This window comes from Larus michahellis, chromosome 2 (genome assembly GCF_964199755.1).
Source record: "Larus michahellis chromosome 2, bLarMic1.1, whole genome shotgun sequence".
Classification (NCBI taxonomy): domain Eukaryota; kingdom Metazoa; phylum Chordata; class Aves; order Charadriiformes; family Laridae; genus Larus; species Larus michahellis.
Window position 1 is genome coordinate 143,547,583 of NC_133897.1, and position 101,635 is coordinate 143,649,217.

At 40.7% G+C, this 101,635-nt stretch overlaps 3 protein-coding genes across 3 annotated transcripts; 1 reads left to right on the forward strand and 2 right to left on the reverse strand.

The window, feature by feature from the left end:
- Positions 1-16,355: 16,355 nt before the first annotated feature.
- RAD54B (RAD54 homolog B) lies at positions 16,356-84,324 on the reverse strand. Its single transcript, XM_074577436.1, has 15 exons — positions 84,203-84,324; positions 81,158-81,309; positions 80,335-80,509; positions 43,063-43,263; positions 39,619-39,906; positions 36,521-36,683; positions 35,589-35,814; positions 29,499-29,706; positions 28,823-28,962; positions 27,945-28,235; positions 26,580-26,755; positions 24,082-24,343; positions 21,675-21,741; positions 21,182-21,382; positions 16,356-16,985 (listed from the first exon to the last, which is right to left on the reverse strand). The coding sequence occupies exons 2-15, from the start codon at positions 81,293-81,295 to the stop codon at positions 16,768-16,770; spliced, it is 2,754 nt and encodes a 917-aa protein (XP_074433537.1). The 5' UTR covers positions 81,296-81,309; positions 84,203-84,324; the 3' UTR covers positions 16,356-16,767.
- On the reverse strand, positions 58,162-65,157 carry FSBP (fibrinogen silencer binding protein). Its single transcript, XM_074577437.1, has 2 exons — positions 63,935-65,157; positions 58,162-59,688 (listed from the first exon to the last, which is right to left on the reverse strand). Exons 1-2 carry the CDS (start codon positions 64,303-64,305, stop codon positions 59,163-59,165), a joined length of 897 nt encoding a protein of 298 aa, XP_074433538.1. The 5' UTR covers positions 64,306-65,157; the 3' UTR covers positions 58,162-59,162.
- Positions 84,325-84,438: 114 nt separating the features above from the next.
- On the forward strand, positions 84,439-100,701 carry LOC141739693 (RING finger protein 151-like). Its single transcript, XM_074577439.1, has 8 exons — positions 84,439-84,594; positions 89,027-89,142; positions 90,109-90,334; positions 91,495-91,634; positions 93,410-93,572; positions 94,802-94,922; positions 95,912-96,154; positions 97,036-100,701. The coding sequence occupies exons 3-7, from the start codon at positions 90,129-90,131 to the stop codon at positions 96,146-96,148; spliced, it is 867 nt and encodes a 288-aa protein (XP_074433540.1). The 5' UTR covers positions 84,439-84,594; positions 89,027-89,142; positions 90,109-90,128; the 3' UTR covers positions 96,149-96,154; positions 97,036-100,701.
- The last annotated feature ends 934 nt before the right edge of the window (positions 100,702-101,635 follow it).

Below are 101,635 nucleotides of genomic sequence, written 5' to 3' on the forward strand. Positions count from 1 at the left end.
ACAAGAAAGTAGTATTTACTCCTCTCTTCCCCTGGAAGGGACCCGGAGCCATACGTTCCCTGGGCTGCTGCTGCAATATACCCCCACGGAACCAACACCAAGCCCAGGGCTGAAGCTCGAGCCTACTCCTCCAACCTGAACCTTTTAACCGTGAGACTGCATTCCTGCTTTTATATACCAGACCGTTGCCATGAATGTTATCAGCCCAGCGTGTCAGTTTTGGCAAGAAGTTTCTTCCTATCACCTGCAGTTCTTCTATAAGCTAGGAGCTAAGGCACGCTGCTGAGAAGAGGAAGCCTCAGAGATTAATTCCTTCAGGACGAGGAGCTCCCCTATGGATAAGCAGCTCCCTTATGGATGAGCAGTGTAAGGATCTACTACTGTGCAAAAGGATGCCTTACCTTCTATGCAGGCCCATCTTTTCAGGGCTAAAAGGGAGACAAAGATACCAGAAATAACTCTCAGGTACGCAAGGCGGTTAGGTGTGACTTGTAGATTGCTCTATGAGGTTAGTCCCCCACGTTCCTCCTACGCTGCACCAGAAGAGCTCACGTGCTTGTTTTTGGATCCAGCCTTCTCCCTTCCTGACACCCCCACCCCCGAGTGCTGGACGTGCTGCTGTGGTGGCACCCACCGAACAGTTCCGGCACCAGACCCTGCTGGTGGGGGCTCTGAATCCCAGCTTTACACAGCTCCTAATGCGGACCAATCTCGAGGAACATTAGCCCCATGGGATGTAGAATTAGGGCACCCATCCCTGCTTCAGGCGTATTGAATACGTGACCCCTGAGGCCACTTGTCTTGAAGTTCACTACATGGTGTCACCAAGCTAACGGCTTTTGGGAACACAAACACCGTGCCTGTCTTCCACTTACATGTTTCTCAAAGAGCCGAGGAAACACCTGACTTCCACTGATGGAAAGCTAAATATTTTTGTTTGGCTAGTTACCTCCCAGGGAGCAGATGCTTGGAGCCAACTAGCAGCAAGCTCACTTGTCCAACGAGTTTAATGTCTAAAAGCATTTAAAAGCCATATGGATTCAATCCCATGTGTGTGAGTGTAGTCAGGAACCGCATTGTGTCTAACACAGGCTGGGGCTTTGGGCACACTTCACCATCTAGTTGAAGACGCTGCTCCGAGCTTTATTAGGTTTTGCCGCACTCCTCATGGCTTTTCTGTTTTGCCTGCTGACTTATCCCATCTAATTCCCCATCTATTTTGCTTAATTTAAGCCATATTGATGGACATATAAATGTCTTATAAAAATCTTATAAATAGCTTATTAATATCTAAAGGGCAGGTGTCAAGACGATGGGGCCAGACTCTTTGCAGTGGTGCCCAGCCACAGGACAAGGGCCAATGGGGACAAACTGGAACACAGAAGTTCCACCTGAATATGAGTAAAAACTTCTTTAATTTGAGGGTGATGGAGCACTGAACCAGGCTGCTCAGAGAGGTGGTGGAGTCTCCGTCTCTGGAGATATTCAAAACTCGCCTGGATGCGTTCCTGTCCAGCCTGCTCCAGGTGAACCTGCTTTGGCAGGGGGGTTGGACTAGATGATCTCCGAAGGTCCCTTCCAACCCCTGCCATTCTGTGACATACATCAGAAAGTGATCATCTGGGCAGCTCAATCAGCTACAGTAAAGCAGCTGCAACCTGTGGTAGCATTCTCTGCTCTTGCAAGGGACAAGCCAAATCTCTTGTGCATTAAGGAAGTTTAGCATATTGCTTCAAAACCTGACCAAAAATCTTTGACCTATATATCAGCATCTTTTCCCCATTTAGTTGGAGAAGAATTTCTCTTGTACTAGCAGAGTCTTAGCTGTTTCTGTGTCACTGCTGCCTGTAACAACACAGACAGAGAAACAGCTTTGACGAGCAGATAGAGCCCAAGCACCTCTTGTGGGCCTCACAGTTTAGATTTATTTTTTTTCTGTGTTGTATTTTGTAATGACTAACATTTGCCACAACTGTCTTAGTATGTGTTTCTATACATAAAGCTCTCGGCCCAACAAGGGTCCATCACAACTTTCAGCTTTGGAAACCTCTCTTTTATATCAGTAATGACAGCAAACAGAAGGCGCAACCACCCTGATTAATGAATCCCCATACAGCACCTCCTAGCAACCAAGGGTTGTTTTGCTAACACTTCTAGCCGGGACTTGCAAGAGTATAACTCAACCACATGGGAATGTACGATCTCATTCTCATGAGCTCAGAAGTCTTTAAAGGAAACATTACCTACCTCAGTGCTCTCTCTGAGATGCCATCAGTGGCTGGACAGATGTGGCACGACCAACAGACAGGCTAGTCACAGCTCGCAGGAAGAGAAGGTCCAATGCCAAAATATGTAGTTACAATCAGCAAGTCTTCCGTTCTCCCGAAAGGCTGATGAAGCCACCCGGTCAGACCTTGGCTCCAAATGTGTCCACTACAGCAAATAACAAGGAATTTCAGAGCATGAAATAATGCTTTTCTGGAAGGCACCTAAAATATGGAACTGATGTCACGGAGTTTGTACAGTGCAAAGTGCTGGTAAACGACCCAAGGTGTTCCCATCCGGAATGCAGGGAAATTCACAACTTTCATGAGTTTTTGACACCCTGACAGACGTTATCTGTGCAAGAGCAGCCTCCAGACCCCACATTACAACAGCACTGGAGCCTTCAGCACTGAAGCTTCCCAGATCTACTAGCGAGCACAACGTGGCATCCCACCCTTAAAACCACTATTAGCAATATTGCATTAAATCTTGCCACCTGACTTGGCATTGACAGGTTATTAAGGTGTTACTCCAGTATATCTGTAACCTTGTGTTATTAAGATGCACCATTTACTAGAAAAATCTTAGCTAAGCAAAGCTGGCAAGAGAGAGTCATCTCAGCCGTCCTGAAGCGTGAGGAGAAAAGTAGCTGGCTCCAGCATTTCCACTTGAGACACACCAGGAGACTCTGCAATCAGTGCAGTTGATTTACCTCCAGTAACTGCTATACACTGAAATGCGTATCCACCTGCTCTGCTTCACCAGCTACGGGAGGTCAGCTTACACGTTCTTTGCTGAAATTAATTAACACAAGGAGAAGAAATTTATATCATAATTAATTCATTTTCAACACTCCACGTTACCAGGAAGTCTGAAGAGTGTGTTTTTAACCAGTGGATTTCCAGGAAATAAGGATATATGCAACGTCAGGATTAAGACCCCTGCCTGGCGTCACATACTGGAGTATGAGGGTGCACTCGATGGACTGGGACAACCTTAACAGCTACAGACTAGTTCTGTCAGCCCAGAGTGCACAGAGGGGCATCTCAGGAGTCCACACCAATGTTACCAGTGATTATAAATGCAAGTTTCTGTTCTAATGCTTGCATATATATTTTTTGATTCCAGAAATTATTTTTTTCAGTTCTTCATTTTAACATAATAAAGTGCATTTTGTTGTCACTGAACTTCTCTGGTATTGAGAGGGATGACAAAGTGATCTGGGAAATGCTGGCGCTCCTCCTTCTGGGCAGCAGTACCATACCCACTTAACGTTGGGGATGGTTCCTCACCAGACTTTCCTCCTCCAAGTGGTACATCAAGTCAGTAATCACAGTGCCATCTTCTCTGCACTCCTCCGCTCATGCACATTTCTAGCACCACAAGTGAATGATTCCCCTCCTAAAAAGGACAGAGAGACCTTTTTACTGGCAATGGCCTGCCAAACCATCACTGAAAGTTAATCCTCCTCAAGCCTGACCACTCACAGCAGTGTTAGGTGGGAATCTCTTGGTGGTGGTGGGAAGGCACTCAGGTGGGCTCCTGCAGGTCCCAAGGGGGTGTCAGAAAGCAGGAGTGAATAAGCCACCACACCTGGGCTGGGGTCTTGCTGGCAGCATCCCCACGCAGCCTCCTGGTCCTCAGCCATGGCTGTGGTGACCGGGACAGCACTCAGGAGCTGGGCTGGAGGACAGGAGACAGCTGCCTTCTCTCCAAGGCAGTGCAAAGATCAGAGCTTCTTATCAGCATGGCTCAGGGGCACAACTGTTGTTTGTTGCAAATCACGTACCAAATTCTCTAAATCAGACGCCGTAAGAACAAAGGGTCATATGTTTCCTGGCTTTGCAAATCATGTGGGGAGCTGAAGGAGGGGTGAGAAATGGCTCTGAATATTGCCCTGTTGAAAGCAAGCCACCCTTCCACCCGGCCATGCCCAGGGGCTGGCGTGAGTCCCCACCCCCTGACCCGGCTGCAGCCTCTCGCTGGCCACGGCCACAAGCAGGAGAGATGCTCCCAGGGCCAGGGGAGGAAACAGGGAGTGTCGAAGGAGCTCAGCACTGCATTATTCCCAGCAACCCATTTCCAGTCTAAGAGGAACATCTGCTCGCTGTAACTTCTCACCCTCCTTCCCATCTCCTGGCTTTTTGGTTTCTGACCTATTTCCCTGTACGTGTCCCATGACCACAGTGCAGTAATGCAATGTGCATCTTCTTCCAAGAGGTGCAGACTACTGCTTGGAGAGAAAGGGTTCCCATTGTGGGTGTCCTGCAGGGCTCGGCGGAAGCCTGTAATGTCTCCAGACATGGCTCCTGACAGAACCTGGCAGGCATTTCAGGTGGAGCTGGCATGCCGTGGTACAAAGTATGGCAGCATCTCGTGCCCGGGAAAGGCAGAGCTACCTCTGCAGGGCCTTCCAGCCAGATTGAGCATCTGAGCAGCCAAACCTCCCACTGAGTTCAAAACGCTGTGGGGGCTGTGGTCTGGAAGGCATCACCTTTTGCAGGGACGAGAAGTGGTGAAGCCAGGTTGTGACTGCAGGCAAGCCACCAGCTGGGGTGTTCACAGGGCAGTACCTCTCAGCAGATGACTGCACTGTGGGTCGGAGCATCCCCTCTAACGATTCCTTCTCTACCCTCCACATCTCCCCCAGGACAGAATCTGCCGAGATGCCGTCCAGGGAGTAACCAGCTCCCACTCGCAGACTCCTTGCAGGGAGTCTCCAGGCCAGCTTCAGAGCTCAGGTTCAGAAGGATTTTGTTTCATTCCAGATGACAGCACAACCACCCCAAAACAGGACCTGCTACTGGCAACTGCTGGTAGCAGCCACAGGCTGTACATTGGGTAATTAATTTTAACTTGTCATTAAACCTGTCTGTGCATCAGCCCCTTTGGCAGAGACTGTTTAAAAGCTGTACTCGTTCAAACATGAGCTCTCATCAGTTTCATCACCAGGAGGCTCAGTATGTCCTCCTGGGTCTGGGCAAAGCAAAGCAGCAAATAGCTTTCACTAACAATAAACAACGTCTACAGAGGATTTCTGGTCGGCTGAAGTCACCTGCCTGGTGTGCTGCAGAATGAAATGGAAGTGGCACCCATTTTGATAGACAATTATCAGTGATGCAAGCAAAAGTTCCCCTGCATTTTACCAGATTTTTCCCCATGGCCTTTCTCAGATGGTACTTTCTTGGTTGTTAGGAATGCGCTTCAGATGTCACCACACTGGAATCAGCCCATCCGGGTTTGGCTTGGATGCTGCAATAGATGTATCTTGGGGGATGTATGCTATTCACACAGGGAGCACCCAGATGATAGAGCTGTCATATCTGAAGAGAGAAAATGAACAAGACTTTCAGATACCTTCCTTAGCAGCTCAGCCCTCTGTATCTTACACTCTGGTCTGGCTGCAGCTGAGCACTCCTAAGGTACAATGGCTCACGGGCACGAGGGAAAAGGAGCTGGAGAATGCCAGACTTGCTTGAACTGGCTCTGAGTATATTCATGATTCGGAAAAAAAGCAAAGGGCCAAACTTGAAGCATTGTTCCTCTCCTACTCAATTCTTACTCAAGGATTTCAGGAGAAGCATAGCCTGAAAGAAATTTTGTGTGTGGTCTCAAGATTTTATGGCCTAATTGTAATGCAGTAAGAATTAATTCTGTCCCATGGGACTCTGGCCCTCCCAACAAAACGCCAAGATCCTGGATCCCGATACAATGATGCAAAGTGGCTAAATTTGGTAATGGACAGAGTTGGGACCTTCCATGGTCTTAACCACCACTGAGGGCACGTCTGAAGGTTATAATGCATTGTGATGGAGCAACCTCTTTGAACTATTACCAGGCATTGTAATTTAGAGAAGCCCTCAGGCTGCCTTAAGTTACTTACAAGTTCCTACTGTCTTCTGCTGGCCCTGGAAATGAAAAGAATAGAGCGGTTCTATGCAGTCATTTCTGCTTTACCCTCTTGGATTGTAAGCAAGCCTTGCAGAAGGATGCTAGCATCAGCCAGATTTGCAGAGACACAGGTGCTCTGAAACTCAGCATTATGGCACCAAGCCTTTCGGTGCCTCCCCCCTGTGTTCAGAAACCATAGCCCTGAGGTAGGAGCACAGGTACGCTCCGCAACACCTGGGGAGAGCTGGGTACCTCAACTGGGGCCCACAGACATCTACAGCATCAGGAGAAAGACACGAGGGCACTCCCAGCCTTTTAATCATGGTGGCAAGTCTTTGGCAACAAAACCCTGAGCTGAGATTACCCACGGGGAGTTTAGTTGTTCAGGTAGCTGTTTAGCACGCTTGGGCATTTCGCAGCTCAGCCGGCAGCTGCAGAGTGGTCTTAGGACTGCAGGTTTTTAGGTGCCGATAGCAGCACCAGCGCAGCGTTTCGGTACCCACACCCCTCGGCTGCCGTAACCTGTAGTGCCTGCGCTCTGTTCCTTGGGCTGCCAGACAGCCACAGCGGGGTGCTGGCTGCAGCTTTGATTTACAAACTGTGGTCTTTCACGCCAGTTATAAACCTGCACGGCTTGCCCTTTCTGTGCTGGAAGGCATAATCCCACCATAACTCCCGCACAACAGAGCTGGTCACCAGATCGCTGTGTACCTCGCTGTTTTCAATGCGGAAGCAGAGAGATCGTGCCTGACTTCTGCCTGGAAGCGGCCATCAGGTTGGCATAAGGTCTCCTTTGTAGCAAAGTCTCCTTCCTGGTCACAGGCGATGGTGCATGACAACCATTCCGTGTCACCCTCACCTTCGAGGGCTCCCTTGGACCACCACCCTGTAGCTCGGTGGTCCCTGCTCTCCCGGGAAGGGCTCTGCAGTCTTCCCGGTACTCGGGCACTGCTCAGCCCGGGCCGAGGGACCTGTGAGCAGCTGCTGCCACCCGCAGGTCACCCTCGCAGAAAGCCTCTCTTCCTGCCTTTGCTGAATGCTGCCTCTAAAACAAATAATTAAAAGCAAACTCAGCAAAGACACCGGCCGGCATGATTCTTGCACCTTGCTGACACGCTAGCCGTGGCGAGTCAAGGTTTTTAATCTAAAATGGTCTACAGAAGAGCAGGAGCAGGGGCAGCTCTGACACGGGTGGCAGGGATGCAGGAGGACCATCGGGGCTGTGGTCCCATCACACGATGATGGAATTTCAGGTCCAGACCTGCAGGCAGGGAGCAGCACTCACTCCCTCGCTGCCGCCCGATGATGCCTCAGCTCTCTGCCACCCAAAAACCTCCCAGCCCGGCACACCTGGGCCAGCCGCCAGGCAGCTGCATCAGGCCTGCAGCAACACGATGCTCAAAACAAGCAGCGCCCGCCCTGGAAAGGTGTTACCTGCAAGGACTGGAACTGCAAGAGGGAAACTGGAAACCAGAGCTAAAAGGAGGTGGCCTGAAGTCACCTTAATTCCCCACTTCCAACCCCCCAGGTAAATCCCCGACTGGATTTAGACACTCACCCCTTTACACTCCTTTTTCCCAGCAGTAACAGTCCGTTTGCAAATAGACCCACAGCTGTGGCCAAGGCTGGGAAAGTGCCGCATCAAGCAACTTTAATTGCATTTTAACAAGTGTTTTGCTTGTATTTATACTCCCACGCACCACCTACATCAACTTGTACCAGCTGAGGGGCAGAGGTCTTGACACAGTTGAGATAGCAACGGCGGGGGGAAAACCACCCGTGGGACGAGGCAGGGTGCTGCTCCAAAGGCAGGCGGTGCCCTCCCGGCTTCCAGGGCTGCTGCACCGCTGGAGGAGGGATGAGCTCGGCAGAGCAAACTTCGCTTCTGCCAGCCCTTGGTAGCCAGCGGGTTGGCTTTTACTGCCCAGCCAGTTAAACAAAAACCAGTTGGAAGGTCTGCAATATCTTTGTTCTTATTGCTCTCCTGCTACGCCTGTCATCTTTTCACCTCTGATATTTCTGTAATTCTCCCAGGGAGAGGAAAAGAAATTAATTGCCTGGAGACCACTTTTACTGACACATGTAAGTGCAGGACTAAATAAGTCTTGTTCTGGGAGAAATTTTATGTCCTCTCGACAATGTACGATGAAGCCTACTGCTGGTGATAAGGATTTTTCTTGGAAGCTTCTTTCCAGAGGTTGCTTGCATGCTGAAGCAGGGAGCAAGCAGAAATTATTTTCCAAACAAGTTTTGTTCATAAGAGCGTCAGCGTGAGCAATATTTTCAACTCTCGCGTGTTCTTCCCTCATAATATTTTGTCTGTTGGATTCTGAGACCATCATAGCTGCTAGGGAGCAAAAGCTCTAGCAAGGCAATTTCTGGGCCATTTCAACTCTCAAATCAAAGTTGAGATTTCAGAACTTGCAACACTTCAGCAGTTTCTTAAAGAGCTTTTCAGGCCATTAAAGGCTGCAACATGTCTGGGAGGGGAGATAGGGATTACTATTGCTTCTGACTTATGCTTTTCTTTACTGTACAGCTATGCAAAACAACATATGGAGAGACTCAATGACTAGACAAAGAGTAGAGCCATTGCTAAAGGCAGCTTGAGGAAAGCTGCTGCTACAATTTCAAGTGGCTTTTGAGTTTAGGCAACCTTCCACTCTTCATCTGCGTGCTGCAGGCTCCTTGGTTAATGCCAGCTTCTGGGAGCTGCCAGCACTGTTAGTAAAAGATCTCACAACCCTTTCCAGGCCACCAATTTCATACTGGTGGTAATATGTTTCCCTCCACAAAGCAGGATTCCTGAATTCTTTCACCATATCAGATTTTAACATCTCGTTGTTCCTGAGCAGATTCTGTTGTTCTATGTCCATCACAGATTTCAGAACCCAAGGAGCTTTTGAAGATAGTCGGTGACTGTTAGTAGACCTTGCAGATCTGTGCCTTCTGTGTATTCCTAATGCAGTCCAGGAGATCACTTACATTGGAAGGTGCCTTTGGATGTCATCTAGTCCAACCCTCTCAGAGCAGGGCCAACTTCAACGTTAGATAAGGTTGATCAGGATTTTGTTCAGTCCAATTTTGAAAACTGCTAAAGATAGAGCTTCTGGGAGAGCCTGTTTCAGTGTTAATCTCTCGTGCTGTGTTTGGGGTTTTTTTCCCTTTTCTTTATATCCAGTCAGAATTTTTCCTTTTGCAGTCTAGAACTGTTGCCTCTTATCCTTTTGTTGTGCACCTCTGAAGAGAGTCCAGATCCATCTTCTTTCTAAACCCCAGGTCAGATATCTGACCTCCCCCTATACAGCCAAGTGCTCTACGCAGTTTGGTTAATGCATCTCCCCACCACTGCTGTCAGATGAAGAGCTACTAACAACACTTACGATGTGGAGCACAGGGACTAAAGATAGCAACTAAAAGTCAAAGAAACTGAAAGTCAAAGAAAATAAAAGTCAAAGACATCCATTAGTTTGGAGTGCCCCGTTTGAGATAAATGGTAGCAGATTTCTGTATATGTGAAAAGCACAAATTCTGTTCACATCGGCTGCAACTCCACTTATTCCCAGATCACTGTCTGTCCTCTTAGCTGGATGCAGCAAGGAAAGAGAAGACATGTTCACACAAGACTTCATTGTGATGCATACGTACAAGGCCATTACATGTCCACAAGGTAACGTTAATCCCGAATGCTGGCAAAATAGTATCTGTATTCCTTAAGAGTTTGTGCTGCAATGACAGTTGCAAACATTTTCATCTGGATCATGCCTTCAAATTTCCAGTGATTCACAAATCAATAGCAAATAGAACTCAATGACTCTGTAAAAGCTTATAGACGTCAGCTGAGAGGACATAGCTGCTTTACCAGTGACTTCACAGGTACTTGACAAGGGCAGGAGAATGGTGAAACTCAGGAATCATGGGGTCCATTACAGGATCTGGAGGAGAGCATCCTCCCTCTTTTTGCCAAACTTGATGCTTCTTTCTTTCTATTAGTGGTGTCTGGTTCCAACCTTGATTTCTCGACCATCTCATCCCCACCCACCCTGCTTACTCAGCAGGACCTGGCCGCCTTTGGCTTCTCCACCTGAGTCTATGTGTCATCTTAGCCTTTGCCCAGTCTCAGCCCTCACTACTACCTGTCCATCTCCTTGTTCCCCTAGGTCCCTTCCGCGGCCACTTTGTTTCTCCCTGTGCCTGTCCTGATCTCACCAGTTTCTTTATCCTGTACCACCTTGGGCCTAGTTTTACTGCCCTGACCTTGCTCTTTTTCCTCCTTGAGGCAGACGGGGTGTTGGTAGGCTGACTTAACACACAGATGAGACAGTTCCTTGCTGTCAGCTGCTGCATTTGTGCCCTGCCCAGCAGAGAGCAACTGTAAGCAAGAATTACTGGAAGAATCCCTTGAAACAACTCGGGTCGGGCTGTATTTAGTCAGTCTGTGGGATGTGGTGTATTCAGGGCCTGATATCCCAAGTAAAAGCTCCAAGGGAATGCAGCTGGCTCAAACTGGTTAAAACTTAGCAGTTCTGGGTCTCATACAAGCCTGGTGTGGAAGAAATCAGGAGACATTTTATCTGCTCAAAAGAAAGAGGTCTTTACCATACATATCCCTACTGCCTTTTTCTTGCAAATATTTATAAGCTGGTGCAGATTCTAAGGGGAACAGTGCTAAACATGCTAATACAGAAGTCATGCCTTTTCCTTCCATCTCTTCCCACCTCTATTTTAAGTCCTAATCCAAAATATGAAGGCAAGAAGGCACTTCAGCAGAAGGGTTTCCAGTTCTGGAATAAGGACAAAACAAACTGTTTTCTCCTACTCACAGCCTTAGGAACAGATCAGCCATTTTTGGTGAAGCTTTTGATCCAACACAAACATAAAGCAGCCTGGCAGCAGAAAATTGTGGGGGAAAAATATAGTCCAAACAGGAAAAGTGTCAAAGTAACAAGTGAGTGAGAAAAGTGCTGTATAGGAGGAAGCGCTGGCCAGCTTTAGTGGTAGGAAGTACTGCTAACCCCTTCTACATTTGTAGTACATATATCAAATACAACATTAGCATGAGCAACCCACAAAGGTTCATCTACTTAACTCAATGATTTGGGCAGCTAATCCAGATCCCCGATCTGCAAGGTTTTACATAAGCCTTGACTCCTGCACAGAGCTCTGTTGTCTCAAGGAGGCTGTGGAGACCTACGTGTCCAAGCCAGCTACAGGACAGGACGACGGAAGATGTTGCCATCAAAGGCAACATCTTCCAAGTGGAGGGAGAAAATTCCAGGCTGCACTTCTATTGTTGAGCAAACTCCATCCTTCAGAAAGGAACCTTGGAAAGTCAAGGGTAACAAGGGAGCTTGCTGTTACATGACATAACTCTCACTCTAGAAAACTAAGGCCTGGGTCAAGGCAGTCGTAATGAAGAGAGGGAAAAGATCTTTGGCTCATTGACAGGAAATACCCAAAAAATCTAGCTTACAGGGGCACAGGCTTTTGTCACAGTGGCTGACATTTTGCCTGTTTGGAAGGAATTGAATTAGAGGAGAACGAAGAGCACATGTTGTCAAGCGGGTGTAGATCAAGCTAAGCAAACAAAGGAGTACAGGGAGAATCCAGGCTGACAGCAAGGCTGAGAGAGAAGAGGAGAAGGGGCTGGAAGCAGCAACAGCTGCAGATGCCTTTAGACAGATGTATTTCCTTCAAAACAGCTTAGATTTCCATGTGTTGATGAAAAGCCAGGTAAAAGGTAGCAGCGACCAATGCACCTAACCAGGGAAGTTTCTAGCAGAATACCCACAAGCTGGTTGCAGTGTTTGTATTACTTATCTGGGTCCTGACTCGTGATGCTTGTGCAAACACGTATTGCCCCTCAAGAGTGGAACACTGTCTCATGTGTTATAAGTCCTGTAAGTACCTATGCCTACAGAAGCAGTATTGCTTTCGTATTAAGTAATAGCACACAAGGCCTTGTTAAAAACAGATTTCAATTCAGCTTATTCTTCAGTTACTTTATAAAACCAAAAGTGGTTTTCCTCATTGTTCTTTATAGCCTTCCCAGATCTTCTAGCCACAAACACATCATTTATTTAAGCCACACATAAACAACCATGATTTACGTCAACTTTTCATTCAGTGGAAAGCACATGAAAAAACTACTTTCCTTCTGTGTGTTACTTGCCTGCAAGGGCTGGAGTCTCCCTTTGCAAATTCCTGGTGGTAACCCCAAGCAGTTGTCAAAGCTTGTTATGCATTTGGCATTTTAAGAAATTCCCGTGAGTTTATTCCATTACAGCATCATTCAGTCATCATTTGGCACCTTTTTTGCACCAGATGATGAGTCAAAGAACTTCATGATTTCTGAAAGCCAGACCCTTTAACTGGACTTGATGTCAACCTCTCATCAGAATGCAAGACATATCTCCTGCAGTTGCCATACAAACTTGTATCACACCCAAAGCTTGTTATACGGTTCCTTGTCTCACAATAAGTGAAAAGTTGTAATTCAGATTGCTATTTTGCAAGTAAATAATGATACAGGGTCACCATTTCAATCACCAAAAAACCTGAGCCAAGATGGATAAAAGCTGAATCAACAAAAACAGTCATATGAAACCAGTTAAAAAAAGCCCTTGCCGCAATATACAGAAATAAATAAAACACCACCCCTTCTGCTTTTTAAAATCAGGGCTGGTCTCAGTTGAGAACATGCAGTACGCTTGTCTCTTTGGCACTATGCCCTGTACACCAGAAGTAACAGAATTTCTCCAAAATCCCCTCCTCCCAGACAGGAGCTGGCAAGGAACACAATATTGACTGCTGAATCTGAGGGCTGGCTGACAACCCTCCCTACCCAGCGTGATTCAGAGCCCTGCAGTAGCCATTCTAAGATTAACAGACCCTTCCCTAAGAGCACCCGTCTTTGTGATCTGTTCTCCTGACTCCTCTCTGCCCGCTGGTGCAAAGCAGCTCAAATTGGTGTCATTCGATGGAGTACCTTATGACACATCTGAGCTCAGATGGAGCACACTGTGACTTGATAACCCTCAACATCTCACACCTATAATGGCAGCGGGACATTTAGCTGGCATTGCACTCACCACTTGCTGCCTCAGGCACACCTCTCCGCTCTGTACATTTTTGCTGATTCCGTAGCCCTAATAAGTGTCAAATTCTGGTAATCTTTGCTTGGCATTTTGTTGAAAAAAAAAAAATATGCTGCTTGCCATTCTGCTTACACCTGTGGTTTCTGCCACTCTTGTTTCTCATGCTGCACTGAAGAAGGCACCATTTGGGACCTACTGCTAGGCAGACCTGCCTTATTCTTTGGGGTGGGTCCCTAGGAACCACCACTTGGTGGATGAACACTTGCATCCCTCAAAAACTGGAAAAGGTAGACAAATAGATTGATTGACACTCTATATTGCAAGCATTGCGCAAGAACAGACATGACTTCAACAGCCCTTGCCTCCCCCTTTCTACAGAGCAAATCTTGGATCTAGGAGACTAGGACTGATTGTTGGGACCATGCAACATAAACTACATAGCGCTTTACAGCTGGCGTCACTGGCAATGAAGCCAGAAGCCACATCTGAGACCACCTGCTAGGACCTGATACTTGCCTTTCAGCACCAGCCACCTTCCCCATGCTCTAGGGTTTCACAATTGTTAAGAGAAAGGGCAACATGACCTTGTAGATGCTTGAAATCCTCAATACACCTTATCACTCAACAGTCAGATTAGGCTAAATTCACCACACATCCTTTTCCTAGTAGACATTTCTCACCTATGGGTGAAGAAATTCCCATGTCCACGTGCTGCACTCTGTATGAAAACACTGATTATTATACTATAATTATGTGAGCAGGATGGGCTAGTCTCATTTTGCAGGCTGTTGTAGACTACTGTGGGAGAATCACAGATGGCATAATAAATTAGCCTATATTCAGGATTCCTATATTTTCCACAACCTATTCTTCTGGCGAGAAACGTAATTTTCCAGGAGACATCAAATTTCAGAATCAGATTTTCATTCTGCATCATGTGTAATGCCATGTGCAATCTGTTATTTGGGTAGTATTGTCTCACCCAAACAACCAAGAAGCACATGCATACTTCCATCATGCCCAGAAGTTCAGGAAGGGTTAATGAGGGATCCACATTTCGCTGGCCTGGTGGATGCTGGAGGAGCCTTCCACTGAGCATCACCATGCGGCTGCCACTGCCAGAGATCCGGGGCAGTCTGGCGTAGCAGGGCACAGACAGGGAATGATACGGAAGATATAACGCATTACGTGTGGTTGTATGGGCCACTTTGGGCTTCTTAACCTTGAAGCAACGTTACTTAGTGTGACAGACCATCTGCCAGAAATCCTCCCAGAGCAATGATCTGAGCCTGGATCACCTTCACACATACAGCAGTATGTGTCTGTGGGCTCATCTTTTCTGGCCTCCCAAGAGCTCGTTGGTGGTCCAGCAACAGCTTTTATCTTTTTTATTTAAAAACTGCCAAAATAAAACTACCCTGGAGGCAAAACAACAAAAGGGCTTCTCTGCCAGACCTGTGTTCTCCCAGCATGCAGCTGCAGCTGTATTGTGCAGAGCTATGCGTGATGTGACAGCACATAGAATTGTCTGAGGGCAGGACTCAACAGGTGAGGTGAGATGGCCTGCTGAGATAGCCCTGAGGGACTGCCTTAGGCTGAGGAGATGAAACATGGCCCAGTGTGGGTCCCAGAGCAAACCTCCTTCTCTTATATGCCCAGGTTTCCTCAACAGCACTGCCAGTTGGTTTGCTCCAAACCAGAGTAGGCTCGCGTGTGTTCAGTGGAGATGACCAGGGTCCCACGAACAAACCAGCAATGGAACCAAACTGCCATCTACTCATTTATGAAGATGCAAGAAACCACAAATGAGATCAGCATCAGTAGAGAACAGGGAATGCCGGTGTGCTTCCTACAGACAGGGACAGGAGCACACCCTACAGAAACTTACGGGCAGCAGAGATCTAAGTATGATCAGTCTCAGATAATTATTAATTACAATAATCATTATTATACAGATTGACTAGAATCTCTTTCTTGAGTTACAAAGCTGCAGGCAAACCTTGCCCTTGCTAATTAAAATAAGCTGTGGGAACTGTAAGATATCAGACAGCCTTTGTTTAACAGCGAATGGGCAGAACAGCAGCACAGCCCCTGATAAGCGTGACCATCGCACTCCACCATAAGCAGGGAGAAGAACAGGCTCTTTAACAGCCAGCCTAAAATGTTAAAGAATTAAACTCTACCTATTAGCACAATTCTAATTGTTACCAAGAACACAGTTTGCATGCTAAAAAAGATGACTGTAATTGATGACTTTCTCAATCATTCTCTCACTTTGGTTTTCACTGTTTTCTGGTGTCATTCAGCATTTAGAGTCAAAGGAAACTCAAAAACCGCTCTGAAATAAATGTGGAGGTCAGTGCATGTGGCTTTCCATTCCCAAACTGGATCAAAATGCAAGGAAAATGTTTGATGATAGGTTAGGATAGACTGTGAACTCAATGACAGTCTACAGAAAGAGAGAAATTGTTATAACAGGGAGAACAAACCAATATTAACTGTTTTCTGAATGTTGGTTGGGCTTTTAGCCACTGATACCACAACATGTACCAAATATCCAGAGGCTGTAAATCGTGTGGCACAATGCAGGATTACCACAATGGAGCCCTGTTCTTGTTCGAGCTCTTTCAAATTCTGTAAGTTTCCTGTATTTCTGGAAATTATCCAATCTTCTGTTCTTCTGGGCCTTCCAAAGTGCCAAAGTACTTCACTTAAAAGCTGTAAACTAATTTCAAACTTCTGCACCTTCAAAGAAGAAGGAAAATACACCCATAAAAAATATACCATGAAAATGTGCTTAGCTCCAGTGTTTGGCAGAAACTGTCCTTAAAAGGAGTTAGCTAAATGTAGGTAAGCCTGTACTCCGTATGTCTGAGAAATAAAGTTTGTTTATTTTCCCAAGTAAAAGCAATAGGTAAATTTAAGACTATTTTGACATAGTATCAAGCTGTGATCTCAGAATTTTGGACCTCAGTGGCTATTGTTCTGAGTTTCATTACATTGTAAATTCAAGGGAACCAGCACCTACCTTGCTATAAAGCCACAGCTATACAGATACCTAACTTTTCATTGTCAAAACAAAAATCCAACCAGAGTCTTGTTAACAGCATATACGTTTATATAGCATTGCTTAATCTTACAAAATTTGGCTCAAGAGTTGCCAGCTTTACAAGCAATAAATCATTATGATCAAACAAAAACTATAAAACAAAGTAGATATACATAGGAATGTGCACAAAACCAATCTTACTAATTACGATATCAAAAGAACAGAAGACTGGAAAGCAAAGTTAGCTTTAAAAATCTGTATTATAATTATAGTAAGTATGATTAACTTAGTAATAACTGTAACTTTGTATAAACAACAGGAATCACATTTACCCAGAAATCTTGTCAGAAATACACAGAACAGAACTTGGCAAAAAGAACAAAATGTAACTGCACATCAGTCCAGCTGTTTACCATACCTAGGAGGAGGAGAATGCAAGTGGTAGGGAAAGACACTTCAGTTTTATTAGGTGGGGGAAGTTGGACTGGTGACATTCTGGAAAAAGAAAGAAGCATTCTCTTTTATCCTTTCAAGGAAAGGATCAGCTAGAGTCTGATGTTGCCCAGAGAAATGTTTCCATTGCATCAACTGTGACATGGAGAGTGGTTTCTTTGAATTAGGCTTCCCATGGTTTTGGCCAAGCTGGCAACTTCTAGATACAGAAGGCTTTTCTGAGGAAGGATCTGAAAAAAATGATGCAGTAGACTGATCAGAGAAAACTAGGACAGAAAATTTCAGTCTGAATCAATAAGCCAGTTGGTGATAACAAATGAAAGAAAATAGAACATAAAATCACAGAATCATAGAATTGTTAGGGTTGGAAGGGACCTTAAAGATCATCTAGTTCCAACCCCCCTGCCATGGGCAGGGACACCTCCCACTAGATCAGGTTGCTCAGAGCCCCATCCAGCCTGGTCTTGAACACTTACACGGATGGGGCTTCCACCACCTCTCTGGTCGACCTGTTCCAGTGTCTCACCACCCTCATGGTGAAGAACTTCTTCCTAACGTCCAGTCTGAATCGGCCCATCTCTAGTTTTAATCCATTCCCTCTAGTCCTACCATTACCTGACATCCTAAAAAGTCCCTCACCAGCTTTCTTGTAGGCCCCCTTAAGATACTGGTAGGCCACTATAAGGTCTCCTCGGAGCCTTCTTTTCTCCAGACTGAACAACCCCAACTCTCTCAGACTGTCCTCATAGGAGAGGTGTTCCAGCCCTCTGATCATCCTCGTGGCCCTTTCTCTGGATGCATTCCAGCATGTCCATATCTTTCTTGTAGTAGGGGCTCCAGAATTGGACACAGTACTCCAGGGGGGGTCTCACGAGAGTGGAGTAGAGGGGGAGAATCACCTCCCTCGACCTGCTGGCCACGCTTCTCCTGATGCAGCCCAGGATACGGTTGGCTTTCTGGGCTGCTAATGCACACTGACGGCTCATGTTGAGCCTCTCGTCCACCAGCACCCCCAAGTCCTTTTCTTCAGGGCTGCTCTCAAGCCAGTCACTGCCCAGCCTATATCGGTGCTTGGGATTGCCCCGACCCAGATGGAGGACCTTGCACTTGGTCTTGTTGAACTTCATGAGGTTGGCATGGGCCCACCTCTCCAGCCTGTCAAGGTCCCTCTGGATGGCATCCCTTCCCTCCAGCCTGTCAGACGCCCCACACAGCTTGGTGTCGTCAGCAAACTTGCTGAGGGTGCACTCTATGCCACTGTCCATGACGCTGACAAAGACATTAAACAAGGCCGGTCCCAGTACTGATCCTTGAGGGACTCCACTTGTCACTGGCCTCCACCTGGACATGGACCCATTGACAGCCACTCTTTGGGTGCGGCCGTCAAGCCAGTTCTTTATCCACTGAATTGTCAGTCCATCAAAGCCATATTTTATCAGCTTGGAGACGACCAGATGTCATGCGGGACAGTGTCAAAGGCTTTGCTCAGGTCCAGGTAAATGACGTCAGTTGCTCTTCCCTTGTCTATTGATGTTGTGACCTTCTCATAGAAGGCCACCAGGGACAGCATATATAATCCTTCTTTGTCATTGAAACCCAAACATATGTATCCACAGTAAGAGGCGAAAAGGGTGCTTCTTGCTCATTGATTTAGTTTATCAAAATCACCATATGCTAGCATAAAGACAAATCCTTTCACACATGGATGGGAAAGGAAATATCTTATCTAGTAATCTCCTTTCTTCTGTTTTCCTAATTCTCTGACATTTGGGCTGCTCCCACTCTTTAAGTAAATCCGAATCTAGAAGTATGTTGCAGCAAAATTCATGCTAGCTTCTATTTCCTCCCAGAGAAGTCATTCCAGACAGCTAAGAATAGTTTGAATAGCTACTTCATTGACTCAGCACACTAGAGCTGTGCACTCTGTACATCCCACTTATGCCAAGTTGTTCAACATACACAATATTGTATACTGTATATCACAGTAAAGAAAAAACTACTGCCTGTGAAGCACAAAGAGAGGAATTCACTTTGTGCCAGGTCATTGCAGGGTATGTCACACATTGCTGGCTTCACAATTCATCTGACGCATGTGATAAATGAAGAAATCATTTTGGATGGAAAAAATTGCATCACTGCTGTTACTGGTTTCAAACCTGTTGTCAAATATTTTCATAGCAGTGTTACATGCTCCTTAGGAAAGACCTGTGATATTCAGAGTATTCTTGAGTTTTTTAAAGTTTTGGAGAACCCATAAAGAGTCATATTATGCATGACTTTCCTTTTGACTGTCATATGACTTGAAACATATTCTTTTACTGGCCAGAATAAAATTTAGAATAGATGCGCTTCTGAAGTCATAGAATCATAGAATACCAGGTTGGAGGGGAGCTCAAGGATCTGCTCCAACTTTTCTTGGTAAAAGCACAGTCTAGACAAGATGGCTCAGCACCCTGTCCAGCTGAATCTTAAAAGGTGTCCAATGATGGGGAATTCACCACTTCCCTGCGGAGATTATTCCAATGGCTGATTGTTCTCATTGTGAAAAATTTTCTTCTTGTGTCCCATCAGAATCTCCCCAGAAGTAACTTGTACCCATCGCATCTTGTCTTTTCCATGTGACTCCTTGTAAAAAGGGGAGTCTCCATCTTCTGGAACATGGTGATACAGTCTCCCCTAAACCTTCTTTTCTCAAGGCTGAACAAACCCAGTTCTCTCAGCCTTTCCTCATTCGGCAGGCTTCCCAGTCCTTTGATCACCTTGGTGGCCCATCTCTGAACCCTCTCCAGCCTGTCCACATCTTTTTTGTATAGCGGGGACCAAAACTGAACACAGCATTCCAGGTGTGGCCTGAGTAGAGTGGGATAATGACTTCTTTATCTCTGCTGGTGATGCCCTTGTTGATGCAACCCAGCATCCTGTTGGCCCTCTTTGCCATAGCAGCACACTGTTCACTCATGTTGAGCTTGTTGTCCACCAGGACCCCATCTGTTCACTGGGACCAAGATATGGTTATCCTTGAGGAAGTCCTGGTTACATTCACTGCCCTGAGATCCAAGAGACTGATGTTGTGGTTGAACTGATGGAACCAATATGTGTTCAAATCATAAGACATGCACTCAAGAGTGTTAAGACAATTGCAAAATGCTAAATAAAATTATATGCACCGGTGTTCGCACAGTAATAACATAATATTTCTTTGGATTTCTGACTAACATTTTACACTAAAGGTGCCTTTTCCACACAGATCCTGCAATAGTACCTAAGTGGAGGCTGGTATATTTTAGAAGATCACTTACTCATGCAAAACTGGAAGATCTAATTTTTCAGTCCTTAAAGAAAGACACAAAGGCAACGAAATCAGTATGTGGAGCAAAATTAAAGGAGAAAGTCAAATTCTTATGGCTACAGAAGCACTGTGCTTTCACTAATCAAGGCCTCCCCATTTTGGGGAGAGAGGAATACAGCTCTAGCCTACTACCTGGAGACATGTAAACCATCAAGCCAAATATTCTCATTGGGTGTATTGAGCACATGCACTCTTGTAGCCATTTGTTTGGCTCTTTTTATTGTGGTATCTGTGTGCATTTAGAAGACATCAGTATTGGTACCTCATTATCACATCTGTGAATACTGTATATGGATATTTCATGCCCAAAGGAAAGAAACATACCAGGGCAATAGACACTCTTTCCTTTAAGAAATTAGATGAGCTATCAAGTTAAAATGGATAAGATGTAAACATAACCTAAGATGATTTTTCTTTTTTAATCCTGCTCCTAACTTAAACCTACACACATGTATGCAGCAAGGTATTAAAACAATTCTGGTATGCCAAAAGAACACAAGAGACAGATTCCTGCAGAAAGGATAGATGTGAATACTTGGAACTTGGGTTTACAACTGCCAGAGGATTTTCCAATGTTTCTCAAATAACTATTTTAATCATCCTGCATGAGCTTCAGCTAATAACTATGAAGTGAAGGGCTATATTCTGAAATTTGGTGTATCATTATCTAGATCTTCATCTGGCACTGGCTGGTATAGCTGTTCACAGATAAGCCTTTGAACTAACACTTAGCAGCTACTCATTGTTGTCCTTGAATATTTAGAAACAAAACACCATATAGTGTCATTTGGTTGTAATGAATCACTAGTTGAGTTGGCCATAGCTAATTCAAGGAATTAAAGAGGTATGAGCCATGAATTGGCTGTTACTGCAAGGAATGAATCTTTTCTCCTCTTCATCTTGTGAAGGGCTCCTATGGATTAGAAAAATCAGCCAATATCTGGAAGATCCCATAATGAACATATCTGCTTCAATCCTATTTTACTGGGCATCAGAGTTTTCTCCAGTGACAGACCATATATTCAGAATGGATGTACTACCTCAGCGATGGCCAGAGACAATGAAAAAGAAACTCACTTTGATGGTCTTTTTTCCCCATACAGTCGCACTCAAGCAAGTCATGGGTAACACAGGTAGAATCTTCATGAAGAGTAAAGAGATCTCTAAGCTCCTCTATGGAAAAATGGATGTGTTCAGATGTCTTGGAAAGGTCTACAACTGCCCCAGAAAGGTCTTGTTTGCTGATCTGTCTTTGATAAATCTTTTCTTCTATTGAGCCTGTATTGAAAAAAAAAAAAAAAGATACACTGGGATAATTTTTGACTAGTATTCTCAAGAAGAAAAGTTAAATCCATTTCTTTATAATGCTAAACCACTATTTTCCATTATTAAAGCAAAACCAAAGCAAAGCTAAAAGAATTGATGTGATGTTTCTATTTTAACTGAATTCAGAACAAAACACGTATTTTTAAAGAGCAAATGATTTCCAAACATACTCTCTCCCTTTCTTTTACTGACAAAATTTCAATAGCTGTCTCAGTCTAGGGTATGTTTGAGCACCATCTCTGACCTGTGGTTAGCAGTCTGTAGATACATACAGTGTGTTTCTGACCATCTCTCCACACTCTGGCCATTGCCTGAAGAAAGCAAAAAGATGACGAGCATTAACGGCGTACTATAAAATAGTATTTCAACTAAAATTTGTAGCCTCCACCGATCAAATTACCAGTTCTCCTAGCTCATTCAAAAAGATGTTGTCCAAAGAAAGCATTCCTCAATAACTGTCTTTGACTGTTTTTACAGAAGTCTTATGTTATTAACTGTAAATAATTTTGAAAACATAATTTACTTTCTGCCATTTCTGCTCCCCTTTCTTTCTGTGTAGTATAGTAGGAAGGTAGGGGTTTGACCTCTTTCCCACCAGAAATAACCTCTTCATATTTGTTTTCCAATTGACCTCTTTCCCACCAGAAATAACCTCTTCATATTTGTTTTCCAAGCATTAGCAGTTGTTTTCAGGAATACTCATCATTCTCCACTATCTCCAAATGGTTTTTTTGCCACAATACAGCTTTAAAAGTGACATTCCAATTCCTCTTAAAATTGCAAAATTAGTGTTTCACACACCCTTTAATTCTTAAACAAACAAAATGTAACTGAGTATTGTTATTTGATTTTTGTAAAAAATGTAAGGGTTACACGTACGTATTGGGTACAAGCACCCACAACATGGTTTGCGGTCTTTGGCAACCTGTAGTAATTTTGACTATTTAACAGACTGTGTTTCAAGCAACAAGACAAGTGACCACATGAGGGTACTAATTCACACTTGGTATGGGAGCAAGGCCAAGAATCAGAGTATATTTCAGGTATTAAGCGCACAGCCTTACTCTACAATAAAAAGTTTCTTACTGCATTGATAAAAAGAATTTTTAAAATTGTTATTGTTAAGGACTATTTCAACTGAGCACTCAAATGCCAATTAAAGAATCCCTTGAGGCCAACAGTGCTGTTACAGGAATAGCATGGCACTGGCTTTGTTTTCTTTCTTTTAGCATCATTGCCACATGATTTTCTCATTCTCTGAATTCTGATCAGAACCTCTCCCTTTTTCTCAGGTATTGTAAATCGACAGCAGCACTTCCTATGTAGTCTAACCAAAATTTTCTTTTCTTTGTAGAAACACAGTGTTGGGAGATATTAGTTGCTCAGCTTAAATAAGTATATTTTCATTAGAATAAATTACTTATGGTTATAAGGTGTGATTTCTGCTGTTTGCCTAGCTTTACTTAGCATGAGTAGCTACATTTGCTGAAGCCTTTAGGCCGCAATAGAGTTAATTTTCTTAGTAAATTCCCTAGCAGGTGGTACAGTGCTGTGTTTAGTTTTTCAGTATGAGGAAAACGTCCATAACACGCTGATGTTTTGGTAGTGTTTTTCCCTAAGTCTGGGACTTTTTGGTTCCCCGTGTTCTGCCAGCGAGTGCAGGTGCACAAGAAGCGTAAACCAGAAGATAGGGGTGCTCCAACCGCCATCAGAGACTGCAAATCAACAAGATAAGAGCAGTCAATGGCTTACCTGCCTAGACAAAGAAAAATAATCCAATATTATGTTAGAAGACTCCAGATGAAAAATCATCACTGGACTAAAAGACACGTGAAGAGCGCATGAGGGGAGGGCATATAGATCGCAAGGGTATAATTGCTCAGGGACATCTTTGTTCAATGTCCCTGTCTGGAGACACCCAGCTAGCGAACCCTGCTGCTGTACCTTTCAATTAAATTATTTATTTTTATAAAATCCGACACCTGAGACTCTTCTGCGGGAAATCCACAATTTGGGTTATACTCTGGGCGTATATTAGAAAACAACTGAGAGCATTTTTCAGCATCCTCTCTTGGTCTCGGCATTTTACTTCTCCATGAAGCTAAATCGCCAGAATTCCAAGGCTATTTAGTAAATGCGTGCAACACAGGGGGAGCCCGGCCACCTAAGGTTGAGCCTGAAGAAGGAGGGAGAGTGTGCGAGGAGTCGAAATGGGCACCCGTCGGCCCACTGGGGTCACCCACTATGAAGGGACCTTGGTCCCAGCAGTTAAAGACTTGGGTGTTGTGTATGCGACACCTTGAATGGTGGATGAATGCTCAGGCAGCGGCTTCTCCTTTAACACACAGCAACTTTCCCATTAAAAAGAGGTCAGGAGACAAAGGGGATACAGGACTGACTCCTCTGAGGAAACCAGAATTTACTCTTCATTTTTTACTGCAAGGGGGCTTCTAATGATACCGATATATATCACCTGACAGAGAAACATTTCTTCTGTTCTTGTCAGATACAGTTTTCCTCCACTAATACACTTGTCCAGATGCAAGGTGACAACTGGGTAGCGATAAGACATTTAAAGGCAAGCATTTCGAAACCAATCAAGATTTCATTTGATGCCCATCCCAACCCACCCACACACAGTTATATCAGACCTGAAGATCCGTAGCTGGATTCCAGTCGATATCATACAGGATCAAATGAGATGCTCCGACCAGATTCAGTCCCACACCGCCAGCCTTTGAACTCAGCAAAAAGATAAAAGCTGGACTGAATTTGCTATTAAATGTATCAACAATCTGTTGCCGCTGGGAGACAGGAGTCTGTCCATCAAGTCTAGTATAAGAGTATCCATAACGTTTGCACGTCTCTTGTAATACGTTTAATGTCTGAGTGTAATTGGATACCAGTACGACTCTGTCAAACAGTAAAACAAAGTTATCTTATCATTTTAGACCTTGGTAAAGTCCAATAGCAAATTACTGAAGACATCAAAGAAAATGAAATTACAAGTCAGGCAAAAATTATACATCAACCTGAAGGTTACTCATATTGCCTAAGAAATAAAACATTTCCAATTAATTTGAAGCATATACTAGATTTGGATGCATTATACCTACTGTCAAGCGTTCAAATGTTAATAAATGTTTTCCTTCGCAACAGAATTTGGTTTCATGCCTAGATTGCAGGGATCCAGAACCAATCACAGAGACAGATTTTTTTTAAAAATAAATCTCTATTTATACAAATGGCAGTTGTTAAGGCAGCATTTGCAAAGGGTGTTGTAGCAGCTAATAAATAATATATAAATTACTCTACTTACTGAAAAAGCTACGGTGAACTTCTACAGACAACCTTCAAAAATTCTAACCAACAAAATCATGAAAGTCAAATAGGAAAGCAATGCAATGACCCCTACATTTTATGACTGAAAAGAACCAGGATGAAGGATAGCGAAGGATACCGCAAACAATACATTCTTGATTTTTGTTATTATTTTATTTAAAGCAAAATCAGTGTCCTGATCCCTAACACTAATGACCCATACTATGTTGGTGCTTTTTCTCTGAAATTTTGACTAAGTAAGTTTCAGAGATCTGCAAATCTAGAATTTCTATACTCCCATATATTGAAGACGACTCTACTGAGTGGAAAAAAAAGGATCTTTTGAATTTAAGCTATAAATAAAATAATAAGCACAGTTAGGACATTTTCTGCGAGATCTTGCTTGGAGGTCTTTTATAATCAAAACTAAATATACAGAATTCCATCAAAGGCGCTCCATTTTTTAAAATAATTTTGATTAAAAACAAGTACTGAAGAACTAGACAAATAATTTCAGGGAAAACCTGACAAATTAACATTTTAAAATTGTTTTAAAGTATTTTTATTATTACATTTTACAGTTGAACTACATTCAAGACTTGTTTGTAAAGACTTTGCAAGATGGATATTTTTTGTTCGTCAACCTCAAATTCACATCTTTGTTTTCACTAAAAAATACAATATAAACTTTAAAAGAGGTCTGGAATTAAGTCTGCATATTGCAAAAACTACTTAGTACTAATGAGAGCAGAGAAACAGAGAAATGAGAGCAGAAAATGATAAAGAAACATGAACAGCACTGAATTAAAGCAACAAAACTTTCAAAGTGTAAAATAATGCCTCGACACCAGCTGTACCTCAGCAGCTCCTATAGCACTGATAGGGGGAAAGGTGCTTTTTCCCAATACCCCTGATTTTTTTGACCTATAAGAAATACAGCCAGTGCATGTAGATATTTAGCTGTCATTGGTTTCAATGGATGTTAGGCATATAAACACTAACAACAGCTTTCTGATTTGTAAAGAGAGAGCATCAGGAAGAAACAAATTCCATTACATCAGTGCCAAGAGATCTGCTGTTACTTCCCGCTACTGAATTACAGCGTGTCCTATTTAAGCATCAATTTAAATAAAAGCTAAAAGCTAAATACTTTTGGAATAGCGGGGCCTTAAGGCATGAGTATGTAAAAAAGTTATCATGGGACACAAGGGCACGTGAGACTTCCATGAATCAGCAATTGCATGGTAACTACCCACGTGCATCTCATTACTCCAAGATAAACAGAGGTTCTCCTACGTGTCAGTGGCATTTACCACAGGGAAAATAAGCAGTTGCTGTGCAAGTTTGTCTGTTGAGACTGGTTCCCCTGAACAGAAAAGGCAGCAAGCACTGAGCAGTTAAATGGGATTAAAGAGGAAAGAACTTACAGTCTAGTAATTAAAAATATTTTAGTGCAATTTAAAGTATTTAATACATGAATACATCTCCTCAAGGAGATACAAAGCATTGGAAAGTCTTTGGAAGACAATATGCCATAGTACAGGGGCTGTAGCAAACTCTGTCTTACTTGCTGGAACTCAGTATGAAAAATACAGGTATCTTTATCTTGAAAAAATATCAAGAGCAACTTTGAAAATGTCAGCTGAAATCCTAGTTTAGTAATTGAACAAGGAAGAGCCAGGAGTACAATGCATAAATATGCTTGGCACCTTTGCAAACAGTTGCAATGCCTTTATTTTGAATATTACATCCCCATGCATTTGAAAAGCAAAACAATATCGAGCAGGTCACTCCCATTATCCCTATTTCACCTTTCTTTCACACTTACCTTTCCGAAGAGTTGAGCTCATGGATTGCTGCTAACAACTTCACCAGCACCTGCAATTTTCCTGAATCAGTTTCAGAGAAAGTGTCCGAAGTATAATCTTGTGGAAAGACATCTATTAGACCTTCGTAGAGACTGGACTCATCATGTTCATCAGACATAGGATCGCAGCTTTTTTCCTATTGAAAATAAAAGGATTCAAGTCCCATACCCATCTATCATGTTTGGGGCTTGTTTTAAAACTTTGCTATATTTTTATTACGAAGACAAAAGGAGGCATCAAAAGCTGCCACAAAGTACTGTATCATGTGAGCACTAAAACCTCCCAATACTGCATTGAAAGCATGGTTTAAAAATACTGATAGCATTTATTTTGGTTTACAACCTCTAAAGTAAGATGTTGTTTGCAGCTGAGTAGAAAGTTGAAATACTTAAAACTGAAAAACGTTTTACTTTTACTTGTCTACTTAAACAACCACACAGGTGTACACACACAGCAAAGCCATGTCTAAAAGCTGGTGAAAAAAATTAATACTCTGCTTTTTCTTTCTAAATCACATGATACCTTACCGTGGAACTCCCCAGTCATTGACTTTTTTTAGGAAGATGTTATCATTAACATTCAGTTATGCAACTGGAAATGAAGAAAAACTAACAAGCAAAATGAATAAAATAGAAGAAATACAGGTAATATTTTTCTGTAATTTGAAAATCAATATTTCACAGGGAGGGAAAGTCAAACTAATCAAACCCCAAAACCACAAGGGTACATCTTTTAAGCAAGATTTACATTACCACCCACCTTACTTGGACGTTGACTAGGGGCCATAGAAGTTAGTTCTAACTATCACATTATTTACCTATAGGAATAAGAACATTTTTATAGAAATAACAAGGTGTACAGTGTGACAAGAGCCCAGGAGAAGTGGAAATGGAGACATCTAGTACCACTGACGTCTTGAGTCTGCAGCTCCTAGTGTCGCTGGGATTGAAAGAGTGGAATTATCACGTGGACAGGGAGGTTTCAGAGGAACCAGCAGACAGAATAATCTCTAGCTAATGGTGTTCTTTGTAAAATTCAGGTATGTATTTTTCAAATATTCAGAGACAGGACTAAGAGGGAAAATACATGAAGAACAAGAAAATACCATAAGGCAATAGGAAACTGGTGAGATACATTCCCTGAGTACATTCAGATTTCCTAACATTTATGTTTTTGAAAGCAGATCTCCTAAAGCAAGTTGTATGTGAGAAAAGAGCATGGAAATGACCTTAAGTAATATGCACATTGACCATAGCATAGTTTTAGTGACCTTTGCCTGCTGAAATGACTAATTGTAGGCACCCACCCCCCATGCAAATAGATACCTTTATAGCTTTAAACAGAAGACATGGATGATTGCAAAGCTTTTTCAACGCTCCTATACATATTAGGTGAGGACTGTTTTCTAGCCTGCCTTGTAGACAGGACCTAATAACTCGAGAACTGAGCAGTTTTTGATACAATTCAATTTGCAGTGATGTTGGTCGGCAGAAGATTACGCTCTCCTTTTTGGGTGGCAGAAATTTGTTTATAACCTCCTGTGTTCTCCTAAGAATAAAGAGCCCAGTGAGGCGTGTGAGTTCTGCTGCTCTTTTTTCTCCTAATTCCTTTTCCTCCTAAAAGAACAAAGCACAAAATTAATGATAATCTTGCATTTTATCACAATACTTTTCTGTATTATTTTAATTAAGTAGTTAAAGAACATTTTAAAAGTATGATACCATTTTCTAACACAGGACTGTAATGATGAGTTCTTCTCCAATTAGTACCACTGCGTTAGCTTAGTTCTAGGTCTGGTTTCTAAAGTCTTAAACAAAGGAAGAAAATGTCCCAGAGGACATCCAAGACTCAAATTACATTTTAGAATTTCTTGGTTGATGCAATGAAATCATACAGATTGTGTAGTACTGTGGAGAAACTAAGAATGAATAAAGTATTGTCATATGGTAATGCGCATGGCATTTTTGGGAACGCCAGGTGCTGGAAGAACAATTTTTGCCTGCTAATCTATAGGCAGCTGAAATGACGTGATCTCAACATGCATGTATTCCTCCAGCTCCCTTTGGAGAACAACTGAATTTATTTCAAATTGAAAATCTTTGGCTACTATTAGTAGTCCTGAGCTTCATTTCATTCCACAGAAAGTAAATGTCACAGTGCTGGCTTAGAATTTTCTTCTACAGCTGCATTTTTTTAAATATACCTTTGTTGCTGAAGGTTCTCTAGACCTGACAATGGGTTCTTCATATATCTTTCTATATGTGGATAAAGAACCAAGTATTCCTGGATTCACAAATTCTATTAATGCATAAAATTCTTGCAAGTCATTTTGGATTGGAGTACCTGGAAAGAGAAAAAAAAAAAAAATTCTGCATTTGGTAGCTTTTTCTTGAAACTGATAGAAGTGCAACCGTTGAATGCAAGGATTAATGTTAAGAATGTATCTTGAAACAGATGTTTTGTTTCAATGTGAATTATACAGAGTTCTGAATTAATCTAAAACTTTATCATGATTAATAAGCTACTCTCCTGCTAAACAGACTGCTCATCTAATTGTTTTGACAAAATAATTAAAAAGTCAAGTTCTAAATCAATTTCATTAAATAACTACAGAGGAAAACAATGAGTGTATGTAAACAGAGCCCTGATTTCCCACAGAAGTTCCCAAGTTCATTGCCTGTCCCTGAAGTTAGACAAATTTTGCATTTATTTTAAAAAATTGGAAATAATCTGTTTTTATAAGACCCAAGATTTGTACATTTAATACCGATTGACAAAATTTATACTGTGCTCCTGCCATCCTTACAATAGCTTTTTCCTTTACCCCAACGTAGTACTATTAGCATAGCTAAATATTAAAAGTAGCTACAGATACTAACCAGTAAGAATAATTCTCTTTTCACAAGACAGACTAGTGAGGGCTGTAGTTGTCTTAATAGAGCTATTTTTCAAACGATGTCCTTCATCACAGATTAGGAGGTTAAATTCTATAGCCTGAATTTGATCCAAAGATCGCAGCAGCATCTCGTAACTGATTATCAAAACTGAATAAAGTGGAGAACCGCTGAATTCTTCTACTTTGTGGTCCTGCAGGTGTAAAGGAAAATATATCACACAACTATTCCTTTGGAGATCACTCATCATATTCCTTAAACATGCAGTGTCTACAGAATTTTGTTTCTAGCACGGTACATTTACTGTCTCCTCCGTGAGTCCGGATTATTGATTCTTTCCTAATTTGCAAAGGAAATATGGGATCTGATGCAGCAATTTAGAGTTTTACCACTTCATTAAAAGAAAATTTATTATTCTTTTAGGCCTTCAAATCTTCTGAGATACATTACCGTGAAGGTGAAAAGCACAGGCTCACCGTAACAGCTTCCCAGTCCTGGCATTTAGGTAAGCTTCAACTTAAAGCCAAGATAACAGAGAGGTGTAAGCAGCTGCCTGTACATTCTTTGGGACCTCAAGCTGCAGGGTGCAGCAATGTGCTCCAGTAGGAAGTTACTACGTTCTACCAAAATTCCTCTTGTAGTTTTGAATTGAATATGACAATAACTTAGTTACAAGCCCTTAACATTGATGGGTTGGCCAACAGGTAAGGGCAGCCTGGGACTCAGAAAACAGAGCCCATAACCAGCCCCAGAAAACACGCCCTGTCTACTGGTAAATAAACAGAATTGATTTCTAAACCCTCTGTTGGTGGTCAGAAAATGGCTGTGAGTCCCTCCACTCTCATATACGCTTCAAACCCTTCTCCTCCAATAGACATCAAGGCTTTTGATGTCTGTTAAAAGAAAGAGACACACTACATGAAAAGTCACTGCAATGTGACAGGGAGCTTCTTCCAAAAAAGTTCCTAGAAATAGGTACCTTTTTGTACAGACTTGTGAATGTACAGGATTGCTTACCTATCTTGTAATTCTGTATAAAAATGGAAAAATCTACCACGGCACATCCCTCACCTTTCTGCTTTGCTCCAGACACTAATTCCCTGCACGTTCCTTCCTGTTTCCTAACAGTGCTCACTAACTAAGCAGGTTACGGGCCCAGCTGACAAGCTGAAGAACCTCTTTAATTGTGAAATCAAATCAAGCTAGAGACTCAGAAGGTATTTTTATTTACAAACAAGATCAGTAACGAAACACAGACAACTAAGTCTCGAGCCAGATGGTGTAATACACTGTAAAAGCAGCACCACTTAATTATCACAACATTTAGAGCCTCCTAGCAGGTGATTCAGAGGAATCTATGGGCTGAATCTGGCACATTAATCTCACAAAGTACCTTGTGGTAGATCAGTCTCCACGTGCTGCTCACAAAGAGGTCCGGCGCGCATCGGAGGAAGCAAGGAGTAGTGAGGAGCAGGTGACAAGGGCATGCACCAGTCTCCCCAGGTGTTTGGACTGGACCCGAGCATTCCTGTTGTTTCCTGGACTGTACTTAACCGCCCGTTTTCTGGCCAGTATTTTTACTGACAGTTTCAAAATTGGAGCATAAGATTTCCCAACACAGGAACAGAGACACAAAGGAGCCCTGAAGGCAACACCCAATGTCGTCCTTACCCCGTATTCAGGCTCCAAATTGCAGCCCTGAAGACAGAGACAATGCCCCTCTGACTTCCTCTTGGGATGGCCAAGCATCAGAAGATGCCCAGGGTACAGGAATCATTTTGTTTTCCTACGCTTCCTGGGTGTGAGCTGAGACTACGGGGAAAGTGGTGGGAGCACTGGGGAACTGCCTCCAGCATCCTCCCCTGGTAAATCATCAATTTTTCTGCACTGTTTGAACCCCTTTAAAAAAAGCAGGAGAGTCCTGGCATATTATAAGCCCCCTGCAGCCAAATTTGATATATTCACTGCTGTATATAATAACAGCAGTGGATGATGGACTGAAAATTAAATAAATTTACAAGCTAATTTCAAGTAATTAATTTATCCTCTTAACTGGCTGCAAGATATGTATGTATTATAGCCTCCATTTTCACAATTACCCGAAGTGACTTGACAGGTTTAAGTGAGTTGCCCGGAGCCACATATGGAGCAATTGTCAATCAGTATTAGAGCTCCATAATGTCCCAGACTTACTCTTTGAACAGACACAGACCCTTCTTTGCACTAGTCCAAAATCCACTGTAGCCAGTTAAGCGTAAATTAAAAAATGCTGAATCATGAAGCAATGTAAACGTTGAATTACTTCATTCTCCAGATATTCTGACTTAAAAACCAAACCGAAACAACCCCAGTAGAAGTGATACTCCGCAAACGGATAAAGGAGTTATTCTCTCAAACACATCTCAAATGCTGATAACGTAGATTAACGAGACCTAAATGCAACCTTTGTGGGGACGCCTTCATTTTAAAAGCAATGTCCTCTACATGACATCTGCATTTTAACAGAAGTAAACTGAAATCACATTTCAAAAGCAGATAATGTCCTGGTTTTTTGAAGAGTCTGTTACTGAAGGGTTAGGATCAGTTTTCGCAGTGTTTCAGTGCGAAAGTGACGAAAACATGCCTAACGCATTTTAAAGAGTCTGCCAGTTCTTTGAATGTATTCCTTACAGGCAAGAATAGAAAAAACCTTTGAGACAAGCTCTTCCTTTTAAGTTATACCAGAGAAATAACAGTATGGTAATTGCTGTTTTTCCGGAGAAGACAGACAGTAAATTATTTTGAAATACCTCATTATACCCCAGGCAAGTCATATTGTGTCTTCCTTTTGCATGACAATGTATTCCTTCCTATTTGGGAACACAATCTTAAAAGCTGCTGGGTGTCCTCAATCCAAATGGCTCCAACGAGATCAGTAAGAATATTAAAGTTATTTAAGTTAAAAGAAAATGAAAGCTTCTGTCATTTTGGGTCATAGTAACTGCCAGCAAATACAGCTTTTCTCCTCCCAACATTATTCATAAAACTGCAAGAAAACCTTCAATTATTTCTAACTACCTTTTCAGGTAAAAACGTTGCCATACTATATTTTGCCTTGTATCCACTTCTTTTAGAAACTTCCATATTTCTTATCCTAACCTATATTACATTACAGTTCCTGAAAAGTCAGTTTGCTTCATTTCCACATCTTGAAACAAGTTACTAAGAAAAGCAAATGATGCAAAGAGCACTTATTATATGTGGATTGTCCTCAGTGGAAGATGGGTAGGTTCAGTAACTTCAAGGGTTTGACAATAATGAGTGGAATTCAAAGAAATAATTGTTGTTACAAAATCTTGTACACTCTACAAGAGTTTAAAAACAGTTTGAAATCTTCCATTTCATCTGAAATATTCACTCTTACATAGAGACAATAAGGATCATGCAAGAAACTAAAAGCAAATCTGGTTGATGAAAGAATTGGATCATCTTTAGAATGAAGTACTATTTGTTTCTTCAATCTACTTGTATGGAACCATTAGATTAAAAAAAAACTTTGGAAAATAAATATCTTTATCTTTGTTGCAAGCACGTGCAGATGCAGATGCTACAAGTGCTCCACTTCCTCCCACTGGCACAATTCAAATATATAGGAGCAAGAAAAAGCAAGGGTACAGTAAATTGCTGAATGTACGTATCAAAACCACAGTTTGCTAAACAGCTTCTCTTGGATAGATGGATAGATGAGGGGAGGGCGGTGGATGTGGTCTACCTTGACTTCAGCAAGGCATTCGGCATGGTCTCCCACAACATCCTCATAGGGAAGATTAGGAAGTGTGGGTTAGATGAATGGACAGTGGGGTGGATAGAAAACTGCTTGAAAGACAGAGCTCAGAGGGTTGTGATTAGGGGCACAGAGTCTAGTTGGAGGTCAGTGACGAGTGGTGTTCCCCAGGGGTCAGTACTGGGTCCAGAACTCTTCAATATATTCATCAATGCCCTGGATGAGGGGATGGAGTGCACCCTCATCAAGTTTGCCGATGACACAAAGCTGGGGGGGGTGGCTGACACACCGGAAGGCTGTGCTGCCCTACAGAGAGACCTGGACAGGTTGGAGAATTGGGCAAAGAGGATCCTTATGAAATTCAACAAGGGCAAGTGTAGGGTGCTGCACCAGGTTGGGGGCTGACCTGCTGGAGAGCAGCTTGGTGGAAAGAGACCTGGGAGTCCTGATGGACAACAGGATGACCGTGATCCAGCAATGTGCCCTTGTGGCCAAGAAGGCCAATGGCATCCTGGGGTGCATCAAGAAGAGTGTGGCCAGCAGGTCGAGGGAGGTCATCCTCCCCCTCTACTCTGCCCTGGTGAGGCCGAACCTGGAGTACTGTGTCCAGTTCTGGGCTCCCCGGTTCAAGAGGGACAGGGAACTGCTGGAGAGGGTGCAGCAAAGGGCTACCAAGACGATTAGGGGACTGGAACACCCCTTTCATGAAGAAAGGCTGAGGGATTTGGGTCTCTTTAGCCTGGAAAAAAGACAAATGAGGGGGGATCTTATCAATGCTTATAAATAATTAAAGGGTGGGTGTCAGGAGGATGGGGCTCAGCAACAGGACAAGAGGTAACGGGCACAAACTTGATCATAGGAAGTTCCACCTAAACGTGAGGAGGAACTTCTTTACTTTGAGGGTGGCTGAGCCCTGGAACAGGCTGCCCAGAGAGGTGGTGGAGTCTCCGTCTCTGGAGACATTCAAAACCCACCTGGACGTGTTCCTGTGCAATCTGCTCTAGGTGTCCCTGCTCTGTCAGGGGCGTTGGACTAGATGATATCCAGAGATCCCTTCCAAACCTACCATTCTGTGATTCTGTGATTCCTTTCTGCTATGAATGCCCACTCCATATGGACATGGAGACTTACAAAAGAAGTCTACAGAAGTCTTACAAAAAGAAATATTGGACGGTTAATTATAAAAAGCAGAGCTTGAACCTGAAAGCTTCAGAAGTGTTAATGAAAGCGTGAATAAGTCTCCTGTTCACAGCTTCATGAATGCCAGTCTTGAGCAGACCCAGTCCTCTGACTGAGATATTGAGTCATGCTTAACAGGAAAATTTACATGGCAAGAAAGCCTGACTGGATAAATGGAGCAAGACGTGGCTCTCCTTCAGAGAAAGCCCTCAGTCAGTGATGCTACAGCCTCACTCCTTGAACTCAGTTGTCTTTTACTTGGCCAGGTGCTTTCCTGCCTGATCGCTGAAGCAGAGTCTGTCGAGAACTTTTAGTCTTTGCAATAAAGGATGGAGAGAGTTCTGTGTTTCAAACTAAAGGTATACCAAGGAGATTAAAAGATTAAATACTTCATCGACACACCGGATTCATCCAGGCACTACAGGAACTTGGGAGTGCCATTACCAGCAGGAACAGCTCCACCATAGAAGGGACAGGGAGGGATCAGCATCATCCTGCTTCTTTATTAAGATTTGTACTTGTCTGCATTCTTCTAGGTATGAGAGATATTCACATTATGTAACACTGAGCCTCTAGGCTTGGTAACTCGTGAGACTACCTCACGACTTGGTAACTCGTGAGATCATGCCTACAGAAAACCGATTCTTGACAGTGACAGTAAAGGAAATAAGCTTCTGAAGTAACCTGAAACAGACAGCCGAAACAAAGCGGAAAAAGTTTTCAGTACAGAACAAAAGCAACTACCACAGAAACGGAGTACAAGTCAGTCAAGGCAGATGCTCTGGTACATAAAGCAGGGAAGGCGTGCACTTTGATAGACAACAGAAAGCTTCTTAAATCAAAGAGGCACAAGGAGGAGTGTGTCACTTTTTATATCATCAAGGTGACGCCTGAGGAAAGATAAGACAGACATATGCCACGCAGGCAGGTGAGCTTGAGTTATGACCTGGTTACTGACAGCTAAATGCCCATATGGACAATTACCTGAAGAGAAACAAAGTACTACAAATAAATACTAGCACAGAATTACTAGTTTTGGTCTCTGGTTAAAATAAGAAAAAGAGGAAAAAAAATCACAAGTCCTGTATTCTGAGCCAAATATGACCTAATCCCCTTTTGGAAGTAAATCTTACCTGATCAACTGTAAAGACTTTGATCCTTTCACTTCCCAACCATTTCTGAAATTCTTTTTTCCAGTTTTTTACCAGACTCCCAGGGGTGACAATTAGCACTCGTTTTAGTACAGGTTTGCATCCATAGACCCCTTGACGCAGGAGAGTCCAGACAAGGGCGATGCATTGCAATGTTTTTCCTAAGCCCATTTCATCAGCAAGAATAGCTCCAAATCTGCCGCTAACTCTGTAAAATATAATTAGGCAGTGGTAACATTTTAAAAGACATAACTATAATTATTTACAACTGGTATAGGGAATTGCTCTTTGTGGTTGTTTTCTGAAGTATAAAGAACCTATTTGTACTTATTATGCTCTACTGTAGTTTTCATTCAGTTACACCCGACGACCTTAGAATGAAATTCCTCATTTTCTAGATTAATACATTAGTCCTCCAAAAACAAATAGTTTAAATCTTCTTTTAGAATTAAAATTATTATCTAATATTTTTAAAACTTGTGTATATCTTAAGGAATCAATGACTTGAGAAAACACTTTTGAAAATAGTACTGTATTTTTTTCAACAGGTCAGTACAACAGCTTCTTTATTCTAAATGCCTGAATTATCAATTATATGAATAATTATACAAAACCCAAGAAGCAGTGTGCTTTAGCACAGGTTACATTGTATCCATGTTTACCAGACTTGGTATTTGCAGTAGAACCGACATGCCTTTTGGCGCACTCGCTTCTCATCACATCTGGCAAAGTCACAGCAAACATGATGCTACATACGCGTCAGAAAAAAACTTTGCAACCTTTACTGGGGGAAAATTATTAATTTGAATTAATCAAATGATTGCTCAAATGTTCCCATTTGAATTGTCTAATTTCGATCACAGGCATGAAAATATTACAGGTATTGAAAGCCAAAAGGATAATTACCATCTTACCTCATTCCCATTACACATTCATATAGAAATGTAATTCCTTCTTTCTGATGTGGTCGGAGGTTATTTGCAATGTAAGGATCCACAACTACATCCACCATAGGTAAACCAGCCTTATTGAATGTCCACTGATGACTTGCATTTGGTCTTGGCATAACTAGAGAATCTTGAAGTTCAGAACACATGCAAGTATTGCACATTATTTTTAGTCTGTTAGCAAAGGGTATTATCTCTCTAACTCAACTACGCAATAAAGTCAATGATCTAATGACTGCTAAAAACACTGTTTAATATACTGACCATTCTCAGACAGAAAATGCATTTACCAACAGAGCATCTAGATAGCCTTTTAAATAAAAATCCTTCTACAGAGGTCTCCCAAATAGTTTGCGCTTTTCTCAAAGGTGAAGGTGACAAACTGAGAAATCTGAGATATTTTTTTCATGAGGTGAAACTGCCTAATAAATGTTGCATGATGACTTTGAATGCATAGAGTTAAATCAGAAGAAGTTCTGAAAGGCTTCTGAAAGGGAAGTATAAGAAAAAGAACATGAACAACGACCTACATAAAGTCTAGACACTACATTTCAACGGATATTCTTGTAGCTGCCCCGAAAGACTCCTCTGCCAGAGATACAGAGACAAAAAGACAACGATTTGTTAAAAAAAAAAAGTAGGGAAGGACTGAGAGTGAGCTGACAAAGGCTGCCACGGTGCATGAATAAAAGAAGTTGACAGGCTTGAAGACATACAGAAGCAAAGAGAGCATGAAGTATTGGGCTACATCTGAATAACAGTTTTGCTTGCCATAATTTGTTTACAAACTCTAACATCATAATTTTTCTGGACAATATCCATACCGCCTTGCTTATATTGATGCTACACATCTGAAAAGTTGTATTGTCAGTGGACAGAATGAGGAACTAATTTATAGCTGCTGGTATTTTTATGTCACTAGAGTAGATCTGTGTTGATAATTTATTCATGAGAATAGGTTGGTTGAAGGCTCACATCATTCAGGGAGATTTTGTTTCCTCCTGACAAAGGGCTGAGTTCTGATGGATTACATCAAATTACATGTGTGTGTATATATATATATATATATATATAGAAGAGCCAGCGGTGATAAAAAGACAACTTTTCTGACAAAATTTTGCAGCCTCAGGGATGGGGAAGAAACAAGACTTGCAGTAGGAATGGACTAAAAGCTTAGAAATCACAGGTGGAAGATGCGGCTTTACATCGTGGTCGCTGTGCTCTGTTCTGCTGAGCACAGGGATAAATGGCTTTCCGTTTTGAAGAAGCTGCATTTTAAACGACTATAGTCATAGACCTCAACACAAAAACCTCTGAATACTCCAATACAAAGGTGCTGATCTTGTAAAGTATCTCCGTTACTTCTGAAAGTGGTTATGCAACAAGGCGTTCAATAAACGATGTGATTCTTTTGTGTAAGCAACACTTAATGACTGAGAGTCCAACCTATTCACGTGTTGAAGGCTCTCCATATCACGCAGCTTAGGGAAACATCATAGGAAATACTCAAATTCACCAGACGAGAAGACACAGGAGACAACTAGAATAAAATGTAGCTTTTTAATAAACTAGTGCAGAAATAGCAAAAAAGTTCATTTGAGTGTTGAATATATCAGCTCTTTGCCAGATTTCAGGTTAGAAGGCTAATGCAGTATCATCTTGCAACCACAGGAAGGAACATTCTTAGATACAACATAATCAGGTTGAATTCAGACCAGAAGCTGGTGTTAATAAGGTCGCTCTACAAAAAGGCCAATGACAGCACTAATTACCACTTGATTAAGATTTCATTGTTTATTTACATAGCAGCCAGGTAGTAACTTTGCAAAGTCCCATACTAGCAGGATATGAGGTAATAAGTAGGATGGAGGTATAACTACAGTAAGAGTGTAGAACAAATATGTATTCTTTTTAAATATGCATTGCTCTGCTTAGTAACATTTCTTTAAACTCATTTTTATCTTTCACCTGAAAGATAAAACCATCAGCAGAATATAGTTCCTAAATGGTTTGTTATTCACAGACAAAAGAGTACTTCTTGTTTAGATAAGCAACGCCACTTCCTGCAGCTATCAAATATTTACAGGATCCCTCATAGAATCATAAAATCATTTAGGTTGGAAAACGCCTTTAAGATCATCAAGTCCAACCATTAACCTAACACTGCCAAGTCCACCACTAAACCATGTCCCTCAGCACCACATCTACGCATCTTTTAAATCCCTCCAGGGATGGTGACTCCACCACTTCCCTGGGCAGCCTGTTCCAATGCTTGATAATCTTTTCAGTGAAGACATTTTTCCTAATATCCATCCTAAACCTCCCCTGGTACAACTTGAGGCCATTTTCTCTTGTCCTTTTCCTTTTTACCCGTGAGAAGAGACTAACCCCCACCTCTCTACACAGTTTCTCCAGGAGAATGCTGTGGGAAATGGTGTCAAAGGCTTTACTAAAGTCCAGGTAAACAACATCCACAGCCTTTCCCTCATCCACTAAGCGAGTTATCTTGTCATAGAAGGAGATCAGTTTAGTCAAGCAGAACTTGCCTTTCATGAACCCATGCTGACTGGGCCTGATTGCCTACTTGTCCTGTATGTGCCGCCTGATGGCACTCAACATGATCTGCTTCACAACTTTCGCTAGCACCAAGGTCAGCCTGACAGGCCTGTAGTTCCCTGGATCCTCCTTCCAGCCCTTCTTGTAGATTCTCTATTACTGATCCTCCATGGGAATTACTGTGCTGCCATACAATGTCAGTGCTTTGCTGACCCCAGTGGGAAGCTGGAACTCATCTAGAACTTTCAGCATGTGTCAGACTGCTTCTGTGAACAATATACTAATTTCTCTTGTCAAAACTCTCAGAAACTATTCTAATTTGTTTCTACAGCCATCTGTAACAACTATAAGAAACTTTACGCAGTGCAGAGAATTTCACTCCTTAGAAACACACATGATAAAATCTTAACATGATATTGATAGAAACATTAGTACTGTATGTCAGAAATACTTTAGGTTTTTTTGAGAGCCAGAGGATGCTTAAAGAAACTTAAAAATCTGAATCTTACTTGAAGCATTTGGATCGTGGCGAGGTCTGCAGCTTTGAGAATCTTTGAGCACATTCTCTTTAGTATTGGATTGACAGACACTTTTAAATGGTTTACAGAATGGTTTCATATTAGTTTGAGATAAAGCAGTTGTGACTGTGTCATAAGTCCCTATTCCAGCCTGAAAACACCTGCCACTGTTGAAGTCATCTGCTGAAATTACATCCATCACTTCAATTTCTTTTCCTCCAACCATCAGTGTTTGGCCTTCATCAAGACTGTCTAGCTCTTTAGATTTATATCCAGTACCTAAAAGAACATAAAAAAATCAGCAATTAGGACAACACAGCAAATACTTCTTCCTTAACATCAGTACTCATCTACAGGAAGGAAAAACAAAACTGTCAACAGGTATTTGATTCTTAAGCATCTGAATTGTTACACATATGAACTCATAAAGCTCCTTAACAGAGCTTGACATTTCAATGCTAATAATCAGAATTAGATACCAGAATATGTAAGCAAATATTCTATCATCATCCACAATCAGTTCTACTGAATATCAAATATCCATTAAAGGGAATTTACAAAAAAACCAGTCCCATATCATAAAATCTAGCAGCTTGCCTTAGTTTTAAACTTGCTCAAAACTAATGATCATTCTAGGTCCTTTTTCCGTGCTTTCATGCCCTGACATGAACACCACTAGCCTCTCCTGCTGTTGATCTAGACAGAATATTCTACTTTTAAAATCATTCTAAATTAGCTTTTTACAATTAAGGACTCATATGCATCTGAAATCTTTACTTCTACATATGGTCTGAAACATTGGTGTGTGATTTTTGCCAGGATTTACCAATCAACTTAGTAGTTTGCTCATTCAAAAACCTATTAGGGAGCCAAAGCATTTTTCTATGCGCCCTTAGGGACTCTGTCAGGGTGGGCATTCTCAGAGCAGCTACCACATACTATTAATCTCATTACAAAATACAGCTGCAGCTGCAACTTTCTTTTAAGATAAAGATGTAGGAAAGAGTGGTGCTTCCTTCTTTTAAATAGCATTCTATTGGTTTAAACTCTCACATAAGAAACAGGAGATGTATATTTTCTCTTCTTAACTCAGGGAGGTCAAAGCCACATCTCTACCTCAAAATTAGAAGCAGAACTCTTTAGAATTCTTTACCCCAGTTGTTGAATTTGTGCTACTTTGAATAAGCAGGTTTGGAACCTTAGTTAGGCCAAAAAAATAAAAAGCACGACTGTGTAGACCAGTAGCTAAAGCACTCACCCGTGAAAGAGGCAAAACTCCCCAAGGTTTTAAATATATTTTATCCAACAAACACTACATACAAATACTGCTAGGAGCTGTTTGCAAAGCTCAGGTCTCCCACTTCTAGGAATGTGCCTTCCCAAAGGCTTGGAAGGTGAAGATCTGGATTTGAATTCCTTTAAGAGAATAAATTTACTGAGGTGTTTCACAGTCCAAGCAAGTGCTGAAAAATAGTCTGGCCAAAAGGGAAAGGGAGATATTTTCTTCCCCTCCTCTAAATGCATGCAAAAAGCACACAGTAAACCTTGTTTGGTCCTTGAAGGGACAACACTTGCTTTCAGGAAAGAGCTGAAGATGGACACAAGAGAATTCTCGTGCATCTAAACCAGGTGCCAGGAGAGGGCCTTTATGACCTCTTCTTCGCTCTGCATTTTTGTTTTCTCTTATTACCTCTACAGAGCTTCAAGCTGAACATACTGAATACAGGTGTATCCCTGTGGAGGATCTTTTGGATTCCAGTCTGAAGAGTCTAATTCTAAGACAGGATGGGCTTTAAGGGTAGATGGGAACTTAGGAAAGGCAAAAAGCCAACCTACGAAGCTCAAACGTTTATGCAACTGCCAGAAATAACTGTTTCTATAACATACAGCAAATTACAAGACAGCACTTCCTAAATTCTTTGTACCACATTATTAAGGAATCGGGACATTTGCAGGGGAGAAAAGCAAGATGTCCTGCTGCCTCAAAAACAAGCTACAGCCTGTGCTCCTTTTAGGTTCCCATGCCCCTTCTTAGATCCAGCCCCGGTATGCCTAAGTAAGAAAAATCCTTTTTTGCCCTTTTCTTGCCATTTAAAAATAATAATCCTGGAAGCTTATTCACACTCACTGTAAACTCCCTAGTATTAAATGCAATTTTGGAGATAAGCACCACTACTGGACCTTTCCTTCTCACTCAGTGGGCTTGGAGAATAATTGCAGAACTTACACTGCTTAAATTGGTCAATTTAGGATTTTCTTTGAAACAACAAGCATTGAAAGCAACTCTGTAGGGCAAGTTAGCACCAATGATATTGGTATCATTGTGCTCCCTGACACCATCCAACACAGCAAAAAGACTTTTACCAGCAAAAATCAGAATATTCATTTTTCTATTGTGTTTTCTGCTAATTCAAGAAGACAGGACTTGAAAAAAAAATAAAAACACAAGAACAACAGGGTGGTGCCTGATGCATTCCAGGCATTACTCTCTTTCTCTCTGCCTTTTTCAAAAACAAGGAAGTCTGTACATATATTGCTTTGCTATAAATAAATTCTAATTAACTGCTAAGTCACAGACTGATTTGCAAATCAAAGCTGCCTGGTCCTAAACAAGGCTCACAATGTCACGATTGTAACAAAGGAGCAGAGAAGCCATCTCAGCCCTAAAATTAATCAAATTATGTTTTGTAGAAACACTGTCCAATCCTACTCCCTTACAAAATATCTTTGGCTCAGTTAGCGAAGTTAATTCTTGCATTGCTTTCAGTAAAAAATTACTGCTTTGAATTGACTGCAGCCTATAGTTTGCAAGTCTTATTTTTAACTCTGATATCAACCCAAACTGTGTCTTACAGTAGCAGCTGCTGCTAAAACTACAAGACTAAAAATTGCCACACAGTTGACTTTGGCTGGGCTGGAAAATGTTGCTGTTTGCTTGTCTTTCCAATAAAGATAATATTTTTAGCTGTTTGACTAGCTGAAAAGTACAGATCCAACCTCTGACATTCCCGGTTGCCATACTACTGACTGCAATATCGACAAGAAACTTAACTGTGTATCTTCCCCTAACCCTAACACCTTCTCCAATGCATTATGTGAGCAACCAAAATCAACTACTCATCCCTCATTTGGCATCTCTGCTGAATTTGTACAGCCGTTCATTTCCAGATCCTCTCCTTGGACTAGCATTTGCTGTTTCCGTGAATAATGTTATTCAGCCTGCCCCAGCCTCCCCCATGCATCTGCCTTATATGTAAGAAATATAAAGTTTCCCTTCCGTCTCCTTCTCACCCCCAAAACCTACTGTTTTTTCATCCTGCGGTTGACATTGGTATGGAGAACTACAAATTATCTAAAGAGCTGTGTCTCTGTTATTCAGAGCACAATAATTTTAAGCCAGTTGTTCACTTACACAAGTATGCAAATCTACAGTACCTCTTCCAATGTCTTTGCCTTCCATATCTTTTAATATTACTGACTTTCCTTTTGTAATAAGAACAGCATCGCCTTCCCACTTCTTGTGCTTTTTCTTTGATGCCTTACACCACACAACACTGAAATATTTCGCAAGGCAGTCAGGTTCTTCCTGAGCTGCTGCTTCCTTTGCTGTCCCTGATGTTGGCAAATACACTGCATCTAAAAGGGAAATAAAATAACAAAGAGCATCTCAGTTTCTCTTGATGAATCGTACAGTCATTTGCATTTCAAACAAATCAAGGACAATCTATGCATTCATCTTACATAAACAAAGTGGTGTATTTCCTGTCCTGGGCCGCTTATGGTAAGTTTGACCAAGAGAGAACAGCACATAAGGACTCATCCTGAAATAGGAACCATTAAATTGTTTTTGGAAAGTATGCACTTTCAGGAAAAACACGCTACTTGCTATGTTAGTAAGTGAGCTCCTGATTTGACATACAAGACTATGAGAGTGGAAAAAAAGTAAAAGGAAAAGCTGGAAAAAAACCAAAAGGGAAACAAGCATATGAGAAAATGAAAGCAGAGTCCTGGTGAGACAGTGCTGAGCAATGTTCTGGAAGCAAGGACAGGAACACAAAACTCAGGAAAGGGAGCAAAGGAGACCAGTAACCAGATCTGAGGCTGAAGACATTAGTACTAAATGGCAAAACAACTATAACTGTAATAATGCAAAAGATTTCTTCAACAATATCCTTTAAATATAAGTAATTGTGCAAATCTTGAAACAAACCATCTCTTGAATTTGCAGCAATTCAAATGTTGTTACCAGGCTTAGATCAATTTAGATTTGTCAGCACTTACCTAATTATAAGTGTCACAGATGTAAATATTAATAGGAAATATTTAGGTCAATAAGGTTCAGAAATCATAATAGAACAGACAGCAGTTGATTATAATATCGATTAAGAATAAACGCATGCTTTCAAGAGTTAGCAATCTGACATAAGTAATGGTAGATAAGTCCCCAGCATTACCTCAAGGAATATCTATAGCATTCCTTTTCAGCACATGCACAGCTTCAAAGGGAGAATCAGACTAATTTTCATTAAAATACCCTTGCATGCTGGTTAAAGGCTTAAATCGGTTTGCTCCTTTGATTCCATCTGGGACCTAACACTATACAAATGTGTTAAAAAAAGTGCTTATGCCACAGACTAACCTTTCCAAAATTTCCAAGTGTGCTGGTATTTAAAGGAGAAGCTGCAAGAGTAAACTCCTGCTCACAATAATGGTCCAATAAAGAGGCAACTTTATCATTTCTACATCAAGTCCACATATGCTTAAAACTGTGAAACACTCATAAGTTACATGCCTAAATCGGGAGCAATTTTTCAGACTAGCATTTACTAAAAAGGTATTATCAAAACGAAAAATGCTATATTTATCGAATAGAATTTTCTTCCCAAAGCTCTCTAAACGTTTTATTGTCTGTCTAGAACTCTATGCTAACACAGTGCCTAACGTAGATAGGCTTTTCCATAGGTGGATGTTTCTTCAGGGCACTAGCCAACATCTGCAGTGTTTCATGTGACAGATGCCCCCATCTCCAAGGGGTAACAGAGCAGCTACTGAGCACTGGCACGTCACAGAAGGATGAGAAAACAGAACAGAGCATCTCTTTTTGAGAAGTAGGGGACTCTTTGTAGATGAAACCTGGGAAATGAGCCAGAGAGCCAGAATAAATCCTTGCGGTTTTGCAAAAAGGTACAAGAGCTCTATTGGATCTTCAGTAATCACAAATGATAAGATTTGAAGGAGCTTAGGAGAGAGGGAGGGAAAGAGAGAAAAACCACACATTGCTAAAAATACAATAGAGTCATTTACTTCTATATTGTTTCTGTAAACTAATTCAACAAGATAAATACAAGATTGTTTTCTCTTTGCTTTTCAAACTGATTCTCTTAGTTTAATCTGCAACTTCTTTCCGTATATTAAGTTTTTAAGCAACTGTTACTGCAAGACCTGGAGATTTCATTGCAGAACTTTCTTCTTCTTCTTTCTTGAAGGATGACCATCATAAACAAATGACCACCTCCTTGTCTCCTCCACTGACCTCCCACGTGAATTTGGTGACCCCTGAGATCTGTTTTATGGTCATTGCTCTTTTACTCAGGGAATCCTGCATGGTATTGTCTGATTCGCCAGTAGATTAACTTTCAGGTCAATAACAATTCTTCAAACTCTCATCCCTACTTCATTTAAAATAATAAGAAATGCAATAATTTAGGAACAGGGCTGGAAACTGCTAGCATTTTGTAACAGTGACTTTTGCCCAAAAGGATTTCTAAATCAACCCGTCCCGAATGAGAAGCAAACTGGGCACCAATATTCCATATAATACTACCAAGTTCCTATGGGAAAACTGAAAAATAACAGCCTGTGCAATGCTCAGATTTCTTTCCTCAATATGTCTTCTGAATTATCATAATTTCTGTTTGTCAAAATATCCAATAACAATTTGTTTCTATGCTACATAAAATATTCTCTTTTACCTCTAACTACAGCAGTTTCAGATAAAGTGTTAAAGTATTTTTCTTTTTAAAAAAATTAAACATTTTTACGTAAAAGCCTCTCACAATTATCCTCCATAGAATTTCCTTGAATAGATAACTTAAACCTGTTCACCAGCAGTGCTGATCAGGTACTTGCATTCAACCTTCTTTTTATCTTGTCGTTTTTGTTTCTATTCAGCATCGCACCTATTTAACTTCAAAGATTTCCTCCAGTGCAATAGCAGAATATCCAAATTCAGTAAATACAGTGTCAGGAACTTTTCAGGAATTGAAATGAGACGGGTATGGCTCACATAGGGACTAAGTTCAGTGTTTGATACAGAGGTACAGAGAGCAACAGTTTCAACAGTAAAACCCTTGCTGCTCACTGACCGTAGACAGTATCTTAAATAGAGCTGGGTTTGCTGAGACCCTGGAAGATAAACTGCAATTGTAAATTCTGAGCTCTGCTGTTAATCAGTTTAGACTAAAAATAATAAGTAACAGGAACTATGTGTACACCATAGTTAGAGAAAGATCAGGAAATCATGCACGTTCATTTCTCTCCCAAATAGTAAACTGCCCAGCCTGGTTTCTTTAACCATGAAGAAACTCTAGCAAGTGACATGTCTCTTCTCCCAGAATGAAGGGCTCAGGAACTTTAAAGATGTGGCTAATAAGGCTTTGAAAAGCTTCCGCAAATAAAAAAGCTTTCTCTCTGGTTGAGAAAGCACAAGCTTAAGTTTCAAGATATAAACCATAGCCTAGTTGATATGAGGAAAAGTTTCAGCAGCCTCAGGAAGGTGATGATTTACAGAGAGCGGGACAGGATCCAGGAGGGGGGACGGGGAGCATTTCAATGGCAAACTAGTTTAACCAGTTTCTGATGAGTAGGATTTAGAGAAAATGCATTGATTAAGTGTGTTAGGTTACTCCCAATGCACCAAAAAAGCAGCTGCATTATGAAAGACTACAAAAGATAACTCGAACGCGCATTTCCAGTAGCCTATACACTGTAGCTCGCAGCACTGTAAATAGGTGTTACCTTAAGGAGCGGGGCATGCTCCAGCGAGCAGGGCACTAGACACCTCAGCCTGAGGTGTGGTTTAATGGATGGCTTAACCCCATGCGACGGCAGGCTGCTGCCAAAGCCCACGAACTCACCTTTCCTTCCCTCTCCCCTTCTGCTTCTCATCCACCAGCTCCAGGCAAGCCAGCCCAATGAATCCCATCAACAACTACAGTCAATACAGGAAAGGGATATATGGAGTTCAGAAAAAGGAGACTGGGAGGCCACCCCTTTTTTTGTGGCAGCTACTGTTAGGTTGGGGTGATTTTGAAACCATGGGACCTGTCAGGTTACCCAACACCTCCGTACCTGAACTTCCATGTTGTAAATGTGTATGGAATGATGGGGAGTTTTCCCTCAGCCCCTCTGAACCTGCTAAATAAAAAGCATTGTTGAAATGCAAAAATTACAATTTAAAGAAGACAACTTTGATTCAAGTTGTGCTCTATGGTGCTATGGAATTAAAAAGAGATAGGCAGAGCCAGAAATCTGGACTGAGGTAAAAGGAGATTTGGGCTCGGAATGAATCGCAGCCGAAACTCAATGGCAGCAGCCTCTGCAGCCACTCTGCACATGTGCCATCAATCTGCTCCGCAGAGCCAGCGTCATCTCCATCTTCTGAATAAAGGAAGTAATCAAAAAGTTCCTTAATGAAATTAATTCATAACATTTAGAGAACAGATGTTTACATAGTAGTTAAAAGTCTTATTCCACATGAAAGATCTGTATGTTAAAGATTCCTAAGGTATCCCAGGAATATTTAAAGAAATATGAGACAGAGATAGCATCGTCCTTCATTTGCAAAGCAATTTCAGTCTAATGATAAACCTAATACTAAAGCAACATGTAAATGCATATTAGTGTGCCTCAAAGATGGAAAAATATGTAGTAACTCTTCTCTACAGCACTTCTATGAGACTTTTATGAGGAGCACAACCAGCAAGAGTCAAGCCGACTTGCCCTAAAACCATAGGAATCAATGACAGCTGGGATTATGTTTCAGAGGCACCTGGTTACAATTGAGTGCTTCATACACTTCTTTTAAACACAAAATATGTAATATATAATTTGTCTTGCACATATCAGCATCATTAGCAAATTCACCTAAAGACTGATATTTCAAGCAGGAATATTTTCTTTGGAAAACACATCATTGTTTTACGTCCAAAATTATTTTTAAACAAAAATGCAAATGATCAAATATAATTTAATATTTGTAAACATCTGTGTCAAAGTCACTTTACATGCATAGCTGTCATCGGAAACTCCAATCAAACTAGCCTCTAAATTGCTGAATGTGCATTACTATAGGGATCTTCATTAGTAGATCTTACTTTACATAGCTGATAACTTTGTCAGGCCTTCATCAGTCCATATGACATCCTCCACGTTAGCTGTCCCAGTTTAAGCATACTTATTGACACACATGCACAATGTCCATAAAAAGTTTCAGTGAAAGAAAAATCACTGGTTATGAGAACAAAAATCACAGATTAATACAGTCACAATAAACTATTACTCCTTGTAGAAGCTGTTATAACTCAATACTCTGGAGAAACAGCTAAAAATCTGGGGAGAAGATAGTGCTTCTTTTTTCTTTTGGCTGGGGTAAAACTTTTTCCATTCCTGAAAGCTCTTGGAGATAAATGCAGTTTGCACATTCTCTGCAGCTTAATTTCCTGAGGATTACACACTGGACGTGCTCTAACTGAGGCCGAGAATAGCCTTCTCTGTAGTCACAGCTCTCACTGCTCAGACCAAAGCTGGGTTTCTTCCAAGCGCGCCAGCAGGGAATTTCTCCTGGTCCCTCTCCTTTGGAGACATCATCTCCCCCCTGACACCACAAGGGAAAGATGGCAGAGGGAACAAGGACCAGCTACAAGGAAGAGCAATTAGTGAGAGGCAGTCTGAAAAGAAAGACGACTGCTGGAAGGGAAGGCTGATGTTAAACCAGTAGACAACTGACAACCAGGTAAAAGACCTTAAGTCAGAACTGGAATCAGAGCAAGACAGGGAAAGGCTAGAAAGTAAGCAGTGAGTAAAAGACAACACATTATTTGACAACACATTATTTTAGGAGAAGGGATGGGGAAAATACCTGGGACAGACCGGGACTGAAGTCCAGTATAAAAGTCAAGCAGCAGAGAGAGAGTTGGGATTTTCTGAGCAGGAACTGGCCCAAGAAAAACTTACTGCCCTCATCTCTGACCCTCAAAACTCAAAGTTCACTAAATAACACATGGCTGGAAGCCACCAAAGGAAATCAAGACAAGACCTGAGGGGAAGAAATAAGAACAGGAGCTGATTAGACAGTGACAGGGAAAATAAAGCGAAAAGTTACAGTGGAAAAAACCAGCTAAGGACAACATGGCGTTGCAACATAAAAGATGTCAAGCAGGTGAGCCCAGAAGGGCACTCACAGCAACCCAACCTCCTGGTAAAGCTTGCTGTTCTCCCTGCCCCCACGTCTGGTGGGGTAGTCAACATAAAGGTAGTCAACATAAAACTACTATAATTGTTACACTGTTCCACATAATTTTACAGAATGGGATTCAACAGCTGCTCTCCCTGTGGGTAGGGCTGGGGAAGGAGAGCAGGGGGAGATTTGGGTGCAACATAAAAGATGGAGGCAATTAAGCTTTTCAACTGGGTCCAATTGACTGATCGTACCCTGCAAGACTAACCCAAATCATTTCTGAGTTTGGGACTGGTGGAGGACCCAGAATTGGGCAAATAATTTCTAGTGGACTAGTTGGTGAAGGCAAAGCAGGAGCTAAAGCTTGGGTCATCATATTATTTTCCCCCAAGTCCCTTTGGCACTTTCTGCTCTTCAACCTGAAAAAATTTCATTCTTTCAGTTTTTTGCTGACAGCAAACACACGCAAAACTCACTGGGCAATTCACTGCATGCCACTGTATTAACAGTCTACACTGACTTCAGTGACCTCCTAATGCAGTCATTCACTTATTATCCCAAAGGGTAAAGATAAGACTTTCAACCTTCCCTGTCTTACATAGATGAAAACATCAAATTATATGGAATAATCTGTTTAGAAATGTTAATTTGCTCTAAAAGCCAAAAGATTAACATCTACAACCCCATGATACAAAACTAGGTCACACCCCCACCCCATGCCCCAAACCCCAGCTTCCACTAAGTGAATAGTTTTAAGGTTGTGAAGTCGAGCAAAGTTTGGAGATGTCAAAAATAAGACAGTTCCGGTGACCTGATCTGCCCCATTGTGCGTCTGCATTAATGGTAAAGTCTTTACAGAAAACATGCTGCTCCACACTGCCGTGGGACCTCCTGCTCACTCAAGTGCCAAGAACTGAACTGCTCGGCAGCGGCAGGAAAAAAGAGGCTGCTGCTGCCTACGCCATCCCTCAGCTGCTTTGCTGCAAACTGCAAAAGGTGTGTGATGAGGGAGGCCGAGTCTGCAAGGACAGAACGTCGGCTCTGGTGGTTAGATAAGGTGAACAGTGCCTTAGAGAACGGGATCTTACCTGCATGTCTTCTAGAGTTCCTCTGTAGTGCAAGGAAAGTCATTTAACCCCAACTTTTCAGCTTTAAAGATTTGTCCGAGTGCCTGACTTGTGATTCAGTTTCATTTGTAGAAATAGAGAACACTCATGGGTGAAAATGGAAGTTGTGGTTTGGAAAGATTAGCTGTATGGTATTCTAAAGCACTGAGATAATGCAGTCCTAGCTGATTCACTCTGCATCTTCGGTTATAACGGGGCTTTTTGGGTTTATTCTCTCTGCGCCTCAACTCCTGCATTATCTCCTAGAAAGTGGAGATTATACCAACCTCTTATCTCACAAGGATGTTGTGAAACATAATTACCTCTGTGAAGCACTCAGATACTATCACGATGGGCACCAGAGTAAAAAAACATTAGATAATTAATTCAAAACAGTTTGAACAGTGTGCTGAAAATAAGGCTTAAGTCTGTAACTGAACAAACAGGTGGAAAGAAAATGCTGAACAGTAGTTCACTAAGTGGATACAGTCCATTCTGTGAACTGAAATTGGCAAGGAAGCCTACAGAAATATAATCCATAATCATGTAATTAATGACTATACTCAACAGCATGAGACAGCTGAATTCAGGTTGTGCGTATTTGCAAGTTTTGGGGTACTTGAGTTTGTAACCTTAATTTTCTTTTTAAATAGGAACCTTCTATACACAATAATAGAGATGGTAGATGTACTTAATTTGAACAAGTAGGAACAATCCTCTCAGCACCATTTAATGAAACATTTACCTCTTAAGGGTATCAACTGCAGAGAAGGGAGGATGGAGAGCACATACTTTCAAAATTATAGCTCCATGGTAGAAAACTATTCTTCCTAAACCTCTCAACTGTCTAAAAATCCAACTGACTCCAGCTAGCACTGTAAAAATTTAATGAACTAAGCTGAAAGCTTCTGTCAAGTCCACAGAAATAGATGTGCGAGTCCTATTATCAAAGGAAAAAGCAGCATCGAGGATTCTGAAAGGCTGCAGGCATCATTCGGTGCAGGGAGCCAGATCACCTCAGTAAAATATTGGAGCCAGCCAAATGCCATCCAGGTTGACTGTTCACTACACTTCTAAATGTTGCCTACCACACTGAAAGTTGTTTTGATTAATTTGTGAAGTAAAGGCTCTTTTACTTAAAAAAATAAATGCAAAAGTCATGACATTGAATGCTATTGCTATAAATGATAGTCTAAATGGGATATAAGTGGAAAAATTCCAAATATTTAAATTACCAAAAATTCCAAATTACTAAGAAATAGATATTAGACTATTACACAATCGTGGGCTAATTGTAGCCATCTCAAAGAGCAGTCAATTTTTGAATTAGCTTGCACAGATGTAAGTATGCATCCTTTTGTGTCCAAATTTTAATGGAAGGTACGCGGCTAAATCCATATGTGATACTTTGAAAATATAAAGCTTGGCATCCTCTTAAGCATTTGCTATTGCTTCTACTGTTTTTTATTAAAAATAAAACTGTATTTCTGTGCTGTACAAAATCTCTGTTCCTAAAAGGCAAAGACTTTTAGATCTGTAACAAACAGCAAGCAGGCAGAAAGGGATTTATTAAGATTACGTATCCTTCATATTAACATCTGTTTTAGCACATATTGGAAGGAAAACCATTTTAATGTACTGTTTGTGTCTGTTAATGGCCATCTTTGATTTTCCTGGATTATAATAAAGAGTCCTTAAAATAAAAATAATCAATAAAACTTATGCCCACTGTCATAAGCATGAAACACAATATATTCCCATCCTAAATTATTTAAACAGGACTGTTTAAAATTTATGACCTTACCCTGGAAAGAGGCACACAAAGGATGAGTCATATTTTTGAGAATTTTCATGTGTTATGCAGCAATGATTACTTGCAGAGTGGCTGACGAAATATTTGGAAAGGGGAAGAGTAATCTCTCCAATCAAGTCACATAACTTTGATGTACATAAATGTAATCCATTCAGTAGTCCAAGCAGAAAAGTAATATTTATGGCCCAAGCACAAAAACCTAGAGCTCTAGTTGTAATTCTTACTAGGAAGGCAAAACTGGACCAGGGAAGATGAGGGAGGAGGGAAGAGGAGAAATTCATCCTTGTGGAGGTAAGCAATGCTTACTGTGCTGCCTTTACTGATTCTTGCGTCTAAGAAAATCAACTACAACTTAAATTGCATAGACATTCTAATGCAAATTAATAAGATGATTCCCTGCAGAGAGCCGTAAATTCAGGATGCTTTTAATGGAGTCTTACTTTGTGTCAAACTTGCCTATTTTTCGTCCTGAGCCGACCACTTATATAAGGAAATACTAGAACACGTGGCGATGTGGCAGCTTTCCGTCAGCAGACTGGGTCCACTTGCGGTTCCCAAAGGGCTCCTTTGACCCTTCACGTCGCTTGAAAGCCTCTGCAGTGCGCGCAGCTCTTCTTAGCAACTTACCGTACACATATATCATTGGGGATGTGTGTGTGTGTATGTATATATGTACATGTACATACTCCTCAGAGAAGGATGAGATTTTTAAAAATATCATATTTATTTCTACTATATTTCATCTGAAAAGCAAACTTCATAGATGCCCACTATAGCTTCAGAGCTAAAGTATCTGAAACTCTCAAAATATATTTAACTTCTGGATCTAAACAAAGCAGCTTCCTCACCGAGGCTGCCTGGCCTGTTAGCGGCAAAACTAGGAACACATTTTCTTGCTTTCATTCAAGGTGTTCACAGCTGAGAAATCGCTGTTCTCCTCTCAACACTGCAATGTGCCCAGGTTGGTCAGGCTCTCCTAAGAATTCAATTAGGGACTATATCTGAAGTATAACAAACTTGTACTGAAAATTACCAAATTCTGTGTTTGTCAATGACTTATGAATTAGACAAACCTGAGTGAGGTTTTAGAGGAATGGCCAAAGACCAGCGTGGTGCCAAATTTCAAGTATTTTTTCAAAAGCACAGAAACTAGAACGCTACCAAGGGAACATCATAAAAATTCAATACATCCAAACCAGCGTATTCTCCCCTCAATCTGCTTCACAGAAAAAAAGCTGAGCTACTTCAAAAAGACATAAACAAGCACAAATACATATCTAGAACAAACAAATCATAGCCTGAGAAGCTATAAAGTGGTCCAGCCAAACTGACAGTTGATGCTACCAATGTCACCTGGAAGTCCATGATGATGTACAACCTACTGCCACAGCTTCCTTACAATGCAAAACAACGCAAACATCACCTGGGTGAAATTTGCAGAGTTTACAAGTCAAAAATAATGTGGTTTGGCTTACAGTTGAATGCCATATTATGACAGAGAATGTTATCAACAGTAATAGTAATGTTATACATACCCAATTTTACTTCTGTATTTCTGGTACACGCCACACAAACATTTCTAGACTTGACAGAATGGTATTCTTAACAGTATCAACAAGTGAGCTAAGTAAAATTTACCTGCAAAGTGCTGTAGAGTTATGATAAATTACTTTCTTTCACATGACATCTTCAATGATTAATAATAGATACAACCTGAGACTATTCCATCAGGTTTTATCAGATACGATAGAGGAAACAAATAACGTTGTAGTAACTAGCCACAGGCAGTCCAAAATCCCTCCTCCCCATCCCCAAACAAGATAAACATTTTGTCTTATTGTTTCACTGCTAAATTAAAGGGGAAAGAAATGAGGAATTTATAAATTGATTTACTTATTTCAAGCATGCAGAAAGTTCTGAGCTTTAAAAACTGACATTTTTGAGAAAGCATTCGCAATATAGACAAGGACCATACAAAGACATACTAAGTAAGCAAATGGCACCACACAGAATACTGTAAAAAAAAATGACGGCGCCTTAACCAAACTGGGTTCCTGACATCAACTTAGTATTGAGGAGCAGCATAATCCAGAGGAAATATTTTTTAGCTGACATTTATGTTAAATTATGCTAATTATTGTGATTATGTTAACTATAGATGAAAATCAAGAGCCAAGAGGAAACAGCCAGGAAACAAGGACTTAATTTTTTAAAAATTCTATTTGCATACGTAAAATACAAAAAATAAAGTAGGATTTTTCAAGTCTGCAGTTTTGCTAAACAGCAAATAAAAGTCATAAATCATGTGGAGTAACTGCTGATTAAGTATTCAATGAAAATTAAATGATATTCTTCTTGTGTGAATAATACAGAGTCAAACAAGGTGTTACATTCACTCAGAGATGTTTGGATACATCAACAAATCGTTCTGTGTAATCACCAGGATAAAATAGTGTGAAATCCCCCTGCACAGAAAAAAGGCAGAGGCAGTGGGGAATGCCAGTGCCTGCAGATGGCTGAGCTTTCCCCGGGTTCTCTGACCCTTATCCACCCCCTCCTACCCACGAATCACAAGTGAGGTTTTTGACTACTTTAGCGCTGAACAACTGTAGGTTTTACAAGAAAGAATTCACAGAGACTAATTTTTTTAGCTAGTCTTCAATAAAACTTCAGGAAATTGTATCTTTTATTATGGAGGAAACTTTGCCCAGACTCACTGAATGCCATTTAAGAGCAACCATCACCACACAGGCAACTTGGCTGACCTCAAGGTGAACGCTTTCATTTTTAGCGGAGGTAAAACACAGAAACATAAGTCACAGAATGACTGACATTTTCTCATGTGTTACACACCCAGCTAACAGACTATTATGTTAACGACCGTAAGCAGCACACTCTTTTTTTTAAATCCAAGACTTAGACAATGAGATTTTTCAAATTATTTAAGACCTGGATATTTAAAAACAGAATAAAAGCATGACTTGTTAGGAATACACACTGAGAAGCTACATTTCATGTATTTTAAAACCTTGAAAAATGCTAAAAGGCATTCTTTTTAAAAGGTTTCTCTTGATTTTCATGTGCAAAATAGAAAAGTAATCAACATGCTACGAAAACAACACTTTATCATCCTCCTGAATAACCTTTTTATGATTTCACCGAAGTTAAAATTCATATGGAACCATCCTAAAGCACTTTAAAATAAGATACAAGAAATTTTTAAAAGACAGCTTAGCCAGCCAGCCTGGGTACCACAATTCCCCATTTGCTCCTCCTACTTAGAACAACTCTGTCATAATTACAAGCAACTTAGTGGCTTTGCCTATTGGAAATCCAGTGGACACAAAGTATGACCAAAGAAGATGACATGCAAGCCCTAGTCCATGCATTTTCATCATATGGAGGAAAAATATCCAAAGCCAGAAAATATGTAGAAATATAAATTAAATAAATGAATTAGCTAGTGAGGTGGAAGATGTTAGAAAACAGGAGTATGGCAAGCAAGATTAGCTACTAGTAATCTCTCTTGGTCTTGGAGTACATCTCTCTCCTACCATTTTTACCTGATAAGAATTCTGATCTAAGGCAAGTGCATCAACCAAGATGATTACACAGGAGTCAAAAGCTTACGGGGGAAAGCGGGAAGGGACAAAAAAGCAAGGTAATTAGGGAACAGATGACAAAAATTATAGACTGATCATTAGACAATTACTCAGATAAATGAAGTTACATAAGATGCTATCACAATTACCACAAAGTTATCCCAGTTACAGTTTTTTACTCTAATCCTAAACATAAATCAATTAGATGTTGGGAATTAAAAGTACTCCTGGAGCCTGTTTATTTCAGTTATCTTAGTAGAAGGACATGAACATATGGTGAAAATTTGTCCTTGCCTAAAATTACTCTGCTTGTACTACGTACATTATGAACACGCAGACAGGGAATGGCACTGCCAGATGTAGTGAAGGGAATAAGAGTATAAAACGGGGGTGAAGGAGGGACAGGCTTCCTACCATTCCTTTCACACATGCTCATGAAATATCATTTGCTGGAACAGTAAAAATTCATAGCACTTCAAGGTCCAGAAGGACTAGCCACAGCTGTGGTGCATGTATCCACATTAGGAATACACAGAAAAAAAACAGGAACAGGCACTGAGAAGTGAGAAGTCTGGCTCAGACAGATAACCTGATACTGTAAAGCAGATATGGGGTGTGAATGACATGCAGAGCCACCAGCAAGGAGAGGTATAATATATAATCGTCACCGTATTGCACTGATGGAGCAATATAATGTCACTGAAGGAGAAAACATTTGTGTAGTGAAAGGAGATAAATGTCATGTCACTGGTATAGAAACACGCGAGCTACACAGAGACTCAAGAGATTTCTCCCCCTCAGCCCAGGCTCCCCCAAAACCCAAAAGAAACACAACTGAGAACAAAGGAAACGAGAAGCATGAGAGATGTCTGAACTAGAGGTGCTGCCCACAGAAAAGAATGAAAGGCCTTCCACTAAGAAATGAGACAAAGACAGAATAACCAAACACAGGAGAACACTGATTATAGGGAGACAGTTCTGACCAGGCCGGTGTATTTTATTATTTCTTTACTCATTTGCATCCCTCCCCTTCCAATATCAAGAATACAAGGGAGACACTGATGTACCCAAAGTCCTATTTGTGCAACTACTTTGTCTTTCAGTTCAGAAAGGACTGCAACAACTGGAAATTCCTCTGGTTCTAGTCCTTGAAATAAAACTACCATGCCAATAGAAACCCTGGAGGTTACCTCTTCATGTAGCTCAAGGAGAACGGAGAATTCAACAGAAAATATTCTAAAGTCTCTAGAGCACTTTGATGGCCAACATAAGAGTAGCTGTAATTCAAAACCACTGCCAAGACAATGAGCCATATCAGAATTATTTTCTAAACTATTAAAAATTTATTTTCATAACATATAAGGCCACTAACAACAAACAGAAACTAACTCCTTACCACTGGAAACCATAATTCTGATATTCAACTGAAAGGTAAGATCAGGCATTTCCAAATTAAGACGAGCGCAGAGAATTTAGTACTGTTTCCATTTCTAAGAGTCCACATTTCCGATAGCAAAGTAGAACAAATAAAATCCTTATTTATTTATTAAAGCCAATATTTAGACTCTTGCAAACTCAGGGAAGTGAGTATCTCATTGAAGCGTTTCCAGCTATACAAAAACAGATCGATGTCGTTCAACTGAAAAATACAGCATAAAGCCAAGGACTGTACAGAAACAGAGGCCACTTATTCAGGCATCATCATTTTCAGCGCAAGCAAAAATTCCCAACAGAACAAACGCTTACAGTGCTCTCTTCTCTGCGAAAACAACTGGAAAAGTATTGGGGAATTCCATATTGACGACATCTGTTTTCACTGTGTGTATTTTTCCTCAGTTTATAAACAGAAGACTTGTTTCCTCTACTCTTTCCACCTGTAACCTGTAAAAGTTATCCTGGGCACTGAGAGTCAAGTTTATTTCTCTCATATCACTACTGTAAAATTTTAACTACAATTCGTTAAGCTCCAGTAGCCCCTCAATTACATTTACATGCTCCCAGCCTTCAGTTTTTAATAAGCATTTATCCCTGTGACTACAATGGTAACGTGATGCACTCAGAAGACCGACAAGGAGGTGCGAGGCTTACCTCATTCAGAGCCCGCTGATGCAGACCTGTGCCCCATCCTCGCACGCTGAGGTTCTCTGGGAATGGAGAAGGAAGCAAATTTGGGAAAACAGTGGTGACAGGAGCAACAGTTACAAGCAGCTGCAGGAAGAAATATTCCCCTTCCTATTGCTTTTCTTCTTTTTGTTGTTGGGGCCCTCTGAGATGGGAGGGAAAGGAGGAATTACATCTCCTTTGTTGTCTCTTTTTCCTTGATGCTGTACTTAATTTCCTTTTCTTGTGCTAAAGGTTAGAGGAAGGAGAAAGTATTGTTACAGGGAACAAGGAGCCAGAGGTCTAAGGCAATCGTGGATCCATTCATAACACGCAGGAGACCAAGAATTATGAAGAACTGAATCATCTGGGACTTATGCTTTCCAGGTTATTTTTCTTCCAGTTATGAACGTTGATTGTAACTGCAGAGGAAATGGCTGCTACATGGACAGACAGAAGAATCAATTTCTTTTTTATTTTGGGCTTTTTATTTGAAACTAATCAAAAGACCAGAACAACAGCATTTATAAAAAGTACCCAGAATAACAAAGAATCTTCCGTTGATTTCAAGTCACATTTTACTTACATACAGAAACTGTTTCATTTCGGTAGCTTATAGTCATAGTGATATTGATCAAAGGCACCTGCAACTGTCTTGGTTGCACATGCACTGTAGTAATTATGCATGCAAATGAGGAAATTAGACATTTTTGTGGTTGATCACCAGTATAATTACTATAACTGAATATACGATCATGGTAACTGTACACACAAATTACACATGCATGCAGTTTTAAAAACCAAGCGTTGCATTCATTGTCTCTATTTTGATAACGTCCTATGGAAACACTCCTCCACTGGAAACAATTAGATGTATTAACTTTTTTAAAGATGTACATTTATTCAACTGTCTACTGAACATTACAAAAATATAACAATCCAGTAATTTTGTTTTCCAAGCCGATATATCAGCAAAATCTCACCACTGTCATAAGATTTACCAACTTGAAAAGAATAGGACATTTAAACATAGCCTCTTATTCCTCCTTTTAATATGTATTTATTAACTTGTAACTTCAATAACATATTAAAGGATAGGTAATTATTTGAAAAAATAACGCATATGGTCAAAATTTTTAAAAAGAGCAGAGCTAATTTTCCATTAGCTCACCACAACTCTAATAGAGATAAGTGGAAATATTTTAAAGGTTTGGACTTTTATCAGCCTAAACACTTAAATATACAGGATTTGATTATACTTCAGACCAGAAGAGTTGGTGCATTCAAATCCATACAAGGTATTGTTCCAAGCTACACAAACAACAACATGGAAAAGATGCTTTCATCTCTCAAGCCCAGATTTTGATCCATCCATATTAACATAAGGAACAATTTTGCTAGGGCAAAAGCATTTATTATTAAGTATTTCAAAGAATATGACAGAAGTAATAAAATATTTAGATATTGCTGTATTCTGGCAGATCACGGCGTAGTCGTATTGCCTTCAGCTTCTCTACTTTAATTTTTGTTCGCAACAGTTCTTCTTCCAGTTGCTGCTTTCTTTTCAAACCATCCCTTTTTTCCTGGACATAAAGACCAATTTTTCTTTGATTTTCTAGTATTATCTGATGCTCTTCTTTCAGCATTTGTAACATCTGTGGGTCATACCCACACATTGGTCTAAAGCGTTCTCCAACCTCAAGCCTAAAAAACTCATCTCTTCTTGGTACAGGAGAGGGAGACATCATCACTCTCATATCAACTGAAGATACTGATGTTGAAGGAGACCTTTCCATAATGTGCACCAGCTGGTGTTCTTCCTCTTGTTCTAAGCTCTCATTTTGCTGTGAGTCTATAATCAAAGAAGGAGGAGGTTTGACATCCTCTTCCGATTGCAACTCCATCATGACTGTCGCGGGATGGTGATCCAACATTGCCTGAGGTGAACTGGTACCAGCAATTGTTTCTTTATCGATACTAGCACTAGAACACACAAAATCATATTTAAATAATCCATTAAAAGCTATTTTTAAAAAGCTTAGCTGTAAGTAACCAAAGCTTCATTTGAAATGCTGCTCTGCTGTCTATGCCTGGGACTCTACTTCATTACATGAACACCACCTGGACCACTCCTTCGTTCCACCACATGCACACGGCCCTGTCATATTCAGATTCTATCACGATAAAGACAGCACAGCTGACAGAGAACTATCCTGGCAGGCCCTTCTTCTGACACTGGAGAAGCAAGAAGGGCTATTAGTGACAAATGAGAACAAAAAGAAAGCAGTGACAGAGGAAAGGGTTTATATAATGTATAATGTAATTTTAAAAGGGCATAAATTTAGATTGAGTGGACTGTGGCAGAAACATTTCCATCTCCCAAACTTATTAATCTCATCCTGTTCTAATGTATTCTAATGTGTTTCCAACTCGTGCAGCCAAGTATTTGGGGTTTTTATATAAAACAGGCACTGAAAAAAATGACACAGAGCCTCGGGAGAAGAAATCAGAGCCCAAATGAGGACCCTGCCAGTAGATTAGGGAATCAAGCTAATCCTTGCTCCTTCTCTTTGAATTGGTGATCTCAGTATTCTTCTGAAGCTTCAAGAAAAGACAGAGAAACGTTTCCATTAAGAGCAGTCCATAGTTCTGTGCATTTCTTTTTGAAAGTACAACGCCCACTTGACTCATCTGTCTTTGTGTAAACCCCTGAGTCAGCAGCACCTCAAATCATGATTTGACATTACATTGGCTTTGATGGTAATAATGGTTCAAGCTGTTCCTGCCACTTCTCTACCATCAGCCGTGTTTGAAGCACTACACTTCTGCACATCACTCCTTTATTCAGGTAACGCTTTTTAAAGCCAGATCAGCTTCTTGATCTATTTTACAGTACAGATCTACAAAGAATACTTTCAGCATAACCGGGAAGGCAGTATAATGTAACATGGGAACAGGAATATATTAACTTGGTACTGATACCGAAAATGGTGCACCATCGTGGCCATGAGTGTCTAAAACAGAGGCTATAACTAACTGGTGGTTGCAGATACAAGACATTCCCCAATCCTTGAAGAACTGAGCTGCTGCTACCAGCTAAAGGCAGTGAGTGGATCCATGGTTAATGTAACATTCACAGATGCTCCCCAAGCCTGGAGGACCTGAGTTTAAACTCCTTGGGAGCCCTACAATCCACAAATTGAGAAACACTATCTGATTATTAAAACACTGTCCTGGTTAGCAATAGATGTGGGTTCGAATTCCCAGAAGCAAAGGAGAAATTTAATTTGTACATCCTACTTCTTGCATAAATACACTAACTCCTTAATCAAAAGATGACATGATCATTTCTTCTGCATCTCCCACGGTCTTCAAAACTCTTGGTTTAAAAGAAAGAAGTAGTCATGGTTGCAATTTCCAAAGGACCCTGATCTAACCTGCCATCCATTAACACGAAAGTGCAATTTCTAGAATAAAAGCATGAAGTTTCTCAATATTCAATTATAAAAATGTTCAACAGGGTCAGAGCAATATATTTTCCAAAAAATAACCTTGTCAATCACCCAAACTATTTTAATTAAAGATTTGTGGGTTTTTTTTAAAAAAGGCCCATGTGAAGCAGGTATTTAAAACAGACCTTTCATTTATTCCCCAAAGAAAACGCCAGGATAATCTTAATTCTATTGACTGTTACCTGAGCTGCCTATAGAGTAACAATTATATCACTTTACTCCCTCCTCCTCATGCCACAAAGCTTCGCCTTGTCCTGTATACCTCTTTCTCGCATTCCTTTTACTCCTCTCATTGAGCATCGGAAGTATTATCCTGCACACAAATTTTCACTTGTTTTCCCCAGCACTGACTGTAATTCTGGGTTTCCCTCTCTTCACAACCGCAGCTTCTAATACAGCTTCCCTCCTTCTTATTTGCTGGCTCCTGGCCAGCTTCTAGCCTGAGAAAAGTGGAAACAACCAGCAGGAGAAACAGGTCATTATGACAAAAGGAAACAGAGAGAGAGAGCAGAAAGAGAAAGTGAGAGAGGTTAAAGAGAAGAAAGGTAGGGAAGATTTAGTCTAACATGGACTAGAGCCTCCTAACAGTGAAAAATACATCTCTTAAAGTGTAATCCACGCTGAGCTAAGAAAATTACCAAATCTTCAGGTAACTCTGATGAGGTGCCTTTTTTCCCCCACTTAGAGTCAGTCTCTTAAGAGGAAAACAATTAGACAGCAAAGAGAGAAAGAAGGAATTGAGAAACAAAAGAGCCGCCGGTATGGTGGTTACTAATGTTGTTTCTGACAACTTGACTGAAAGAAAGACAAACAACAGTTACCACAATTGGGGGATGGTGTTTATAACCCTGCAGGCACCCATGATTCACCAGGTTTTGTTTAATCACAGTGAGCTAGAAATTGCTTAAAGGTGCGATTAAGAATTTGGATTCATTTTAACTTGTATTTCCCTCCTACAAAACCTAAGCCATATCCTGGTGAGTTAAAACCCAATATAGGGTTTTGAAAATTTGGGTAAAATGCAACTCAGAGTTAAAATTAGAACTATCGAATAATGGTGTATTTGGGCAGGGGAAAAAAATAATCTCTTAAATAATATTCTTTTCCTTCAGCGCACAGTGTATTGGCTGTTCCTAGGATCAACCATTTTGGGTAAGCAGTAATCAAGCCAATGTTCCCAGACCCATAAGGGACTGCAAAAAATGTTTAAATTTTAGGAGACAAACTATGGAGATCATTAGCTCTTAATCATTCACAAAAAGCGTCAGTGCTTTTTATAAGCCGATCTACAAACCAAAGTTCTCACACTATTTTTTTTTTTTCCTCCTTACAAAACTTGGTAGTCAAGACACTGCAACCTTTATTAGCGCAATTAAAAGCCTCGTTTTGTTCCAGAGAATTCTTTGGAACGGTTCCTCCAGGGGCATTCACCAGGAGCAGCAGCACAGCCCAGTTGCTTCAGACTTCTTTACGCAAAGGACCCACAACAGCATATTTTTAGAGCATCTGGCATGTTGGGATTTAGACAATTGTTACCATTCAGTTCAACCAGTGGCACCATGAATCCAATTCAGCGTGTGTGCGCATGCCAGCTTTTCTTAGAGCGTTACGCTGCTGCACCGACTATCAGTATATCTGATTAAAATACGGAAAGTTCGCTTGCCATTAATCTGCTTGGGGAAATGAGAAAAATCAGAGCTTTCTCAAGGTTGATGGGGAGTTATTTGACTTTCCCCCCCCCTCCTCCCCAGCTTAGTTTTTGTATCTGGAGGAACCAAAACCTGAACCAGGCATTTTTTGATCCCTCAAGGACCAATACAGAACCAGCAGAGTGTTGCAAGTCAGATATGAGGGGCATTAGCCAGCTGTGGGAGAAAGCCTGCATGCTGCCTGCCTGTATTATGTCTGGCTCAAATCTAGACAGTGTGTCTCACTTTACTGAGCAGTAAAAAAAAAAAAAAAAAAGACCCTACAAAAAAAGAAAACTTCTAGTGCTGTACCTCTCAGTTTCTCTTTGTATTTAAACTACCTAACGTATGATATAGAACTGCTTGGAGTTTAGGCTGCAATTAGCTTTACTCCAGTTTCAGGGAACCACCGTCAATGCAAGAAAAGTCTAATTTAAAAAAACATTTCCACTCACAAAGGCACTGTGGTGTGGAGAGTCAAAAAAAAATTTTTTAAAGGATTGGGATCAGTTAAATCATAACATGCAAACGTCAGAGTAAATGAGAGAAAAAAAGGTGTAGGAGTAAGGTTTCTTAGCTGTGTGAACTAACTTTATTAAAAATCCTATATAAACTGGTAATACTTCCATATGTTGCAAAATGACTGCAGTGTTACCTTAAATGGAGGAGAAAATAGCCATCACTTTGCCAGTGTTTGAATAATCTGCCTATTAAAAGGTAGGGGAGGGGTAGAGGTTGGAGCTACTATTTCTCTTTGATTCCCTCTTAACCCTCACTTTCCAGAGTATGACAAAGACTCTGAAACAGGCTTTGAAAGAGCTGAAAAAAAAAAAAAAAAAGAATGCAGTGCTAAGTCACCATAAAGCTTCCCATAAAACAAAAGCAATATTATTTTGTCATTGTTCCCCATTTGGGGATTTTTTCTGATAAACATTTCCTTTAGGAGCCTGAACACAAGCAAAGCGTTACAGAGTAGATAGGAGGCGCCATAATTTTCATTCAGTAACAAAATAAAAAGAATCGTCTCACCTTTGAACACCGCTCCTGTCTCTTAAACAGACATTGGAAATCTGTGGAATCATCTCCACAACTTTCTTGGTTGGCTCGGAAATGCTGCTTTTACAATCTGAGTGAGTCTCCTTTTGCTGCAATAGCTCCTGTTTGGCATATTCTTTGAGCCTCTTGTACAGCGTGCGCAGGCCCTGTGCAGTACGAGGAGGGCGATCTACTCCGATGGCATTGTAGTTATCAGCTATGATATCCCAGCATTTGTTTTTTTCCACTATTACAGAATGCTTATTGGTATGTTCCTCGAGAATTTTAACGTACGGCTTCACGAGTTTTAGCAAATCGAGCTTTTCAGATAAGGTAAAATTAGAAGATCTGGCCTTCCCAACCATTGTTATCTTTGAATTAAGGAAGCCGTTTCTGAAGCCACCATGCAGTCCCTAGCTCTGCTCAGCTCTTTTTCACAAACAGAAAAAGATCAGGCTTAACTAGGCTAGTCTCATTTAGGCCCACGCCTACAAGGGAGGGTTTATTAAAATTCCTTCAGCTTAAGCTGACGCAGGTTCAGGAAATCTGCTTAAGCCAAGCCTGACCTACATAAGGCTTCAGACTGAAGAAGACGAGAAGAAACAAGCAAAACGCACTTTTGTATGAAGAGACCAGACACACGCAGGATTTAAAAACATGAAGGTTTAAAGATTAGCATGTTACCCAGCTAAAAATTACCTAATTTAGCTCGAGTAACAAGCTCTGACACATCTCCCTCGCTCTCTCACACGTATCTCAAAGTGAAACCGCGCTGGAGATGATTTTACACGTATACGACGTGGGTCCTCGTCCCCCCCCCCAGAGAAAAAGAAAAATAAAAGCAACAACTGCTTTGTGAGGCGGCTGCGGGCCGGGGAAGGGCGCGGGCGGCGTGTGCGGGGAGCTCCCTGCCCGAGCCCCCGGCCCCCGCCGCCATTTGCATAGCGCCGGTCCCGCTGTCAATCAGGGCCGGCCGAGCCTCCAGCCGGTTGGGTTACACTCAGGCGCGGGCTTCCCGGCAAAGCTCGGCTTCCCCGGCGCTTGGCAGCTCGCTCCGGCTACCGACACGGGGGCTTCTTAAAGAGGCCGCTTCTCTCGGCGGCCGAGCCTCCCCGGCGACCGGGACCGGGAACGGAGTGCCGCCGCGGCCGCCGCGCCGTGCCCGGCGGGAAGCGCCTGCCCTTCCCCGCCCGCCCCGGGTCATCGCCCCCCGAGACGGGGAGCGGCGCGGCCGCGGGCTGGGGCTGCAGCCAGGAGCAGCGACGGTCGGTCGTGACAGATTTACCGAGTGCGTTACAGCCTGGGCATGCTGGGATTTTCATAATATCCACCAGGAAAGAGCCTGCCTCTATAATAATACTTCCAGGCACGCTTTCGGGATAAAAATATGTGATTTTTATTAACAAGATGTGGGTGCATTTCTGATGTTTGCTCTGAAACGTAGCACCTTAAGCTGAGCCTTCCCATAAAGATGCACGCAGGGCTTTAAATCCCTGTGCTCTAAATCAACAAATGGCAGAAAGAGAAAAACCTGCAGATGCAAGGAAAGGTGCTCTCAGATACAAAAAGCAAAAACTTAAGTTTGAAAAATGACGTACAGGAGCAAAAGAGTCCGGAGGGTGGAAACAAACACCGTTTGAGAGTGGCAACAGCTTCTCCAGCTTAACATGTTCAGCCTTGAAAACAAGGGAGCCCAGAAGGGGGGTGAAGGAAAGGGAAATCTAATTATAGTTTGAAATATCTTAAGGCTATAAACATCTAGGTATAAACTTGTTTGCTCTAAGGGGGGGAAAAAAAAAACCCAAAGCAGACACAAACCGTATTCAAAACAAGAAATTCAAACTAAACAAAAGGAGACTTTTAACTGCTAAAAATCAATTAGCATTTAGAATAACAAGCACGTTTGGAACAGTTTCTGAGACTTGGCTTGTCCGTACCACCTAACAAAATTGCTACCAGTCCACTTTGCTGGAATTGCTTTCAAGCCAAGATTAAATAAAGCATTTTATAGTCTGAAGCCCATTATACTGGAATATGAGAAACAAAATATTTATGTGGTTAGAAGCGCTGTATGAAAACCATCACTTTTAAACACCTAATCTTCCCTATTTCCCCACACTTTGCACTTTACTAATATTATGAGCAGAAAGCTGGTGGTTATCCTTTTTTTTTGGTTTTAATTTATGCACTTGGTTGTTCCTCCGTAACTGGGAAAAAAAAATTGAATGTGCCTCAGATAGTTTAGGCTCTGGCAATATCAGAATTCCTCAATTCTGCAGCCCATGCTGTCCTCTTCTGCTTTTGAAACTTTACGCAGTGCCCAGTCTCTTGACTTTTTAGTGACCGAAAGAAAAACGTCAGTGCTGGGTTGTGTGATCAAAGGCTCCTCCCCGCAGACAGAAAGGAGCACAGACGAACAGCGTCGGGCAGAGGAACCCCAGTAACCCAAATGAAAGAAACTGAGCCCGGCTGCTCCCAGGCCTGTCGGAAACAGGAGCAGCCCAGTGGGCCGGGGGTGAGATGGGGAGGCTCTCCCTGGATCACCTTGCAGACTGAAGGGGAGGGGGCTACTGCCTACTGGGGGTGGGACTCATTATGAGATGCCAGGAAGAGTATTTTGGGATTGCAGAAGGCATACTACAGGATATTTAGAGGAAGAACCGAAGGCAAGAAAAGGGAGGTATGAAAGTGGTTTGGGATAGAAGAAGGATGGGGAAAAAATGGATAAACAGGGTCAGGGGCACGTAAACAGGTGGCTGCTCAGTATGGTTGTCCAGCCATGCCCTGCGTCTAATCACTGCAGTTTGTCCTATCTTCCTGTTAAACTAGATTTGCAACTTATTTTTCTGAGTGAGGGGAATCTCTACTTTGCAGGCATGACTGCATGGAAGCAGACATGCCAGCAACTGGAGCCGCACCACGGGTCACAGTGCCCCAAGTGCTCGGGTGCACCAGCAAGCAGAGGCCAGAGCCTATGCATCTGCTTGTGTACCAACATCGGCGTGGGACCTCTGGCAGACACCAAGCCAGACTCGCCAGCAAGCAGGCTTTGGAGCCGAGAATTGGAGCAACTGTGAGTCTGGGCCAGCTACTGGAGAGACCAGAAGGTCTGAGATTTGGCTACTGGAGAGACCAGGATACCTGGGGACTGGCCACTGGTAAGGTCAGTGCAGGTCTGTGAGGCAACTGGGAGACCAGGGGATCCAGGGACCAGCTACTGAGCAGAGTAAGAGTCTAAAGCCACTTGCTGGAGGGATCCATACTGTATACATATGTATTTTCCGCAAACAGGCATTCATCCCAGTCAGCCAGCGAAGGGAAGGATGGGGCCACTGTGTTTGCATGAGTGTTGCGTCTTCTGTATGGGTGGCCCTACATATAGTGTGTACACGTGTGCCTGTGCCTCTTGGGAATACATCCTCGTGTACCTGGCCGCAATGAGCTGCAGCAGTCTCCTCTACACTGGGCTACCAGATGCAGCAACTCCTAGTATAGACCTATCTAAACTTGTATTACTCTCTCACCTTGCTGCTTAATGTTGCTAGAGAGACCAAGTTTCCACACTAATGCAATTATAGCAAAATACCGCTACAGAGATTTCTTTTGAGTAAGTGCCTGAAGGAATCAGTCTGAATTACATATTGTTCTGCAGGAGTGTAAAATAACCCTTGTAAAAACGAATCTGGCTGCCAACCAAGATTTTTTCTTTTTTTTTTTTTTTTTTTTTTTTTATTCTTTTCCTTTTCAAAATAGCTTTGCTCATCAGCCTAAGGTCATATCAGTACTTGGATGAGAAATCACAGAAGGTGAGAAGCCTGGATATTAATGTTACATATAGACTTCTTTGAGCTAAAACAATAGGTGTAGTTCCAAGACAACTCCAAAAAAAGAAATGTTGCTGCAGTCCACCCTTCATCCTACACCTTCCACCAACACTAGCACTTATGCAACACAGCATGCGGCCAGTTTAGGGAGATGATCCAGCTACAGACTAATCAATTTATTATTTTTTTTTTGCAAGCACAGAGTTTAATAATTGGTTTAAGTCAACATAAATGTGGGACACTGCCAAAACAGGAATTTCTGCCTCCCCCCAACCCTGTCATGTTCGTGCCCCTTCACTGTTCTGATAGGAGCACTCACAAATCTTCTGAGCAAGTCAGGTCAGGGAACTGATTTGTCTGCAAATTAATCATTTTTTCTGAGCTGGGTTAGTTTTAGCCACCAGCATTTCCCTGATCCAATATGTCACGGCACAAATAACTCACAGAAAAGAAATACATTGAAAAAGCTTCTTCAGACTCTATCTGGATCATTTTAGGAATATGGTGCAACACACCCTACAAAAACTTGTATTAGCATAACCGAGGGGACAGCAAACCACAGGTATCAGGGAGGAAATTCTGGTCACTGCTGAAGAAAACAGCCATATGTTCACCCCTCACATCACTTCAGTGCCTTCAGTACCTCCTGTTTTAATCCTATACACAAGGTACAGCTCATTTTTTCTTCATATTTTCAAGGTGGAATTCACTAATCCACTCAGAATTCTGAAAAGAAAAAAACCCTTGGATTCAGCTTTTCTTAAAATTTTGCTTGATTCTTTCCTTTAAAAAAAGCAGATGCTTCCCAATTTAAATGTTAATATTTAAAAACACAGTTTTCAAGTGGATGAAATCTTTGTATTTGGAAGTTCATGAAAAATGGGAGCTGTGAGAGTAGATCAGAGGGTTTTTTCTAGGGAAAGGAAAATCAGCTTGATTATTCAAAAAACGAGCAACAGCCCCTTGCTAAGGTTGCAGAACTTCAACAGTTGTGAAATAAGACTTAAAACTATGAGTAACAGGTAAGTTCAGATTTTTACTGTGGAAAAGTCTAGAATCAATACCAAAAAAATGATACAAATAGTGCATCCTGGAGAGCTATCAAGAGATGAATGAATCACAGCTATCATACAGTCAGGGTTTAAAGTAACCAAATGACTATGCATTGCTGAAGAAGTTCAGTGAGCTCAGATTTTACAAGTGGCAGATATGTATTGTAGCCAATAACTACATCAAGTGGCCCACGTAAATGTAGGCACTTTGTAACACAGATCACCCTCTAAAGGAGAACGTCTTAAATCGGGGAAGCATCCTGGATGGAGGGAGAGGAAGGATCCTTTCTCACACAGAACTGAGGAAGAATCTTTTCATGACAGACTTTAAAAAAAAAAACAACAATAAATCACTAAAAAGTAGATGATTCAAAGACAAAAAACATTACAGGGAATTAAGGATGCCCTAAGAAAGAATGTATCTTGAAAGATGTAGTTTGGATCAGACAGCAAACTTGAATGTTGAAGGGAATGAAGCCAACATAAGTGATCCAGGCTGGGACCTTCTAGTGCAAAAAATAATCAAATCAACAGATAAAGGATTGCTAAATTCTGTGAAGGTACTCTGCCCACAAAATGGGAGCCTCAGAATAAGTCTGAGGAACATCTGTTCTTATTCACTAATGTGCAAGCAAACTAGCTCTGCAGAGACCTGCGTTTAGCATTTGCAATTACCTAGGAGCCTGAAAATTTTAAGAACAAGAGGACAACTGCAAGATTTGAATCAAAACTGAAGTGAAACCCTGATACCCCTGTGCTTATGAGAAACTGTAAGAAGATTCAGCAGCCAGGATGGGGTATGTTACACATCACTGAATATGCTAGGGTATACTGGCAGTGGAAACATTTGGCAAGTATTGAGGCAGTTGCTCACTCTTGCAAATGAATCTGGCAGCTGCATAAGATGACTTGAGAGCGTCTATAGGTAGTAGGGGCTGCAAAAGTTCCATTAGGTCATCATATAGTCCTCTTTACTGACACAACAGCAAGACAGCGCCAAGTCATTCGATCTGCCTGTTTTAAGAGCCTGCTGCAGCAAAGGGTGGGTGAGAAAGTTTTCAACTTCAAAGGTCTCTCATAGGGACAGTTGTTTCATGGGTAATCTTCAAAATTAAGGGTTGCAGGCATTATTCATTAATGAGAGGGTTGAGGAAGACAAAGTTTTGTGGGCCAAAAGTTTCAAGACAACTTCACCTGGAAGTTAGAGTGCTTAAATACATTCTCACTAGGCTTTTTAGAAATACTTTTAGATCATTTAGGTTGTGTTTCAAATAGCTTTCTTATTTCACCTGTATTTTTTTCTTGTCTTCATCAACACTTTCACCATCAATGTTGCACTTTCTTGTTCTTATCCTTGCTGTACCTGTACCTCTCTGATCACTCCTTTCCTTTCTCCTGCACAATTGTTTCTAAACATTTCTAAACTTGTCTTGCACTAGGGGCAGGGAGAACAAGGGGAAGCTTTACCTCTTTTTTTCTGCATTTATTTCTCTGCATCCGTTTCTGTGATCACCATCACAGATGGTGAACACCACCAATGTATTAACTTCTAACATCTAATGGTTCTTGCAACTGCTGCAAGAACAAGGGTGCATGTATCTTGTGACAAGCACAGAAAACACAGACGTTAACAATGTATTTATTACCTTTACACCCCTCTCTTGAAACTATCCTGAATTGCACAGGGCCTACTCCAGACCTCTTATCAGCTAAAATTCCAAGCATAAAAGCTAACTGCACTTCCATCCCCTCTGCTGATGTAATGCATTTAGCCCACTGAAATGAAAAATATCCAAATTAGACAATTAAAATGCCCCCCTTGCCAAATTTTAAAGAATTTATCTTGATCTCAGTCTGACATTCTAGGGCCCACATATTTAGATCTGTAACCATCCTTCAAACTAAGGTTGGCTTAAAGTTACAGCACTCTCAAATATAATACTGAAGTGACTACTCAGCACCATGAATTAGCTCTTCACTTTATAAGTCACATCCTTAAAAAATGCTAAGAACACCATTCTTTACGAATTCAGAATTGCATCCAGTTCCTAATGCATGCTTGTATCTTCTCTGATCTCTCTTCCAACAAGCTTTTTGATGACTGATCAGAAGCAGCTGAGAAATACAGAAAGATTTGAAAATATGATTTTTCTCAGGATATTTTGCTTAAATTCTTAAATCCCCATTAGCAAGATAGCCTCTAGAAAAAGAAACAGTGTTAAGAGAAGCCAAGTTTCTGCAATTCTCCCATCTTTTCACAGAGAGATGAAAATTTTTGAGATTACGCTTTTAAATACTAACCTCAAAATACTTCCCCATGCAATATATTCCCTGCACTTGACATGGGAGCAGCTTTCTCCATTCTTCTACTTTTGCTCAGCGGGTATTTTGAGGACAGTGAGATAACCATCTTATCACTGTCTTGTTGATTTTAGGAAAGTCATATTGTGACAAAGCTTCTGTTTCAGGGGAAAACTTAAGTCCCAAAGCCAAAAGCTGGGACTGAACTCTAGTTATGCTGGCATGGCAACAAAGGGGATCCAAACAATGAGCATTGCCACAGAAAGATTTGGAGACTATCTTTGAAGGGATCCAGGCCAAGTCTGTAATAACACTCATGATAGCTCAAAAAAACCTTCCAGTTCCCTTCAATAAGGCATTTCTTGTCCCTCCACCTGATAGCTACATTCTCTCCATCTTCCCTTAAGTCCACCTTCGTATCTATTGGAGACAGAGGAGCTGGGGGAGGAAAAAAAAAAAAAAAAAAAACCAAACAATAAACCAACCACCCCCATACCCCGAACTAGGACTTTCCAAAGAGTGGGAGAGTGGAAAGGAAAAAAAGAAATTTAGAATAGCCATGTATTTCTCTTTTGCCCATCTTCACTCCATAGACAGACACAGCCTGATAGTAAATTTTGATGATCAAGAAGAAAGTAAGAAGAAACTATGTGTACAACTTCCCTCAGAATGAATGAGGAAACTGAAAGAATTATTATTGCTAAACCTGAATCCTTGAAAACAGTCGCTATACAGAGTATCTTCTAGAGTTCCTCATTTTTAAAGTTACAGTATTAGATAATTTCATTTTCTATATATTGCAGACTATATGCCATACGTTTGCATGCAACTCCTGGGAGCTAAATTATAATAAATATATTGGGATAGTAAGTTCATTTCCCAATGCATCCCCCACCACCCCTTGGAAAGGAGAGTTTGCTTTATATCTACAGTTTCAAAAATAGGTCTCTGTACAGGAAAAAGTATTAAAGTCTTTTGTTTAGAAGTTTTAATTTTCAGTAACTTAACAAGTTAAAGAAAAATGCATAAAAGATTATTATCTTTACATGCAGCACAGCTCTCTTCAATAGCAGATATATTACTACTCAAAAGTAAAGAACATAGCAATTTATATTTTTTTCATTGTAAAGAAGTAACGACAGTTCCATTCAGTAGGCAAGTTACTGCTGGAAAACATTCACTTTAATCCCTCTAACTTTTTGGAAAATGTTGAATATCTTAAATCTAATATGACTCTGGTTTTCTTTATTTTTTATTTTCTTTAGTCTCTGACCATGTAATACCCTTCTGATTTATGGTTTCCTTCTCTGTATTATCTCCATTAGTTCAAATACACGTATCGGAGCACACTTAAGTAGGACAAACAAAAGGTATAATTCGCTGTCAATTCACTGCTCTTTTCTCAAATGTGTGAATATCCTGGTTATATCATCTATCATTACATAAAGTCTAGTTATTCACATGACAGCGAGATATGATCATATCAAATTATAAATTATGTTGTACTAACTGTGGAAATATCACACTAGAATTATGCAAGTCTGGATTTGTTTTACAGCAGCCAGTAATGGTTTCTCCTCTGATAAACTTTAAAACTGAAGAGGTAGGGAATTCATGGCTTCTACATTTTGTGCTTCTGAGCACAGAAACAGAAGCCCTTGAGGACAGTGTTATGCTTGGTGCAGAGTTCTAGTCACTACCACACAGAAGGTGATGAATCTATAGGAAGAGGAAGGGGAAAAAAAAAGGAAAAAAAAAAACCAACCCCAAAACCCCCTGAAGAGTCATGAGAACGAGCAATGTCAGACTAAAGAACCTCTCATTTTTTATTTTTTTTTTTTAAGTCCTGAGAGCTTTGAACGCTTTAAGACTACAGTAGTAAAGTTACTTTGCTAAAACGCTGTTCCCTGCTTTGCTATCATACCATCTCCATGCATAACTATAAACCATGCATGACCACAGCCAAGGGGAACTCGGAGCGTACAGGGAAGGTGTTATACCAGCAGAGTAGAAGACATCATCTCACATCCCAAGGAAGAGCACTAAGCAAAAGGTGTTGTCCTCAGGAGATGCCAGAGAGTCCCTAAGGTGCAGACCAGAAAATGCAAGCCATCTAGGACTAAATCACAGAAGTCTCAGTAAGAAGTCTACCTGCAACACGTTGACCGCTGGGCAGTGGGGTACTGGGCCAATAGGTGGAAATTTGCGTGTATGTGTACATATGATTGATGTATAAATGAACACTTCTGGAACCAGTGCCAGATCAGAGATATGGACAATTTCTCTTCTGATACATTTACATCATCTAGTTTTCTTAACCAATCAATGAACTGATCAAACAAATACAGATGACACTTAAACAGTTAAACTATCCTGAACTGAGAAACAGCTTGTCTATAAATTTGTCTATTAACTATTATAAACTGTTCTGTCTATAACATTGCAGAGAGGAGGAGGTAATTTTAAATAATAAAGAGCTAGCAAAGTAATTTGATACTACTTCAAAGAAGAAATTATAACAAAATTTACAAACTTCTACAGTCTAACTTGCAAACAATGCAGTAATAAGTTATTTGCACTCAGGCATCCAGTAACACCTTAGTTGTACTAAGGTGTCCTTGGTAATTATTAAGAGCTACAGATGTTTATGCAATATCTTTTACCCAAAGAGTTAACTGCTTTACCAACTGTTTATAAAAACATTTGAAGGGCCTACTGTACTGCAGCTCTACATGCAGCTCCACCACTAAAATAGACAGGCGGTAAAAATACTCCTGACTGGAATATGTTTTCCAGTTCAATCTGTGAAGTGCAATAATAGAAATGAATGCATTAGCAGAAGTTACAATTAATACTTCTACTCTTGCAGATATCCAATTAATTCTACCAATAATAACCTCCATTATTAGATGTCAGGCCTGAATGTTTTTAGCTGTGTTATCTATAAACCAAAAGTAGGCAGTTAGACTGAAATCAAACAATATGACAAATCCTGAAAATAACATTTTTTAATCCTCTGATTGAAAGTGATAGGCAATAGATTGGTACTGTCATAACTGAATGAAAAGTAGATTTCGCTTATAATATTCAAATTAATTGGGCTTTTATTCATATCAAGTGACAGAAGGTATCAGACTAACCTGTAACAATGTTCTAGAAAGCTAAAGGAGACAAACATTCCTATTATAAAAAGAAAACTCACTTAAATGAGCAAAAAATCTAAACCTTTTAGACCAATGTACTAGTAAACATTAACATTCCAAAGAAGATCGAGAAAATATATTCAAAACTGCAAATAATTAATACAGTTAATATCATAGGCATGAAAAACATTCAAAAACATCTGTCAAGAGACCTAGGGTGAACGCATTAACCCTGTTATGAAGTACAGTTACAATCTGTCTTCATTGCTAGCTCAAAGATAGTATTTGACTCTGACTTCTGACAGAGTTCCTCTTGGAAGACACATTAACAGATGTTAGTGATGGATGAAAAAAAGTACTCCTGAACCAAAAACCAAACAGGAGGTGAGCTGTAACAGAATAAAACTCTATATCCAGCTTTTCTATTAATCTAAATCAGGTTCAAATAATGAAATTTCAGTCCAACTAGAATGTTGTGTCTATATATGCAGGTGAAATAGCTGTTCATTTCTACACACAATATAGTAAGCTCAAAGGACAAAACACAGCAACATTCTCCTAGATTAAAAATACCAACAGAAAGTAAGCTGTAAACTCAGATAATAAGCATAAATTAAATTTTTTTATGTATGTTTTATATACATAAAAAATATAAATTAAAAAAGTTAAGTTGAAGAAGGCAACGTAGGTAAAACCCTCTGTTCTGGCCAATCCTGCTTACTAGCAACGCTAAGGCAATACTAAGTATAGTTCAGAGATCTGCCTGTCCATTGTTCCTTCAAATTATTTGTATTTTTTTGTTACTACTTACAGGTCCTCAGAATATAGTGTGGACAAGTACAAACCAAGCACTTTTAAGAGCTGCAATAATATCCTTCCAAACACTTTATGATTTTGTTTTCAATTACTATTAAATAGTTTAGGAATATTAAAGTAACTTTAATTTTTAAAGAGCGTGGAGGCTTATCTGATAGTATTCTCTGGAAGCATGTGAGAAAAAGCACTAATGACAATGTCAAATACATTACCTACACATCCATTATTACTGTCAACAAGTACTATATTCTTAATACACAACAAAAGTACCAGAGATATTGCTGTGCTCTTTGCCTCTTAAAAAACAGGCAAACACTGATTCATAAAACAGCAGTAAAGTTCATTTTTCTACAAAGATATGTATTTATGGAAAAACATAATTTTCCACTATTCACAACTCACAATCATGATCAGTAAAAGGCCTGTTGAACGGCGTGTTCAATATCTTACGGTTCAAACTGTCTTAAAATTACAACGTATAGGTATGTTTCGCTCAACAACAGTTGCTACAGTCTTATTAAAATGTCTTTAGAAATACCTTATCTCGTAGAATTTCAGAGTCCCTTACACTTTACTTTTATTAGTGAAATTTTAGGAAAAAGATTATTTTGAATAGAAGCCTAGAAAAGCAAGGGGTTTTTTTAAGGCAGATATGCTATGATTTTTAGATTGATGCTATCTAATCATATCCTTACTTGTCTACTCCAGGAAATGGACACCATGTGTCAGATAGCAAGTTTTTTTGAAAGAATGTGCAGCATTTTCAGGGCTGGGTTTCAGAAAGATTAGCTTTATGAACAGCACAGTTGTCCAATGGTCCACAGGTGTTTCACAAGAATTTCAATGGAAAATGGGGTATTTATTTACACATTCCACTGCTGCACTGGAAACCCAAACACAGGAGCTTTAAGTGTGATATAAAGCCAACAAACGGTTTACCATCTGCATTAAATGATACGGAGACAATAAACCAAAATAATGCATACACACAAACATTTTCAATCTTTAAATTATTTTAATGTCCCTTTAACAGAGAAGTCATCTTTGTCTGCAGAGACTGGCAGTCAGATATAATTCCATTACAATATTAATAACAATAAAACCCCAAACTGTCTGTGGCTTTCACACCTGGTTTCCATTACTTCTGAATTTCATACCAAAAACAGCTTTGACAAAACAACTTCATTTCACACTACAAAGGAGGTTATGGTTTATACAATCTACGTAATTGCTATATTAGCTGTAATGAATAGCAGAAAAAAGTGATGTAAAGGACAGAAGCTGTCTTGGAAAAATCTAAGTTATTAAGAAATTACTTATGATTTAACAGAACCTCAATGCAGGATTGTTTTCACAGTACAGTGAACCTCACACATCACCAGTGAACCTGATGGCCTGATGGTTAGATATCCTTTTTTTCCCCCCCCCCCACATTTCATTGTAGCTTTACAAAGACTTGCAGTGTTAGCTCCATTCTACAGACATATAAAAACTTTGGCGCAAAATGGCTGGTTCAGTCACTCAGAAAGGTAGCAGCACAACATCAACAGAAACAGCTCACCCAGTCTCACTCCACAACTTTTTGGTTATTTTTCTGAAGTCATCACAGAGAACCCATATCAGCTGCACCCGGAATTCATCATACTGAAAAAGCATTTAGTATCTTTTCCACTTCACAACATTTGTTGTTGGAAAGAATGCCAATTTCCCAGATTATTTTGGAAATAAATCCACTAGTTATCTTTCAAATGCACTGCTAGACAGAACCAGCAGACACAAATTTTTGCAGATGTACCTATAGGGAAGTGGGACCACTCAAACAGCTTGTCCCGTACACACTGAAAATTTTCGGCAAGGACGAGCTTCATCAGAAGAACTGGAAGTTACACCACGCAGCAGATAAACGCAAAAGCAATAAGACCAGAAGGACTTAAGACATACAGGGAGGCTGAATTTTCACGCATTAGGTCTGCCAAACAGAATGCATGTACTCTGGGTCACATAACACGATAATGGCAGCATCCCGTCAGGGATATCACAGGTAACTGATCAACCCCCATTTTCTGAGGGTGAAACCCAACAAGAAGGGTCAGTGGGAAGGGCTCTTCAGAGCACCTTATAGAATGAAAGGGGTTGCTGCCTCCTGGGGCCTGGAACTCATAAATTGCTAAAAAAAAGGGCACCTGGAGATTGCACAAGGCTTATAACGAAGTTTTTGAAGGAAAAAAAAAAAAAAAACAAGGACAAGCAAAAGGGACAGATGAAGGTGGTTCAGGGAGGAACAAGCACAGGAAAATAAAAGGAAAAAAAGCAGCCACCTTTAAACAGGTGACTGGTGAGTATGCTTGACCAGCACCCTATTGCTACAGCCTGTCCCATCTCCTTATTAAACTACATTTCTAAACATTTTCCTGGATGAAGGGACTCTATGCTGCATGCATAAGCGTGTATAGAAGTGTACTTGCCAGCAGCTGGAGCTGCACCACACACAGGTTATAGGGCCCAGGTACCTAATGTGGCAGCAAGCAGAGAGGCCAGAGCCCACGCACACTGCCTGGGTACGTGTCAGTGTGTGATCGCTAGCAAACACTAACCTGGACTAGCTGGCAAGTAGGATAAGAGGACTGGGAACCAAGTATTGGAGCAACCATGAGTCTGGGACAGATATTGGAGAGACCAGAGGGTCTAGGAGTTGGCTACTGAAGGGACCAGGAAGTTCAAGTGGGTTACTGAAGAGACCAGGATATCTGGAGGCTGATTACTGGTAAGTCTAGCTACCAGAAAGACGTTTGTATGCAAGCATCTCTTGTGCACAAGGCAACTGGGAGACCAGTGGATCCAGGAGCCCACCACTAAGTAGACCAAGTGTCTAAGGCCAATTACTGGAGGGACCTGTACTGTGTTTTTACCTACGGGAGTGCAGATCTGAGGACCAGCAACTGGACTTTGTGGTTCATATGTCCATGTGCCCACAGTTGGGGTGTCCAACAAATCAAACAGCCAGCTACTGAATAGACTGAATGCGTAAGATCAGTTACTGGAGGGATCTACATTCTCTGTGTGTGTGTATCTATATATAGATATACATATAGTCATTTATTTTCTACTAACAGGCTTTCACCCTGATCAGACAGAGAGGGGAAGAGGATGTGTCCATTGGCGCTGCTTGCGTTTGCCTGAGTCATAGAATGGTTAGAGTTGGAAGGGACCTTAAAGACCATCTAGTTCCAACCCCCCTGCCATGGGCAGGGACACCTCCCACTGGACCAGGTTGCTCAAAGTCCCATCCAGCCTGGTCTTGAACACTTCCAGGGAAGTGACATCCACAACTTATGAATGCTGTGTTCTCTGTCTGCATTGGCCTGTGTTAGCAGCTATGTGTATATGTTTATATGTATCGTACATATGCGTGCCTATTAGGAATACCTGCTCAGCCTCACTATTGGCTGGACATCGGGACATGAAGCTTTGCTTCTGTCGGGCTTCCAGATTTAGCAGCTCTTATCACAACCAAAATTAAATATAACTTTGTTAAAGCCTTCTGAATTATAATTCCAACCATTATGGAATCAAGGTAATACACGGTCACAAAATGCTCTTTTAAAACTCCACTTGTTACACAAAATATTATCAATTAAATGAACCCTAAAACAAAGAGAAAGATCATTATCAATGTAATTAATTAGGAGGAAACAACAGTGAATTAACAGTAAGACAGATGTTGAAATGTCTGAGCTAGCTCCAAGAGGAGTAATTTCATCCAGCAATGTTAGTAACCCAGCTCAAGTGCAATGACTTCAAAATGCACTCGGCTTCTGAGGTTGTACACCTGCATTCGCACAACGCAGAGCATCCCTGCACTATAGCTGTGGTCAGGGCACACAGAGCGGAAAATGAAGACACTCAACCAACCCTACAGAGTCGCTCAGGTCCATCAAAGTGCATTTGCTACAGTTCAGACACTTCAGTGTCTTTGCAGTGCTTACCACTTAGCTTTTCTAAGTAATATTCATTACCGGGGTAACAAATGAATAAGTGCACACACGTAGAATCATAGAATCTTCATGGTTGGAAAGGACCTTTGAGATCATCAACTCCAACCATACACACGCACCAAAAAAAAAAAAAAACAACCAAAAAACCTACAATCTCTGTCACTAGAGCAAGCCCTGAAGTGACACATCTACACTTTTCTTAAATACCTCCAGGGATGGTGACTCCACCACCTCCCTGGGCAGGCTGTTCCAGTGCCTGACCACTCTTTCAGTAAAGTAATTCTTCCTAATATCTAATCTAAACCTCCCCTCCCACAACTTCAGACCATTTCCTCTGGTCCTGTCATTATTCACCTGGGAGAAGAGGCCAACACCCACCTCTCTACAACCTCCTTTCAGGTAGTTGTAGAGGGCAATGAGGTCTCCCCTCAGCCTCCTCTTCTCCAAGCTAAACATGCCCAGCTCCCTCAGCCTCTCCTCATATGACCTGGTCTCCAGACCCCTCACCAGCCTGGTAGCTCTCCTCTGGACACGCTCCAGCACTTCAATGTCCCTCTTGTACAGAGGGACCCAGAACTGAACACAGTACTCGAGGTGAGGCCTCACCAGTGCCGAGTACAGAGGCACGATCACTTCCCTGCTCCTGCTGGCCACGCTATTCCTGATACAAGCCAGAATGCTGTTGGCCTTCTTGGCCACCTGGGCACACATGAATGAACAGAGCCAGTCCTGCTCTGATGCTACACTAGAATTAGCAGCCCATGCTTGAACCTTGAGTGCCCACTGGAGACACTGAAGAAAACAGCTCAGATCTTGCACTGAAGAAAAGAAACCCTCAGCAATTCTGAAAAAAGTGAATCCGCTCAGAACAGTTAGCATTCTCTGCATGAGGTCAACAATATCTCCAAATTACCCTAAATAGTGGAAAAGTGTTGTATCTTGACTCTCATCGTGATATCACTCTGGACTAGACTAAAGTCTTGATATTGCTCTGAGTTGACGAAAGTACTCCTCTGGAAGACACACACCTGAATAGCATCACTACCAACTGGCTTCTAAAACATCAACTTTTTTCCTTTTCTATTTAAAAAAAATAATTTAATGTTTGTTTCTTTCACTCTCTACCCAGGAGAAGACCAAATAATGCCACCATTGCATGACCCATATATTAATAATTCATAAAAGTTTAGTAAGTAGCGTATCATTCATAAGCTTTAAAATATTTGTATGATACATGGCAGTAAATAAGAAAGAGCATCTTACCAGCTTTGGGCACGTTTAGTGTTTTCATTTCCATCTTGCTACACTTACTAATGCTGAAACATGCTTTTGTAGGGTTTACTTTCCCAGTTGACTCCACAGACTGTGTAAAATTTCCATTTTGATTTTGTCCATATATTTTAGAAAGCAATGAAGCACTTCCATCTTTCTCATCTATCTGCAAAAGAGAAACAAGTTCACAATAGCGTTTCAGTCATGCATACAAAGAGAAATGGAGAAAAGAACGATGAGAAGGGCTCTTAACACATACTCATTATCAAACTATGTACATAAATACATGCATCCTTACACAAATATATGCATCCCAGTGTTCACAACAAAAAGCAGATGCACACAACACCAAACACCACTTGTGCAAGCAGATAAAAATCAATAAAAATTTTGATGCTTTTTTTGGTTGATATTCAAGGTTTCAGAGAAAGTTCCTTGCAGCAAAACTGCAATTCAATGTACTGACATTTCATTACTAAGTATCTTTGGTTTTTAACTGCTTTTGCCCAGGCATTTCAAACATTCGAATCCAGCCCAGGATGCAATCCATACCTCAGCTACACTGAGAATTGTATTTGGGCTCAATACTGACTCTACTTTTATTTACTTGAAAAACATTTTTCTTTATCCACTTCACAGAGTAAGAGAAACCTACCTAAGAAGCACAATCAAATGTAGTAAGAGCAAAGGTATCAAAATCTATTCTGACAGACTGATTATTTAAGTAGAGGTTGTTTGTGGTGAGCTCAGATGCTATCTTTTAGTAACAATGGTGTACAAACAAATATACTTTTTAGTGCACTGTTCAGTTTACCTCCTTTAATTTCATTTCTTGGTCCACCTCCTTGGTTTCATTCTTGAGACAAACTGTGATACTTTTTCCTGGTGGTATAAACCTTGGCTTTTTGGCTACATTTCCTAGCACTTGACTTGGAGCTGCTGATCGTCTCATGTTTAGTTGTACTGCTGTGGAGGGTGGAGAGGAAGGAAGGAAGCAGATAAAGACAACTGTAGTCAGAATAGGCTTTAAGTATAAAAATATATCCATAGATAACAATATAAGCACTATTTGAAATCAAAATAAAAGATAGCATAAAAAATTTTCAAAGAATAATCTTAATTCACAAGCATAATACAATTTAAGACAAAGTATCATTGCAATGCATTGTAAGTACTAAGAAAGGTTGACTACAGCAAATCCTGCAGTTGAACTCTTCCTTTTCCATTTGAAAAGCCAATAATGCAGTTCTTGATATCAAGAAATGCTCTGGAGAGGTGCAATGGAGGGCTGCTTAATAAATACTTACACCAGTATAAAAAGAAAGACAATTTGAAACAGAACTAACTATTCTAAACACTTAAAATGTAATTTTGAGAAGCCCATTATTACTGCACCATAAACAATGAATGTTGAAGGTATTTTTCATATCTGTGAGTAGTATTTTGCATTAAACAGTCAATTATATTGGTCATTCAGATTCACTATAGTAAGATTAGAATTCATCAGAAAATTATCTCAAAATTACAGTGGAAATTATCACTCCATGTTATGTCCACTTGAACAGCGGAAGGAATGTACTATAGGTTTTTCCCTCAAAATATAAGACCATTATTCCCCTAAACAACCTCAGGACAAGACTGAGCGTACATCAGTGTTAGTATGAGAAAGCATAGTTGCAACCACTAGGATAACAAGTTACAATCTTAATACTTCAAAGTAGTAGAAACAAAACAAGAAAAGAAAATTCCAATAGAATAACCCAGCAGCTGGAATGATGAAGACAAGCACAGTACAGCAATTTATGGAACATACTTTGGTTTAATTCTCCATTCATACGTGGACTATTTATTCCCCCCCAACTATTAGGTAAAAAGAAACCATAATACAGATTGCAAACACAAACTTCTCTACACCTCTACCATCTTGAAAGCACGTTTGCATCCTATTGCAACAGCCAGTGTGTTTCTGCACTTTTTTGACCCTACTCTGCACTCCAGTGGCTTACTAAGGCACAACAGCCTTTCTCTCCAAGATTTCCACAGAAGTAGTAATGGAGTATTGTCAAAACACTTTGCAAACATGCAGACACTAATGTGAGTACTGCTATCTCCTTCATATCTGTACAATTAGCATATATATGATGCTGTTACTAGATGTAAACCCTAATAGCAAAACGGCCTGAACTGTTGTCACTTCCATGATGGCTATTATTAAAAATACAAGGAAAGAGGTCTCTAGCTATGTCAACAGCAGTTCACACCTTAGGCCTACTCGACGGCAGTGTTAGCATATGAACTTTAGTTAACCCTATGCAATAAGGGAGTAGCGTGGTTATTGTAACAGGAGTACCTGCAGTGTAAACAACTGATAGTCCCTGTGAAAGTTGCAAAGGCGTCAGGAACCTTCCAGAGGAGCAGACTGTGAGTGCCAGCACTGACCCCAGCCAGCTTCAGGTGCCCTGTGAATTTGACCAAGTTCTCTACCAAATCTAATGAATGCATGGTGACACTTGGAAAGACAACCCAGGACGCACCACGACTCTACACGAGGACTACGCATAGCATGGCTGAACCGCTACACTAACCCTGCCCACTTCATTTCTAGAGCTTGTCGCATCTCCCGTGGAACAGGGGAGTTGTGCGATTCATAGATTGCTTGTACCTGTGATTATAGTGTTTTGGTTTCCAAATCCATTTGGACTTTGCATTGTCATTTGGTCTTAAACCACAAAAACAGACTTATTAAGAGATTTGCAAATTAGTAAGAAATTTGAAGATAAGGCCCTTGATAACTCAGTAACTTCACTGATGTTAAATTTAAGAACATGTAAGAGTATTACCAGTATTACCTACTTGCAGCTACAAAAATTGTTAGGAGGTTGTGTTTTTTAAAATGCAATATTACTTCCAGCAATACATATATCTCTCTCTGTCTTCAAAATATAAACTTTTATAAAATATAATAAAAATATAAAATCCAAAAAAAATTAATAAAAGGGTTATATTTTGTGTTTTTACAGTACTATATAGAAAAAGGGACATTATGGAAGTGCAACAACTGCTAGATCTTTTAGATAGGATCAGAGCAGGTGTGGCAAGGGCAAGGTATAGCTTCACATTACAGCTAAAACATTTCACAAGCAAATATGCCCTTTCCTCTGAGACAGACACCAATATGTTCAATCACCCTCTACTTGCAATACCATCAGATATGGTTGCAGTGAAACAGGTGCAGGTAACAAGAAAAGCACTGCTCCTACCGTTTGTTAGCTTGACCAAATTAAGCATACCATGAAACCACATCCTAAAACGTCTCATGAACACATCTGGTTTTGCACGCATTGAATTTTTCTCCTTAAAGATATCTTAACAGCTGTATTAAAATGAAACACATATACAAAGAGTATTTCAGAATTTTACACGTGCAACTCAACGCAGCATGCATGGACTTCTGTTAAAGGCAGCTACATTAGCCATTTTAGCACAAATTTAACAGGCTGCTGTCCCGAACAATTGAAGAGACATTCCGGGAACAGATGACCGGGCTAAATTATTTGCAGGCAACTATAAAGACGCGACACAGGATTAACTTTCACTCAGTTAAACCGCAGGCAGCGAGTGCATCGCCTCGGATATCAGCATTGGTGGAAAAACCACCTCAGACGAGCAAGGATTTGGAGCAGGCCCGAAAAGCAACGCTATACCCTCTGCTGTTACCCCGGCCCACCCCGCCTCAGCCGCCCGGTAACAGCCGCAGGGAGGGAGGGGATGCCACAGGGGCTGGAGGCGCCCAGCCGGCTCCCCGCGAGGTGAGGCCAGCGACGTTCCCACCCGGTAACCCGCAGCACCCAGCCGTTACCTCAGGCCCCCGGCCGCCACCTCAGCCCCGCCGCCTCCCGGGCACTCAATTGTCCCGCCGCCGGCTCCCGTCAGCCCGCTGGCGGGCCCGCGCATGCGCCCTGCGCCGCGCCCCCCGCCCATGGCGCATGCTCCGGGGCCGGGCGGGGCGGGGGGTGTTTCCCCCACTGCGCATGCCCGAGCCCCTCCGCGCGGGGGAGCCCCGCGGGGCGCCTGCGGAGTGGCGGCCTGCGGGTCGGCGCGAGGAGCATGCGCGAGGCCGTAACGCCACACACAGCATGGCGGTGCGGCCCTGTCGTGCGCCGCGCGGCCGTCAAGCAGGAGTGGCCGTAAACGTAACCGCGATGTCGCGACGGCGGGCGGTGGCGGCGGGACGAGGCGGCGGCGGGCGGGGTGAGTTGGGGGCTGCAGCCGCCGTGAGGGCCGCCCGCGGGCTGGGCTAGGGTCGGGGCGGGCTGTGGGCAGCCGGGCTGTGGTGGGGGTAGCGGGACTGAAGCGAATGGCCTTGTGGAGCGGGGCCATGGGGCGGGAGGCGGGGACCTGAGGGTTTGTCAGGAGTCGTTGGCTGTCGGCAGGCCTGGTGCTGGCACCTTCAGCGCAGGGCTGATGGTGGCTCGGCCAGCTGTGGCCTAGTGGGCGTCGAGATACAGGTCAGCGTGTGTTAGTTGTTGAAGTCCGCTTAGGTGCGGTTGCTCGGTGTTACGTGGCTGCTGCGAGTGTTTCCAGGCCAGTTTTGTTCTCCGTGACCAAGATCGTTGACCATTCCTGAAGAGCCCACTCAGGCATGACCCAGAGGCCATCCTCCTACCTATGAAAAATCCCCCCTTCCCCACCAGAGCCTCTGAGGAGAGCTCTTCTGTCCTTGGTCTTCTGTGCAGCAGCATCCAGCCCTTCAGAACCTAAAAGCTGCTCTGGGTGATCCGTATCTTGCATTGCTCTGTTCTGAGTAGGTTTTGCAGCAGGACAGCAAGTGGAAGCATTATGTAAAAATGTTCTAAGTAGTTCTAGTTTCTTAGGTAGAGGCATAGGCCTTAAATTACTTGTATATCTCATACTGGTTATTATAGAAACTTTTGTTGATTAAGTCAGGTTTTTTTACATCAGTGTAAGCTGGTATTGCTATCCATTCATTCTTATCCTCTTCTGTTCCCTTTCTGTTACACAAATGTTCATGAAACTCCACCGTGTATCGATGTGGAGAACTGAGCTGAGGCAGTAGCTCTATAGCAGCCTTAACCACAGACACCACTGCTGTCTTTCCTTCCTTTCTGCCCTGGCTGTGGTTGCTCATCCCCAGTTTTGCCCCACTTCCACAGTCACTGGAGCTTCTAATGAGCCATCTACAAGAAAACCTAGCCTAGGAAATCAGTGAGTAGTTGTCTGTGTGTTCAGTTGTCTGAGCCAGTTCAGGAAAGGGCCAAATTAAATGTTCTAATTGATTCAAGGGAGGAAGGAGAGGGAGGCTAAGAGGACCTTAGTTAGTGGATAGATTGCCTTGGGCTGCTGTAGGACAACTGTCAAAATTAAAACTCTTTTTTCCCCCAGTTCAGTCTTAAAACAGGTCAGTTACCCAGTATGACACATCAAGTGGCTGTAGAAACTGCTTGTACTGTCACAGTTAAAGGAGTGAGGCTGCCTCTTTGGGCCTTAATGCTGGCTTGAAGTGGCTTACAATGACTGTGGCAGAGTGGCATAAGGTACCCTAAAATGCTGCTTCTCTATATATCAGGATTTAAAGCTCGGTTTATTTTTGTGAAAACATAAGCTGAAGCAATATCGCATTTTAATGTCACTTCATCCCTGGGCCCTGCATAGATTGTTTGTTCTTCCAGACACACTTCTGAAAATTCTCTTAGTGATGCACATCTGTAATTCTGTCATGATTCACTCCAGCCCTTCAAACAGTTATGCTTTGTTTTGTCAAGTGGAAAAGAAACATTTTTTAAAAATCAGAAACTACTGTAGACAAAAAAATGCAAGTTACTAATCTGATTTCAGTGTCTTGATTTTTTACAATGGAATAGCTTTGATTAGTGCCAGACATTTAGCAAGCTATGTGATTATGTTGTTGGGAACTATATCCCATCTGTGTTCTCCCTGCTATTATATGCACACAAAATCTCTGTTTGAAGGCAGTGCAGGCTGTAGCTCCAAACTGGCTTTAGGTGTGCATCTGCCCAGCAAACAACGTGGGATGAAAGCTACTAAAAAATGACTTAATATATGTGAAATCTGCAAGATATTTTTTCTTGTCAGAAGAAAATAAGAGGGGAGAAATAAAATATATATGAAATGATAGAAAGCAAATAGCATGTAATAGTTTGTGGTTTTTCTGCCTTCCAGATTTGGCACCTGCAAATTCCAGATATCTTCCTGGTCAGTGTTCCTGGTAATGGCCAGGTGACAGGCAAAATTCTGGACCAGTGAAACCAAAGACAAGGCAGGGTTTGGAAATGTTAGTGGAGTGTGGGAAGGCAGTGATAAATAATGTAGTTTCTAGGTGCAAACAAAAAAGGAGTGTGACAATTGGTGAATTGCAATAGAAATAGAAGAAGTGGCTTTGAGGCCAAGTAGACAAGACAGAAGTTTCTGGGGAAGAGCAGAAATTGAAAATGATGTAATTTTGTGATGGAAGTACTGAGTAAAGTGATCTGTACTGATAGAGTGCGTGGCATTCATCTGATGCTCTCCCTCTGCTTATCCGTTGACTAAAATGCATCTGTTGAAGTTAGCAGAAGATAAAACATTTTCGGTTCTTCAGGTCAGGCAACTTCTACTGGAAGAGGTCTGAGACTTCAGTGACAGCTGTTGTAGGTCTCAGACTCAAAGCCACAAGGATTCTGGCTTCTCCAACATCAGTCTTGAAAACATACTGAAGTTCTCATCAGAAACCCCCTTGATTGTATTTTTTGCCTCAAAGTTTCCATTCACACTCCATTTGAACTTTGGTTTTGGTTGGGGCTTTTTATGTGTGTGTATATATATATACACACACATATATATACATATACATTTGTTGTGCTTCACTTTTGCACAAGTAAAGTTCTTGTTTCCCACTTGATAAAAATACTCTTTCCTGCATACTGATAGACTTCAAACTTGCTGAAATATGCCAAAGAGTGTCTTGAAAACTTAGTACTCATGGATCAGCAAGGTGTAGGTGCAAAATGTAGGATCTGCAGTTCCAGTAGAGCAGAAACACTAGGACAGCAAAAGTACTCATAGTTTTGTTGACGTGTCTTATATCTCCATGAAAGTTTTCTAAAAGCTAAAACCTCTGGGATACACCAGGGCAAATCAAAATTTTAGGCTCACAATTCAAATTATAGAATAGTTTAACAGTCCTCCAGCATAAACATACTATATGTTTTAATGCTTTCATCAGTATTGGGAACTAGTACTTGGCTTCACATTCTGCTGTTGATAATTGTCTGTGTTCTCCCCTTTTTATATTTTCCATTGTGATCCTTGCTATTCTTTCAATCACAGCTTTGTGCAAACATAATGCTCATTTTGTTCACATTGAACTAGCAAAGTCCTGAATTTCCTGTCTTTGCAGGAGACCTGTCAAAACATACAAGGAAACAACACTGTAAAAAGAACTGTTTGTCATCTTTATAATATGTTATTTTCTTGAGCAGACTCTTTTAAGACATAGACTGTCCATGCTGTGACCGAAGCAATAGCGTATCCCAGATCCATGTAAATTTAGTTTCCCTGTGTTGTTGATGACAGTGTAGCCACCGAAGCACAGAGCTAAATACAATCTGTGAAATCTGCCTGGGAGCTTGTCAGGAGTCTATGTGGATTGCACTCCCAGCTGCTGTGGCAACGCTGTCACTAGGTCACCCGGCTAGTAGGTGTCCCAGCTAATCTAAAGCTAGTTTAAGCATCTCTGCAGGCCGTGGTGTTGGGTGCGTGATAAACATGCCGGTAGAAACAAAACACAATATGGAAACCCTGTAGCAGACGATGTGTTTTGTATTTGGGTAATATGCATGCTTGCTTGTTTTGTGTATGCTTTCGGTACAGGTTTTATTAACTTTAATCTTAGCAAATACCCTTTTAACATATGTACCTTTCATAACCAGTGAAGATATGCTTTGATACTCAGATATATAAGATCTTCTAAATTCCAGATTTATATTGTACTCATGAAGAGGAACTGCAAAGTTCTTTTTTCCCTTTAGAGTAAAATTTGATGTTAGTCCTTAGAGATCCTTATTGTTCTTACACAGTTCTAATTCAGATTGAGATTCTGTTTGAATGTCATATTGCAGTTGCTGGGTATCACCTTAAGCGATTTAAGTGATGACATCTTTTTTCATTTTTTGTTTTAAATGAGCAGCCCTAGTTATGTTAGACATCAGAGCAATGTTATTTGTCAATACAACAAACTTGACTGTGAAAGTTCTGTTTTAAAAACAAACTGTATATCATGCTCAGGTAAAACCAGATTAGATAAGAAATTAATCTTTTTAAGGAATATAATTTTACCAGATTTCAGGTGCTACTTTTCAATAATATTGAATTCTGTTGTCTTCAATCTTACGGACAAAACTGTAAGGATTCAAAATTAAATGGCAGCAGGGTGTTCAGTTTTGTGATAAGTATCTACATCACCAGAGGGACTGGTGATTCCCCTTCCCCCCAACCTAGTCAGATCTCTTGTGTTGAATTGTGGGTTTTACAGTGGCTTGCTTTGGAAAGCTTTATTTTAATGGTCTGTTAGGATATCATCTATTCAGCAGCTGTCTGGTTAGGCATAGAACTCGGTAACTTAGGAGACACTACTCAGCCTTTTTCTTTCTAATTTTTCTCATAGGCATAATAAAGCAGTGAAGAGAAACTGAAGGAAGGAAGTATTACATGCCTTACTGATCAGAAAACTTTCTGAAGTATTTGGACAAACTACATATATATGTAGTAAAATCTATAAAGGTAGGATATCTTCCCTTTCTGTTTTGTTTAGTAAACCTCATGACTAATGAAAACCTCTTTCACAAGTCTCAGTGGGGTTGCAAAACTAATTTTGTATGTTAAGGAGGAATGCAAAGACTAAACCATATTCTTTTAAGTGAGTTCTGTGGAGCCTTACCAAATTCTACTAGGCTTTTTGTGATAGGATTTTGGTGAAGGCAGATTGCCTGTTAGTTCTTCTTCACAAAGCTTCTAAATCCACTTAAAGGCTGCTCAGTTTTATAAAATAAGACCATATAGGAGAAGACAGTAGCTCCTCATGATTTCAGGGTCAACTGCAGTTTTGGCTTCTTTATCTTACCAAATATTAAGTATTTCTCTAGGCACATGGAGATTTCATGCCATTCCCCCTGGAATGGAAGTCTACAATGAGGAGAGAATCTTAGCCTTTTTTTTTTTCAGTATAAAAGCAACACATAAAGTGATGTACAGTTCACAAATACAAAATCTGCTGGCTGAAAGTAGCACAGCTATTGTCTGTAAGGACACTGGATTGTAAATTTGCTAGGCATTATGTAAAAGGCATTAAAATGGAAAGCAAACATTTGCATTTGAACTTGTATGATGTTTCTGCTTCAGGTAGAATTCAAGTAAATAGAAACTATATGTTTCACAGTGTCTGCTAAAAGTATGTTCAATAACAGAGTTCAGAATAAGCACAGCTTAACTGTCTCCTAAAGTTTTTGCTTTCAGAATTCAGAGAATCTTGATATAAAATCGGGATTCTGACATCCAGCAGTACAGTCCTCAAATTTTCACTTAAATCTTAAAGTCTCCAAAGTATTTAAGTGTTTGCATTCTCACCTGTGAAGTTCTTTATTCACAGTAAGTTCTCCGTATTTCTAGAATTGCTTCCAGGCCTTTTTGTGGATCCAGCCATACAGATTCAGTAAAAAGCTGCTTTATTTTTCTGTGTTGTTTTAATAGGTTGAAAGTGTATAGAGAGCATGGGTTATGATATTGAGCGTTTCGTTGGCTACGTTAATGAAGGGCTATTATGCTCCATCTGCCGTGATGTGTTAGAAGATCCATTACAGGCTCCTTGTGAACACGCTTTCTGTACTGCTTGTATACATGGATGGCTTGTTCATCACAGTAACTGCCCTGAAGACAGACAAATGATTGATGTATCTTTGCTACGACCTCTCTACAGGTATACAATAATCTTGCTGTATGTTGAAATTACATTAATTTCTCGACTTTGCTTGCACAGCTTCATCTCGTCATTTACTGTTGCTCACATTGTCTTTATCCAGTATGCCTATGGCAGAAACAGATCACTTGCATGAAAGCATTAGCATTTTCTATTTATTATAACTAACTTTCAAGGTATTAATATTTCAAAGTGGAAAGAACACTTAGTTTGTTCTCTGCCTTTTTTTATCTTGAATGCTGATTCTAGGTATCTGTCTGGATATTATTCTGAATGTCTTCTACAGCACCAAAACATTCCCATACTTTTTTAGAAAAAGCAGGCAAAGCAACTCTTGACAACAGTCACTAAACGCTATGTATCTTTTGTTTTCCTTTTCGGTTTTACCTAGATAGTATGGTGGGATTTGTAATGAACAGTTACTGTTGATATGAACCAAACTTCTTGCTTTCAAATCTTTTTTTAAAAAGGTCTTTAGTCATAAGACTATGACTTGACCTACCTTGTTATGTAAAGTGGGCTGTTTTCACAAGCGTCTTCTGTAATTCCTTGCCAGCACACAGTGTTTCATCAGTAGACACTGCTTGCTGCTTAACCCATGTGTTGTCTAATCTTGCTCAGATTAACAGTTATGTTGTGTTTAAAACCTTCAGCCACAGATGTTAAATTAACTTCGTTAGTACTCCCGGTATTTTTGTCACTAATGAGATTTTACTGTGTGGAAGGTTGGAGTGTAGTGTAGACAGAATCCTAGAGTTTAATTTATAGACTGTTTTGTCTGTACTCACTGTAGTCGTTTTGGTTTGGCATGTTTACAAACACAAAAGTTAAATGGTGAATGAGTAGCCCTACTGTTTGTTATTGGTAATACCTGCTGAGCTAGTGAAAGGTCAGGGTCAAAAATTTATTAAAAAATAAAGATTTCATTTGCACATTTAATTTTGGAGACTGAATTTTCCATTAATGTTGTTTCTTTTAAGCCTGTTCTTTTTGAATATGGTCACTTGAATTCTGAAAAAAAAAAAAATTTACAGTGATTATTCACCATTTTTCCTAATGGAGATTAGAATCGTACTTTTTTTTTTCCCAAAAAGCTGAAAATACAAGTTTTTCAATAATGTTCCCAGATTTAAGGACAAATTATTTTTTGTTGCACATAGATATATGAAAAATGATTTAAACCGTCTTCAGCTACATTGCAAAAACAGCGAGTATGGCTGTGAAATGGTTTGTTCTCTGGAGTCTATAGACAGGCATGAAAGGGAGTGTGAATACTGTCAGATACCTTGCTCCAATGCCGGTGAGTAACACTGAAAGAAGTTGAATCCTTTATATTCAGAAAACATGTGTGTGTCATTCTTTCTGTCAAAAGAATGGCAATAATGGCCATTATTTCCGAACAGAAATTCAAAGCTTTAACATGCTTTTTTAGCAGTCTTTTTGAACAAAATTTTACTGATTTATGGCAATAGTGATCATTAGCCACAATTTCTTATCCAGGAGCTAATCAAAATGAATGAGAATGATGGCCTTCAAATTTATGAAAATCCAGTAGTGTGTTTGTTTTGCTTTCTGTCGAGTTATGAGTTTGTCTTTCAATTTTGACTGTTCATTTTGATATTTAAATCAATGTAATAGCACCTACAGAATGCTTATGGGTAACAATAAAATGTTCAGTTCTGTGGTGCGTGTGCTCACGCTGTCTTGTTTTTGACAAAAACGTATCTTGAAAATGAGAATTGTTTTAAGCTAAGTTCTGGTTAGAATTGGTGTGTTCATGTTAAGGCCTTTATTTAAAAGAAACCTACGCCTTCTGAGGAAGAAACATACTGCTAAAAAGAAACATCTTGTTAAAATTTCTCCGTTGGTTTTATTCAAAATGTTGTATGTTCCTAGACAAAGTTAATTTCTAATTAATGATGCTAAGGGTGTAGTCAAGTCTGACATCGTAATTAATTATAACAAGATAAAGGTGCTAGAATTGCTCCACTGGAAGTTATAATTTCTCTCAGCAGTAAGTGACTCCTGCAGATGCTTCAGATTCACCTGTTTTACTTTCTCCAGAAACAGAGGCATTTATAGAGTTATCACACCTTATCTCTGATGTCTGCTGTTCAGGCTGGGAGGGCTCTTACGTCTCTTGAACTCTTCCTCGAGAGTACATCGGAGTGTATTCTGAGCACCTTCAATTACAAACCGTTATATTTATTAGTAAAGCCCTTCTAGAGGGCTGTCTTTTGTAACTTTCTGCTATGGTTTGTTGGCAAGTTTCATTGCTCTATTGTTTCGGTTTTCCTACATCTATTTTATCTTCAAATCAAATGGAAGGAGCTATAGTATATATCACGTCAAACAGTGACTCAAAGATTAAAAGTAAAGACTACCAACTTCAAAGTTTAGAGTGTTAAAAGTACCAATAATTTATATTAGTGTTCATTTTTGGTTCTGCACATTTTACACTACAGACTTGTAAAGTTTTTGTCCTACAATTTCTGTGGAAATGTTTCTATTTTTACATCAGATATTAAATGTTCATAAATAAGTGTTCTTGTTTACGTGGTCTAGTATGTTATACACAGGTCCAACCAGTGTTTAGGAAAATAAGTTATATTCCATCTCACCCACAGTTTTACTACATGTCCTTGGACCTTTTTTCTGAATTTGATAACGTAATGTTTTTTTTAGGCTTTTTCAATTCCAGTCATTGCAGTCTGTGGTGGCAATGCAGGCAAGCCGCTACAATCTTAGCATCAGTGTTGTCTTTACTGAAGGTGCTTTAACGCCAGACCAGTGGCAGAAGACTTCACAGAAAATACCTACTTTTTAATATGTGTTTTCAGTTAATGGATAAATACATTAATAAGACTTTTTAAGAGTGTTTTATTACTAGTATGTGTGTTACAACTATCACATTTCGCATTCTAAAGAAATCACTTTTTTTCATTGCTTTAACAGATTGACAGTTGGTTAGCTCAAGATATTGCAGCTTGTTTGCTTGAGTGTTTTTGTTTGGGGTTAATTAAAATGCTTTTGTTAGTTGTAAATGACTGGCTTATTTTACTGTTCCCTGTCCAGGTTGTACAGTTCAGATTGAGCGACGCAACTTAGATGGTCACCTGGCAGTGTGTGAATACCGGAGCCGTGAATGCCCCAACGGTTGTGGTTACACCATTCTCAGTGCAGAAGACACACAGCATAATTGTGTAGCAGAGCTAAGAACCGAGCTAGAACTACTTCGGTACAAATCTTCTGTTTCTTTGATTTTTGTGTTATTCTGGGCCTAAAATCACTGCATAAAGCACTTCAAATACTAGCACTGGATTCTGCTATGTGTTAAATCGTCTGTTAATTACTTGATAGTAATGGTCCAGAGTACTATTATGGGTCAGCATAGACTTTAAATTTTTACTGGTTTGATTTTTTTGCTGTTATTTTTTTGTCCTAGTTATCATAAATCCTAAAATACCATTGCTTGCTGTTGAACTGAAAGCTGACTATATAAAATGATAAAATACCTAACAAGAACTGGAATGAAGACGGGAATTTCATTTTTCCATTGGCTTGACGTAGACCCAAAGTCACATGATAAGTTTAGTTTATATTTTTTTTACAAATCCTGAGGATAAAAATCTGTTGTTATTTTGTCAGCTACAGACTGGTAGATTAAAACTCTGAGGATCTAATTTTCAGTTTTGATTAAAGTCCTGGCAGATTAATAACAACTGATGATAACAGTTGACTCTTCTCACCGGCATCCTCTTTTTATTCTTTTATAGTTTCTGTAGCTTTCCCTTTCCATGGTGTTCCAGTTGGGCTGTTTTTTTTTCCATGCTCCTTCCCATTTCTATCTTTCAGCTCGCTGTCTAAGTCTTGTGGTGTCGAACATTGCTGTGAAGTCAGGCTCAAATCTGTTTTAAATGCATTGAGACAAAAGGGATTCTGCTACCTAGTTTCTGAACTCAAAAGGCTAATGTAGTAACAGCTAGGTTTTGGCTGTGAATCTGTGTAAGTGATTAACTTATACTAATTTACTGCATACTATCGTTTAGCGTCCACCATAGAAGTGACAAGATTACATGTTTAGCAATACTACAGTGTTCACAATTTTTATCTTGACTACCCGTGCTTAGTAATACTAAGCAAGCACATACTATAAGTAAAAGGCAGTAAGTCATTTGAAGTCACAAATATGTGATCTTGAGCTCATAGAATTATTTCAGGAATATGGTACAGTTGTCCCCTATATAGGCTGTCCACAGTCACTTTAGTGCCCCCTGGGCACATGCACTGTTTTATACTAGTTTTATTTAAATTAATAAATAGGACTGTCACACCTCTAGAGAGGTGTCCTGTAGAGTATGATGGGAATCCAGTCAGGCTGTTTGGCTGCAAGAAGGCTTTCTGGAATTTGAAAGTCTTTTTTTTTCCATACTTACAAGACCTAACAAGGAGAAATAAACTTTTTAGGTCAGAAATGATCTGCAGAGTGGAGGAAGCAAAACATGAGATGGAGTCAAGGTTAGATTCACAGAGAAGGCATATGGTCCAAAAAGAGAGTATTCTGCAAAATGAAATTGAAGAACTAAAGGTAAATATGACCATTTTATTTTCTTTTTTTTTTTTTCCCCTCTCCTAACAGTCTAGCTTTTTGCTGTTCCCAGTAGTAGTCTCTCGTTTTGTTAATGTAGTCTCATACAGATGAGCATTCCATAAAGTACGGGAAGCAAACCCAAAGGTGTTGGCACAATGCTTTGCCTAGGCTAAGCAGCTGTGCTGAGAAGCAGGCTGAGTGCTGTATTCGTGGGATTTATCTACTTCAAATTCATTTGGAGCTGACCTGGATACCCCTGTACCAGGGCTGCATTGTTCTGTGCGTACATAACGTGTCAGCAGATCAGTTTGAAGCTCATTTTCAGTGTCTAAACATGGGGCATACCTCACAAATCGGATGTAATTAAATATCCAGCTCCTTTTTTAGTGCTGTCCAAAGTGACTTAATCCAGTGCCGACACAGAGCCCTACTGCAGACAGTGGTATTTATGCTATGGTTCAGCTGCGGTCAAAAGGTTGGAAAGTCGCACTGTAAACTTAATCAAGTAACGAGGAAAGCCGTCTTACCTCTTCATTCATCTAGTTCTTATTATATCACAGAATAATGATTTTTAAAGCCCAAAGCAATAGATGTGCTTTATAGTTTACATTTATATTTTTATCGGATTTGATGTTAAATCTTTGCAGACTGTATCTGAATGTAACCAAAACCTTATTTTGTTTGGGGTCTTGGAATACAGAATTTAAGCAGCAACTGGATAAAACCACTGCTTCTCATTATACTTTGTAAGAAACTTTTTGCACTTTTAGGAAAACCGTATTGGAATTTTTGAAAGAAGACCATCTCAGTAGGTGAATGCTGGATTGTGTCTCAAATTGCTTACATTTGTTCTGCTGTCAAAAAATTATTTCAATGTTGCTTATTCTTTATAATCCATCACCCTACATGCATGGACAATTCAACTTCGTACCACCATCATTAGAAAAGAGGTTTTTTCTTGCAATAAACTTGTATTTGCATTTCAGAGTCAGATGTCACGAATGATGTCAGACGTACGCTCTCTGATGGCTGCAGAGAGACAGCACCGGCAAGAGCTGGAGCAGGCAGAGCTGGAAAAACGGGAATTAATGGAGCTGCTGAGGGGGCTGCAGAAGGACTGTCGATTAACTACTACAGAAGGAAGCAGGAAGTCAACAAATTTCCGCCCTCTAGCACGACTTGAGAGTGTAAAACGAAAACCTAGGGAAGTTACAGTTATTTAAACAGAAGTAAGCTCAAAAAGCGTTTTCTTCTGATTTCTGTGACCACCTGGCAAACTTTTCTACTTTTTGTGAATGATTGATAAACTGTATGTAATTTCTGATTTACTTGTTTTCTTTTAAAACCTAGATTACTACGTTATTTCCTCTTAGGCCATAAAAACAAATGGGGGAATTTTCTCTAAGGGAACACTGGGCTTTAAAAGCAGTAACTGGCAAGTACATTTTTAGCTAATGTTTTTATAAAAAGGGGGAAGGAGGCTTGATTAGTTATCTCTTCAGTGCATCATTTATAGGAGGCTTTCAGGCCTGAAAGCTAGAGGCTTTTAAACTCAAAGGTACTTAAGGGTTGTTTCCTTCCTGGTCAATTGTAGTCCATTTAAGTCTAGTTTATGCTTATACTTGAAACAGAAAGAAAATGTGATCATCAGTAATGACATTTGGGATGTACTTAATTTTGGGAAAAGTCAGTAATAGTATTAGTAAGTCAGTAATAAAAATTAATGGATTTTGTTTGTTTATGGTCTGTAGAAGGTCTATTTCAAAGGTGGAAAGAAAGCACTTTAAATAGCAATTCTACTGCTATGTAACAGCTTCAGGTGAGGTTGACTTTTACTTTAGAGCTTCTCTAATTTCTCAGGCTGATAACACACTTAAGAGACTAATGCCAAAGCCCAAGGTAATAGAGTCATCTAAAACCTTTTAAATAGACGTGTGAGTAACTTGGAGTTTGTGGGAGGGGGCCTGTGTTCTATAGAAAAAATTGAAGCTTTTATATGTGACAATATCAACTATTTCTACAGGGTCCTTAAGCTTAAGACCAGCCTATTCTATATGCTTAAGACCAGCATATATAAATATCTTGAGTATCCTTAATTTTGTTTTGGCAGGTTTAAGGCTACTTGAACGTTAATATCCACAACAGATGAATATTTGCACAGTCACTTGGACTTCGGACGTCTTTATTAGTACTCAAGTTTGCAGCTGTGTAAAAGCTAGGATTTTTTTAACAGACCCACAAATACTGAATCAAGGGGGCATTTATCTGTAAGGACTGCACGAGAAATCTGTACAGTTCAAAGACTTTTCTCTCAACTTCTCGCACAGCCTGTTCATGTTGTTTTCAGTGCTACAATTAAGCCATATTCTGTCTCTCTGTTGCAGCTCTTCGGTGGAGTGTCTAGGGGAGAACCTGGCCTCCTGTTTACTGAATGTGCTAAATCAGTTTTGAACTTTCAGGAAAACCTGTGCAGGTGCAACAATTTCAATACGCTAATTTTATAGTTTAGAAAGCAAATACATTACTGTGCATGCCTTGCTGTCACTCAGAGCAATGTTTTTACGGCTAACAGCATAACCAAAGAGAGAGGCAGCAACCTTCTTTAGCACATCCACTACATTATGAAGACTTGCGGTCAGAGCTGTCTTAATTTCAGGCGTCAATAAATCCTTCTAACTTGCTGTTTCTTTAGTACCACTGAAGCAGATGTGCACATGTTCAGGTCTTGAGCATTTAAAAACTGACAGAAATAACTCTTCTGTAAAAGGTTGGGGTTTTTTTCTGAAAGAAAACTTTCATAGGAAGAGTTATGTCCAAATATTTACTTGTTTTCAGTCCTTATATTCTAAATTAAATTGCAGTCATTGACAGTATTTAGGTCACTATAGCAGTCTCACCAGCTCGTGACATAGCACATCTCTTAAGCAGCCGCATTTAATGATCTGAAATGGTAAAACAGTAGCTATAATTTGGAGAGACCTTCACTCATACTAACCGTTCAGTGGTCAGTTCACATACATCAGTGTGCGTATTAAAGCTGTAGGTAGAAAGTAAGAATGCTTTTATTATCTTGTGTTTTAAATAAGCAAGCTGTTGGTGTCTGTGGTCTCTGTGCCTATTCACACTAATTTTGAAGCTTCTCGGCAACACCAGATTTCATGCTATTAGAATCAATCAGTGCTTTTCTGTGTGCTGTAGCCGTGTGGTTCTGTGACGTGACTTTATCTACTTTGCTTAATGTGAAAGAAGAAAATTACTTCAAAATCCTTTAGAACTCGGATGAGCTGGATCATCTCTCCCACGTTGGAGGGCAGTAATGATCACCCAATCTTTTCTGTTGGGACCACAGAAGAAAAAGCAAGGTATTAGCTCTGTGCTTTCCCCATAATGGGATCTCTGCATTTGTTTGGTTTAGGAATTTCACTTTCTTATTTATGACTGAATTCCTTCTAGTATAGGAAACAGGGTTTATTTAATATTTACTTAGCATATCATCTGCTGGCTGTCCCCTGAGCGACAGGCATGAAACTGCGTGATAAAACGCATCCTAGGTGGTAGGGAAGGACTTTCTGCTGTGCAATCTGTGTATCTTCCACTTGCTAGCTCTGGAGAGTCTGAACTTCCAGTGCTGAAATGTGGCAATGCTTTAGGTCCACCTGATGGAATGACCTGTCAGCTTGGCTTTGCTTTAGCACTTGCAGAGATATTTCAAATGGGCACATAGTAGCTAACAGCATCCGATCCCTCCAGTTACTTTAATTCCATTCCCATTCCTCTGTGTTGATAACTGTTCTGCACTTAAGATTTTCCTGTACTAATGGACAACTCACAGGGTGGCACATACTGAAGTATGGTCATCATTTTACCTGTCTTATAATTAACTAGGCTGAAATTAAATAGCCCATTATGTTAATATTTTATCTGCTTTTAGCTTTTCCAGTCTCAGGCATTACACAGCTCTTAATAGCAGCTGGCAGAAGCAAGGGATTTTTTTTTTCTTTCTTTCAAATAGTCTGTTAATCCTTTTTATAAAAACTAAGGGTCCAAACATTGTAGCAGACTTGGTGTAAGTGAAGACATTCACTTGGAAATGCTGCTTCCCTGGGCACGATCTTATTTTAGGATTATAGGAGAGACGCTGCTAGAAGTGCATTAGGGGAGGGCTGCAGCACTGGGTTACTGGTGTTCATATTCTCACACTAAATCACTCTTTAATCAATTCCGGTTCTTCACAAGTGGAACCGTGCTGAGAGCAAGCGGAAGCGTTACTCAAGTGGACCAGTAACTGTGCAAACAGTTGTATTTTTAGTTGCTTCCAATAGTGCTTTGCAGCTAGAAGAGGGAGAGCGAAGACTGTGGAGCCAGGAAAGGAGGAGTAAGGGCTGTCCCACTGGCTTCCCTCAGCCCGAGCTGCGACGCAGCTGCACCAGTTGCCTGGCTTACCAGGGTAAACGGCCAGCTCGTGGCATTACAATTAGCACAGCATTAGAATTAAAAGGAGATTAAATCTTTATCCACAATTAAGTGGGTACGAAATGTAACAGTACCAAACCTGGGAGATTCGCAAACAATTCGGAGAGAGCAAGCTGTGAAATAAAGTGAGGCTACAAGGTATGACAAGGAGTGAGCAAATCCTTATCCTACATCAAATTGGGTGAAAAAGAAAAAGACTAAGGATGTATTCAAGGTAATTAATATTTTAAAGGAAGTGGTTAAGTTTGTCTTTGAAAGAAAATCAACAGTTACGTATTTATTCTGAAGACCCAAGAGGCCAATTATAAAAACATGTAAACTAGTTCCCATAAACTTACTTCTCCACTTGAGAGGTCAAATTCAGGACAAAGCGTTGTTTCTTCTGTTTCCTTCAGCATTAAAGCTGCGTTCCCTGTTCTCCTGCGCTCCTCCCAAAGCAAAAAATTGTCAGTGGTCAGGGCCAGTATGGAACATTACTGCCAGGATTGCTTTACTTGGAGTGGGAAGAGTAATTTGGGGGAGAATTTCCGATGGAACTGAGAACCGTGCATCTGAGTCAGGGGCGGGAGTGGCAAGGAAGAATTTTGCTGGACTTCCTAATTAAGGTGGCAGTTTTTAGTTGGTATGACTTCAGTAATAGATTAACAGTCTCATATGAGATAAATTAATTTAGCAGCACACACATACAGGAGTTTCTTGTCAGCACAGAAGGGAATGGAATTACACAGGCAAGCAAAATAATACCTAATATAGTGACGTATTTTGACTGGCCAAAAGTGGTTTTATCTCCAATATTCTTAGGTGGATTTTAAGAAGTTTAATGTGTTAACAGATTAATAGATCCCATGTGGCAAACAGTTCCTAAGACTCATAGACTCATAAATTAAATTTTCCGTGTGCTGTCCTCTTGGGCGTTTCTGGCACGGTGCTTTCCTACAGCCGTTCGACTCGGAAGTGCTGGATGGAATTTCAGAGGAGCAGTACCAGCCTTGTCTTTCTCCCGCACTGCTTCTCCGACCAAGTACGGTAGGTCAGGGAGATTTTACCACGTCGATAGATGCCTTTCTAAAGACCTACAATTCTATGCAACTTTCTATTAACAAAGAAACATTGAACTGTCTTCCAGCGTTATGGTTCACTGCCAATCTATTTACATTTTCTACCTTTATATACACAAGAAGGATAAAACAGTGCTTAACAGGTCTTAATCTCTAGTCTGTAAAAGAAACAGTAACGCTATTTGTATCACCTTGAAGTACACTTTGTATAAAAGTTGAACTAATAAAGGGTCTATACCATAACTAACAGAGTTTGGTTTACTTCTTTCTGTTACAGAAGTTTGATTACCGTCTTTACCAGATGAAATGGGAAAACTCAGGTGTGCTGGCTGCACAGCACAGGAAGTCACGGATAAAGTACAGCATAGGGTCAGTGCACCGCAGGGGGTAAGGCAATATTGTGTCAAAGAGAGGGAGTATATAGCAATAAACAAGGCAGGCGCTCAAACTGTGTCCCCCTTCTCAAGGATTTTTCTCCTGCCTCGCAGATGGGAGTTTCCAAATAGGATGAGCAGCCGGTTTGAAGGCGAAGAGCTAGCAAAAGTGGGAAGCTCCTGGACTAGGAGAGTATGGCACTCCAGTCCTGCACAGACGGCAGGATAGTAAACTGGCAAGAAGGGAAAAATGACTTCACCGTCCCATCAACTGAAGGGATTTTATCCCTAATGTAGGTTTTCCATGGCCACTACAGGAGCCCGTGTGGAATAGGAACATGTAAAAACAGGAAAACAAGACACTTGTCCAGAAGTTGTAATCTAGGGATGCATTTGTTTAAACACAAACCCTCTGGACGCGGGGCACTTTAGAGTGCGGATCTGCTCCATGGAGTAATCTGCATGAACTGTCTCCAGCATATTTCCCTGTCCCATGGGAGGAGGTAGCAGGGAAAATAAAGGCTGAAAGTTTGCGTGTCACAACTAGAGAGAGCAGCGCAATAGAATGATAGGCTGCATAGAATCACAGAATTGCCTAAGTTGGAAGGGACCTTTCAGATCATCGAGTCCAACCATCAACCTAACGCGGACAAAAACCATCGCTAAACCATGTCCCTCAGCATCACACCTTTTAAATCCTCCAGGGATGGTGACTCCACTGCTTCCCTGGGCAGCCTGTTCCAGTGCTTGACAACCCTTCCAGTGTAGAAATTTTGCCTAATATCCAGTCTAAACCTCCCCTGGT

Excerpts from the sequence above, each read along its gene's own strand:
- FSBP (XM_074577437.1), bottom strand. The coding sequence starts at position 64,305 with ATGGTTGGGAAGGCCAGATCTTCTAATTTTACCTTATCTGAAAAGCTC. Across the intron at positions 59,689-63,934 it reads GACAGGAGCGGTGTTCAAAG|TGCTAGTATCGATAAAGAAA; the intron begins GTGAGACGATTC and ends TGTGTGTTCTAG.
- RAD54B (XM_074577436.1), bottom strand. The coding sequence starts at position 81,295 with ATGAGACGATCAGCAGCTCCAAGTCAAGTGCTAGGAAATGTAGCCAAA. Across the intron at positions 39,907-43,062 it reads AGGCAAAGACATTGGAAGAG|GTACTGGATATAAATCTAAA; the intron begins GTACTGTAGATT and ends ATGTTCTTTTAG. Across the intron at positions 29,707-35,588 it reads AAGTCTTTACAGTTGATCAG|GACCACAAAGTAGAAGAATT; the intron begins GTAAGATTTACT and ends TTACACCTGCAG.
- LOC141739693 (XM_074577439.1), top strand. The coding sequence starts at position 90,129 with ATGGGTTATGATATTGAGCGTTTCGTTGGCTACGTTAATGAAGGGCTA. Across the intron at positions 91,635-93,409 it reads GATACCTTGCTCCAATGCCG|GTTGTACAGTTCAGATTGAG; the intron begins GTGAGTAACACT and ends TTCCCTGTCCAG. Across the intron at positions 94,923-95,911 it reads ATGAAATTGAAGAACTAAAG|AGTCAGATGTCACGAATGAT; the intron begins GTAAATATGACC and ends TTTGCATTTCAG.